At 33.0% G+C, this 115767-nt stretch overlaps 19 protein-coding genes and 1 long non-coding RNA gene across 44 annotated transcripts; 5 read left to right on the top strand and 15 right to left on the bottom strand.

Moving 5' to 3' along the window:
• Window positions 1–959: 959 nt before the first annotated feature.
• On the bottom strand, window positions 960–4186 carry LOC103483779 (probable prolyl 4-hydroxylase 4). The gene is made up of 7 exons (XM_008440543.2): window positions 3880–4186; window positions 3698–3755; window positions 3500–3604; window positions 2763–2820; window positions 1953–2128; window positions 1604–1673; window positions 960–1490 (listed from the first exon to the last, which is right to left on the bottom strand). Exons 1-7 carry the CDS (start codon window positions 4023–4025, stop codon window positions 1192–1194), a joined length of 912 nt encoding a protein of 303 aa, XP_008438765.1. The 5' UTR covers window positions 4026–4186; the 3' UTR covers window positions 960–1191.
• A 1205-nt stretch (window positions 4187–5391) lies between these two features.
• On the bottom strand, window positions 5392–8666 carry LOC103483777 (uncharacterized protein At4g15545-like). Of its 2 annotated transcripts, XM_051086127.1 has the most exons (10): window positions 8060–8593; window positions 7902–7970; window positions 7739–7795; window positions 7547–7616; window positions 7226–7321; window positions 6825–7067; window positions 6539–6581; window positions 6190–6268; window positions 5887–5972; window positions 5531–5739 (listed from the first exon to the last, which is right to left on the bottom strand). In XM_051086127.1, the coding sequence occupies exons 1-9, from the start codon at window positions 8396–8398 to the stop codon at window positions 5934–5936; spliced, it is 1035 nt and encodes a 344-aa protein (XP_050942084.1). In that variant the 5' UTR covers window positions 8399–8593; the 3' UTR covers window positions 5531–5739; window positions 5887–5933. The 2 variants fall into 2 exon arrangements, with proteins under 2 accessions (XP_008438764.2, XP_050942084.1); XM_008440542.3 differs by lacking the exon at window positions 5887–5972 and having other exon boundaries at window positions 5392–5739; window positions 8060–8666.
• A 1859-nt stretch (window positions 8667–10525) lies between these two features.
• Window positions 10526–11365, top strand: LOC103483776 (protein DMP2-like). Its single transcript, XM_008440541.3, has one exon. The coding sequence runs from the start codon at window positions 10543–10545 to the stop codon at window positions 11170–11172; it is 630 nt and encodes a 209-aa protein (XP_008438763.1). The 5' UTR covers window positions 10526–10542; the 3' UTR covers window positions 11173–11365.
• A 7243-nt stretch (window positions 11366–18608) lies between these two features.
• LOC103484187 (protein DMP2-like) lies at window positions 18609–19271 on the bottom strand. The gene has a single exon (XM_008441150.3). The coding sequence runs from the start codon at window positions 19269–19271 to the stop codon at window positions 18705–18707; it is 567 nt and encodes a 188-aa protein (XP_008439372.3). The 3' UTR covers window positions 18609–18704.
• A 2953-nt stretch (window positions 19272–22224) lies between these two features.
• Window positions 22225–23116, bottom strand: LOC127149858 (protein DMP2-like). The gene has a single exon (XM_051086126.1). It carries the CDS (start codon window positions 22925–22927, stop codon window positions 22382–22384), a length of 546 nt encoding a protein of 181 aa, XP_050942083.1. The 5' UTR covers window positions 22928–23116; the 3' UTR covers window positions 22225–22381.
• A 2458-nt stretch (window positions 23117–25574) lies between these two features.
• On the bottom strand, window positions 25575–28023 carry LOC103483772 (uncharacterized). The gene is made up of 4 exons (XM_008440537.3): window positions 26614–28023; window positions 26242–26449; window positions 26004–26133; window positions 25575–25916 (listed from the first exon to the last, which is right to left on the bottom strand). Exons 1-4 carry the CDS (start codon window positions 27441–27443, stop codon window positions 25663–25665), a joined length of 1422 nt encoding a protein of 473 aa, XP_008438759.2. The 5' UTR covers window positions 27444–28023; the 3' UTR covers window positions 25575–25662.
• Window positions 28024–28173: 150 nt separating this feature from the next.
• LOC103483771 (uncharacterized) lies at window positions 28174–30614 on the bottom strand. Its single transcript, XM_008440536.3, has 4 exons — window positions 30263–30614; window positions 30058–30159; window positions 29325–29451; window positions 28174–28765 (listed from the first exon to the last, which is right to left on the bottom strand). Exons 1-4 carry the CDS (start codon window positions 30467–30469, stop codon window positions 28545–28547), a joined length of 657 nt encoding a protein of 218 aa, XP_008438758.2. The 5' UTR covers window positions 30470–30614; the 3' UTR covers window positions 28174–28544.
• A 793-nt stretch (window positions 30615–31407) lies between these two features.
• Window positions 31408–39580, bottom strand: LOC103483770 (pyruvate, phosphate dikinase, chloroplastic). Of its 8 annotated transcripts, none has more exons than XM_051086125.1 (22): window positions 39407–39572; window positions 39177–39252; window positions 38756–39045; window positions 38491–38547; window positions 38050–38283; window positions 37598–37735; window positions 37291–37453; window positions 36939–37174; window positions 36560–36688; window positions 36292–36471; window positions 35824–35961; window positions 35410–35574; window positions 35151–35312; window positions 34935–35024; window positions 34681–34819; window positions 34365–34542; window positions 34121–34250; window positions 33705–33833; window positions 33137–33274; window positions 32965–33042; window positions 32424–32515; window positions 31408–31635 (listed from the first exon to the last, which is right to left on the bottom strand). In XM_051086125.1, the coding sequence occupies exons 3-22, from the start codon at window positions 39023–39025 to the stop codon at window positions 31593–31595; spliced, it is 2889 nt and encodes a 962-aa protein (XP_050942082.1). In that variant the 5' UTR covers window positions 39026–39045; window positions 39177–39252; window positions 39407–39572; the 3' UTR covers window positions 31408–31592. The 8 variants fall into 8 exon arrangements, with proteins under 8 accessions (XP_050942082.1, XP_008438756.1, XP_008438755.1 ...); XM_008440534.3 differs by having other exon boundaries at window positions 39199–39252; XM_008440533.3 differs by lacking the exon at window positions 39177–39252 and having other exon boundaries at window positions 39407–39580.
• Window positions 39581–43491: 3911 nt separating this feature from the next.
• LOC103483769 (putative E3 ubiquitin-protein ligase RF298) lies at window positions 43492–48074 on the bottom strand. The gene is made up of 4 exons (XM_008440531.3): window positions 47732–48074; window positions 47496–47532; window positions 45008–47177; window positions 43492–44217 (listed from the first exon to the last, which is right to left on the bottom strand). The coding sequence occupies exons 3-4, from the start codon at window positions 47168–47170 to the stop codon at window positions 43675–43677; spliced, it is 2706 nt and encodes a 901-aa protein (XP_008438753.2). The 5' UTR covers window positions 47171–47177; window positions 47496–47532; window positions 47732–48074; the 3' UTR covers window positions 43492–43674.
• Window positions 48075–52221: 4147 nt separating this feature from the next.
• LOC103483767 (peptide methionine sulfoxide reductase B5-like) lies at window positions 52222–54139 on the bottom strand. The gene is made up of 3 exons (XM_008440529.3): window positions 53887–54139; window positions 52705–52861; window positions 52222–52595 (listed from the first exon to the last, which is right to left on the bottom strand). Exons 1-3 carry the CDS (start codon window positions 53988–53990, stop codon window positions 52437–52439), a joined length of 420 nt encoding a protein of 139 aa, XP_008438751.1. The 5' UTR covers window positions 53991–54139; the 3' UTR covers window positions 52222–52436.
• Window positions 54140–55218: 1079 nt separating this feature from the next.
• On the top strand, window positions 55219–65230 carry LOC103483766 (SAC3 family protein B). Of its 5 annotated transcripts, none has more exons than XM_008440525.3 (13): window positions 55219–55544; window positions 56477–56680; window positions 57044–57244; window positions 57356–57612; window positions 57983–58083; window positions 58173–58388; window positions 60217–60444; window positions 60529–60620; window positions 60726–60819; window positions 61323–61415; window positions 61516–62432; window positions 62517–62631; window positions 63348–65230. In XM_008440525.3, the coding sequence occupies exons 1-13, from the start codon at window positions 55429–55431 to the stop codon at window positions 65070–65072; spliced, it is 4359 nt and encodes a 1452-aa protein (XP_008438747.2). In that variant the 5' UTR covers window positions 55219–55428; the 3' UTR covers window positions 65073–65230. The 5 variants fall into 5 exon arrangements, with proteins under 5 accessions (XP_008438747.2, XP_050942076.1, XP_008438746.2 ...); XM_051086119.1 differs by having other exon boundaries at window positions 55861–56680; window positions 57077–57172; XM_008440524.3 differs by having other exon boundaries at window positions 55861–56680; window positions 57077–57244.
• A 1338-nt stretch (window positions 65231–66568) lies between these two features.
• LOC103483765 (probable protein phosphatase 2C 35) lies at window positions 66569–70315 on the bottom strand. Its single transcript, XM_008440522.3, has 4 exons — window positions 68996–70315; window positions 68440–68571; window positions 67378–67599; window positions 66569–67181 (listed from the first exon to the last, which is right to left on the bottom strand). The coding sequence occupies exons 1-4, from the start codon at window positions 69917–69919 to the stop codon at window positions 67170–67172; spliced, it is 1290 nt and encodes a 429-aa protein (XP_008438744.1). The 5' UTR covers window positions 69920–70315; the 3' UTR covers window positions 66569–67169.
• A 5573-nt stretch (window positions 70316–75888) lies between these two features.
• On the bottom strand, window positions 75889–77517 carry LOC103483764 (S-adenosylmethionine decarboxylase proenzyme 4-like). The gene has a single exon (XM_008440520.3). It carries the CDS (start codon window positions 77392–77394, stop codon window positions 76234–76236), a length of 1161 nt encoding a protein of 386 aa, XP_008438742.2. The 5' UTR covers window positions 77395–77517; the 3' UTR covers window positions 75889–76233.
• Window positions 77518–84100: 6583 nt separating this feature from the next.
• Window positions 84101–85642, top strand: LOC103483763 (protein DOS2). Its single transcript, XM_008440519.3, has one exon. It carries the CDS (start codon window positions 84239–84241, stop codon window positions 85442–85444), a length of 1206 nt encoding a protein of 401 aa, XP_008438741.2. The 5' UTR covers window positions 84101–84238; the 3' UTR covers window positions 85445–85642.
• A 1144-nt stretch (window positions 85643–86786) lies between these two features.
• LOC103483762 (protein FAR1-RELATED SEQUENCE 7-like) lies at window positions 86787–90598 on the top strand. The gene is made up of 2 exons (XM_008440518.3): window positions 86787–87723; window positions 88078–90598. The coding sequence occupies exons 1-2, from the start codon at window positions 87683–87685 to the stop codon at window positions 90395–90397; spliced, it is 2361 nt and encodes a 786-aa protein (XP_008438740.1). The 5' UTR covers window positions 86787–87682; the 3' UTR covers window positions 90398–90598.
• A 369-nt stretch (window positions 90599–90967) lies between these two features.
• LOC103483760 (membrane protein PM19L) lies at window positions 90968–93132 on the bottom strand. Its single transcript, XM_008440517.3, has 4 exons — window positions 92623–93132; window positions 92295–92514; window positions 92109–92154; window positions 90968–91315 (listed from the first exon to the last, which is right to left on the bottom strand). The coding sequence occupies exons 1-4, from the start codon at window positions 92744–92746 to the stop codon at window positions 91196–91198; spliced, it is 510 nt and encodes a 169-aa protein (XP_008438739.1). The 5' UTR covers window positions 92747–93132; the 3' UTR covers window positions 90968–91195.
• Window positions 93133–93372: 240 nt separating this feature from the next.
• Window positions 93373–98461, bottom strand: LOC103483759 (glutamine synthetase leaf isozyme, chloroplastic). Of its 3 annotated transcripts, none has more exons than XM_008440515.3 (14): window positions 98120–98461; window positions 97122–97392; window positions 96746–96785; window positions 96542–96645; window positions 96402–96450; window positions 96104–96210; window positions 95567–95654; window positions 95341–95469; window positions 95171–95245; window positions 94829–94882; window positions 94708–94745; window positions 94450–94609; window positions 94301–94361; window positions 93373–93825 (listed from the first exon to the last, which is right to left on the bottom strand). In XM_008440515.3, the coding sequence occupies exons 2-14, from the start codon at window positions 97373–97375 to the stop codon at window positions 93686–93688; spliced, it is 1299 nt and encodes a 432-aa protein (XP_008438737.1). In that variant the 5' UTR covers window positions 97376–97392; window positions 98120–98461; the 3' UTR covers window positions 93373–93685.
• Window positions 98462–101134: 2673 nt separating this feature from the next.
• LOC103483757 (uncharacterized) lies at window positions 101135–105409 on the top strand. 7 transcript variants are annotated; one of them, XR_007821654.1, is made up of 4 exons: window positions 101135–101284; window positions 102035–102808; window positions 102910–104509; window positions 105132–105409. It is a non-coding gene; the product is annotated as an uncharacterized LOC103483757 (long non-coding RNA). The 7 variants fall into 7 exon arrangements; XR_007821658.1 differs by having other exon boundaries at window positions 102029–102808; XR_007821656.1 differs by lacking the exon at window positions 101135–101284 and adding an exon at window positions 101445–101589 and having other exon boundaries at window positions 102029–102808.
• A 1021-nt stretch (window positions 105410–106430) lies between these two features.
• On the bottom strand, window positions 106431–109595 carry LOC103483755 (guanylate kinase 3, chloroplastic-like). 3 transcript variants are annotated; one of them, XM_017043582.2, is made up of 2 exons: window positions 108431–109595; window positions 106431–107867 (listed from the first exon to the last, which is right to left on the bottom strand). In XM_017043582.2, exon 1 carries the CDS (start codon window positions 109345–109347, stop codon window positions 108460–108462), a length of 888 nt encoding a protein of 295 aa, XP_016899071.2. In that variant the 5' UTR covers window positions 109348–109595; the 3' UTR covers window positions 106431–107867; window positions 108431–108459. The 3 variants fall into 3 exon arrangements, with proteins under 3 accessions (XP_016899071.2, XP_008438733.2, XP_008438734.2); XM_008440511.3 differs by having other exon boundaries at window positions 106431–106849; window positions 108431–109594; XM_008440512.3 differs by having other exon boundaries at window positions 106431–106680; window positions 108431–109592.
• LOC103483756 (guanylate kinase 3, chloroplastic-like) lies at window positions 106431–112376 on the bottom strand. Of its 3 annotated transcripts, none has more exons than XM_051086116.1 (2): window positions 111208–112376; window positions 106431–106849 (listed from the first exon to the last, which is right to left on the bottom strand). In XM_051086116.1, the coding sequence occupies exon 1, from the start codon at window positions 112089–112091 to the stop codon at window positions 111237–111239; it is 855 nt and encodes a 284-aa protein (XP_050942073.1). In that variant the 5' UTR covers window positions 112092–112376; the 3' UTR covers window positions 106431–106849; window positions 111208–111236. The 3 variants fall into 3 exon arrangements, with proteins under 3 accessions (XP_050942073.1, XP_050942074.1, XP_008438735.2); XM_051086117.1 differs by having other exon boundaries at window positions 106431–106680; XM_008440513.3 differs by lacking the exon at window positions 106431–106849 and adding an exon at window positions 110550–111023 and having other exon boundaries at window positions 111208–112374.
• Window positions 112377–115767: the final 3391 nt, after the last annotated feature.

The raw sequence follows: 115767 nt of genomic DNA, 5'->3' as shown, positions 1-115767 counted from the left end.
TAAAATTTTGTTATATTTTGTTAATGCATTGGTTGACTGATTTTATTAAAGACAAAATTTGAGGACAATTTGTCAACGACAAACATTAGAGTCGTTGCGTCAACAAAATATTCTTTCCATATATAAAAGATTGATTTCTGGATTTGGTATAGTATTGATTCTTCAGCGTATCTTATGTTTATTCTCTCGAAACATATAGTCCTATAGCTAGCCATGTTCATATTGTGTGTTCATTCATTTTAGGGTTAGCCGCCTTATTAGAAAAGGATGTGTTTTAATGTTTTGTGCTTGGAGATTGTCACAATCTCAACCTTCATATATTTTTTAAGCTTTTTAATAGTTTATAGGTATTTTTGAAACCAAATTTTAACAATTTCTATTTAAATCTAGACGTAAGAATACTTTTAAACCATTTTCAAGAGTTTACAAAAGTTTAAAGATACTTTTAAACTTTTGAAAGTTTAAGAATATTTTTGACACAAACATAAAGTTGGGAGACATTCTTTGTAATTTAGCATTTTATAATTGAGTCAAAGAAGTATTACCACACTAACTAATCTAGAAGATTCTTGAAATATCTACAATATGATATTAATGTATAAATTAGATTTTTGTAAATAAACATTTCAAAGAAAGGTTTAAAAATATTCCAAGGCTTTCTTTAGAATATAAGGAATTCTCAATTCCAAGAGATGATCTCATGCCTATAAATAGAAAAGTGGCTCCATATGCAGGTAAAAACCAACCAAGAAAAACACCCAACAAAAACAAGATAATTAGGGAGAAACTTATGAAGTGAGTAACGTTTGGGGAGTGGGAGAGTATTCACCCAAAATTCTACATTTTTGTATCTTCTTAGTAAAAGCTTCTATTCTTAAAAAAAGAGATTGTCTCTCTTCCTTCTATGTCAATTTCTTCGACATTAAATTTACACAACTCCTAAATGTATATTTAAGCACTTATCAATCCAAATAGGTCTTTAACTGAGTTATAATTGGACGATCCATACAAACCAAAATAACTTTGCAAACTACGTTAGTGTTCAAATAATGTTACATGATTGAGTAATCAATACAAATGCTAACTCTCACAAAACATTTCAATGAAAATGCTCTCGAAAAACTAACATTTCTGTTTTTGGTACAAAAACGAAAAGGCAAGGGAATGCTCATTATAAAGAATGGACCAAGTTTATGAGCATGCCTTGCAACTTTTCCTGCAGTAGCCAGGAAGCTCAGGAGATCCCACCATATACTCTGGGTTATTCGTGCACTCGCCGAGTTCAGCCCATCTCTCACAACTTGGATTTTCATCACCACAATTTGTATGGTCTCTCGCGATCGTGTCGAAGGAATCAACATGAATCCACTTTGTTGCTGACCATTTCTCACCTTCAATCACAGGGCACCCACCATGTAGACTACTTGTGTCTGGAATAGCATTTGGATGGAGGCTGAAGAAGAGAAGAGCATCGCCTTTCCGAGGTTTTACTGAATATTTTGAACATGGAGGTTAAAGAGAGAAATCTCAACAAGTTTGGATGAATGTTACGAACAGGACAGAAGTTAGAAAATTGATTTCTACTACTACTTAAAACACTCACCTGCTATGCCTTTCTTTGCACAATCTGAGAGATCTTGGTTTGTTTCGGAAGCCTGACGTCTTTGAGATTCCTGAACTCACATGAATGAACAAAGACATCAAATATTGAATAAAAAGTCATCAATTAATGACAGCACATATAAATGCCAAGACGAGAAAAATTTCCAGTTCTAATTAGTTTTCAGAGCCAAAAGCGTTAGATAAAGTAAGTGAATAAGTAGGAAAGATGTATCTTCCTGCAAAGAATATTGAACTAAGAAAACCAAGGTACTTGTTTATAGTCAGAGTTTAGGCAAAAAAAGAAAAATAAGTTGCAATTAATTGGATTGAAGGGGAATACAAGGACGGACCTCTGCAGAAGGAAACACAGTTTCACCGCCTTTTTCCACGTCGGAAAGATACATGAGAACGGTTGCCATTCGATGTCCACCTCGGGCAATGTTAACCTTGTCAGCAAAGTAATCAAAGTGAGCATCGTACTTCTGCCCATATTCATATCTCAATACTTGAATGTCTTCTCCATTTTCTGAAATCAAGCACAATCAAGTTTCACTTTACCAGTAATATCAATACCTAAACAATCTATTAATGCATGTGTCAAATGCTTCACATCTTAAAAAAATAGAGTTTCATATTCACAGTTTTCTTTTCTCACTAAAAAGAAAAAAAGAGAAGGGCTTAGTCCAAACTCTGTTTCTTCCCAGCAAACTATTCCTCAGACTTATTGATGATTATGCATTTCATAGTAATGATGGGGGATCATGTCTTCCTAAGTACACTAATTTATATGGAATTTGGAATAAAATCCTACGCATAGAATTATACAATCACATAGAAAAGAATGAGAACTAGAACATATCTGATACAAAACGTTTCATTATCTATTTATTTTTTCCATATTACAGTTCACTATAATTAGCGCAGTCATGAGAATAGACAGAACTTCAGAACCCAAAATTCAGAGTTCAACTGCATAAGCCTAGATCCTCCTGTTAACATCCATACTTGTCATAAGAAAGATCTTACGTTAACACCCAATTTTCAGTCAATTCAATCTTCAGTTTACGATAAAGAAAAGCAGTTTCGCGATCTAGGATAAGTTGCTAAAGACTATGGGATTTGACAAGAAATTTGCATGCTTCCACTCAGAGGTTTTATACCTTTTGGCAGAAATGTCCATGCTGCAATTTTGTCTTCTATACCAGAAACAATAGGATCCTACATCAGATGTACAAAAGAGAGGTGCCTCATCAGGTTAGGTGTTTATAAGTAAAACTGGCTCCCTATCTCTATACAGTATACTCAGAAAGATCAAGGATAGCATAAATGTTTTCCGTCTACAAAGTCAACTAGGACAGGAAAATTTGAAATTTCAATCAGCTAAGGTTGCTAAACTCATCCTTAAAAAATTTGTCATTCAAGATACCGATAATCCAAATTAATAGAGAATGGAGCAATAATAACAGTTGTCCCTTTCAAATCAATACGGATTGATGAATAGATTGACTGATGAAAGTTGCTTCAACCCAACTGTACAAACCTTTTTGTTTTCTTTTGCTTTTCACAAATGAGGATTTATACCAGTATCACAAAATGGAAGATCTGAAGATCAAATTACTGCAATGTCATATACTTGCTCATCACTCATTTCATCTGAAAATTTACTTCATAAAGCAGACCAATATTCAAAAGATGGATCTCATGAACATGAACCAAACTAATCTTTAAACCCATAAGGAAATCTCAATGGTATATCCAACCAATGCATTTCAAGCTCGAGAGTTCAAGATTTAGGTTTGATAGTAATTCAAACTAAAAGATGATATATAAAGCCACAATGGTTCTCTTATTGGAAACTTCAGAACTATAAGCAGCAAACTCTAAAGTCTAAACAAACCTTGGCTTTATGAATAAACGCCCCAGAGCTAGTTCGGACCTCGCTGACTTTGCTCTCTCCGGACAAATTATCCGCAACAGAGGATCTCTTCAGCTCCGCTTTAGCCTAATTCAAACAAAACCAAAATCAACCAAAACAAAACAAAACAAAAATCGCACATCGAAAAAAGCAAAACGAATCGATTCTAATTCTACTCACAAGGGAAATGAGATGATCGCATTCTAAATCCGTGAGAAAACCTTCATACACAAAAGCCCTGAAGAATCATTCAAATTGAAACGGGAACAGGGTTCCGTGAACAAATCTAATCGATCATCAAAACTTAGTAGTAGTAGTAGTAGAAGAAGAAGAAGAAGAAGAAGAGGGAGAAATTGAAGTACCGAGGAGACCAGGAAATCTGTTTGACTTTTGCAGGGTTGACGATTGAGCTAGCGGAACCTGCATAGGAGGCTGAAGCTCGCCGGAGAAGGTAGGAAATGGTTAATGTGAAAAGAAAAAGTAGATTGAAACGGAGAAATTCAGCCATGGAACTGAATCGGACCAAAAGAGAAAGAGAAGAAATGAAGAAGAAGAAGAAAAATGCAATAAAATTTTTCTTTTTCTTCACAAAATTTTCAGATTTCCATCTCTTCTTCAAGCTGTTAACTGTCAAATTTTCTAAAGTCTCACTCGCACACTTCGCACGTGTTCGGAATATTGAATTTCGACTCTCAATTTTGTAGAAGATTTTTACTTTTCCTATTTCACTATTTTGAGCGTAGTTTTCACTAATCTCCGCTTTTAATGTTAATTTTATATAGATTACTTTCAAATAATTAAATTGTGTGCAATTAAATAAGAAACATTTTTTAAAAAATAAATTGAAACTATTTATATATTATAATAAAATCGAGTGATTGTTTTAAATTAATTAATTGAAACTTAAAACTAAATTAACTGTTAACCACTTAGAAGAAACGAAAATTAAATTTGAATTTTAAAAACAAAGATAGCTTTTAAAATTTATGAATCAAATAAAAATTAAATTCACAATTTAGAAGGTACAAACGTTAAATTTTGTAAGATAATATGGCTTGTGACTAAATTGATATTTTTTTCATTGAAAAAATCTTATAAATATGGAATTTGTGTTAAGGAGAAAATAAGTGTATTAGTTTTGGACTATGGGCTTCAAAATTTATATGCTTCCAATGAAAATTTATACCAAAAGGTTTCAAAGAAAGTTCATATGAAGGTTATGGTGTTTTCCCTACTTGAGTTTAGGGTTAAATTATTCAAAGGTTGATTTTATTTGTTTTTAATAAAATTTTGGAGATTTTAATACCATTTTCTTAAGGAAAAAAAAATTGAGTAGAAGTGTGGTTGTTGACAAAATTTTAAACTTAAATTTAACATTTTTGTTGTGAATTATTTTTATATAGACGATTTTAATTTTATAATGAATAATCAACACATTATTAGTGTGTTCCGACAAATGACATTACCCATTTGAAATTTAAGTCATCCATTAAAAAAAGTTCAATATGATTTGGTTAAATCATAAAAAGGATATTCTTCAACTATGTGTGTAGATATACAATTCTATTCCTTCAAAAATTGCTATATTATATTTAAAATTACCCTTGGAAAAATGTATAGAAGGTTGAATGAGAAGTCAACCTATCTTCGTTCTTTTTAAGTTAATCCAAGCGAGTGTTTAAGTCGTTACTAAGTTATTCCATGACTGTCATATTGTTCCAAGTTGTTGCCACAATGATTTTCTGTCCAAGAATTAAAATATCTCTACTATAAGGATGGTTTCGAAAAGTTAAAGATATTACAGCTTCTAAACAATGAGAGATTGAGTGATAGATTATTCACAATTGATCGTCACTGTTTATGTAAACACAACATTAAATAATGTTTATTGATCATTGATTACCCCCTAAATGTACGTATATATCAGCAAGGTGCCATCTTACTATAAGTTAATATTCATCCTTAACTAGCATCATAATTTACACACTTTGATGACAGAATGTAAGGAAAGAATTTCAATGCAATTTCATGACAAATTTACCACAGGCCGTTGTTGGATGTACAGTTGCTGCCAACGATCCTGATAGCTGCAATGCCAATCTTTAACTACATTTCTGATTTGATTTTCTTTACTAGAGATTGCGATTAATCAATCCCTCAAAAATGGCATAAAGATCCTTATTGTCGTCGCCAAATATCTCCTCTGCCTTCTGAAGAGTATCCTGAAATCACATATAATTGGATCGATCAACGTGCTAAAAACAGGAAATTATTGAGAGCAACAGCCACATTTGTAACTTAGGCACGCTTAAAAGGAGGGTGAATTATAAGAAATACCCTTCAACTTAACCATTTGTTTTAAAAAATACCTGTATAGTTTCAAAATTTGTAATTTTACTCCTCAACTTTCACAGGTTCACACGAAAATTCGGATTTGGAATGATAGGACAGTTACCTAAAACAGAAATTTGGATTGTCGTACTGTTTTAAGTTATGACCACAAATATGAAGGATTTCAACGACAATAGTAGTTTGAAAACGTTAAAAGTTAAAAGGTAATATTGCAACTTTTGAAAGACTAGAGTTTAGCCTTTCTTCTCTTATGTGTCTGTTCGACCCGTTACAACCGCAATGTTACCACACGGTGCATCTACTAGGAAGAGAGAGCAAACCTCTTTTGTTTGCTTGTGGGAATTTAGATCCTTTACAATTTCTAAAAATGCAGCAAACTGTTCATAAGCCAAACGGTTCCTGAAAGAGGATAATAGTGAGAAAAGAAATTAAATCCTATAAGAATTCAGAAAAGGAAAACAATTATTCACAATTTCAGGTTTTTATCAAGAGGGAAGTAAGTATTTTATTCAGTTATGATGCAGGAAGGGAAGAAAAATATTAATACAAATGCAACATAATCACACGAGTGGGTTCAAAATGGTATTATCAATCTGGCATACATAGCCACATCAGCCATTACTTAAAAGCAATAGACAGAAACGTTGAAGCTTAATAATACAGGAATACCTGACTTGTCGGAAAAACTCCTTCCCATCGACCCGAGTTCTCCCTGTAAACGATCAAACAAGAACAACCTTCATCATGGAAATACAATGATAGAGCCAATCACTGAGGCTGGAGATTATGGTACAAGATAAACTATTAGCAACATCACAATCTTCTATAAGTTGTGTGCGACCGATAATATAAGTTTAAATTAAATTGGATTTGAGAGTATCTTTCCTGTAAGATGCAGAACCACTTGAATGTTCGTAATAAAAGGAAATTTCTTGAAGCAATTTAATCTGCAGACCTGTGCTAGAGGAAATGGAGACATAATGGCTCGAGGGCGCAGAAGAATATACTGAAGATCTATCTCCAGAAATGTTCCTGGAGGTTGAGAAAGACATTGAATGTCGCCCAGGTGACACAGGTTTAGATGTTCTCTTTGGGGATCCTGACGCTGATAGTGAAGAAGGAGAACCATGGGGAGTAAGCCGAGGCGTACTTGTCTGGGACGCTAACAGGAGGCCAGGCGCAATACGAGGTCGTATGCCTTAAAGAAACGAATAAAATTACAATTTACATGCGCAATCTTTTCAGCTTTCTACAAAGTTCTTATAATCTTTGCAAATTAGTTCACTAATTATGGAAGTAACTAAAATCACCAATAGTCAAAATCCTAGTTGACATGTAAATTGAACTTGTACTTACTATCTGAATCATGATCCTCTGCTAACGAACTTCCTACTTCGGAAACTTGGCTCTGAACCGATGAATATCTAGAGGGTGGCAAGGATGAAAACTCTTCTGAAATAAATAATTTTCTGTACATGTCAAAGACAATAAGCGGGCCAAGTATTTGTCTCAAAAGACAGGAATAATGCCAAATATTGACAGTGGTAACACAAGATTCAAAGGCTACATGAACAAGAATACATCAAATCACAAATATAAAGGGTCTCCCTCACTCTAACCCATTCATGAAAAGCTTAAACAAGGAACCATAAATATATGAAAGGTTAAGAAAAATGCCTTCAATTTGTAAAATAGTAGATTCACTTGGTTGGCTCTGTATCCTGGCAACAACTTCTGAAGCTTCTGTCTGTGGCAATGCGAAACCGAATAACAGCACAAAGATAAATCAATTTCCACAAAACATGAAGCCTGTTTAAACTAAACAGGCTTGAGAAATCATTCAAAACTCATAATAAATGTGTTTCTTACAAAGATATCTCCCTCCTCCTGAAGTGATAGCATTAACGTCCTTCTGAAAACCTCCAACTAGAAAGAGAAAAAGAAAAAGAAAATCATTCACATAGATCAAAATTCACCGAACTGGACATGAATTCCATTAAAAACGCCAATTGAATCAAGCAATTTCACACACCTTCGCAACATCTCTACTGAGCTTCTTCACAGTGTTCGACAAGGAGGCATTCTCTCTCTCCAAACTCTCCTACAACACAAAAACCAAAACACAACGATCAAGACGAATAAAATTTCCACAAAAAAAAAAAAAAAAATCAAACACCTTCTAATTCAAACCTTCTCCTCATCTGCCTGAGCGAGTTTGTCAGCAGTCTCGGAGAGTGAAGCGTTGAGTGATCCGATCTGGAACCGAAGGTCAGCAACGATCTCATCTTTCTCAGCAAGTTTAGAACGCAGAACAGAGGATTCCGATTCAAGCAAGGATACGCGAGTAGAAAGAGCAATGGAAGTGATTTTGCGAGCCACATCGAGCTGTTCAAAAGGATCAGAAGGTAGAACTTGCAAGACTCCGTCAGGAAGAAAGAAGCCGGAAGTGCCAGATTCTTTGCCTTGCATTTTCCAGTATCTATCTAGCTCCACGTAGTTTCTTTTTTTTTGTAACTTCTTCAAAATCATGGGCTTAGATTGACATCCGCCATTGATAGAACTGCATAAGGACGAAGAATTTTGTACAGAAACGACAAAATTGAGAAGATGAATGAGATGGAAAGAGAGAATTTGGAGAAAAGGAAAGGAGAGTGAAAATTGGAACACGTGGTGTTCAATGAAGGGGGCTGGGATCCCATGGATGGGAAGGGCGAGTACTTCTCAAACAAGAACTCACTCGCGGCCGTTGGGTTTTTGAGCTGTGCGGTTGGTTCGGTCTGGGCTTTGCATGAACGAGTCGTTTTGTTTAAATGTAAAATATCATTTCTTTAGTACTTTTTATTTCATTTTAATTTTCGAAAATATTTTCAATAATCCAAATTTAGTCATTTATTTAAAAAAATTAGTTTGCATTAAGTTTATTTTATAAGTTTCAAAATATATTATTGTCATCCTTTATTTTCTTTATTTCCCGATAAATATAAAAAGTTGTTTTTGTACGTTCCTACCTTTGGCTTGAGTTGTTGCACGTGTTCCACTGTTGAAATGGCCCATTGTTTGGAATGGGTAGACTTTTTTGTGTCTCTCTAATTCTTCTTAGTGATCTAAAGATGTGACTAGGGTTCTTTTGTACTATTTCGGGCTTTTTGTCCCCTATTCAATATTGAAAAGTTTGTGGTGGTCGTTAGTTTGATCAATGAACTTTATTTTAAAAAAAAAAAAAATTGTTCACTTTACCGGTGTTTTATGGTCTTGATATTCAAAGAGTTGACCCATTTAAGAATTTTTTTACTAATATTGTGATGTGTTTAAGTTGTATGTAACGTAACTAGTCCAGATAAGTAGAAAAATAAGTCGAGTCAAGTCTCTCATTTAAAGATTATGAATCTTTTTTTTTTTTTTTTTTTTTCTTTATGGTCAAATACTGTCACAACATCATATTTTAGTTAGGCCAACTAAGGTTCCTACCTTTTAAATATTTAGAAACCCAAAATCCTTGTTTGCTCATTTTAAGTTGTCCTCAAACTATATACATACTATGCAACAAGCAAAACCTCACATGATCGAAACTCATACTCAATACCTACCTTGTTTACTTAAATCACATATGAGGATTTGAGAACCTATATATTTAAGATATCTCTTGAACAAATGTATATGTTTTATTTGAGCTATCTCATGTTGACTATCAATTTTTATTCAAGTAATTTTATAAATCTTGGGATTCAAATATAAACAAATTTCAACTTTCTTCCAAAAATATATAGCATACATGTTATTTTTTAAAAGATGCAAAAATCTCATTTTTCTTCTTAAATTTTTAAGTTTTTTTATACTTTCGTCCTTAACCTTTTAAAATATTCATTTTGATTGTCAAATTTTTTATATTTTGCTCTACTTTATCCACAAACTTTCTAAATGCCTTCTTTAGCCTCCAAACTTACGATTTTTATTCGTTTGTAACATTATTTTTTACTTTAAAGTCATTTTGTTCAATGTTGTCTCAAACTTATTTAGTTTTCGCCGTACATGAAAATGTTAAAATGGATTCAAAGGATATTATATTATATATCTACACTTTAAATAATTTCATTTCAAGATTATCCATTTTAATCATTAAAGTTCAAAGTTTGTTTCAAAACAATGATGAAATTTTTTGGTTAACAAAACTTGGAAGGAAAAAGTAAAGAAAAATAATGCAAACTATACCCATTGTTGTCTTCCTCCTTTCAACCTCCATATGTTTAGATATACACAACCTTGTCCGTTTATAAAATTAACAACAAAAATCTTTCGTAATTATTCGTGAAAAAAGAAATCAAACTCAAAAATTAAAATGAAACATTTAAAGGTTCACATAATATAATCGAAAACTCCTTCCAAATATATAAAAAAGAAAGCAAAAATTAATATATTAGAAATTTAAGAATCAAAATGAAACAAAATTAAAAGTTCCGGATCTGATTGAATTTTTTTAAAAAAATAAATTGCCATTTTCTTAAAACCTTCCCTTAAACCATTTCTGCAAGTAAAAGCAAACCAAACACCACCGTCTTCTTCAATCTTCGTTCATTTGCGTATAAGCAAAATCCAATTCCAAACCCACTGAATAACAAATTTCCCCAACTTTCTTTTATTTAAATTCTCCAAGTTTCATCTTCAATCACATCCAAATGCCTAAATCAAAACCAAAATCAACAACAATCACACCAAAACCAATCAAATCCCGCCCATTTCAGTTCATGGCTACCTCCGCCACTGAAAAAACCCTTACCGGCGTCGGTAACTTAATCCGTCTCCTCCCCACCGGCACCGTCTTCCTCTTCCAATTCCTCAGCCCAATCCTCACCAACAGCGGCCACTGCGAACCAATCAACAAATCCCTCTCTATTATCCTCATCATTCTCTGCGGTCTCTCCTGTTTCCTCTCTTCCTTCACCGACTCCTACACCGGCGACGACGGTGCTCTCCACTGGGGATTCGCTACGCCCTCTGGAATGTGGCCAGCGCCGGAATCGAAGACGGTGGATCTTTCACCTTACAAGCTTAGGGCAGGGGATTTCGTACACGCTACTTTTTCCGCCCTGGTTTTTGGGGCTTTGGTGGTTCTTGACTCCGATACTATGGAGTGCTTCTTCCCGAGCTTTGCTGCGGCGGATAAGTTGTTGGTTCAGGTTCTTCCGCCGGTCGTCGGAGCGGTTTCGAGCGTGGTGTTTGTGATGTTTCCTAATACTCGCCATGGCATTGGGTATTATGATTCCTCTAAAGGAACTTCCGGCGCGGCGGTTCAACGAAAGGCCTGAGGGGGGGGGGGGGGGGGGGGGGCTGAGGTTAAATATGTAATTTTACAGAATTGATTTAATATAGGATTTTAATTGGGTGATTGAATTTCCACATAAAATTAATTATACTCTTTAAAGTGTAATTTAAAATTTCAATTTTAAAAGAAAAGAGAGAAATAAAGATTTCTTCCATCCATACTAAGTATGGTAATAACATGTTTGAAATTAAGAATGCTAAAGACAACAAAGGAAATAAAGGAAATGGACCGTTGTAAATATAACAATCATATGTCTAAATTAGTATTTGTAGATATAATTTAGAAAAAAAAATTATAATTATGTCAAAGTTTAGGTTTAGTTTTTGGAGTCTTGTTGGTGAAAGACCAAAAAATCACGTGTCTAATTATCTTTACTCATCTACTTAAATGCTTCAGATGAAACCATAATTTTAGAGTGAATCGTAAGAATTAGAGATGAACTCTTATATAAATGAGAGTTTGTGAATAATATTCATGATTTCTATATTAATTTTTTTTTTTTTTTGCATATCTTTAAAATAAAATAAGTGTTACGTCTACATTAATAATTAACGAAAAAATGGACAAAAAGATGAAAAAAATGTGTTCATGTATATATATAAGGTTACTACTTTTGTTTATTCTAATTATAAGTTTGAGAGTCATCATTTCATCTGCATCCCATTTGTCCAAAAATTTAAATTACTTAATTGATGGGCATTTTCTTTTTTCAAATTTGTATGTCAAAGTTTGTTTTAAGTTTAAATACATATCTATACAATTATACAATTATCGTAATATTTCAATTGGAGTCTAGTTCAAAACTAATATAATTCTAGTTGTGTATTAATTGCCTTCGTCTCTAACGACCAATGAGGATATTAGATATTCGAATTCGTCTTTGGTACTTATTTTTTAATCTAAAAACGCAACAACATAACAATGCAAACATTTACTACAACGACATTCAAAATTATCAACGAAAGTGATTATGCAAGTCAGGTAGTGGGTGGAATTTTTTTAACTCCTTTGGCCGTTGAAGTAGCATGGTACCCTATGCCATGACGATGATTAGGGAACGAGACGAATACGATGCTTGCAGTGGCTCCGATGATCGGCGGTAGAGTTTGGACAAAAAACGTGTGATGTTTTTTCCACTTGGAAAATATATAGTTCATTATAGGAATGTAAATAGGTTGGGTTGGAAGACATTTTCAGCCCAACGTTGGGTTGCCAACTCGAATAATCCTAATTAAGTTTTCAACTCAACCCAACCGTACAATATGAGTTGGGTTGTAGGGTTTATTATTATTATTTTGTTTCTAAATTTTAACGTTTGCAAATAAAAATCACTAACGAATATGTTTTGCATCAAATTAAGAAAAAAAGCTCTCGAAACTCAAGATTGTTTAACTTTTATTAAATAAATAAATACTAATAACCCAACTCAATCCATATAATATGGGTTGAATAATTTGGATTGTCGAGTTGCTTGGTTTATTCTTACCTCTTTAGTTCATTACATCAGAGTCCACCACTACCATAACTACAAACACGGCCGTCAAAAACACCGCGTGTATGACATCCCCGATCTGGAGCTTGTACTGCTCCATGTTCAACTGTGCTTCTATCGTTGGCTTCGGCCACATGCCGGACGGCATAACGAAAGTCCACTCGACGTTGCCCTCATGGTTGATGTAGGAGTTCGTAAAGGAGGAGAGAAGCAAGAGAGGGTGCAGAGGACGATAAAGATGATGACGAAAACTATGTTCATCTTGTCGCAATGGCCGCGTCGTTGGTGAGGACAGGGCCGATGAATTGATAGAGGAAGAGGGTGCTGGTCGTGCTCATTTTGGAAGGATATATATTGCAGTTTTTATTTAGAGGCATAGTGATAAAGAGTATGTAATGGACACATCAATATATAATATGGTGTTGGAAACGACTTTGGGAAATTGGATTGATTGTTTTTTTATCATTTTTTTTAAATTAAATTTATTTATTTTTAAAGCAAAAAAACAACTCGAGTAATTGGGAGAAAAAAAAATAGAGTTAATTTAAAATATAGCAAAATTTTAAGTTTTATCATATCATCCTCTATTCTTTTTATTTTTTTAATTTTTTTTAATATTAAGCACTAGTTTTAAGCTTTATCTAGAATATCCAATTAAAATTGAACATCCAGAATTATATTCTAATAAGAACATTTTATTTTATTTTTCAGGATTATATTCTTGCTTTTTTGGAAGTGATAATTTATCTAATTTTTAAAATATAGTTTTCTTTGCTTCGTTGGTTGTGGGTTTCCTCTATTTTATTTGTATTAGATAATATATAGCACAATATCACGGTATATTTAGATAGACATAGATATCACTAAATATTTTACTATATGAATCTATTAGTGGATTTATCACATGTAGATTTGTGATATTTTATAAATATTTTCATATAATTATATATATATATATATATATATATATATATTGGAAAGATTATATTTTAATTCTTTCATAATTCTCAAAACTAAAAATAATTGGATATGATGTCTACAATTTTAAAACATACATTCGCAATCTCCAAACTTCTATTAAAAAATTTTTATTTCTATTTTTTTTTTAAAATATGGTTAAGAAATGAAACTTCACCCCTCTAAATTAGAAACTTATACTGATTACAACTAAACTAAGTTTTTATTTTAGCATACCATTTTATTTGCAATTTTATTTTATGTTTTGAAACTTATGTTAAATATATTAGAGAGCTTTTCTTATTAAAAAAAAAAACAAAAACATAAACACGAGGAATCTTTTTCTCTCTTTTTTTCATCATCCTCTACTCACTTTTTTAAGGGTGCTTTCAATTATCTATCTTTTTCTGATCTCTACATTTATACTGATATGTTTTAACACGTGATGAAATTTTATACATTTTTTTTCCTTGTGAATTTGTGGGGTAAGGGGTGCTATGGTAGTCAATTATTGCTTCTTTTTTTTTTTTTTTCTTTACTAGTTTGCAAATTTGTGGGGAAGAATAAGAGAGGCCCCCATGGATTGGAACTGTAATTACTAGAGACCAGAACAGGAAAGTAATGGTGAAAATAAAAGGGAGGAACCAATAATTATATGAAAGGATAAAAGGAGTGGCATCGACACATTGGAGTTGCACCATAGGAATGGGCCATGTGAGACGATGAGTTGTGTAATCGAGGAACATATTATTGGGGGTTTTTAATCACACAAGATGACGTCAAGTTAAATGGTAGAGAGTTAAAATAGTGCCATTAAAAACTAACTTCATGTTGAAACACTGTCAATTTAGGATTATAATTAATTAAATAATAATAAATATAAAAATAAAATATTTTACAAAACATTTACATCGTAGAAAAATCAAATTTAATAAATTTTGTCTTTTAGTTGTTTCGTATGGTGTAGTCTAAATAATTTATCAATTTTTTCTTGTTTTTAAAAAAATTAAACTAAAAAAGAGAAAGAATGTTGTTGCATATGTTGGAGCAATAATTGTTATGAGCTATGTTAGAGTTTGCTATTTTTTTTTTTTATTTTGTCTTTGTAAATACAATCTTATCATTGAAAACAAACAGATGTCAATTGAACTAGCACATGTTAGCCAAAAATATTATACTCTGTTGTACTCTACTTTTGTTTTGTGTGCGTTATTGAATTGATTTAATTTAATTTTGTGATCCTAAGCAATAATTGTTTGGTTCACATTTTGTGTTTGGAAGTAATTTTCAAAAACGTTATTATGTAAAACAATAATTTTGAGTAATCTACTTTGAAAATTTTGAGAAATAGATTCTTTAGCTACAATAATTACTCTGTAATAGAATTTCCATTTTGTTATTTCTTTAATTTATACACAACTTTTGTCTATATTCTAAATTGTAAGTTCCACTGTCAATATCACTTTCAAACAAACTATTGTTCATATATATTTGAAGCTAAAATGTGCATTAATTTACTTCATTTTAGGGCTAGAAAGATTTTTAGCTACCAACCATTTATTAGAGTGAAGTATGAGATAGAGACGAATCGATCTTCTAACTTCAAGGTTGTTAACTATATCAGTTAATTAATTAAGTATTCCTCATTTTTCGACTAATTCATACTTTCTCTAGTATAAAAACAAAAGGATATAGGTTTTGATGCATCGAAAAAGGTATTAAGTTAAATCTATGATCAAGCGAGGGAAATTCATCCCTTAAACGAGAGAATGTATTCGAAGAACACATGTCATGTATTCAAAAAGATATATATATAATAAGAAACTTTTAATTACAACCTAAATGAAATATAAAAACTTTTATGTAATTGCTCTCAACAAAGACATTAAGGAAATTAAATATTTTAGAAAATTTCCAACGAAATCCACTATCTCCCCTGTTTTCAAATTATCCAAAATGAGTATGTCTATGTAATCCACCAAATAATACTGTTTATGTAGGTAGTTTGACGAGCGTGAGGTAAGTTATAACATGACCACTAAAGGGTTATTTGGGGGAACGGTTGGGTTATTGGGGGTTAGGGTTATGATAAACCTATAGTTGTGATAAGATGTGTTTTGGGAAATTGTTATGAATGAAGTGTTATATGATAAGATGTGTTTGGGGGAAAGATTATGTGGGTAGGGTTATAGTGTTATGAAAAGATGTATTTGGGAGAAAAGTTATATAAGTAGTATTATGGAATTTATTTTTTATATATATAATTTTAATTCATATTATGAACCCGATACACAAATTTCGTATATTTAATTTACCAAATCGTCCTAATTTTCGTAAAACAACTTGTCTTAATTTTTTTTTTAAATACGACGTTCATTTTCAACCTTTTTTAAGTAGTTACGTGCGAATAAGTTTTTTTAAAACTCATATTCTAAATCCAATACACAAATCCTGTATATTAAATTTACCGAATAGTTCTAATTTTCGTAAAACAATTTGCCTTAATTTCTTTAACTACGAGGTTCGTTTTTAACAATTTTTAAGTAGTTACGTGCAAATATATATTTTTTTAATTCATATTCTAAATTCAATACACAAATTTTGTTTATTTAATTTACCGAATCGTCCTAGTTTTCGTAAAACAATTTGCCTTAATTTATTTAACTACAAAGTTCATTTTTAATATTTTTTAAGTATACATTACGTTTCAATAAATTAGTTTTATGAATGTGACATGCAACCCGTAAACATGTAAATAAATACAAATAACAATTGAAAATACGAAGTACAGGAAACAAGGAGGTTGAGATTAATATCAAAATTTAATTGTGTAATCACAATAAATTATCTAATTCAAGAATAAATGAAAAAATTAAAATTTTAATCATGTAATTATACCAAATTCAAAACTTAAAAACAAGTTGTGTTTTTAAAATAAAAAGATTAAAATTAACAAAACTAGTATAAAAATTATAAATGAGAAAAAAAAATGGATTAAGGAATAGTTGAGGAAGGGTCGGGGGGTAAAACTATGGTTATGATAACCCTTTCCCAAAACACGAGTTGGGTAACTTTTTAAATTTGTTAGAATTATTGTAAATATAATGATATATTATAAATGTAGATATTCATAACATACATAGGTTACAATTTTCATATAACTCTCTCGTTCAATTTCATATTGTAATATTCATCTCATTGAATTCCATAATGTAACATATATCATGATATGTCCTATAAACAGAGGAGTGTGGTACCTTTGTAAGACACACCATAATTGAGTTTAATTGTCTTCTCTTCTTCCTCTATTTTCTATTCTTCTTTTGTGTTGTTGCATTAGTTTTTGATTCTTTATTTCATAACAAGAATAACTTTTTAATTTTGTGTATTTCAAAAGTTGAATCCTGCTAGTTTTAGATTTAATTTTCAATTTTTTTGAGAAAATATCTAATTTTCATTTTATACACGTTTTATTTTATATATTTATCTATTTTTCACCTAATTAAATCCATTTTCTATTTTTCTTATTATTTAAAATTAATATATAAAAAGAAATTTTGTCACACTAAAACAATAATTCTATATATTATATTATTGTCGCCCCATGTTATTTTCATAGTTCTATTTTTTGGTTTTATTTATATAATATGTGAGAAGTAGGATCGAAAATTTTTACCTCAAAATATTTGATATTACAATCTTTGTTTTCATATTTAGATTCTGTTTTTAGATAATTAATGTACTTTTACCTCAAACATTGAGTGTAAAAATGTTATAGTTAATTAAATCCATAATCTAAATTATATATAGAGTCTTAGTTTGAATTTTCTTCTACTTATAAATAATTATGTTACTTACTATATCCTATGGATTATTATTAAAAGAATGTATGGTTGTAATAAATAATTTAATTACGTTACAAATTAATTATAATTACGTAGATTATATCGTGGATTCAAATCTAACATTACTTTAATGCATATATGAAAGTATAAGTTTCTACTTGAAAAATAGGTTTTATTTTGTTTAAAAATCAAGTCCTCGACCACTTTTACTTAGAATGGAAATTGATTGGGATCGAGCTTAAAATATCTAATAATATAACACGTGTTTATATTTTAAAAATCGTGTTTAATTATAAAGTATGTTGCTAATAGTAATATATATAAATCCATCTTTATTAATTATAAACTAAGAAACAATGGACGTAAAAGCGTAATTAAATTTACTCATATTAATAAATTTTCTAAGTAATATAAACTAAATTTCTAAATTTAAAACCAAAATTTAACAAAAACACTAATTTCGTACTCCACATAAATTAAATTTTATTTTCTCTACAAAGTAACGAAAAATAATTATACTTCAAAAATTAGGTAGGCTTATTATAAATTATATCGTAAGAAGTTAATAAGTCATGGAATAATTAAAATGGATCTAGGAAATTTTCAGACCAAACAAGAAATTAATATGTAAATACTACTATATTGGCGTTATTATGTTATTATATTTTCATAGTTATGGTTGTTTATCAGTGGAAGACATGAATAACAATAAATAATAATGTTTGTCCTCTAACAAATATGAAGTATATTCAAATGTCATCAATAGTTAATTACTCAAAGTCTAAATTATAAATTATAGTCTTGGTTTGAATTTTCTCGTAAATCTAAATTATATTGTTATACTGTCCCTATCGAAAACACTATATATTAAAAAAAAAAAAAGCATGGTTGAATCAAAATATAATTTAAATACAAAATTTTAATTAAATTTGTAGACCCTATTGGGTGGTAGTCTTAGGATCATTTTCAACAATTTAAACATCTTGAATATAAAGAAGAAAAAAAAAAGTTAATATGGAATTACGTTTTTGAATACTCAACTTTTTAAAGAATATGTAGATCTAATAGGATCCTTTAGTTTCAAAACATACTTTTTAGTCTTAGTCGAGAGATTGGAGGATCGAATTCTCTTACAACATAAAATAATGCAAACATGCAATTTTTACAACGAGGTTTAAAGTCAACGAGATGGTGTAGCCACCGATGGACGAGAGAAACATATTAGGCAATAGAAGTTGCTTTCGGAACTCCTGTGGTCGTTGAAGTAGAACGGTACCCTATGCCATGGCGAGTATTAGGGAACGTGACGAACACAACGCTCGAAACCGCACCAACCACCGGCGGCAGAGCTTGTACGACTACCTTATGTTGCTCCACCAAGCTGGGGAAGAAGCACAACACTATATTGTAGTCCATCACCACCAAAACCGCAAACACCGCTGCCGAAAATGTCGCATGGACGAAATCCCCTAGCCGAAGCTTGTATGCCGATAAGTCCAACGAGTCTGACGTTGGCGGTGTTGGCCACATGCCAGACGGCGTCACGATGGTCCATTGAATGGTACCGTCAGAGGCGACGTAGGAGTCGGTGAAGGAGGAGAGGTAACAAGAGAGACCACAAAGGATGACGAAAACAAGGACGAGGACTTTGTTGACGGGCTCGCAGTGGCCGCTGTTGGTGAGGACTGGGCTGAGGAATTGGAAGAGGAAGACGGTGCCGGTGGGGAGGATTTTGATAAGGTCACCGGCGCCGGTAAAGGTTTTTTGGTTAAGCTGGGAGGTTGCCATTTTTAAGGAACTTTTTGTTTGATTACGGAATGTCGTGATATATATATATATGTGTATATATATTTCTTTGAGTGATGGAAATAATTATGGTAATGCTTAATAAATTGTAATTTATGGATGCACGTTGACTTTTAAAAATTGTATCATTTATCAAGTAATCAAGTTGATTAATTTGAAAAAAGTTTTACGATACTTCTAAGTAATGAGAAGAAAATTTTGTTAAAATAAACGTATAACTTAATTAGTATCAAGCTTATTATCGATGTGAAAAATTTCTAAACTAATTAGATACAAATTTAACTTGGGAGCTAGTAAACTCTTTCTATTATAAGAGATAATTTAAATATAATCCATACTCTTATTCGTTGTTTGTATATATGAAAATTGTTACTTTCGAACCTATAAAGAAAACAAGTACATCTCTCTAACTTTCAACCTAATTTATGCTATCAAACATTTTTCGGAGTGGTTTCGAGCATGGTGTTGGGATATTAGGTATTAGACTCATCTACACAACATTCAGCCATGACGATTCAACCAGCGGCCTGGGGGTTGAGCTTTTCCTTGGCATATTGATCATATGAGATGTTACATTTGGAGGTGGAATGGGAAAGAATTGTTTTCGGGATGTCTAAATCTATGTTATTTTATACCTCGATTAATATTTTTAATTTTTAATTTATGGTTTTAGACTTTATATAGTAATGGTACTGCTAGGGGGAAGCTGATTTTAATTATTTAAAGGGGAAAAAATCAAGTTTTATCCATGAAATTTGACAATTATATGAGTGAAAAATATGTTGTGAATTCAAACTTTTTAATTTTTGATAAACTATATAAATAATGTAACTTTTTTAGTTCAAGGTAATTTTGTAGATATTCATATAATTAAAGAATAATTGAAAATAAAATATATATTTAAATAAGATTAATGGTTTATATTTAATATTTGTACGGAAATCATATATGTTTTTTTTGTTAGTAAATGGTCTAAATCAACTTTAAAATGATCATTTAGAACTTTTTTTTTTTCTTTCAAAATTCAAATCCTAAACTCTATTTTAAGAGATTGAATAGAGATCAACTTTCAACTTCATAGATGCGAAAATGTATTTAACTCTATTTGTTATAATTATGATAAGCCTCACAATATCTCGAACCTTTTTCTATACATAAACCCTAAACTATTCTCGTAAAACAGAATGCAAAGACTCAAATTTGGCTTTTTATTTTCTTAGCTTCTTTCAACTTCCGATGATTTTTTGTTCATCAAGTTACTCTTGAAGTGCAATTAACTCCATAAATAATTGGGTTTGTTTCAACCTATAATTTTCAATATGTGAGGATTATATTTTCTCATTTGCCATTTCATCCCAAGTTTTTTTTAGAGAATAATACCTCTTATTCAAATTAAATATTTTGAATATTTGAATGATTTTTTAAAGATAGATTTGATGAGATATTTGGGTTTTAAATCATACATATCTCCATCAAAATTTCTTTTGATCTGAAATCCACCCACGAACTTTAAAACGAAGATCAACGGAAGGATGATTATTTGGGTTTGTGGTAAGAAAAATCATTCTTGAAAATAAGTATTTGGTAGAAAAACCAAAAGAAGTTTCTTATTTTACACTAAGATCTAAAATATAGGAAATGATGAAAGTTATAAGAGATATTATAGTGCACGTAGACCAAAAATATTATAACTTAAATTTCTTTAAATTTGAATTATATCGAGAATTAGGTTTGGTTGTGATTTTAAAAATACAAAAAAAAAAAAAAAACATTTGTTCGATAAAATCTATATTATGAGACTAAAATAATTAATAATGTACCTCGCTTGTTTGTAATTAGAAAAAGTAATAAGACAATATTTTTCTCATAAAAATGGTTAAATGAATTCACACTCGTGCACATTATAGGTTCAAACAACCCACCAATTTGTTCAATATCAAATTATCTACTAATCTTTCCAAGGCTCAAATAGGTTCATACTACGCTCTATTTGATAAACGAGGAGGTAGAGAACTAGTGGAGACCGGTGGATCGGAATTCTTACCTCAAAAGGTCCAATTAACCCTCTTCCTTGAGTTCAATTCATTCTCTTGGTTTAGTTGCTAGTCAATTTACTATTTTTCTTTTGACCTCACTTTGTTATTTCACTTCTACCTTTAATTCACCTATAACAATAAATATATATTAAGGTCTTCTTACCAAAAAAAAAAAAAAAAGTTATATATATTGAGTTGATTTTTATGTGTCAAATGGCATATTCTCATGTTTTCTTTTTTTCTTTTTTTTTTTCTTAGATTCCATCTCTTTAATTACCTTTGACTTTTTGTAAAATTTTCTAAAAATTGTTATTCTTTCTAAATTTGCAAATATTACTTCTTCTAAAGTTTGTTTGAGTAGCCAAATTAAAAATAAATGATTCAATAAAAAGAATTGTATTTGATGTTTTCACATATGTGTTGAGTTGTAAGTGAGAAATTAGATATTTTAATTTAAATTTTAGATTTTCACACCCTAAATTCTAGGGAAGGGTTTATTATTAATTAATTTGTGAACATGTTTTTTTAAACAAATTTATATAATATTTATTATTTTGTAACATTATGTTATTTATACATAAACTATCAAATACATATATTAATTTAAAAATTAATTGAGTTTTTAACCTAAAATGTTATTATGTGTCCCAAAGGTTTTTATCTGTTTTTTTTATATATATAATGGTTCATTTTAAAACTCTAATCCAAATACATTAAAAGAAAAATGTTTCTTTTCAATATTTTTACATTGAAACAATTCAAAAAAAAAAAAAAAAATAAAACTTCAAATTACTAGTTAAAATAATATTAGTTTTTTTAAAAAAATATTTTGGTTCATTTTTATGAAAAGACAAATAATTACTTTAACTAAAAAATAAAATACAAATTTTCAACATTAATTTACCCACAAAATAAATATTGAAATATATAAAAACACTTTAAGTATTTATGAAATCACATTACATACATATATCTTGCAAACCGTTGAATGCCGACGATGAGGATATAGAGGAGGAGGTATCAAGGACGGCGGAAGAGATATTACAATTAGAGATTTTAGCTTAATGCAGCCTTTTGAACTCCAATGGAAGTTGCAGTTGAATGATACCCAAACCCATGGCGAGTATTAGGGAACATAACAAACACCGCTCCGACCACTGGTGGCAGAACCTGGACCAACAATTTATCCTCCGCCACCAGGCTTGGGAAGAAACACCGCACCGTGTCGGAGTCTAGCACGACTAGGACTGCAAACACAGCTATCGATAGGGTAGCGTGGACGAAGTCTCCCAGCTGGAGTTTATAGTTGGACATGTCGACGGAGGCCGGAGCCGGGGCCGGCCAGAGTCCGGATGGGGTGGCAAAGGCTAAATGGATGGCACCGTCGTGGCCGATGTAGGTGTCAGTGAAAGAGGAAAGGAAACAAGAGAGGCCGCAAAAGAGGATGAAGATGAGAGAGAGGGATTTGTTGAAGGAGTTGCAGTGGCCGCTGTTGGTGAGGATTGGGCTGAGGAATTGGAAGAGGAAGACGGTGCCGGTCGGGAGGATTCTGATTAGATCTCCGGCGCCGGTGAGGGTTCTTTGCTTACCAGAGGTGGCCATTTTAATGGAGCTTAGTGATGGGTTAGTTTAATGGAGATGCCAAAGAACTTGGGAGGTGTTATATATATATATATATATATATATTAGAATTAAGCTGTCCAATCAATTTAAAAGAAGAAGAAGAAGAAAAAGAAGAAAAGATAGGGTTTAAAATTATTATGTTAAAGAAGAAAGGGAGGGAAGCAAAGAAAAGAGGAAAGAAACGGAGGGGGTTGGGGTTTATGAATGATAGCAAGGATTGCGTGAATTTACTCAAAAGGGCAGTTCAAAAGAAAGGTTTAACGCAAGACAAAGACTACTCATCCGTAAATTCACGTGCCATTTAAATGAAATAATACTCTTCTTTTTTTTCCTTCTTCTTCTTCTTTTTACCTTAATTTAAGACTATTTTTAAATATAATATAATCAATCAAAATATTTACAAAATATTACGATAATAGACAAAGATAAGTGACGAATCTATAAATCTTATTAATAGAAGGCTTTATCATTAAAAAAAATATATAAAAAATAGGGCTTTAACTCACTCTACGTGGGACTATATAAAAGTTTTACTTCTTGGTTGTATATATATATACACATACACATATATACATACATACACACACACACATATATATATTTGTATTTGTATTTGCTAGTGACTAAGGTTGACTATTATTTATGTCTATCTGTATTATGATAAATATAGATTGTAGTATGTTTTCGTCTATCATAGATAGATTGTTGTATTTAAAATAATTTTTTTAAACTTATTTTTCTTTCTTTAAACCTTTCTAATCATTTTTATACGTTTTTATTTCATAATCATTTAGATGTCATTTCATAATAATTTTAATTTTATTCTTTCATTTTTTTAAAAAAAAAAGTTTATATTTTGTTTGTTTCACATTTTTTCTAAAACATTTTGACTTTTGAAATTTGTTCGATTTTAATCTTTTGCTCGTTAAAATATATATTTTCAGTTCATACACATGTAGAGTATCTTAGAAGTACTCAATCTCTCAAAGTTATAAAGGTGCCATCGTATATCTTTTAAGTTCCATCCATTTTTATTTTTATGAAACTTTCAGAAAAAGAATGTTAGAAGATTAATTTTTTTCCAACAATTTTACAAACAAATGTCTAAGATAAGGTAAACACGATCAATCTTTATAAATTTTGTTTCAATATAGTTTGAATCGTTTTGATTTGACTTTTTTTTACTAGTAATTTATTCAAACCAAGAAAATTGACGTTATTTTATTAAACGCATGATATACTCACATCTATACAAACTAAAAGTTGATTTTTTAAAAAAAAAATATGTTGAGCGGAGGAATCAAATCTTTGACTTCAAAAAGTTGATAGTAAAATCAGTTATTACACTTACAGCTATATTAACAACTAAAGTTTGATTCATTTTTATTTAAAGTAAATTGTAATTATGGCTTATTTTTATTAATAAATAAGTTTTAGGAATGAATTGAAAATTTTGAAAAATAATTATAATGTGCTAACCATTGGAGTTTTTTTTTTTTTTTTTTTTTTTTGCTAAATTATATAAAATAATTTTAAAAATAACATTTTTTACATAGAATCTTTAAACTTTTAAAGTTTCAAACGCCCTTAAAATGTTTTAAATTGTTAAAATGATGTTTTATTTTTAGTATGATTGAATGAGAATGATTAATGTTTTGCGTAAAAAAAACTCTTTTAACCTTGAAAAGTTCCAACATTGAATTAAAAAGGAAAAACAATGTTAAAAAATAACTTGTTGTTAGTAACGAAAAAAAATAATCGACACACTCCTACTTATTCAGTTTTCATCTCTTACTCCTTTTCTTATTAATGGTTTGACATTTGTCCATCTCAAAAGATAAATGAGTAACTAAGGTCTCGTTTGATAACCATTTAGTTTTTTGTTTTTGCTTCTTTAAAATGAAGTCTATAAACACTTTTTTCACCTCCACCTCCAAATTTTCTTTCTTTATATGATTTTTACCAATTAGTTCTTACATTATTTCTTTCGCTTGGCTAAGAATTCGACTATTATACTTTAGTTATTATAGGAAATAAGGAAGAAATATGACTAATTTTTTAAAAAGTAAAAATAACAAACGAAATAGGTACGATGTAGCTTAAATTATCCACTTTAATCAAGGTTTATTAGACTACAACAAGAAGAAAAAAACGATAAAACAACATAAATACCAAAAAGTTGATATCGATTGTTTTAACATGGTTACACCTTAAAAGATTCATTTCGTGTGCATAAATAGTCAAATTATTTTCTAATTCTTTTCTATGTTTTAAGGTTTATTAGCTTTGTTTCATGTTTTAATATTTAATGCCGAAAAAAATAAGTACAAGAGTTAAACAAACAAGAAAAAAATTAAAGAACGAAATTGATTCTTTTCAAATTCATGAAACACAAGAATAATGAGAATTTTCAAACCTATTATAAGAAAAATTGAAGTTATTTTTTTATTTTTATAGAAAATTCTAGGGTGTTTCTAATATTTTAGAACTTCACAGTAATGATGTTTAACCATTTCTTAAAATCCAAAGATCCTTCTTAAACTTTTCAATCTTTAGAAGTACTTTTTATGGACATTTTTTATAATTTAACTATTATAATTTAGCCTTTTTCTTTATGAAACCAACCTTTTCCCAAAATAGTACAAACTGATAAAACTTTTGTATATTGCAAAATTTACAAATCTTGATAAGTGAACAGTCATAGCAAAAGGTATCTAAGTATGCATCAATGACATCCCTATCGATGAACATGTTTGAGTCAACCTTGAAATCCTTTGCTTTAGAACCTTCTGCCCCCCTCTGCTTACTTTCTGTCCTATTCCTACAAACTCTGCCTTCACAATGTGGTGATCGGATGTACCTTTCGACGAGATGACAGAGTACGAACCCGGTACGAATTTAAATGTTGAATCTGGTGAAGCTAAGATATAGTCGACTCTCGTGCCATATTTGCAGGTTCCCTGTACATCTGTGTTGCAAAATATATGAAATTAGCAAAGTTTTTCAGTAGATTCCAAAGGAAAATGGTTTATGAGAATAAGCAATGGTCTCATACTTTGGCCTTTGGCCATGATCACCACTGGCTCGCAATCTCCTGCATAGTCTTTTGAATCTATGTACCCTTTTCCACTCAAAAACTTCATCACCTCCACCTTTGGAGTCGGCTTTCCAACCTTCTCGTAGTACTGCATTAAAAGAAATTTGAACGTATTAACTTCTCACAGTCGACATAGTGGTTTAACATGCTGATCAATAGATTTGGTTTAAACGTTCGGAAAACAGAATCGAATTACCTCAACTATGTCGGTCCATCTTCCAGGTGAGTAATCAGATCTCTCCAAAGAATTGAGACCACCCACCAAGATGTGCGGACAATCAACTGATTTTGTTATTGCATTAATCTGCTTCATCCTCCAATTCTCATCGAGATGATCAAGTTGAGTGCAGTAGATGTTAACTTCACCTGTCCCCGGTACGTCAATTGCAACTTTCAGCAAGTTTCTGAGATCCAAATTGAATAATCCATCAGTTAAGCATTAATACCATTTCCCGGAAGCTGAAAAACACAAACTGATCGGAGAAAACAAAAAGGAAAGAGAAAAGAACATGGGTGATTTTCTATTGAAGTTCTCCTAATGAGTTGTGGGGAGAAGAGAATTAAGAACCTGAAATCATCATCATCAGCAATCTTCTGAATTTTCCATCTTCTGATTGGCCATTTGGACAAAACAGCATTTCCATACTCAGGAGCCCAGCTCTCAGCAAAAACATAATCCATCCCTAAAGCAGCTGCTAAATCAGATAGAGGCTTCATGCCTTTTGATTCCTCAGCCTTCACATCTTGTAAAGCTAATATATCAGCATCTGCCTCTTTGAGAACCTCTAGGATGGTCCTACTACTTGTCAAGTGGTCTTCACAGTGCCAATTAGCTATGGAGAAAGGAAAACACACAGGAGACCTTACTGGGACTTGGCTTTTAAAGTACCTTTTGTCAGTTGTCTTCGTTAGGCTCGGTGTTTCCTCTTCCATGGAAGCAGATAACTTGTTGTTTGCTAAAGAAATCTCGTTGTTGGGAAGATTAATGGAAACTTTCGGCTTTGACCTGGAGAGAGATTCAGTCTTGCTTAATGCATTATGCAGTGGAGATTGCTTTAGTATGCTCTTCGGGCAATGATTCACAGGGCTTCTAAAACTGCACTCCTTTCTATGAAACCCGAATGTTGCTGGTTTCTCAGCAACTGGAACAGCCGGGGCAAGAGAGAACATGGCAACATTGAATGTAGCAACTCGAAATGGCCTTGTGATGACGGAATCACACAACTGGTTCTTCGTATAAATTCTGGCTTTACTTTTATCTGGTCTGCCTTTTTGTCGACCTTTCACGTTCATCTTCCCAAACCTTTTGATAATAACTCTCCGCTTTGGGTGCTTCCATATCAGCCACCATAACCTTGAGCAGAGACGTCGAAGTTCACTCCTCAGGATCCTCAACATTTTAGCAAAATGAAAGACTTCTCAATTCTATTTATGACAGTAAAGATCTCAAAACTTCATTAAATAATCTGGGGATTGGCTAAGTTTCCCCTTTGGTCTTTGAGACACAGCAAGTCGTATGGTCATCTATAGAGATGCCACCAACAGCCCAACTAAAAAGTAGGGAGTTACAGTGTGAAGAGAGAGAAACATAAGATGATAACATAAAGACAAGGAGCAACTACCCCATTACTTGAGAAGAAGGTTGACAATGGAGAAGTATTGTTGAGCTCCTTTTTCCAGATAAACCAAAAGGGAACCAACTACTTCCACTGAACTTAGAAAAATAACTTCCAATTGAACTTGACTTTCGAGAATGACAAAACTCTCTGTTTCAGAAAGGACACTATGATGTGAGAGAAGACTTTTTTGATACCAACCCTGTCTGAGTCTAGCTGTGGTGAAGTTTTCCTTGGTAGGTACAACAAAAAGTTCCGAAAATTTCATCACTCCTGAGTTGAATTTGATTTCTATCATTTCCCAATCTTCATAAAAAAAAATGCTTGCTTTGGTTTCTGGCGACCATGACTATACTTCATCAAATCTTAAACTTTCTCAAGGTGGTTGTTGTGGGTCCCCTCATGTAACATAAGTGTAAAAATAAGAAAAGAAAAAGAAGAAGAAGAAGAAGATAGATCGATCTGGGTTGGAATGGGTCGGTGGTCAGACGAGAGAGAGAAGTGAACAGACATTAAGAGAAAGAAATTTTGATATTTCCTATGCATAACATGTTACATGTACATGGTGTTTTTTTGACAAAAAGATAGCACTATCAACCCTACATTTCCTCAATCAACCCTACCCCATGTGGCAATGTTTTTTTGGCAAGTCAGCCATCAAGTTAATTAACTAAATATAAATCCACGGACTTTCTAGGAAAATTCAAAGATAAGAATAATAAAGAAAAAGACAGGAGAAGAATTTCCTCTCTCCAGAACAGGTTCCTGCAGTGAATGCCTTCAGTAATGGTGCTAATCAACAATGGTCCTGAAGGTTGCCAGGTTGCCAGTGCGTTCTGGATGCATATGATAATAGAATAGCTACTCACATCCCCAACTCCAATCATTGATCAATAAACAATGTATCAAGAAGGTTGGATGTAGAATCATCAATCATCCCTTCATCAAAGAAGCCTTTAGAAGCATTCTCCCTCCTGGATTTACGCTCTTCAATAATGGATTCTTCTGTTTCAGCACAATAATTCCGCTTGACCTGTCTGACTGGTCTTTCAGCCACTATAAATTTGTTACCGTCGCGACATCTTTCGGGAAATCCTGCCCAAACTGAAAAATACAGTATGAAAATTTAAAGTTACATCTAGAGAAATAGACAAGTATCACTTCCATTAAATCAAATAAGACATAACTTACTCGGTTTTCACTTAAATCTCAATATATGCACACTAGAAACATGTGAGAGGATCCATCTACCTAGATGGTCATCGTCAAAATCAACTATGTGCGCCAGTACAAACTGCCACATTATTCAATTCAACTCAGCCATAGTTATTCCTAGGACACACTTTCCTTAGTTTAAGCTTGAAGGGATCACTTTCCAGTATGAAGAATTGATTCAAGACTCGGGAGAAATAGGAAAAATGATTAGATCAAACAACTGTTCTTCTAAGTTCCAACTTCTAAGATATATGTGTGTTTCTTCTTGTAGTTCTCCTTTCATAGATTTCATAATTTTACAGTACTCACAATTTTGCTTGGTAAAAACCAAAAGTATGGATGAGCAATATTAAGAGACTCGCAGTTCTTACAGTTGATGTACACTAGACATGTACGCAAAAGAAACTCAAAAGAGGGAGATCAAAATGCAAAGGTCTGGATTAATTACCACCAAAATGATGTAGGACAATGGAAGCAGCTACAGTTACATTCAAAGACGCAGTGCCCACACCATATTGTGGGATGTAAATGAAGAAGTCGCAGATTGCACACTCTTTAGCAGAAAGCCCTGTTCCCTAAAAACAACGTGCATATAACCATCAAAAGGGTGACCCAAAGCTGAAACTAATGTCAAATTAATTTCCAAGTGATGTTGATCCAATTCGGTCCAGACAACAGATGACCATGCCACTAATCTCAATGCTGAAAGCATCAGGGAGACATGGATCCTACAATAAAGCAAGAGATCTACAATGCCAGCCATATCAAGTCCTAATTTCATCATTGCAAAAATGGAAAAATACTGCATTAGCATTATGGCAAACATTATTGCTAGAGAAACATCAAGTGGTTATTATTTTTTTACCATGCTAGGGAAGCCCATTCCTAACATTATATAACTCATGGCCAACCCCACTAGTCTCGCGGATGTTTTGCCCACCTCAAGATCAACTCAAGGAGATAAAAAGTTCTTAAGTCATAAGTATCAACTGAATTAGGAAGGAACTTGTTAACCGACTACAGCATATAGAAAACAACCCTATCAATTCGACACTATGAGTTACAGCGTACAGAAATTCCCTGGAAATAGATAAGGACAGATCAAAACAAGGGAATTCCAACAGAAGAATATAGAGACCACTATCAATGAAAAGCCAATAAAATTAAAAAGAACAACCAACCTCGTTTCCAAGAAGAAAAGCGGTGCTCCTCTTGAAAGGATGCTGATTGACAGCCACGGCGTTGTCAGTGATCTCCACGCCACATATATCGCAATCCTTCTCCTACAGAACCGGAGAACGAAATTCAAAATTCAAAAACAAACCCATGATTACACTACTACGAAAGGGAAGAAAGAAAGAAAGAAAGAAAGAAAGAAAACAAAACCTTGAGGAAAGTTTGAGCGTCGAGAAGGGAGTGAAAATGGCGGAAGCGGAGATGAGAAGTAGAACCATGGCTACCAAAGGCGTTGAAGTCCCGACGGCCGACGAGGATGAGTTCGGAGACGCCAAAGGCGGTGGCGCTTCGGGCCATGGTGCCAACGTTGTGCCTTTTGGCAATGTTATGCACCACAACGTAACTTTCGATCCCCATTCCAAATTCAATGGAAATGAATGGATTGAAAATGAAGTGAAGGGGGTTTAGGGATTTTAGGGTTTTTGACAAAGCTTGCAACTCAACTATGGCCGCAGATCGAAGAAGGAGCGGTTCACTGTTCCTTGTTTCGTAGATTAAATTTAATTTAATTATTAATCTAAACTTTTCTGTAATTTTTACTTTTTCAAAAATATATTCAAAGTCATATATATTCATATTTTATTCTAAAATTACTTGAAAATTAAAAAAATATATTTTAAAATTTTTTAAAAAATATAACAAGATTTTATTACCATACCAATTGATAAGGAGATAAACTTCGATCAATATTTATCACTAATAGATGGTGATAAGTTTGAAGTAACTATCACGATCGCTAATATCATCTGTGTATGAATTTTAAAACTTGCTATATCTTTATTGATTTGATTATATTTAAAAATATACTTGATTTATTAATATATTTATAGATATATAGATATAATTAAAATTTTAAAGATGATATTTTAATCATTACTTTCCACCGTCAATATAACTATGAAAAGGGTGATATTTGTAAAGTAACGTTTAGATTTTTTGAAAACTTGAAATTGGGTCCAACAATAAATTTTAATTTCGCTCGCGTTCTCGTTTTAGTTTATTTTTTTGCTTTTACTTTCTCATTTTTTAGTTTAGTGTCTCTATTTTACTATCTTTTTTGTTCAATATTTAGCTTTTACTTTTACACTTAGTTCGTTTTGGTTTTTAAAAAGGCTCATATATTGTGTCATTAATTATTACACTTTGTCAAAAGAAAGGAGAAATAATCTTATATTTTGTCACAATTGTAGTCATTGTCAAAGGTAAAATATATGAAAGAGGTCTAAAGAAAGAAGAAAATTGAATGACTAAATTGTTACAAATTTGAAACTACGTATCATATTTAGTTATAAATAAAAAGAAAAACAACTCTTTTGTTTTTCCATTTCTAATGTCTACTTTTTTATACAATATTTGTATCCTTTGATAAACTTTATGAAGGTTTCCCTTTTTTATCTTCCTTTATCCAACAAATAAATTCTTATTTACAACTCCACAAACTTATTATATCCCAATTTGGTATCCTTCAATCTTCTTCATCTTAAACAACAACTTGGGCTGCAGCCAATCTTGCTACTGGAACTCTGTCATATGCAATGCAACAACAAAAATGAGAGGAAAAATAACTAACTCATTCCACAAATACTGTTTGGGAAATCTTAAGTTTCATCTTCAAGTTTTATTTGATTCAACCTTCAAATTTAATTTAGCATTTGACTAAGCAGAAAATTTAGTAATTCTTTAGTATTGACAGTTTGTTATCTAAAATGAAAAAACGCAATGGTTTCTATTCAAGATTTGACATATTGTTGAATGCTTCTTTCATGGTAAATGATGGAAAAAGATTCTGGGAAATGCTTCCCAGTATTAGAATCGTACTTACCACTTTCATTAAACGTTTATTTTCTCCGAGTTTTGACATTTTGTATCATGGGCCTTTGTTTTACTGTTGGATGTTTTTGGTGTTTCTACCAGCAAGATTTTTGGCAATTTTACCGTTGGTTTTCTATATCATGTTTAGCAACGATTTCATTTCTAGTTTTCTGTTTTTGAAATTTATGTTTGTTTTTTCCCTAAGTTTCATATACTATCTCCCACGTTTTTTCTAAAAGAAACACTTAGAATTCCTAAACTTTAAGAGAATAAGTACTTTGAGTTTTCAAGTTTTGGCTTGGTTTTTCGTAGAAATGAATAGCAAAACAAAAAAAGAGTTGTAGATGAAAATAGTGTTTATAAGCTAAATTTTCAAAAACCAAATGGTTACTAAAGGGAACCCAAGTTAGTTTCTAGCTTGATTTTGAAAATATCACGAACTCGCTTACTCAAGTTCAACTCCATGAAACTTTTAAAGGCGTAAAAAGAAATAGCAAACCTGAAAGGAGAACAAGAAACATAGTCAAGTCCAGCCTCAGCAAAGAATGCAACAGATGAAGGCTCTCCTCCATGTTCTCCACAAATGCCAACCTGTATTAATCTCTTTCTCATTAATATCTATATTACTATGGAATCAACAAATAAAAAACAGAGAGAAAAAAAGAGAGAGTAAAACAATAAATAAATCAACACATAGATTCAAGTGGTCATTAATAATGTATTAATTGAGTCTACTGACGGGGTTAGAATAGTTTATTATTAAAAGAATTTATAGAATACATAATAGTAGTACTACTAGGGTCAGAGAGTGTACATAGCGCACTTCTTTAAATTCTAGGATTAGATATTCGTACTTGGTGTCTTGGTCATTTGAAGCGTCATATAACAGATTCAAGGCATTCCAACACACATGACACACATATATATTTAAGCAATCCACAACTAACACCAAAATCCAAGTTTGAAATTACCCTATTTGAAGAAATAACTTTTAAAAAAGATATGACATTTATTATGATTATTTATTGAAAAAAAGGTACCTTCAAACTTGGCCTAGCTGCCCTCCCTTTTTCTGTAGCTAGCTTGATCAGTTGCCCAACTCCTTTTTGGTCAAGCACCTGCCACAAAGCAAATACACATCCAATTCAATTGTAAAACTAACTTCTCTTCAAGAAAAATAGACAGTTAATATATTTGAAGAACAGCACTGACCTCAAAAGGGTCATTTTGCAGAATTCCTTTGGATATATAAATAGGAAGAAACTTGCCAACATCATCTCTACTGTATCCAAAAGTCATTTGTGTAAGATCATTGGTCCCGAATGAGAAGAACTCTGCTTCCTTTGCAATCTGTCAGCCAAACACAACAGCAGTTCCTAGAGTTTAGAGTTCTTGTAGGCTGAACAATCTATCTATCATGTATGTTCTTCCATTACTTTGCTATTGGATCCTTGTGGTAGTTTGTTTAACTTATTAGACCTTGTACTATTTTCTTTTTACATGTCCATCTATTGAATTTCATGAACTATCACTCAGTTACCAATTCTTACACTTTTTGGTTTGACATTTCCAATTCTTACACTGGTTTGTTGAATAGTCTCATGCTAAGTTTGTTCGATTTCAATCTGATATACATTGTTTTTAGTTTTCAGATATAGGAATGTCAATCACGGTCCCACTTTGTATATATGGTAACTATTTCTGGAATGTTTCATTAGCATTTGGTTTATGGTCTAAAACTAGAATGCATAGAGCAGAGTTTGCACATTCTATAAAATACCTCATCTGCAACCAAAGCAGCTCTAGGAATTTCAATCATGGTTCCCACTTTGTAACTTATGGAGGAACCCATCTCTGAGAACACCTTCTCAGCAACACCGCGAATTGAGCTGACTTGATGTTTAAGTTCCTGTCATCAAGAAAGCCGTTACTGTACAGAAAGGTTGCATTTCTTCTTCTAGTTTAGCTGACAGGTTATGTTTCAATTCCTAAATATAGAATAAGCACAAGAACTCGTTTGAATACATGAACATGGATCAGTGAAGATGCAAACTAAATTTTCTCTACAGAAGAAACTCGTATGTTTGTCAACTTGAGCATAATTCAATGAAACCTTTCGTGTTGTCAAACTCAATTAAAGCAAAAAAAAAATGTATGTTAATCAGAACATTAATAACAGAAAAAAACAGTTCGTACTTGTGGCGTTCCAACCAATGGAACCATTATCTCAGGCAAAACTTTAATTCCTTGATTGCTCATTGAGATAGCAGCCTGGAAGATAGCACGAGCTTGCATTTCCGTCAGCTCCGGGTATGAAATCCCAAGCCTGTGTTTTCAGACAATCAGAAACTATTTGGATAAAATTTGCAATGGCATGGTTATTTCTTTCCGGTGACCTTTTCGTTTGAAGAAAAATTCGTTTATTTATGATATTTCGTACCTGCAACCGCGAAAACCGAGCATTGGGTTAACTTCCGAGAGCTTCTCGATTCTAGAAAACACTTCATCTTCACTCATTCCAGTCTCTGCAGTTAGTCCTTTGACAATTTCTTCCAGGTCCCCTTCTGGAAGGAATTCATGGAGTGGAGGGTCCAACAGTCTAATAGTCACTGGAAGACCTAAAATTGTACAACAAACATCCAGAAACATACGATATTATTTATATCATGTCAAGGAGCTACAAGATAGTGGGTAGAACGTTTGATGCCATCTTTTTGAAAGGCTTCAAAACCAAGTTCTTGGAAGAGCTGAAGTACCATCCATTGCTCGGAAAATTCCCTCAAAATCGGATCTTTGATAAGGTAATAGCAAGTCCAAAGCCGACTTCCTTTGTTCGACCGTAACTGCCATTATCATCTTCCTTACAGCTCTGATCCTCTCATCAGATGCAAAGAACTGAAATGTCCCATATACATGAGAAAAGGATTTATCATATTGAAAGATTCAAGTGGGAATACTGATACCACTAGATTATGATGAAAAAGTGAATAGAACAGATGGATGAAATTACCATATGCTCTGTCCTGCATAAGCCGATTCCTTGGGCTCCATTGTTACGAGCTGTAAGAGCATCTTCAGGAGTGTCAGCGTTGGCCATAACCTTCAAGAGCATCAAATATCATCAATCAATCAATAGAATGATCAAAGATTTAGCTGAAAGGAAGAAACAAAAAACAATCACTTAAAGTTGGTTGGGAGTTATCAAAGGCTAACGAATATCAAGCACCTTAAGACGTCTTATTTGATCAGCCCAAGACATAAAGGTCTCCAAATCCCCACTTAAAGCTGGAGGAGAGAGTGGCTGCTTTCCCAATATCACTTCACCTGTAGAGCCATTGAGGGATATCCAGTCACCTTCATTGATTACCAAATCTCCAATGACAAGAACCTGCATTGTTATGAAGTAATCTTCACAATCCACTTCATTCCTTTGTTGTTTTTCGTACCACCTCTAAGAAAAAGAAGAAAAGGGTTAAAGGACTGACCTTCTCAGAGTCGTTTACTCTGATATCTGAACAACCAGAAACGCAGCATTTCCCCCATCCACGAGCGACCACGGCAGCATGAGAAGTCATTCCACCTCTAGCTGTCAAAATTCCAGTAGCAGCATGCATACCACCAACATCCTCTGGGCTGGTCTCTGCCCTTACCTTTACAAGTCACAGCCATGAATGAGGTCAGAGTACTATTATGGTGATCGCTATTAGTTGACAGTTCGTTTTCTTACAATTTACAACTTTGAAATAGAGTTCAATCTCAGTTGAGTAACACTATTAGGAATTGACATAGATGAGACATTAATGAAGGATGCTGTAAAATGCGACTGAAACTTTGTCAAATCATATGAACAGTGCCACTTAGTAACGCATTTGTCAAAATAAAAATGGACATGGACATACCAAGATGGCACTCTTTCCCTGAGCATGCCAGGCTTCAGCGTCGTCGGCACTGAATACTATCTGCCCCACTGCTGCACCGGGAGATGCAGGCAAGCCTGTCGCAACTACTTGGTCCTTATAAGCAGATGGATCTTCAAACTGAGCCAACAGATATAACTAAATACGTAAGAATCTGTATAAACTTAGCTGTAAATGCAAACTTGGGCAAACAACAAATTAATCTCGTACTCATGCCAAAAAATTTCAACCAAACTCAGTCAGATATAAAATGCTGGGGAATTTGTGTTTGACAAGACAGACAAAATGATATCGTTGTTTGTTTTTTAATAGATATCTAAGTACAGAGATATTTTGGCCCACAACTTCTTGGATTAGTGCTGTTGCTTCTTTACTTATTTTGATATGTATAACCGTCCAATGTGTAAAAATTTTTAGCCTTGATAAATGGAAGGACAAATAAAACCATGCCTGAGGATGAAGAAGTTGGTCGAGATGTTGTGGCTCAACCATCTTAATGGCAGTACGAGTGTCAACAAGTCCTTCATTCACCAAATCAACAGCTATCTTCACAGCACCTTTACCCGTGCGTTTTCCAGAACGACATTGCAACATCCATAGCCTATTTTCTTGGACTGTGAACTCAATATCCTGAAATTTTTCAAAATATTCCAGCTTAGTGACCTGGCATAGTACAGTACACCATCAGCATGAAAATTTCTGACTAATATAGAAATACCATCATGTCTTTGTAATGTCTCTCTAAAATTTCACAATTCTCAACCAGCTCTTTGTAAGCTTCAGGCATATGATCTTTCATGGTGTCCAAGTCCTCAGGTGTCCTTATCCCAGCAACTACGTCCTCACCCTGATTAATAGAAGAAAAGGAAAATGATGTAACAGATTTTCTTTTTCAGAAAGTATGATTATACTACTGCAAGGGAATAGTGAACGTCCTTAACTTTACTACATCGTATACAAGAAAAGAAGGGAGAAAAATGAAGTACAACAAAGATCAAGGGTCTATTTCAAATGACTTTCAAAGGTTTTAAATCATTATTCCACTTAAAAGAACCTTTTAAACAATTCTAAACCGGTCGTAAGATAGTGAATGCAACCTGAGCATTGATGAGGAACTCTCCATACAACTTCTTTTCACCAGTACTTGGATTTCTAGTGAACAATACTCCAGTTCCAGAAGTATATCCCATGTTTCCAAACACCATGGATTGAATGTTCACGGCAGTTCCCTTCAACCCAGTAATTTGATTGATGCTTCGATATTTGTTGGCCCTTGGGCTATCCCAAGAGTTGAAAACTGCTTTGACAGCTAACTGCAACTGCTGTTTTGGGTCTGCAAATTATTATAAAAGTTTTGATAGCAAGAACAGTCTAACGATAGCAGGATGATCGGGCAGAAGGTAATTCTTATTTGCTATGCTCACAAAGCAATATTAATAATGAGAGCACCTGAAGGAAACGTTTTGCCCGTAGCTTCGATGTAAACCTCCTTGTACTGTTCCACAAGCTCCTTAAGATCAGAGGCGGTTAGATCGGTATCAAGTTCAATTCCTTTTGCAATTTTCAAGTTTTCCAGCTTTTCCTCAAACAAAGAATGTGAAATGCCCATCACCTTCAAATGGACACGAAATGTTCAGTTGGTTTCATGACTTTTTTCAACTAAAATGTTTGATACCTATCATCTAATAATCAAAGAAGAAGAAGAAAGAAAAACAAAAGGCATAGATCAGAAAACAGCTATGGATGAACCACTTACAACGTTTCCAAACATGTCTAGAAAGCGCCGATAAGAGTCGTAAGCAAAGCGCTCTCCACTTTTGGCAGCTAATCCAGCAACCACTTCGTCATTTAATCCAAGGTTAAGGACAGTATCCATCATTCCAGGCATTGAGATCTAGACATCAACACAAGAAAAGTAGTCATGATGATTTTGATTCACATAGAAGGAAGAAACTATCATTTGCTTATCTTAGATTATTTTCTACAATTTCAACATTTGCTCAATATCACAGTCCAATTTTGCACTTCTCCATGTTTAACTTTTCATGGTTATTGATGAACACTGTCAATGGCCTACTCTGTTAAATCATAGTCAAACTTATCCACCCTCATTTTCGCATGAGTATTGCCATTCACAATAAGTAAGACAAACACTGTCAATTGAGATTTGTAACAGACAGCTAATGTGCAAAGGGGAAGATCACTTACAGCAGCACCAGACCGAACCGAGAGAAGGAGAGGCTTTGAAGGATCTCCAAGAACAGCTCCCATGTCCTTTTCAATACTTTCCAATCCTTCCAGTATCTCTTCCCACAAGCCATCTGGTAATCTATTTCCATTTTCCTGGTACTCTTGGCATGCTTCAGTTGAGATGGTGAGTCCAGGCGGAACGGACAACCCGATGCTTGCCATCTCAGCAAGGTTTGCTCCCTTCCCTCCCAACTGTAGCACAACAGTATGAATCTATGTGAACATTCTGGTATCACTGGATACTTCAATACACCCTAGATATGCTCAAGCATTTGTGTGTGGTTTTATAGCTAAAGTATAAGACTCTTCACATTTGTTTAAAAGATATCTTCTATGGTTGGAGCATTTCTTACCAGGTTACAATGGAAAAATGATCTGAAAAGTTCTAGAAGCACTTACCAAGGACTTCATGCTCTTGTTACCCTCACTCCTTCCTTTTCCAAAAGTGAATACTCTCTGTTCAAACAAGAAATAGAATCAAAACCAGCTAAATTGCACATCATAAGGAGAATATACATCTTACAAGCTAAGCATTCCAAAGAACCTGACAGGATACTACAACTCACAAGAATAATCAAATTGACAAATATGGTAAGAACTTAGGTGGTGGGGCTATAAACTATGACCACCAAAAACTTAAAGACATGAAAAGAGTAACCGCAACCTTTTTGGTAGTAGGTATAACAGGACTGAGGACTGCATCAGCTCTTGAACCGTGACGGTTGGAAGGCTCATGTCTCTCTGGCTTTGGACTACTGATATGCAAATCTTGGCAGCAAATACCTTTACTCCTACCACCTCTGTTTGCCCTCAAAGATGAATGTTTTTCTTTGAGAAGATTGGTATGACCCAAATGGTACTTTCCCCTCCTCAACAATCCTTGATCACAATCTGCTATAGTTTGCAGCAGTGATCCATGCATTAAGGAAGACATTATTTCCTCTCCAATCAGCCCTGCCATGTATCAGACAAGAAAATGAAATAACACAAACAGTTAGTAGGTGCCACACATTTTCTTTTAGCCAATTCCCACTAAAACACTACCCTAAACTGAAACTTTTCAAACCAGTTAAACATGCAGTTACCCAAATCATTGAAAAGTCAAACCTGAAAGCCAGATTTCGTACGATGGTCACTCACAAGTTAAAAACTCAATGATCTCTAGAGCATTAAGAACAGTACAGAAGATTCATCAGTAAAGAAGATTCAATCTTAATTTAGAATAATAGACTCTAAAGCAATAGAATCAAGTGTTCACTATAGAAAACTCTTGGAACTTTAAAAAACAAAGAGAAGAAGAACAAGAAGCCGAAACCTTCAAAATACAATGCTGTAGAAACTTTAAAGAATTAACGTATGAATCTTGTGAAGACTGAGGATTACAGTTTCTGTAATACAAAGGGGAAAAATGACAGTTAGCTTTTTTTTTTTTTTTTTTTTTTCTCTCCTTGTTCTCTCCCTTTTTCTTTCTTCTTCTCTGCTCCTTCTTCTGAGAGCCCATATATTCATAATGCTTTGAGTAGCGACGTAAGTGGATGAAATGAAATTACTATTAAGAAAAGTCTCATTTTGCCAACAAAGTTTTGACCTTTGTTTGTCCATACAACCAACGTGTGAATTTCCCAAAATACCCTCCTCATGTGGACCAGAGGAAGCGTTTCCCCAATGGGATTTTCACACGTGGTCGAACAAAATTGTTGAGTCATGGAAATGGAATCATTGGAACATACCCATTTGACCATACTTCTCTTTGATTGGCGTGGCACACATATCGATAATGACAGTTTTTTCTTGGTTCTTCACAAATTTTGGGAGATGGGAGTGGGAGGTAATCTAATGATTCGTTGAGGGCAATTCGGTCAATTGGGATTGATATTTATGGTGAGAGGTCAGTCACCGTAGGGGAAAAACGCGACGCCGGTGGGACCTTTTCCCATACTGTCGGACGGAAGGAACGTCGGAGTCATAGGATTGCGACACGTGGCAGAGTGTTGGACACAAGGAAAGAGGAGTAATCCTCCACTCCTCCTCTATCTTATCTTCCTCTCCACAAATAACAAAGCGATCTAATAATTTAAGTTTGTCACTTGGGGAAATATAAATAACTCTAATTCATTTCAAAATTAAAAACTTTATTATAAATCATCTAATTTATAAATAAAAAAAAAATTGATGGGAAATTGGATGTGATTATAGGATAAAAAAAGATAATTTTATCCATCCAAAGATATAAACTCATTCAACCAGATTCAAAATTGAATTTTAAACTTTGGTTAATGATTACTTGTTCAACTTTTTTAGGCTTATATCATTTTGGGTTTGGATCGACCCTATAGGAGTCCTTTATGGTTTGTTGTGGGCAGCCCATGTGGGTTGACGATCGTCACCTTGAGCCTCGTTTTTGAGGTCATTGTTATCAAGACGGCACAATGAGTTTTGACCACTTCCTTGCTTGCAATTGCCTAATAACACCACACCTAACATTTGACCCTTTTTTTTCTTCCTAAATATCATTTCTTTTTATAATAAAATGTATTTCATATGATTGTTTTTAAGTATGCATGATTGAAAAATTAGATAAAGAATATTACCCCTTTTAACTTGAAATATCTATAAGTTTGGTCTAGTGTTGTCAAACAATATTAATATATAGAATAGCCAAACGTGACAATCATGTAGTTAAATAATAACATGGCCGATCTTAGAAATATGAGAATTAGATTTTGTATCAAACTTCAACAATTTATTCCTATTGATTTAGATAATAAATAAATTTAACCATTGCACTTAATTTGTTATTCGATTAACAAATAAAAGAAAGAAAATCATCGTAAATGACAAAATTATTGAAATATTTACAAAATATAGCAAAATTTTAGATGTTATCACTGATAGTGAATGATAGATATCCATCAATAGTGGAATATGAAATTTTGTTACATAATGTAAATATTTTGGTCCTGTTAAGAAAATCAGAGTTTTTAGATAACCATTTCATATGGTTCCTAGCCATTGCAAACTAGAACAAATGGAACAAAATGTGTGATGTTTGTGGTAGCTTTTGCTAGCAAGTGAAAGCTTGTACTTATTGGATAAGTATACCTTAACTCAATGATGTTCGGGTGAGATGAACAACGTAGTTGGGGATCGATGCTTTGACGAGATGTTTGAAATTTGTTTTCTTTATCTTTTCATCATCGAGTTGGAAATCGGATTGCTCACTGTGTTGTCCATCACGCGTCTAATTTCTCGAGTTCTTTTGTTCTTTTTGTTTCTTTCAATTTGGAAGATAAGAGGGAAAACTGTGTTTTCATTTTTTTTTCTAGTCGCTTTCGTGACGTAACTAATAGTGATGTTCTTTGTTTCCAGTACCCTCTTGAAGGGGTATTATCTTTGCAGTTATGAAGGCTCTTTTAGAAAAGGAGAAAAGAAAAAGAAAACTTAACGTTAGTTGGTTGTATGGGCTTCTATGGGCCTTCAACATGAATGGACTCCAATCAATTTTTAGCTATGTTTCTGAACTTTCATCTCAATGGAATATGCTATGTTTGGAACTATATTTCTAACTATTATCTACAATTGATTATAATATTACTATTCCAAATCCTTAAAAAACAGGATTAGAAAAATAACTACCATAGATATAAAAGAGTTAAAATAACTAATCCATCCTCAAAAAACAGTCGACATATTTTATCCCACAGTAGATATGTTGAAGAATACTCTTTCATTTCCCTGTCCACTTTTGTAAAGTTTGAAAATCGGAAAAAAAAATAGTTTAAAATTTTTTTTTTTCATTTTTAGAATTTAACAAATGGTTACTTAAAACATATATAAAAATCATAAGATGAAAATTTGAGGGGAAAAAAACATAAATTTCATGAATTGAAAGTTAGAAAAAAAATATATATTAAACAAAATGTTGGATCCTTTTTTTAACCATTTCGTTTTTAAAATTAAATTTATTTTCTTTTCATGTCTTACAATAATTTGCATATTTTTTAAATACAACGGTTAAACAGTTAAATTCAAAAAAACAAAACAATTTTTTGAAAGCTACTTTTTTTTTTAAACGTAGGTAATAAAATAATAAAATTAGAAGTAAAATAATGTTTTGTAAGCTTAATTTAAAAAAAACAAAAAACAATATAATTACCAAACATTACCTTAAATCTTAAGTGTGTGTGAGTGAATATAAAATTAAATATAAATTAATTTAGTATTGATTTCAATTCATGATTACATTTCACTAAAATCTTTATATATATATACACTTCTTAAATTTACCCATTCTTTAGAAAATAATAATAATAAGTTCCCCACTCACAGAAAGACCTAAACTCCTAAAATCTCCCAAACTACCCTACCGACAATAAAAAAGAGGAAGAAGAATAATAAATTTGAATATTTCAATCTATTTTGTTACTTTTAATTAACTTTCAATTTTTTTTTAGTTCAATTTAGTGTTAACTATTAAGTCCAAAGGTAAAATAAGAAATATAAAATTAAAAATAGTTATTTCTACACTGCCCCTCCAGAAAGAGAAAGAAAAAGAAAAACATACAATTAAAATTAAAAAGTTCAATAAGCAAAGCATAACGTAAGACTTCAGAGACCAATTTGGCTGTTTCCCAAAAACTTTGAATATTGAAATTTAAGCATCAAAATGAAATTCAACCCAAATTAATAACCTAGATTGGTACCACTCTAGACTCTCTTTTTGATAGGGACTTGATCAAAATCAAAATAGTAAATACAAACTTAACTAGACCAAGCAAAATAATAATTAACACCCCACATTTGGTTTTTTATATTTGTTTTTAATCTAATAACTTAGATTTCTTCCTACATTTTTCTTATCTTACTTACATTTTCTTCCAGTGTGTTCAAAATCAAGTCAAAAGTTGAAAATTTTTAAAAAATAATATGATTGATAATAATAAAAAGAAGTAATATTCTAAAACTCGGTTTTGTTTTTTTAAAAATTGACTAAGAATTCTAATGCCCGCATAGGAAATATATAGACCATGAGTAAGAAATTTCCATAAAACTAAGTATAATTTTAAAACAATCAAATAGTTGACAAATGGAACTAAAAATGTGTTTGGATTAATTTTGAAAATAAGTTATTTTGGAAAGAAAAAATCAAACGTTCGACAAACACTCAAAATAGCTTTTGAAAAATGTATTTTAAACCGTTTCTATAAGAAAAGGGTTAGATAAAATGGAAAGAAAAAAAAAACATTTGTTTTCTAGTCAATAGGTCTGCCTATGCTGTTTAGAAGAAGAGAGTTGATAGAAAAATGAAAAGGCAGTTCAAAGATAAGAGTTATGTTGCATTACCCTACTCTGGATGCCAAAATTCTTGGATGATCAAAAGTTTAGGATAAAGAGTATACCTTGTTCAAGAGTTGCTGAGAGATGTAAGGTAAGCATTGACAATAACACCAACATAGCAGTAGTAGTAGCCAAACTTTGATTTTCCAACAACACTTTCTAACAAGGGTAATTCAAATGCATTATTCCATTCCATAGGAGTCCCAGAACATTATTCAAAAACACTCAACTCACCATGTAAACTGATTAAGAGCGAGCATAACGGACTGGAATACGCCGCTGTATTGGGCTCCTACAAGATGGACAATCTTTCATACCCTGTTTTTCATGTAGTTCATTGCAGGTAGTGCACACCACTTGATGGGCGCAGGGAAGGAAAACTACTGACATCTCCTCTGAAAGGCACATCACACACTCTCGTTCCCGCTTCACGCCACCTGTCCCAGAGTACTTGTAAAGATCCTTCATTGATTCCGATACATTTGGGGACCATGACTCTTTGTGATCTGTGCTATTTCTGGTATCTGTAAGCCTACTGGCATAACTTCCGTCTATGCCTCTCTTAAGAGCTGCAATTCTTGACGAATCGGTCTTAAGTCTCAATACAGAGATTTCTTTTTCAAGCTTTTGAATATCGTCTTTGTATTTTATAAGATTATTTTCAGCTTTCAATTTAATTGTATCCTCCTTTACTTTTACTGAATCTTCGATTTGTTCTCTTTCCTTTCTCAATGAAGCAGCCTGCACAAGCAGTTCATCTTTTGCTCTCTCTTCTAACTTCCATCTACCCTGAGATATGTTCCTTATCAATGAGAAAGGGCCCACAATTTGACACGTAATTAAATAGAACTAACAAAACAGTACAAATAAAGCACAAGATTACGACCATTGATGTATTTAAGCCCATCATGAAATGAAAAAATTCAAGAATGTTGAAAATCGATGAAAAACATATAAATACAAAACTAGGAACCCGATCACAAAACGAAAAGGAAATATGTTCAAGATAAAACACACGGCACAAATCTTCTGAATTAAGTGCAGTTATTAAAAGATGCAAACTGACACCAGCCAATATCAAGTAAAAAGACAACAAATGAGGTGCAATATCCACCTCTATACGGAAAAAAAAACGAAAGATAACAATTGACACCTTGTAACTTCATGTAAACAAGATTCTTAATGCTCAATAGCTGCAGAATTGACTAAACAAAAAACTTGGACAAGAAAGAAGAACATGCTGGAATATTTAAATTGGAGAAAAAACACCAACCAGTAATACGCAAACATACCAGGAAATAAGCACAGCAAAGATGCGCAAAATGATCTGCAATAGGATCTAAGTCCAATTTTTTTGGGGGGCATAAATAGCAAAAACTCAATGAAAGAATGTAAGGAGGGCACAAAAAACCACCCCATGAAGAGCCCAAGAAATCCAGGGATGTGGTAAAAATTTTGATTACCACCCAAAATATATTGTAATATCGGTTCTATTCCAGGTTGCCAACATTAATAATAAGGCAGTAAAATACAGTAGGTAAAAGTCAATAAGAATTACGGACTACTAGTTAAAATATACCTCAAGTTGCTCCTGGAGATCTCTGGCCTGCTCAAGTTCCTGTATTAGTTTTTTCACTTTTCTTTTTTCGGCTGTATGTTCTTCTTGAAACAGCATTTTCTGCTTCTCCCATGATTGAACTTTCATCAGTGTTTTCTTTTCCCTCTTAGAAACCTCTTGATAGCTAGCAGCTGATTCTGTGGCCCGTAATTTTGCAACCTCCATATCCTGTCGTAGTGCAGCATTCTCCACTTCAAGCCTCCGAACAGCAGAGTTAGCAAGTTCAACCTGCCCACTAGCCTTGCACAATGCATGTTCCATCTCAGAGAGTTTCTTCATCGTATTTTCCTCTAGAGTCTGCTTCTCCTTTTTCAGCCGTTCAACTTCCTCTTTTTCTTGCTTCAAAGTCTTGAGTTCAGCCTTGTCCTTACTTAGCCTTCTTGCAGCCTGCATGACCTTTTGATTGGCCCACTGTGTCCACTCCTGCAGTTGATTTTGTAATTCCTGAACTCTTGGCAGTAGATTCAAAACCATCTCGTCCTTCTTATCCCTGGGAAACCACTGTCCAACGAACTTTTCATGAGGTTTCTCAACAAAACTACTAGTTGACGACTCAGGATTGCAGTTGAAAGGAACTGAGGGTTGATTACTTTTAGTAGGCAAAGAAAGAGAAAGATCAATATCAGTAGTCGGTGGCGCAGATGAAGTATTCATTGCAGGTAATGCAGGTGGGGAACTAGGTGCGGGCATTGAAGATGGTAAATTGGTCTTAGAAAAAAGAGAAACGGTATTAATATTTTCCAAGTTAAATGGTAGAGAGGAAGAAGGAATGTCCATGGTGGAAAGATTATGGCTCCCATTATCTTGGGCCACATCAATTCCCATAGCCTTGCTTATTTTCAATGAAGCATTCTTAAAGTTTACTGCAGTGGAGCCTGAAACAGACTTTAGTTTCTTATCCAACATTAAACCCCCCAAACCAGTCAGCTTTCCGGCTCTTGATGATCCCTTAGGTCCGTATGTTCGGAAGTTTTTATCCACATGAAGTGACTTCTGTCGCAGCATGTATTCTCTCTTAGTTATATTAGAGTGAACCTTTCTACTGCTCTCAATTTTTTCTTCAGACACAGAAGTTTGAGAGTTTACAGCCACACTAAATGATTCCTCAACAACATCAAAGGTGGAATTTTGCAATTCTTTTTCTGATAATGGTCCACTTGAAAATAATGGGTCCTTTGGTTTTGAAATACTAGGAACTCCTACAGTGGCTGGTCCATCAGATTGAGAACCATGAGCAGAACTGATTGGAGAGATTGGCTTCACAGGCTTAGGAAGATTCATCTCGGAGCTTTTGACTTCTGCTTTTAACTGCGGGACAGTATTAGGCAAGCTCTCATTCGAAGTACCATCACAGACAAGTGCATTACATGGGTTGCTATCCATCGCACACGCAAGAGACACATTCATATCAGAAATCAATAAGCACCACATTGCATCGCCAGTGCTGAAGAAAGGCCTTATCTCACGTAAAACACAAACTAATTCGGCTAAAATATATTTTTCTAGTTGCTGTAAATCTTCAAAATAGTGTTCCCTGGAATGATCAATTTCTTGACCACTTCTAAGAAAAGCTAAGGTGTTATCCACTACATTTGAGACTGTATCTTTACCACCAAAACAGATGCCAGACCTTGAGACAGCCTTTATAGCAACCTCTTCGGTGTATCCAGAAGCAACAATCTTCTTGATTGCACCCTTGAATATTGTGTCCAAATTGATTAAAACTAGTTCTTCGAGTTGAGCTTCTGTAAGGTCACTCCAATCAGCATCCTGATACTCATCAACTTCTAATTCCCCTCTTGGCCAGTTTATCCCAACATCCGAAGAGCCTCCATTGGACAATCCAAGATCAAGTTTCAATCCAGCAGAAAATTCTTGACTAATGCCACAAAGGTCACACCCACCGCTTTGCCCCATACTTGAACTAATCTCAAATTTCTCAGCTGAAAACTCATAACTCGGACATTTATCTTGAGAGGAAGAGGTGATCTTATTCAGATCACCTAAAGGTGGATCTGCTCTGTATTTCCTCTTATTCCTACTCCCTTTTTCCTGAACAGTCATCGAAGAAGGCCCATGATTACTAGTACTGGGACAACTCGGCTTAGCGACCATTGATGCCATTTTACAACTGCACAGGACAACAATGTATAAGTACCTAATCAAGTTATCTTCATTTCCTTCCCTTGTGCGGATTAATATACACTTAAGACTCAACAAGTAAAAGTACCAGACGTTTCTCATACCTCAATGCAGTTGAAAAACCATGAACATCCATTTTACGTAGACCAAAAGAAAAAGAAAGAAAGAAAGAAAAAAGCAGAACTAGCATCGCATGAATGAATCGTATACAGCTAAAAATTGAGAAGCTGAAGATACAAAACAAGACAGAGAACTAAACAATCCAGGTTCTAGAGTATTCATCTGACAATGAACTAAAAACACATACCTCGAATCTCAGTACTAAAATCGACTACAATCAAAATCTGCATCCAGAAAAAAAAAAAAAAAAAGAAGAAGAAGAGAGTAAGTAATTAATTCCAAAAGCAAACAAGTAAGGAACAAAAAGCATAAACTGAAGAAGAGAATCTACACACGTCTCAAAACGTTAAACCCGTGGAACACGAGCGAAAACCAGAATCATCTAAATGCAATTTCATCGCGAATTAAACAACAAAAACATACCTCGTAGATCCAAGGAACATAAACTTCAGCAGCAATTTTTGTATTGGGGAAGAAGAGGAGTGGTAAAAGAAGACAGAAGAAGATCTTCTTCCCCCAAAAAGGAATTGGAGAATTGAATGTAACGATGAAAGGATCGGCAGAATCAAAATAAGCGGATTGAAACTGATGATTTGGAAGAATCGAAGATGGAAAGAAATGCAAAATCAGATGAACATCGATGAATCAGAAAGAGAAATCCATATAAGAGTTTTTCTTTCTTTTTTTTTAATTTTATTTTTTTCTATATATATTTTCCTCTCCTTTCGTTCCTTATTTTTTTTGCTGTAGCGTAGAGTATATAGCGTCGTCTCTCTCTTACTGAATATTTGTGTTGTTATATTGTATTGTAATGGTTTTCCAACTTTTTGGCTTTTATGTTAACCACGTTAACTAACTATGGTTAACTAAATGGTCCTTCTCTAATTTGCCATGGTTAGACTCCTCCTCTCCCATTTTATTGTTCAATTTTAATTTTAATTTTTTATTATTATTATTTAAATCTTATTTGATGATTATTTTGTATTTTTAAATATAATATTTTTCTATTAACTCTTTTCTTTCTCGTCGATATTCTATCAAAGTTCGAAAAAAATAAGTTAAGGTTGAAAATTAAATAAAGATAGGTTTGTTTAGTAACTCTTTTATCTTTTGTTTTTTAAATTAATTTTTAAAAAATAAATGTGTTCCATGATAACTTACTTTTTAGTTTTTTGAATAATAAGCTTATTTTTAAATTTCAAATGGAAATTTGGAAATGGAAAAGAAGTTGTGAAGAAAAATATGTTTTATTTTTTAAAAATATAAAACAAAATTATTTTACTGAAACATATATGGTTTTTGTTTTCAATACAAAAAATCGTAAAAAATAGAATTAAGAAAACAAAAAAAACTTAAATGGTTACCCCACCGGCCCTAGAATTTAAAAGGTTGATTTTGTTTTTTGAATTTGGCTAATATTTCAACTATTGTATCTAAGAAATATAGCAAAATTTATTTTAGTTTTCGTGTTACTCGTAAATCTTACATTAGCGGCTAAAAATTAATTTTCATCGAGGATTGATTAAATGGCAATAATAATTCATTAAGATACACAATATATTAATATATTGAAGATTTTACAGTAAAAACATCGTAACATAAAGTTTTCTTTAAGCGAATAACAAATCAATTAAATTTAAAATTAAATAGAATTTGATATTAAATAAACTTCCAAACATGGTACGTTAAACTTTATTTTTACATTTTTAAATATAACATAACAAAAATTTGAGATTATATCAACAATATATTTTTTATAAAAATTTATCAATGTTTATAATATATATATATATATATTGAAGTAAAGTATGAAGGGTTTGCGTTCATAATGTTTTTCAATTAAAGAAAATTTGTCAATAATTATATTTAATTATTTTATTTAGATACGTTTCGATAGAGAAGTACACATCCATAGATTAAATGCTACAATCTTTCCTATAAATAGGAATGATAAAGTGTTTTGAGCGGAGACTCAACGAACAAATACATCAAAATAAATTTAGCTAAAATGTATTTAACACGTTGCATACATTTTTTCTTTTGAATATGAAAGTTTGATCTTCCATATAAGTATGTATACATATCTATATCACTACGATATCTGTATTATATTTCTTAGAATGTTGGATGTGTAATATGATATGAAATGAGTGTGTCAGTGTTTGGATCATAAATTTATCATAAATAATTGTTCGTATTTTGTCCAACATTCCAATAGATTTATATTGTAATAGATGTTTGCTAATTTCATTTTGGTATTGTTTTCATTTTATATTTTTGATAAATCATTTTCAATGGTTGGCATCTACCATTGGTAAGATTAACAAACATCTATTATTGACTAATCAGTTTTACATTAATAAGTAATGACATTAATAGACTAACTATATATATATATATATATATTATCAGTGATGTAAATTTGTGAAGCAAACAAACCATTATTGATAAAAGACAAAAGAAAAAAAAAATCAGATTTCACTAACAATAAAATGGGCCTACAACATGATAGAAAATGGGTATACAACAATATGTATGATAGAAACAGAGTCAAATACACCCAAGTTCTTTTTTTTTTCTTTAAAAGATATTATTATTACATGATATACCCGATAGACATAACAGTGATTCGTTATATAACCATCACTGATGAAAAGTATGAAAATTAAATATCCAAGTTAAAAATTTTGGTCTACTGATATGGTAAATCAATGACAAGCTTAGCGGTAAATGAGTGAGACGTCTATTAATGATATCTATTTATCAGAGATAAATTTATATCTTAGAATAAAAATTGAATTAGTTCAAAAATATTTGAACATATGCATTTCTTTTACAATGATACTATAATTAGAGATGTTGTTCCTCAATATGCAATTACTTAACTTATTTTATAAGATATGCAAATAACTTTTAATATGATCAAGTAACACATGGGCCCATAGTATACAAAATCACTTACCAAACACAAGACAACTCCCTAAAGTCCATACAAACTTAACCCATGTATCAAAACACCATTTATGCCATTGACTTTCATTCACAAATCAATCAACATTAATAAGTTCAATAGTAAAGCAGGGCTACATACAATAGTAATGAGAAACTACATTTAGCACCCTACAACATTGAATGCAATACATATAAAGTCAGTGAAATTTCCTGCCAGTAACTTCTTGAATCCAACAATATAAAGGGTCAACCTCTTGATTGAAGTTTGCATACTATATGCTAGTTGAGACGGACTTGTATTGGTCATCCCATTTCATCTTATTATTGTTAAACTAGATATTAATGACCAAAATGAACTTAACTTAGCAATTTCATATCTCCACGATTGTTATACTAAAAAAACTAGATAATTAACTTGATTTAATCGATACATTTATTAAAAGTAAATACAGAGAAGGAAATGAAAAAAAAAAAAAAGAAAAAAAAAACCGAAGGTTTAAAAAGAGAGCAATGTATAGTTTTAGCATAATAATTTTACCTTAATAGTGGAATTGTGATGTGATGAGTCACTTCGAGTTCTACAACCAGGTTTTCATGGTAGGAAAAGGGGCACCTAATGAATAAAGTGGCCTCTGAGTCACTGAGAGGACAATGAATATTTTTTTCCTAAAAAGAAAACGGAGAAAAAAAATCTCATTCTCAATCCCTTTGAGATTCTTGGCTTTGAAGCCCCTTAAAAAACTGAGAAAGAAGCTGAAAGAATCCAATGAATAAGCAAAAGGAAATGAAGTAACTGTCCATTTAAGTTCGCTTTCATGCTGTCAAAGTCAAATTTATTTATGTTTCATAAATATGAACACAACTTATAAAAGAATTCTGTGCCACATGACCGACACGTGCTGCCCAACCAGCCAGGAAATACTCTTATTCCAGAGAAAGAAATGGATTGACTTTAATTCCGAGGAGAAAGATCCAAAAACTCGAACAGCACAAAGAGCCAGTAGGTGACATTTAGAAAAAGGAAGGCAGGTGTTGAACTAAGTTGTTAGAATATCATAAGGTTACATTAAATGTTAGTGACAATGGAAGAAAGAAATTGGGTTGAGGATTCAAAAGGCAATAGAGCGGAAGTGCATTGTATTCTTTCAACGAAAGTCATTGATTCTATCCAATGAAAAAAAAAAGCATTAGAGCAGAAAAGAGAACATAAACTGAAGATGGCGATTGGGAGAGGAAACCAGTCTGGTTAGAGAACATGAAAAACTATCTGAGATGGTGAAATGCGATATATATTGAAAACCAAGTAAGGTCTGGAAAGGTTTTTGTGCAAGAAATCTTGGGAGCACACATGAAGAACTATCGCCAACTCAGTGTAAGGTGACCAGGGAGGAAAGAAGAAGTATACAATCGAGAGAACAATTCCGATGGTTCAAAAAGAAAGTTTTTCTTTTTTCTTTTTTCATATTCGTGAGTGTCCAAATTAGTTTACGTGCACCTCAACTAATACTACGAGACAACCCACCTTACCTTACAATATTTGAAAGTCAAGGAAGTTTGTACAAAATTAAATCTTAGGTTGGTGGCCACCATAGATTAAATCCATGATTTTTTTGCCATTAATTGAGACTTTATCTCCTTTTTTACCACTAGACCAACCTATGATGGTTGGTTCGAATAGAAAAATGAAAGAGGTAATCAATCTCCTATCGAGAGGACTATCTTCACCCTACGATCCATCTACTGTTGATGGACTCTTCATAACTATACTTAACATCTACACTAACTCTCTCAAACTAATTGTCATTACTAATATCCTAATAACATTTCTAATATAACCCTATTGATATTCTATTCTAACATTTGAACTAATCATGAGTGACAATTGGCAAAGCTTAGTTTCTACTACATAATGTCAAGCCCAAACCATTTGGTGAGCAAAGCTAAATTTCTACCGCATAATGTCACAGACAAAAACCATTTTGGTGAGCAAATCTTATAGAATTAACGGTTTTAGAAGACTAGAAGAAGTTACTAATAAGTTTAAGATGCAGCCATAAAGTAAGAATATTCATGCTTAACTTCACGTCTTTATTAGCAACATACTGCTGAACATATCAATCATTTGCCAAAACAATTCTACAATACATACTGAGGTTATGACTGCCTCTGAGAGGCTTCACTGTGAAGCATTAGCAGGAGCAAACTTGACTGAAATGCTGTTGACACAATGACGTTCATCAGTAGGTGTCCCGAACCCTTCGCCTTTAAAAACGTGACCCAAATGCCCACCACATGCAGCACATGTTATCTCAGTTCTCCTTCCATCAGGGTCCGGCTGAAAATTTTTTTCCCATGTTATCAGTCCATTGTTTACAATCAATCAAATTGTGGTAATAGAAGACTAGTGGAAACTGACCAATGCACTTCAGAAAAAAGTAACTCACAAAGCGATTAATTGCTCCAGGAAAACCCTCAAAGAAAGCAGGCCAGCCGCAGCCAGAATTGAATTTGGTGCTTGACTTATAAAGTGGGGTTCCACAGCCTGCACAGTGGTATATTCCTTCTTCATAAAACTTGTCGTATTTCCCAGTGCCACGAGGCCTGCATACCATCAACTTCTGGCTATGGTGACTGATAACTAAAAAGGGCCATTTCTATTAATTAATTTCCAATTTTATACACGTGGGATGGACCAATTTCAAAGCTCAAATTAATTATATGTTAAACAAACATCTAAAAAAACAAAAAGAAAACCCAAAAAAAGAAAAAAAGAAAAAAAAAAACTGAAGTAAAAAATTACCTACACGCTTTCATCTCCCACGATTGTTAATTAACTTGACATTTTATACTTTCTTTTAGTGGAGTACATTTAGTATTTTATGTTAAATTTTATATATATGATATACCATAAAAATAAATAAATGCATATCCTCAACGTGTTCGTGTCCTAGCTTTAAATTTGTGAATCACTGTATCATGTCGTATTCATTTCCATGTCTCATGTGTAGGATGGGCATGTGGTAAATCTTTTTGAATGCCTATCTGAATTAAATTGGTGAACTTATTGGGTTGTGGTCTTTTGCAAGAACAAGTAACCTTTTGAGATTTCTGGTCCATAACATTACAACCACAAGCAAGCAAACTAGCAAAGGTGTCTCAGATTGAATACAGACCTCAGATGCATTAAACAAAGATGACTATTTTAGAATTGTAGTGACGTAGGTGGTCATCATTCAGTGCAGCAAAGTAAGTTCTGCTTCTCCAACAAATGTCAAACAACGAAATACCTATTGATAATGGCTGCTATTACTGAACTGACATTTTCGAATAACATTAGGAAACGATTTGACCAAATTTCCAGTTAAAACAAGACAAACAAACAAGAAAATCCCATTTTTAGCACACAGAATCATCAGTGAAACATGTTCAGAAAAAGGCCAAGATACCAACAACCAGTGAGACAAAAACGACGAACCACAATAAAAAAACGAAGACGACATAATTCATTTCTGATGTACATAAATTTAACAAAATCATCAATTGGGTCATACATTTGGGTTATATAAAAGAAACTGGTCGATGTAACAAACAGAAAAAACTACAAAAGAAGGGGTTATTAGAATTACTCAGTTCCTTTCTGGCGAAGAATCCGAAACTGTTCCGGAGAGAGTATAGCTTGCCATTCTTCCTCTGATTTCTGAATGGAAGCTGGTGCAGATGGGGCGGCCATAAAAATGTTTACGAGAATTGCAGCCGTCGATCAGGATCCGTCGTGTTCTTCCTCGAGCGATGGACGAGTAACGAGTCAATGAGGAGGTGAAGGAAGTGGCATCGTCTTTTAAATTTAACATATAGCTTTCTAAAGAAAGAATGAACTTGGACATGTTGTATGGAAAAATTGACACCAAGGGCAATTATTTGCTACTTGACGAATATGGAAATTTTGTTTTTTTTTCTTTTTTAATAAATAACAAAAAATAACGATTTGTAATATTAAACCTCAAATTTAATCTCGTGGTTGAGTTGAGTTGGATTATCTATCTCGAAAAAATTAGATAGACTCAACTTAGCATAAATTTATAGTCTAATTCGTAAATCTTATTAAACATGCTAAAATTGGAATTAGTCAATAAATGGTTTTTACCAACACTTTAGCTATCTTGTATTACTGTACATATTTAATTTTTTAGCTCTCTCATTTATTTTATAATAGCCTATATACGAAAATTAGTATGGCTGAGTTAACCTATATATGAAAATTGGTTGATGATCGAGTTGATTGTGTATAAAATATGTATTGTTACATTAAATTAAGCTTCTGAACTAATTTGAGACGAAGAACATGATTCAAAGAGGCTAATCCACGAGCTATTCAAAATTTAAAATGATAGATCCACGTTCAATATAATTTCATCTAATAGTTATATTGAAAGTGAGCAAAATATAATAAAATTCATTAAACTTTCTATCATCTATATATATATATTTTCACATATATATATATTTTGTAAACAATTTCATTTTTTCCTATCCATAACAAAAATTCCGAAGATAATTCCTAACCTTCGATTAATCAAAATTAAATTAGTTATTGTTTTTAAATATCATATTATTTTTTTATGAAAACCCTATATATTTTTTAATATAGGCATTAATTTTTAATTAGTAAATAAAATAAAAAAATCAAATTAACACAGCATCGTAATTATTATTGTAACACAGTTATTACATCTTAATTAACTACGAGACATATTGTTTGGAACGGTAAAAAATGACAAAATTAATAAATATATTTATAAAATATAGAAAAAAAGTTAGGTATTACTTGAATAAACACTATCGTCTATAAAATTAAAATGTTTTCGTTCATTTTGCTATATTTAAAAAAATATTTTTTTTAATAAATAAAGATGTAAATTTCATTACAATACATTTTTAGTAATTCCCCCATTGATCACAAGTTGATAATCCTCAAGCTCAATCAGCAAGGAGAAGGTAAAACCCCCATATATTCGGAATCGAACTACATTAGTATCTTTCTTCTTACGTTTTTCTCCCCAAGAGTAAACTCTATTCTACACTTCAAAAATCACGAACCTTTCCGCTACTTCACTGCTTCCCGGCGACGGGAACCCGTGATCGGACCGATTCCCCAAGGAAGAACAAGAATGTCGTATCAGGGTTTTGGAAAGGCTTCCGGACCAAGCGCACCGCCCAAACTTCAACATTCTTTCGGAAATCCACCACTTCCTGAGTCTGTTTCTCCCCTACGTGATTCTTCTAGGTTATCTTTTTTACTTCTTCCTTTTCTTTTCTTTTTTTACTGACCTGCTTTGTTTCCAATCGATGATTGCAACCTTTCCCTAACCACCCCTCTTTTTATGCGCTGTAACAATTTGATTTTGTTTATCGTAATTTGAATTACATAGCCATCACGAGGCATAGTTATATCCAGTGGCTTTTCAAACCACTGGTACTACTTCAAATGTTCATCATGAACATCATAGTTAATGATGAGTTTTAATTTATAGCATTTTCCGTGTTTTCTTGCATGATATTGTTCAAATTTATTCCTTGCTGAAGGAATTTCAAATGTCTAGGGTTTTGGAGGGGTTGGAAAATTGCTGCTCGCAACAGTTGTTATGGCCTTATGGTGTGAGAAGGATCGAATGGATAGTTTGCAAATTAAGGCTTGAAATGACCTTTTTTAGATATAGATGCAAAATGAGTCACTCCAAAGCTACACTTCAAGTTTTATTTGTAAATCTTCTATTCCTTGTCTGATTCGGCCTTGTGATGTGAGAAGGATCGAATGCAGGATGATGTTAGGTCAATTGGAACTAATGACGCTGAAGTACAGTCGAGCTATCAGTCAAGTTGACTGTCCAAACACAAGAAAAACGTCATAAACATATATTGACAATATTCCTATCTCACCATCCGTTATTTGAGTTAGCACCAGTGCCTAGGAACTTGATAAAATGTAGCCCTTTGGCTTCCTTGGTTGATTCATTATTACCACGGTTTCCTTTCTTTAATGATGTTATGTTTCTTATCAGAAGAAGACAAACGGTCGCTTGGGATATTGGCTTTTGGTTGGAATTTAATTTCATCACAGAAAACTCTATATTTTGTGGAGTTAAACTCCCCTCCTTGCAGAAAGAAGTTCGTTTGGGGACTATTGTCTGCCTTAATGAAGCTATTTTATGTTGGTAGGACTGTTTCACCTTCCCCTACAGTTGAGGATCAGCCAAAGGTGCGGGGAATTCTTCCAAACGCACAAGCTTATCAAGTTCGATTTGCTTCAAAACAATCTCATGATCACGAATCAAATATTTTAACTGAATTTGGTAATGTTCAAGCACCGAAGAGAACTAAATCACCTGAGCGTCTACGGTCTGCACAGACTAACTTGCCAAGGTATGGTTGCGCAACATCAGAACATTAAAAAGAATTTAATATTACTCTCAGTGAAAAGTCTGATTATCAATGAAAAGTTAAATATCTATCAATGAAAATTTTGTTTACTGTGTTTTAGAAAATAAAATACAATAAAATTATTCTCAGTTAAGCATATTTGGGTAATGATTCAATGAATATTTTATGGCTGAATGAAAAAATAATTATATTCATCAATTGCATATTATTTTTTTAAAGAAACATTGAATAAAATATATATTTAAAGAAAAGAATAAAGCTCCGTCATTTTTGCTTTGCCTTTAATTTACTAAAGATTAAAGATGTATAATATGTGTATATATGTCTTTTTACGTTGCTTGCCAGACCTTCTACCTCACCTCCTAGAGCATTTTCTAGGGCAAATGCTCATGAAGTTATGAGTTCCATGAGGACTACTGATGCTGAATCTGTAGCTACTGGGTCCCCCAGTGTCCCTGTTCCCAAAAGAACAAGGTCACCAACTTTTCCATCTTCAGATCAAGTCTCTGGTCCCAATTTTTATCCTACTCATGATGACACTGAACGGTAAATTTAAGCTGATCCTGTCCCAATAACAATATTTAATAACTTGTGTTTTTCACTTTCAGTTTATCTTGCATTGTTGTTTAAATGTGCTTTTTTTTTTCCTATTGTTAGAGAAAGATTAGCAAAGGCAAAGAGGCTTGCTCGCTTTAAGCTTGAATTAGATGAAGTTACGCACAACAAAATGGGGGGCGTGGATGTAATGGATAATACAAATAGAAATGAATGTTCTACAACAGAAAGGGATAAATACATGTCAAGTCAATCTTTGGACTTATCGAGAAATTTGGCTCATGGGAATGCTATTTCTGATAATGACGCTTTGGAATCTTCAAGCATAATAATCGGACTCTGCCCAGATATGTGTCCAGGTACTTTGCTAAATGTGATGATAAATTGAAGATATTAAGTCGAGAGTTTGGCTTGCATCACAGTTCATGCAATGTTTTGAAAATCCAATGCATCCACGGTAAAAGGCAAGCCTGCTTGGAGATGTGAGGCATATAAATGATATCATAGTGATGTAAAGTACGATATAGTTGCATTTTGCAAAAATTAGAAATAATCATACATTACAGGATAGAAGGAGATGTAAAATTAAGCATGAACTAGTTTGTATTTGGCGAATACATTGTTATGCCCTTTAGACGATCACCTTTCTTCACATTGGAGAAAATTGCAATTTTATCACTGTTCTTATCGTTAATAAAAAATAGAATGCAATTTTACTTTCTAATGTAGAGTCGGAGAGGGGTGAACGAGAAAGGAAAGGTGATCTTGACCATTATGAGCGGTTGGATGGTGATAGAAACCAAACTAGCAAATTGCTTGCAGTTAAGAAGGTAGTCTTCTTGGTTCCTTCTACAAGTGAAATACTTCACAAGATTTCTTGATTTGCATGGACTTACAAATTTTCTCAATTATTTTGCAGTATACCAGAACAGCTGAGCGGGAAGCTATTCTTATAAGGCCTATGCCAGTTTTGCTGAAAACGATTGATTATTTGCTGGATTTATTAAGTCAACCCTACGATGAAAAGTTTTTAGGAATATATAACTTTTTATGGGATAGGATGCGAGCTATTCGAATGGATCTAAGAATGCAACATCTTTTTAATGAAAATGCCATAACGATGCTGGAACAGATGGTATGTTCTCAATGTAAAATCTTCTTTTGTTTTGTTCATCTTCTATACCTGTGCTATGTTGAAATCTGAATGAAATTTTATCTCTTATTGAAAAAAAAACTTATATATATATATATATTTGTTATGGAAAAATTGAGTCTTCTAATTGATTTGGTGCTGAGAAGTATACAAAATCTGTAGCCTCCCTCCCAATATGAGTTTTGAAAAAAGCCCTCATTTGGATTACATTTCAGCGAGAATGCAATTTACAAAGCTGCTTAGAAATGTAAAGTAAAGAAATATATAAATTTTATAAGTTGTAAGTGCTTCTTATTTCATTTTGTTTCAATGGAAATTTGGATTTCATTTTTATTTGAATAGTTTTAAGGGGGCCCTTATTTGGTGTTGTGTCCCACGTGTTCTGTGTTGGAGAGGTTCTTAAAGTCCAAACCAGTCGCGCCATGTATGTTTGTTGCCTAGAGTTTTGTTCAATAGAATAGAATTCTTAGGTAATGTTACATTCTTCCATAAGTTTAACACAGTTGCACAACCTATAGAATAGATCCTATTCAAGCAAGGCTCTAAGTGTACTTTGTTCTTTTTTCCGCTCTGTGACATTGGGAGCAGAGAGGGCAGTACCCACATGGTGAGGACTGAACGAAATGTTTCTTCTGTAGATCTTGTGTTCAGGTAGCTAGGTTCTTATAACAAAAAAAGTTTCAGGAAGGTGGGTAGATTCAGTGGCACAGGGGAACCGGGGATCCGCCACCTCTTTCTCTTTGGCGACTCAGTAGGGCCAAATCATTGAAAATGAGGTTCAACTTCGGGGTGGTTACATGGATAAGGGATTGTTTCAGAGAAGTGGTATAGAAATCAGGGAACGAAGTGTTCTTTAGAAGAAGATGAACCTCTGAGGCTTTGGTTTGGGTGCATAGGGTGTCTAACTGAGGGTCTCTTGTTAAGAAGGCTGAACTTTTGTTGTCCTCCTTTACCCTTACAATTGTGTTTTTCTGAATGAAACGCTGCTGCTCTTAAATCTCAAATGTCTCCAATCTCCATCTTCAACTATGCTCCATTTATTCCAGCCCAGCCACCTTGGGTTTCAAACAAATTTAACCAGTCATTGACTTGAGTGAATCTCAATTAAATATTGTCACAAATATTTTTGGATAAGAATTTATTGTCACAATTATAATATTTATAAATTTGTTTGTGCCTTTCTATGTTAATAATTATCTTAGTTTACGTAGTTTGCTTGTCACTTATTAGCAGCCTAAAAGATGTGGTACCTAGTTGGCACCCCCTTTAGTATCGGAGTTGTTTGTGGGCCTGATTTTTTGTATATCCGTGTATTTTTTCATTGAGTTTTTCTCAATAAACCTAAAAAATGTTATGATGCTTTCTGGAAGTTTGCTGTTGCTGATATGTAATTCTATTGAAGTTATGGCATTTGTATACATTTCACCATATCAGTGAAATGGTTTTTGCTTCCAATTAAAAAGTAATAAAAGGAAAAGAAATTTAGGCGTTTTGTCTCACTAATTATTTTTTATAACCATGTTGAATGAAAACATTTTACCAATTCTATGGGATACTGTTATTTTACTTTTTTTAGAAACTTGTTAAAAACTATTTTTCAAGATTTTCTGGTACACATTTGATGTGTACTGACATTGATCCACTGTCACCAGATCACACTTTGTCTGTTTGTATGTTATTGATGCAACAGACTCCCAAATGGACAGAAATCTATCTTAAAATCCTGATGACTTATTGCTTATGATATTCCTACTTTGGATTGTTTAGTTATTCCTTTGTCTAAAAGTTCTCCTAACTTGTGTGATCTCAGATTCGTCTTCATATAATTGCAATGCATGAGCTATGCGAATTCTCAAAAGGTGAAGGCTTTGCTGAAGGATTTGATGCTCACCTTAACATTGAACAAATGAACAAAACATCAGTGGAATTGTTTCAAATGTATGACGATCACAGAAAGAGAGGCATTATTGTGCCCTCTGAAAAAGAATTTCGAGGTTATTATGCACTTCTCAAGCTGGACAAGCATCCTGGATATAAAGTAAGTCAAATGGTTGAGAAAGAAAATTCTACTATATAGATTTTGTTATGTTACAGGCTGTGGAAGTAAGCCAGTTCTTGTCAGGTTGAACCTGCAGAGCTCTCACTAGATCTTGCAAAGATGACTCCCGAGATGCGACAGACTGCAGAAGTCAAATTTGCTCGTGATGTTGCTAGGTAGTTTCCTGTAAAATTATGATGTTGCTAGTTAGTTGCCTGTAAAAGAATTTACTCCATTGTTCCAATAAAATATTCTAATCATTTGATAGATTTTCTCTACAGAGCTTGTAGGACAAGTAACTTTATCGCATTCTTTCGGCTTGTGAGGAAAGCAAGTTATTTACAAGCATGCTTAATGCATGCTCACTTTGCAAAGGTATATAATTATTATGCACAAACAATGGATTTGATTATTGGGATGCTTTAAAAATGTTATTGTGGTTCTTAAAATGTGTCTCTAGAGTGGGAGGTTATTATCAGAATTGACCCCCCTTTTCCCTCTCCTAGAAGTTTGGTTTAACATGTGAATAAACTGCATGTTTTTGTAGGATTGATAAACAATATTCTGCTTATCGCAATTTCTTTTCTATGTTGATTTTATAGTTTTCAATGTTAGATTGGTTGCTCAAAGTGCAAAAGGAAGTTTTTACTTGACATATCTTTATCTTTATTTTTGGCAATGTACCTGTTGCTCTTTACTAGTGAAGCTCTTATTGAAATTTTTTTAAGAGGTTAATCTACGAATTGTTGCAACTTTGACTCTGCAGAAATGTCCATTTCTTGTCTACCTTTTTTCCCTATTAATTATGTATAAATAAATTAAATGAAGCAGAACTTGTTCTTATTGTCTGTTAGTAACACGGTGATCTTTCTTATCAGCTACGAACTCAGGCTCTTGCATCATTGCACTCTGGTGTTCAGAATAACCAAGGACTGCCCATTGCCCATGTCCGGAAGTGGATTGGGATGGAGGTATTGTTCCTTCTGCTATCTGTAGCTAAGATCCTATCTTTTTGGCAAGAGGTGGTTTTTTGGTTTCTGATCATATTTTGCATTTGTTCAATAATATCAGGAAGAAGATATTGAAGGGCTTCTAGAGTATCATGGTTTTTCGGTTAAGGTATTTGAAGAGCCTTATATGGTTCGAGAAGGTCCATTTTTAAATAACGACAAAGACTTTCCTACTAAGTGTTCAAAACTTGTTCACATGAAGAGGTCAAGAATGATAGTAAATGACGTCTTACTGAAGAGTAAAACTGAATGCTTGATCAGTGGTGCTACTAAAAAGGACCTATTGACAAGGAAGAGTAAAAATGAATACTTGATCCCTGATGCTTCCAAACAGATCCCGTTGACAAGCACTAAGAAGGAACCGAAAACATTTTCTTTTGAAAAGATTAGTTCTCCTCGTCCCATATCGACCAAAGAAGAAAGTGCCATACATGAGATAGATGAAGAAATGGCCGAGTTTGATGATCAGTTGATTCCAATAGATCACAAGCAAGTGCAACCAAAGATTGAAACGTCGGAAGTTCGCCAATTACATGAATTTAAGTATAACCATGAGGAGAATGGTGATCTACAATCTAGCCCCAGATCATGTGAACCATTGAGGACTGAAGTTCAATTTGTTGGCAATCAAGGCTATGATGGTCTTTTCATGACCTCTCCAGTTGGGAACAATTCTGCTAGGATGTCGCCTTTACCGCTTGTATCAGATGCACCACCTCAAAAGATATCTGCTTCTGGATATAAACAACCACTTCAAAAGATATCTGCTTCTGGATATAAACAAGCGCTACATCAAAAGATATCTGCTTCTGGATATAATAATAATACAATTAGAAGTGTTGAACCCCAGAGCATAGTCAATAATGTAATGGAAGACGAAGAAATTTTGAATGCTACTCAGGAAAATGGAATTGATATTATTACAGACAGTTGTCCGGATGAAGAAATTGCAAATGCAAGACTCAAGTTGATCCTAAGGTGGTTGTTAGTTCTTACTTTTGGATGTATTTGAGAGCTATTTGCTTATCTATGCCAATTCACTTTTTGGATTTCTCATTTCAGGTTATGGAAACGCCGAGCTTTAAAGAGAAAACAATTACGTGAACAAAGATTATTAGCGGCTAAAGCTGCATTTGATACGTTGTCAGTGGGACCACCAATCCAATTGAATAGCCATGTAAGGTTCACAAGTACATGACATCATTGTTTTGCCTTTGTATTTACTTCATAATCCATTATTGCTTTCATTTCTCCTGTTTCCAAGGTGCACCTCTCTCAGTTCTGTTTGGTATTGAATTAAAGTGAAAACCTAACCTAGCCCCATGGCTAACACACACAAAAAAGGACATTTTTTCTCTTAAAATTGGTTTCAATCGAGCTGGATCTGTTTAGTTTTTATTTGAACTCGTTTTAGCATATTATAAAACAGGTTCGTGGTTTGTTGAAAATTTGATAGATGGTTTGCTGGGATGAGGAAAGCCGGGCCTGGAATATGAGGACTGGGAGGGTTGGTCTGAGCTTTTAAGTCTTTTTTTTCTAACGAAAAACTATTTACTATAAGGTAGATCATTTTTTAGTTTTTTTTTTAAGATTCCAGATGACCCTGAACAAAATATTATGGTGTTTTCTTAAAAAAGATACCAAACCAAACACAAAAGAAAACAAGGATTGAGCAGCCAATTTGGTTCAGTTTGGTTTTCTGGTGTTCTGCTCGCTCATAAAAATTTCATGTGTACCAACAGTTCTAGAGGAAAAAGAAGGCAATTGGACTATTATTCTTCATTACTTGATTATGGTTTACTGTTTACTTTTATTGAATATAGCAATTAATGTCGTAATCTTATGAGTGATATGAATGCACTTCCTAACGATGTTTCCTTTTCTTTTATGTAGAAAATTCGAAGTAATGGTATATTCGACATTGATCACATTGTGAGTGAAAGATGGAAAAGGCAGAAAATGTCATGCTCCATAGTTAATGTTTCAGAAGTAGTAGCTAGCATTCTAAGCAGAAGGAATTTGGATGGGAAGTGCATTTGCTGGAAACTTGTTGTCTGCTCTCAAGGAACCCGTGATTCTCATTTTGCAGCAGGTTCCTGGTTGCTTTCGAAGCTTATGCCCTCTGAAGCTAATGATCTAGTTTTCTCATCTTCTTTTCTTTCCATTTGGATGAGCTGGCTCTCAGGCAAAACTGGTTTGGATTTAAGTTGTTTCTTGTCCATAGTTCGACATGCAAATTTTGATAATCTTCCAGAGACAGTGCATGGGGCTAGTGCAATCTTATTTGTTGCAACTGAAAGCATCCCTCTACATCTTCAAAGAGTCCAACTGCATGAGCTGGTGGCGTCAATACCCTCTGGATCTTGTTTGCCTCTTCTGATTTTGAGTGATTTTGACGACGAGATCTCTGCCTCACTGGCAAACAGACTCGACTTATACAATATTGATAAATTAAGGATACACAGTTTTCAGATCGTTTCACTCTTAGATAACCCTCACCTGAGGCATTTGGGATTCTTCAGCGATGAGAAACTCAAGGAAGGATTGAAGTGGCTAGCAAATGAATCACCAACACAACCTGTTCTTCACCGAGTCAAAGCGCTTGACTTGATTATTCCCCACTTAGATTCGTCTATGAAGGTGCTTGATTCTATGAATGAAAAAGAAGTTTCTCCAAACCACTGCATTTCAGCATTTAATCTAGCCTTGGATCAGTCAGTTGCGGATATTACAGCTGCAGTCAAGGCCAACCCTTCAAACTGGCCTTGCCCTGAGATCGCTTTGTTGGAGTCTTGTAGCAAACCGGCATTTGTAACCGATGCTTTGCCACCTGTAGGATGGAGTTCCGTAGAAAATGTTGAACCTCTTAAGCAGGCTTTGATGGACCTTAAGCTTCCAACTTTTCCTGATATTTCTTGGTTGACCAAAGGCTCAAATACGATCAAAGAGATACCTACCGTAAGAGACAACCTAGAAAGTTCCTTGAGATGTTATCTGACTAAAACCAGTGAGATCATGGTGCAACAACTTGCATTGGAAGAGGCTCATATAATGCTCCAAAAATGTGCTAAACTTGAGCACCATAATTTCAACTATTCCATTGTTCCACGTTGGGTAACGATTTTTAGACGGATTTTCAATTGGAGGTTGAGGTGTTTTCCCAGCAGGTCCTCTTATGCTCATATTGTGAATTGCTGCCATGGTGCATCTGTATCGAGTAGCACCATGCTCGAAAGCAGAGAACCACCATCTTATCTTCCTAATCAACCACTTTTAGATGAAGTAATTGAAGTAGCTTTCAGTTCCCTCTCAATTAATCATGAGAGAGATTTTTCAGAAGCTCATCAACCTCCTGCGACCACAACCTCAAATGTTAGGCCTCATGAAGTTGTCGTCGCAACAATCAATTTTTCAAATGATAATGGCTATAGAACTCAACAGATCTGTTTTGGTAGTTCCAAGAGTGTAGCTAATTCAGATCGGGAACTAAATTGTGCCGGTAAAGAAGTAGCTGTAAGTGATAGAGGATATTCAGAATCTGAAAGACTGAAGGAGTTGTTGGATCAGTGTAACAAACGACAGAATGCCATAGAAAAAATGTTGTCTGTTTATTTCTAATTCTACCATTCGTTTATGTAAATATTTACTATTAGTACGATGATAATTGATGATGTAGAATTTTGTGAGGAAATGTTGTACGGCACTTTGCCTTCAAATTTAGAACAATTCTCTGTAGCAACCTTGTAATCAATGAAATCAATTCATATTTTTCTTCATATTTATGATGATATAGACCTTGAAATTTTAGAAATAAGCATCAAAGGGTTAAATTTTCTAAGCTGATGACCAAAATACTTTAGGGTTCATGCTTACCTTTCTAGATTTTAAAATGGTCAATATGGCATAGTCGAAACATGTAACTTTATCAACCTTTAACAATTTCACTGGTAGAATTTTATTCTTAGTCTCTCTCGAATTCAACTTAGGTATCATTCGATTATGGCTTAGCAAGATATCTCAGTTTTTACCATATTGAAAAATGATTGATAATGTTTATGTTGCTTGCTTATAATATCTTAAAATGTAAAGTTGAATAGAGTATGTTGGATGATGTTTTCTTTTTTCTTATTCATGTTTTTTATTTTTAAGAAGCAAACCTATTTGATAATCCATCTAATTTGAAAAATATTTCTAATATTTGGTCTAATTTTAAAAAACATATTATCACTATAGATCAAAATTGAGCAACATTTTGAAGAATAAAAATAATTGTATTTTTGTGGATTTTGCATCGGAACTTATTTGTTTGATATAATGGATCTTTTTATAATATATATATATTTTTTTTGTATATTTTAGGTGCAAAAATGATGAAGATAAAACGTCTAAAAACTTTAAAGAGAGAAACTAGGAAGAGTAAAAATTAGAGATAAAAATGGACAGAACTTTTAAAAATAAGTATGATTTCTTTAATAACATTTAAGGCAAAAATGTGAGACAGAAGGAATTTTTTTAATATGAAATTGTTGTTTTTCAAATGATTTATTCACAATCCCATAAAAAATCACATATAAAACCTTTAGGACATACCCTCCATTAGTGATTTCATCTATAATGTTTTCAAAATTACTTTGAAACATTTAGGTAGGAGATGCAAAGAATAACAATAAAATTCATTTATCTTCATTCAGATATATCATACAACTTGATTTTTCACTTTTATTAATCTTCTTTACTTGATTCTTTGTTTTTCATTAATATTTGTGATGATTCAGTTTGGTTCAACGTTCGCTAACCAAACTGCTCTAAACCAATTAACCGATGGTTCGATTGGTTCGTCGTCGCCATTAGGTTTCTCATTTTTTTCCTTACACACCGCTATTTTAAATCGATGAGTACTTTCAAAGGTTTCATAAAATTCAACATAATTAAAAGTGGTTGAAAATTCTAGAAAACATATAAAGCACTTACATAGTACAGTCACGAGTACTTCCTTACCAAACACTTCAAGTGCTCACAAACAATAGTTTTAAGAAAGTGCACTTGGGCATGGAAAAAAAAATACTTTCTGAGTTTTGACCACTCCAAAACATAGCTTCATAGGAAAGTTCCTATTCGGGAAAAAGTCGACTCAAACTTACTATAAGTCACCAACTAGACTTTCAGAAGACACGAGAAACCGACCAAACATCTTTTCAATCGAAATCCGAAGCAAAGGGAAGAGTTCTATTTTTCATGTACAACAAGTTATGTTATTAGTATTACCAGAATGGAGTCAATAATCTCTGTACAACATTTCATCATATATACCAATTGCAACTAAATTCAGGAGAAGGCCTTCACAAACAATATAAGAGATAAGAGTGGAATTTACCGGAATCTAAGAAACCAAACCACCACCACCACCACCACCACCAATGCAATTTCATTCGATAGAATACATAGTTGATTTCTCATATTGCCTTTCTGCAATCATGCACGTCGTCGCCATTTCTGATAATACGATAATTTTATTTCGGTTGTCTAGTTTCGTAGCTTCGTTAGAATTAGGCTTGGAGCAATTCTAAGATAGAAGCGGAGAGGATTATGTTCTTCTCCTTGGACATACATACTCTTCTGGTTAGTGTTGTTACTAGCAACGCTGACAGTAAAAGAGCTTCATTACAAGCGAAACGAACAAATTTTTCAGCAGCGAGGGGATGGCATACCCTCCCATTAGCCCACTTCCTGTTACCAGACACAATAATACGATATGAAGTTTCCAAGAAATACATTACAAGAAACATGACAGGTGGTTAAGCCTAAACATGACAAGAAGGTATGGAATGGTTTTAAAAGCTTCTGTACCAAACGAATAGAGGTGACAGATTTATCAATAATGCAATAGTAGTGAATGTGGCAAGGAAGAGATCAAAATACTGACCACTTCTAATGGTCGGTGCTGCGCAGGCGATGGAACGACAATTGCTGTGCTCCTGTTCATCAAACCCACATGCTGAGAGACGTGCAGATCTGAGAAATCACTTCTGAAGGAGCGAAAGACCTCTGAAGTTCCGGTGGTAGCCGATATCTCGGAGGTGCCCCGCTCTGAATTTGAATGCCTTATGCAGACCCCATTCAGCCCAACGGTTCCAGAACCACCTGACTACAGGAATTAGGATGACGTTTAAATTACAAGAATAACAAAATTACACAAAGCTAATTTTAGTCTCCTAAGTACTAAAGAAGAGGAAAACTCGAATAATACTACATGGAAAGTACCTGACTACAGCAATTCAGATGAAGTTTAAACAAAAAAGATAAGAAAATTTAACACAACTAACTTTAATCCTCATAAAAACCAAAGAAAAGGAACATGAATAGTATATGGAAGAGTACCTAACTACAACAATAAAGATGAAGTTTAGACCAAAAGGATAAGAAAATTCCACACAGCTAATTTTAGTCCTCACGAGTACCAAAGAAGGGGAAAACTTCTTTCTTCTTTCTTTTTTTCTTTTCTTTAATATGAAACAGACGATTAGGACAATATGGAAGAGTGCCTGATTACAGCAATTAGGATGAAGTATCTGATTACAACAGCAAGGATGAAACTTAAACCAAAAGGATAAGACACTTTCACAAAGCTAATTTTTTGTTCTCTTAAATACCAAAGAAGAGGGAAATGTAACTGGAACTATATGAAAGTGTCATAACCCAGCCAATTTTCGGTAGTCAAGTATCATTGGCCATCACGGAATTCATCAATCTAGTTACAAGAGGATAATGGTTCTCTTCTCACCAAGCATCATGAGTACTCAATCAGCCCAATCACACATGATATTCAGTAACATAAGCCACCTCACTAGTACAGAGGCTAACATCAGACATTCAGCTAGCTCGGCAATTGCAAAATAATAATAATAATAACAACAATGAAGAATAAGAGCGATGGAATAGATGTACGCATCTCAAATTAGCACTGGATAAAGATAGAATTTCATACATTAGAGAGGCCTTTGATGTGAACGATGATGATTGTTATATCATCTGTCCGGTTTTCATGCTCCAACCATAGCTTATATGATTCTCCAGCAATAGCAGAGCATGCATCCCGTGGATCACTATACCTTGCAGCCTAAGTGAAGATTTTGTTAAAGAAGAATATGAAAGGTGCTTATTTGAAATCGGAAAAGTCACAACTAAGAAGAAATAGTCTTTCAGGAATATAGCATGTGGAAATTATTTCTATAAGAAATAAAATTTGTGAGCGTGAGAATTTCAAGTCTTTAAAAAGCTATAAACATGGGGTTTAATCAAAATTCAAAGGCAACAAACAGTGGAATGACTAGATGCCATCTTTTATACCCTTCTATCACATGAGATATTCCAAGAGAAGAAAGAAGGTAGAACAAAGAAAGAGAAGTACATCAGTCTCTTTCATAAAATCTTTTTGTTTCTTGTTTCTTGTTTTACAAAAAGAAACAAGCAGCAAGCATCAAACATTGGAAGACTAAATGTGAAGTCCATTCTAGAATCTAGAGTTCAGAGAGGCAATGTACCATATCAACAACAGCTTGACTTGTGAGGAACTCGAAAACTCCATCGCTTGCAATGACAAAGAAAAGATGGTTTGGAGTCAGTTGAACAACTGAAACCTCAGGGACAGCAATGACACCAATCTTCTCTGCTGTACTGTCTCCTACACTCCGTGTAAATGCAGTACCAGGATACAAACTATTAGGAAACCACAATCGAGGAGGATCATTTCCCTCACTCTCCTCATCACCCCAAACTTGAATATCCGGATCTCTAAGCCCCTCAATTTGATCAATTGTCAAAACCCTCGCCCCGGCGAGCTTTACTCTCTCACACTCATCCTTCCTAAATGGTGTTTGATCATGAGACATATCCTGAGCCACAATTCGATTCCCATTTTTAACAGCCACTACCGCCCTCGAATCACCCACATTGGCAACATAAAGAGTATTCCCAATAACAAGAACAGTAATGGCTGTTGTACCACTCATGGAATCATCAATCTCACTATTACGCAATTCATCATTCGCAGTCAAAAATGCGGAATTATAAGCCTTAACGGGATCTTCCAACAATCTAGAGTCATTACAGAGTAATTGCACAACCCTATCCTTAACGAAATTCGAACACTGCATTCCAAATTGACCATGACCATCGAAAACACCAAAGATATGAACATTTGGGTTACCTTGAATGTGTGTACTAACACAGAAATTGTCTTGGTTTTCTTTATCAGGGGAATCGGGGTAGTAGCCACGCTGGGTCAAGAGCGAGTACTCCAAATTGTACATATGAGAAGGCACACGAACAGACTCCAATGTCCTTCCCGTTAGTATATGCTTTCCATGTAAACTACACGGTGGAGCATCACCAAATCGTGAGATATCGCCGTCGGTAGACGGCGGGTAATGGCTGGAAGTACAACACTTTCCCATAACACAGCCCATTACAGAGAAATTGAGAAAGAAAGGTGAAGAAAGTAAAGGAACCCAGATTATATAAAGCGAAATCAAAGGACCCAGAACCTTGTGTTTTTGTGGAGGACGATGGGAATCGAAATGTGAGAGAACCCCATTATTGAAAAGAACCAAATTCGAAGGAAGAACAAGTTTCTTAGAAGGAAAAACCTCTTCTTAGATTCTCATTGTTCATCTTCCAACAGGTAGAAGAGAAAGCAATGGGTAATCGGTTACACCCATTCTCTCCTCAATGACATATGCACAAAACTAATTTGATGATGACAAATCCTTTTTAACCTCTCCCCATTTCAATACAATGCCCATTGCCCTTTTACCAAGTTGCCCTCTCATTCACTTTTTCTATAAAGGATTTTCTAGATCATGTTTTATGGTTTCAAATTTTTATGATTTATGATTTAACTTATGAATAATCTACTACCAAACATACAAATACAACTTTGTCTTCTTCAAATTCTTTATTATAAAAATTGGAGAAGAGTATTGGAATTTGTGGGTACTTTGATGAAGAAATAGAGTGTTGGGAAGGTTAGTCAAAGTGACAAAGATTTGAATATTCTTTCCACATTATTTTCTTCCTTTCCAAACAATTCATTTCCTTTTCTATTCCTTTCATTTTCCATCTCTTTCTTCCCTCTATTTTTTGTGCATCTTTTTTCTTTTCTTTTCTTTTTCTTTTTTTCTTTTTTTCTTCTTTTTTTCTTCTTGTCACAGTCATATTACATACAAAAGGCAATCAAAATCAAATCTTCTTTTTTATATATAAAATAAAAATGTTCACTTCATACTAATTTTGATCCCATCGGATGGTGATTGATTTTCTTATCCTTTTCTTAAATTATTATCAATTTTATAAAAAAAATTATTAATTTTGTATTTTATTTAGAAAACTAAAAATGACAATTAGAAAGAAAGAAGCAGACCACATGCATTCAAAAAAGTATAAAGTTTTTATCAAACAAAGTTTAATTTTATAGAAAAAAAAATATATATTAAAATACATCGTGAGTTGTTCAATTTTATTACTCAAAAAATAGACCGCCAATAAAAATTTGATTAAGTAGTATTAGTATGACTTTCGTCACTAGAGGTCAGAAATTCAATTTCTCATTCTACCCTCGACATCATTTTCAAAGCAAACGACGAACATGTACTCCAAACATTTTTAAAGCAAATATTCCTCTCATAAAAGGTTGTTTTATTATTTTCTTTTCCTCCCCTTTTTTGGAGATAGATTTATGTGGCTTTAAGCTTTGTTGGTACATATTTTGGAAGCTTCTCATTGTCTCATTGACAAGAGAGAGAGAGAGAGAAATAAATAAAGATTAAAAACAAAGAATTTGAAAGAAAAAAGAAAAGTGAGATTGAGTGACACATTTCAATGAGATAAGGGGACCAAAAGTGTATGATACACATTACCAAAATGACCCACCAAGATTCTCATCATATATATATATATATATATATATATATATATATATATATATATATATATATATATATATATATATATATATATATTTTCCCTATGTCCTTTTTATTATTATTTTTTTTTTCAAAGGCATTCCTTTTTTTAATAAAGGGGAATTCTTTAAGAAATTTGTGTTTTTTAAAAGAAGTTTGTAAGCTTAGGGTTTATGTTGAACTCTCTATAGTGCTTTTATTATTGTTTTATTAATGATGTTAAAACAAATGTTTTATTTGTAGAGAACCTACAACAATCCTAATGTAATTGAGATAGTGACATATTTTTGCAAATTTTTTCCCAACCAAGTTAGTTTTTCAATTATATTTTGTTTTTAGTGAATTTGATTTAATTAGTTGTCGATCTAACTTAGATGAGAAATATATGGTCAAACTTAATTTAAAAAATAAATAAAGAAAAATATTGAGGGTTTAGCCACGTCTTAAAATATATTTTAGAAAATGCGTTTATAAAATAAGTTGGTCTAAGATAAACAATTTTTAGACTTTTAGAGACCGTCTGGAGGAAGAATTGAATTATGAAGAGTTAGTGTTATGATAACGTAGAAGATTTTAAAAATGTAATTTTATGATAAAATATGCTTGAAGGAAAAGTTATTTGGTAGTATTATAATAATATGAGTTTGGAGAAAGAATTATTTAAGTAGTGTCATGAAATTTATTTTCTTATACATTTTTTAAAAATTTTGTATTCTAAATTTAATACACAAATTTTGTATATTTAATTTATTTTTTATATATTTTTTAAAAAATTAATTATCTACGAATTTTCTTGACATCTGATATTGCATAATTAAGTAGTGGACGTAAACTAATTACATATAAATTGATGGTTGTATATTTTTGAATGAACATTGGGAAACTCTATACCTTTATTTATTAATTGTGGCAATAGGCAAGGTGACTTTGATTTGATTTGATGTCTTGTAATGGGAAGAACATCGTTGTCGTTTTTTTGCAATTTAATGTTCGTCGTTATAACTAAGTGGAAAACAAATTTTTAAAGTCTACACCTTCTAAATTTTAAAAATAATAATTAAAAAATAAATCGTATTTTCGAAATACATTTTATTCGTGAATTTGAATTTAGTTTGTTCAATTCTTTATATATAGTTTTGGAATGTTAGGAATTAATTTATGCATATTTCGACTAAACTTATGATATGTCTTTAACATTCAAAAGATTGATAAGATATCGCATCTTAGATTGATGACTACCCCTTTATAATTTTACTTTCTTATTTCTTTTTTTGTTACGATGAAATTAAATTTATTCTCAAAACTTATTAAGAAAAAACATTTTTTATACTATGAACTACGATTTTTTTAAAAAAAAAAGAAAAAGAATTAAGAAATACTTGACATTCTTCTAGAGTTAGAGTCCAATTTTATAAAATTAAAAGTTTGTTACGAAACAACTTGACATGTTATAAAGAGTAAGGGTTTGTTTGGAATGAATTAAGAAAAAAATATATTTTTATTTAAACATTTTTTCTAAAAATTATTTGAAAGAAAAACACGTGTTTGACAATTTTGTTTTTTCCAATGTGTTTTTGGGCAAAAAATTGTTTGATTTACAATAGATTAGAGAGATCTATATATATATATGTGTGTGTGTGTATATATATATATATATATATAAAGAATTTTTCCTTAGAGATTTTGATAGAAGTTCAACAACGATCATCGAGGATGGTCATTGGAAGTTGGTCGGGGACATTCATAATCAGAAGTTGGCAACAATAGTCATTGGAAGTCAAACAACGATAATTACAAAAAAAAAAATAGTTGTTGGCAATTGACCGATAACATACATAGAAAAACAATTGACAAAAGTTGACTAATAACGGTTACCATAAAAAAATTGACAAAAATAAACCAACAACAATTACAAAAAAAAATGACCAACTTAGGGACATTAACTATTAAACACACAAAATTTATTTTTCTAAAAGTTAGTCTTAGGTGTTTATCTTAAACCACTTTATTTTATAAATTCACTTTCAAAATTTATTTTACGTGGTTGCAAACACATGATTTTTTTTCATAAACAACTTATTTCTTAATCTTATCACTCGAGAATGCAATACAAACACACCCTAAGACTTCAAATTACATAAACTATAGTCAAATAAACTTCAAATTACATAGAAAAAAATAAATGCTTGGAATTTTAACCTAAAATTAGTTATAGTTATTAGTTATTTTGTCGGACTTTTATATATATATATATATATATATATATATATATATATATATATATATATATATATATATATATGGCAAAACACATGACGTTGCTCTGTCAGACTTTCGTGTATTGTGAAAAATTCTTCACGAAACAAATACAAATTATAATCGACAATGAGATCATCACATTGTGTTATTTTTCAACCCAACAATTGAATTGAAAATCAATATATATATATATGGGTATATCGTAGGTAACTTTCACTTTCTTTGGGTATATCGTAGGTAACTTTCACTTTCTTCTTTTTTGTTTTGCTCTTTTACTTTATTTGTTTTTTGCTATTTATCTGATTTCCCTTTTCCTTTCTTTATTCCGAGAAAGACACTTTTTTTCGCACGGGTGTTTGATAATATTATATTCACCATACCTTTATTTTCTTTATTTTTATTATTATTATTATTATTATTATTATTATTATTATTATTATTATTATTATTATTATTCTTTTTTATGGATACAAAAAAAAAAAGTCATAAATAAAAGGAATTTCATTTTTAAAAAGAAATTTTTGAAATTGAAAACCAATATATATTTGGACATTTTTCGAGGACAGCGACCACTTTAATTCACTTTCGGCCATAGCTATCGCTCTATTTATGGGCTGCATTGGGCTTCGTATTACGTTGGGCTGGGTTTAATTTATGTGGCCCGTCAGGCCCAATTTAACTTTGAGTTTATTTGTTGGTTAATTATAATAGGTAGCCATATTTAGTAATAATAATTCAACATTTTTAAAAAAATGTATATATAATAAATTATTCGATAAACTTCTATTACTCACTTTTATAGATTCCTATGGTCTATAATAAACGACAAATATTTACAATATAGTTTTTTAATGATAATCTTCTATCGTCGATATATATGAACAAATTTTGTTATATTTAATTTTTTTTACATTGTTTTTATATATGCTAATATTTTGAATCTAATTACTATATTTGTAACTATATTTTGTTTATTTGTTTCTTTTTATACAAATAGCTGAAACTAAATTGGCAAGCTCAAAAAGTAACTAACAGTAATAGTTATAAAATATCGCTTTGTTTGATGGGATTGGAATACTTTGACCTACTCTTATGGCTCGTAGAGGATTCTTTGGTGCTCATTTTGCATAGTTGTCTTCCTTTTTTAATTGATAAGTGAATTATTGCAAGTATGTACTTTTCTTTCTAAATCGGGGTGTAGATTCAATTTTGTATTTGTTTTGTTTCGAAAAAAATTAAGCATGGTAATTATTATTTCAAAATGCTATTTGCTTCGATATTTACTATCTTCCTCTTTGTTACTATTTACCATATGTACTAAAATAATTTAAATTTCATACACTTACTATTATAATTCATAGAATATTTATATAGTTTTTAATAACTTTATAGTTTCACTTAACATAGACACAGTAAAGAACCGATAAATAACAAAATAAGATTTTCTTAAATTAAAATATAAAAACATATATTCACAAAAAGATTAAAAATAAAGTTAGCTATAAATTATAGAAACTGAAGTGTGTGTGTGTATATATGAGTATAGAAATATGTAATTATGGTTATTCAGCGCGAATTAGTTCTACTTTAGTCTCCAACTCATTCCTATTCTCATTTCCAATCTCAAAATTTGTCTTTATTCACACTGATCCGAATTCCCCACCGGATTGAGCTAATCTACCAGCGATGGGGCTCTGGATCACGTCAAGAGAATGAAGCAGACTCAAGGCCCCTCCTGAACAGGGTTTGAGGAAATATCGGAGAAAAGAATGAACTCATGAAGAGAGAAATCCAATCATTCTCATTCTTTTCATTCCTATGCATGAAGATAGAAAGAACCTTTGATCTTTCCGACTAGTCTTATGAAGAAATGGAATCCCCTTTATTAGTATACTCAATTAGAGTATGTCATTAACTATGAAACATGTAGATCAAATCTTTTTGACATCTAGTAATATAGTTATATATAAAAGATAAACTTTGACCCATTTTTAGTTTTTACACACATATGTATATATAACTAAAATAAAAGAAAAATCAAATAATTGACTGTTAGTGTACGAATAAAATAACCTAGATTAAAGAATGAACAAAATATGACTAAAATAAAATGTCAACTATATAATTGTTATATACTTTATGAGAAAAAAGGTTGTTTGACAAGAAGAAGAAGAAGAAGAATTAAATGGTTATATAAAAATTAAAAAAACATGAACTAAAAGAAAAAGTATTGTATTAAAATTAAAATATAATTCTTTTTGGTAATATATTCTAAGATAATGTAATAAATAGTAATAGACAAAATAAACCATTTCAAACTACAAAGGAAAATAAAAAAGAATGAGGTACAATTTCCACGTAAGCTAAGTATGGACCATCCCCTTCTCTTCCCACACAGCTGGAAAAATTTAGGCTCCATCCAGCCGTCCATTTCCATCAAAAACATACTTCCACGTAAGTCAAATCCAATTGTCCACGTCACCGCCACGTCCGTTTTATCCCCTATCGTTTCACTCCCTCAAAACTTTTCGCCTATTATCTACCTCCGCCACAGCCGCGGTCTATTTTCGGCGAGCCGTGAAGGTCTGAAACACTACACTTCCAGCGGACGGGAACTCGTCCACGGCACAACTCCGACACTTCAATCCGAGGGGATCGAGAGCACCGGCGACGAGGGCCCAAACCTCGTGACTGGCCCCGGTGGTGGCCATGGACATGGCTGCCGGCCGAAAAATTTGCACAACCTTCTTCAACATTCGAACCAAATCGTCTGGATCATCGTAAACCGACCCGACACACTCAAAACTCGCGTAACTAAACCCATCCTCCGGCGTCACGTGAATCGTCGAATACCGATCCCCATCGATTCCATTCATCGAATACCCACAAGGAAAAAACGCATATTCACAAATCAAACCACTTGGATTAATATCCCCGATTCCAGTCAAATTGGTCATCTCCTTTCCGATCGAATTTCCAGTTTTTCCATCTCCGGACCGAAAGTAGAATTTCCGAGCGAGAATCCGGTCGAGCTCTGTCATACAAATTTCAACGGTGTAAAGAAATTCCGGATTTCGGTGAAGCAAAGCGGCATCGTCGGCAGCAGTGAACACATGCCATGAATGTGAAGGGAGATTTGAAGGGATAACGGAGGCTTTCCGGTAATGGAGGTTTTCGGGGAGCGATTCTTCTAAGTAAAGAAGTTCTTCCTTGAAGCTCGAATGTGGGAATGGTTGAGATTTGGGGAAAATGAAATTGCCTCTGGTGTAACGGCAAGAAGAGAGTGTGAGGCCGAGACTTCGAGCTTGATGAAGGAAAGGAAAAATGGATTTGAGGAGCTGAGTAGTACCACAAGTTTTGATTATGATTTTAGTTGGGTAAATGAAGAGGCTTGATTCCGATAAGACGTAAGCGTCGAAGAAGTGATTTCCAACAGAGGAGACGATCGAGCAATGAACGGTTCGAAGGATTTGTTCAAGGGAATTCAAGTCAATTTGCCGGAGACCCATGTGGATAATCGGTTCATTCCCGGTGAAATGAAGCTCTAAACGCTTTTCAAAGCCTTCAAAACCAGACTCCGCCATTGAAGAAACAGTGGATTTGGAGAAGAACAGAAGATTTGGAGTGAGAGACGACGAAGGAAGAGTGTAATTTATAAGTGGATGAGTTAGAGAGAGAAATAAGAGAGAGAGAAGCATGCTGGTGAGGCAACAAAGAGTCATAATTGGAAGACATAATGAAATATGTTGTTGGTAATGCCACAAAGTCTCTGCTTTTTGAAATCTTTTAAAAAACAGAGCATGTATGGTAAAAATTATTCAACTCAAAAGCATATCTATCTATTTCTCTCTCATTCTCAAAATTTTCCATTTGGGTTCTTTAGTTATCTTCATTAGAGGTTAAACAAGTCATAAAAGAACAAACTTTGTAACTTTTTTAAGTTTCTCAAAGATTAAAAAAGTTTCTTTTTAACTTTTTTCTGTTCTTTGGGAGGTTTCACTATAATGGTTTAATGATACGGATGGAGACAAGATGATGAGAAATGGGTTGAAATTGGCTAAGAAATTGGAGACCAAAGAAACTAAGAGTTTCGAATGTAGGTTACAGACAGAAGGTCAAGTTCTAGACAGTTTAGATTATTGAGAAACAGCACGACAGCTTCCCAGGCTTTGGACATAATCATAAGCTACGAAACTAGACGTTCTCGATTTCTCGAACATGTTCGAAATTATTAAGATTAATTGATCAATTAGAGCAACACTTAGATATTATGTGAGTAAAAAACAGAGCAAAACACATAGCAGCAAGCAAAAGGGAAGAAGAATGATGCAAGAAGATCGAGAAGGGATGAAATTGGATTCATGGACTTAGTAAAATTGTTTTTTTTTTTTTAAAGGAAACCTTAGAAGCTTAAAGTTGAAATGAATGATGGGTTTAGTGTTAATTTTTTGTTAATGAAGAGAAGTGTCAGAAGATTAAGGGAATGATGATGATGATGAAGGTTGTTTAGTAATGGAGGAGGAGGAAGGTGGTTATGATTGAAACAGATAGGTAATATGAGACAGAGAATGCAGAAAGTGAGTGATAAAATGGTTAAAGAAAGAGAGATAGAATGATGAAAGTAAAAGAGTTTAGAAGAAAAAGGTTGCCGAGTTTTGAACAAGCGGATTCAATTCATTTTTTTGCATCCCTTAAAAAATAAACGTATTTAAAAAATATCTCAAAAAAGTTTGTCTACAAAGACTTATCGATATTTAAACAAGTTTCAAGAAATAGATGCAACCCAAAATGTAACTCAACTTCGTAGCAAAAATGTTCGAAGAGAAAGGGAGTGTGTGTGTTGGTGTGTGGGTGGCCTAGGCAACACCACATTATGAGCACCATCCCATCTCTTCTAGATGCATGTTCTTATCAATTAATATATATTTTTTAATTAAGATTCATCACTTACAAATTGAATGTTAAATGATTGAATTACATGAAAAGTTTTGTTCAACTTTACATAAAAAATAAATGTCCAAATTCAGAAGGCTCAAATATAATTCTCCTTAAATAGATAATAAATAGATAAGATGCTCATTTAGTCAATCAAGACAACAAATGAGATGTTCTTATTTATATCATTCTACGTAACAAATAGTTGAAGATAACACTAACAAATGATTAATCATGCAATGAAAACAATACACAAAACATATTGGTACAAAAAACAAGACTAAGGAACCGTATCTCCCATACATTATCTAGCTTTCTCTCGTAACCTTAAAGTTCATATCGACATCGAAGTACAATCCATGTCCCAAAATTTTATCTAAGTAACTTTATTTTGTTTAGTAGACTTAAGCAATTTTACTAATCTCTTACCAATTCCATAAATCTATACTAATTTGTACTTTAGGTACTTTCCCAAAGTCCCATCACCAATCCTTGTCACTTCCAAGTTTGAATCCAATTTAATGCAGTTTTTTGATCTTTATTCTAAAATAGTAGAAAGCTATTGAGCTCCTATGTAGTTTAAGTGGTTTTAAATTTTATTATTAAAAAGTCGACCACTTTCTTAGCTAATCAAATACTTTTGGTTAGATAGTCTCATCCAAAGTTCTTTATTGACAAATAGCTCCATTCTAATCCCAAATTCTCCCTATTAACAAAAATCCTTTTGACTCTCTCTCTCTTTTGGTTGGCATGGCATCTTGGTCTCTATTGTTGATTTATTATTGATCTTTTTCAAAAAAAAAATTGCATTGTCTTTTAGTACCTTTGCTGTAAATACTATAAACCTATTTGCCTGTTGAATTTCTTGCATTAAAATTATTGTCGTTGTTTATTCAATTTCGATATTGATTAATTTTGAAAGAAAATATTTAGAAAAGAAATATCTTTCTATTAATAAGTTTTAAGTCTAGTTTCTATTTAGTTCTTACGTTTCAAAATGATGGTATACATGTAGTTCTTAAGTTTTGATTTTGGTTTTAATTTATTTTTAAAATTTCAAAATTTTACATCTTAACCTCAAGTTTTCATATACAAATATTAATGTAAATGTTTATTTAAACTATCTATGAAGCAAAGTTTTAAAAGCGTTAAAAAAATAGTAAAATTTAATTAATTATATTAAACTAAATATTGAATTGATATTAAACTCAAAACAAAAACTTTTAAAAAAATAGTAAAATTTAATTAATTATATTAAACTAAATATTGAATTGATATTAAACTCAAAACTCAAAGGTATATTATTTTAAAATTTATGAACAAAAGTGGAAAGTAAGAGAGAAACATTATCATTCTCATAATCGAGCGCCACCGCAGTGGCCTCGGAGAGGCACCGGCGGCAGAAATGTGGTTCGTAGTACGGGTTCATTTGAGTTTTCCGACATGTCGGCCCCATAGAGCGTTTCCATGTGCGACACTTGGGATGGATTTGTGGGCAAAACTATTTCTCTTCAGCCGCCACACATGCCTCGCACGCCGACCTATATATATATATATATATATTTTTTTTTTTAATCTAATAATTTTCTTTTTCCTTTTCCCTTTTATGTTATTTATTTCATTTCGTATCAATCATTAAAATTATGAATTTAAGCTCTCAATTAAATTACACCCACAATCAGATTCGTTAGAAAAATTTCGTATGAAATTTTATTAAACTTTAAATTTCCATAGACAAACTATTAGATATTTAATATATTTTAGTTAATATTTAAGATGTTAATTTAATCTATATTAGTTAGTGTCTAAAATTCGTATTAGAAAACTTTTGATAATTAATCATTACTGAAAATTATTTGACTTAATTCTTTTTATTTGTGTCTACCGAAAATTATTCTTGTATCAATTTTCACACTTGATTAAAGGTTTTAAAATGTTGATTTTACTAAATGAATCAATTAGAATTAATGCATCGACGATTCTTAATAAAAATTTTGACTAAAAATCTAAATTAATACATTTACGAAAGTTTTAGAATTTAATTGACGTAGTTATGAATCCTGCATAAAGTTTCTTTTTTTTAATAAAACATTTATAAAAATGCATAGCTTAACTTAGTACATTCTAATTGATAAATAAAATTATGGAGCAAAATTCATATATTTCCTTTTTTTCCCTCTGTGATTTTTCTTTCTTTGACATTTATACATGGCACAACTGACATAATAAAAATTAGAAAATAATACCTTCGTTTGGTAATTATATTATTTTTTGTTTTTTAATTTTTTAAAATTAAATATATTTATTCTTCATGTCTTACAATGATTTGTATATTTCTTGAATACAATGGTTAAATTCTTAGTAAAATTTCAAATACAAAACCTTACTTTTTAAAAGTTACAATGTTTTAGTTTTCAAAATATGGCTTTGTTGTTTTAAACCATTGCTAAAACATATACAATAAAGGATGAAAGTAGATGTGAAACTAATATCTATATGACCAAAATTTTCAAAACTAATAAGCAAAAATGAGTGGCAAAGGAGCATGCCCCAAACAATTGCCTTAAGAAAAAATTGACCCCCACCCACCCAAAATCCCCATTATGTTTTTAGTTCATAGAATTAAATTGTAATGGGTTGGTGGCCACACCAAATACCCATACCCAAAATGATTATCCTCTTTTAATTTTTTTTAAAAATTTAAAATAATAATATCATGTTTATTAGAGTTAAGAAGGCGTTTGACCCAATGGTTATCAATGTGGAGTTGGGTTATAACCCAACCCTTGTTTGAGGGAAGACTCCTCTTCCATCTCTCTCATTTTCTTAAACTTTTTTCAATTCTCCATACTCCAATCTAACTTACCTATAAAATTACTAAACACACGTTATGATAAAATTAGGTTTATCATAACTCAAACCTTTCTCCAAACGGTCCCTAATAAGACTTTTATTAAGACAATCTAAAGTTAAAGTGGGTTGAATTTGGTCAAAAAAAATTTAATTCGCGACTAAATTACCATAAAATTATATAAATTTAACTTATTTGAAAAATATTTGTTTTAAATATGTAATTATATAAAAGAAATAAGTTTGAAATATAGTTGAAAGATATATTTTGTTATGGACCATATGTTATTTCTTTTGTATTTCACTTTATTTGGACATTGCAGGCTATAAACTAAGCGTGCAATTCGTCAACTATGGTTGTGCTTCATTTGGTTCATTCTCCTATCATCAATGCCTAAATATTTGTTTTCTTTTTTCCTTTTACCAAAATTGCTTCTTTTTTTTTTAAAAAAAAAAAAACCAAATTTGATAACAACTTGTGAAATTTTGGAAAAAATTATTATAAAAATCTACATTTTAAAATTCGATTCTTTGACCTAATCGGTAAAGTACTACGAGGTTGTAAATTTTTGCAAGAAAAAATTGCATTTCTTATTTATCTTTTTTTTTTTTTTCATTATATGTTCTTTTATCGACCTTTGACTTATAAAATACATTTCAATATCTATACATAAATACAACATTAAAACATCGAATATTTTATCTCACACCCTAATTTTCTAGTAGAATTAGATACGTTTTTATATCTTTAGACTTTTAATTTTGTTTCACTGTCCAATTTCTCAAAATTTTTAATGTATTTATTAATTTTTTGATCTTGGATTTATAGGTGCATGGAAGTCGAGAGTAATTTAGATTTTCATTAGATATATGATTTGAATTTACAACTGATAGATTGGATTAATTAGAAAAACTATATATGCCACTAACTTTTGTTAGTACAATTATAGTGTACGGAGATTGAAACCACCTCATAGTTATTAATACACTATCTTATATAAGTTGAGTGTAAATATGTCACTAATCTATTTGATAGAAAATTAAGAGTTCAGTGACGTATTAAATAGTGTAACATTTTAAACATATTAGACGTGATATTTGAAAGTACTTACACTATTAAGGTAATAAATGGCGTCATTTGATCAACCTTCCTTTTTCAATACTTTCGTTTTTGGTTGTCTTCTTCAACATCCACTCATATACTCAACCCAACCAATATAATCTAATATTAAAATATCTATCGATAAGTCAACGTCTATATGTACAAATAATTAAGAAAGCTCGATATTAAGAAACTCATAAAACATTGAAAAAAGAAAAATTCATCATTCAATAAATTACTAATAACACCATGCTTTAATTTAAAAATATTTTTGGTCCTTGCATTTTCATAAAATTATAATTTAGTCTCTAAACTTAAACTATTTCATGATTTAGCTTTTGTACTTTTAAATCTTTAACAGTTTAATTCTTGAACTCCAAGAAGGAACAATTTCACTCTAGCAATTGTTTTTTTCTCCTAAACGTTGAAAATGTTTATTAAAATCATCCGTTTTTATTACATAACAACTTCGTTTTTATATTTTTGTTTAAAAATTTCAATCCTACTTTTTATAATAGGGACTAAATCAAGTACAACTACTAAATCACTGATTATCATAAGTCTACAAAGTCTTATGATTAAATTCTTTTAAATTTGAGTTAGCTTTACAAACTTTATATTTTTTTGAAGGGCAAATCTGTCCTTTACTAGCGTTGGCTCAAAAAAAGAATTTGTTATGTTTCATCAATTTCTATACCTTAAATCTTCCATTTTCATGGAATTTTTCAATTAAATTTAACAAAGAGATAAGATAAAATAAAATAAAATAAAATAAAAAGAGTAAAAATCTCATAAATCTACCAATTTAAGTATATCAAATTTGGCATAGATTTGAGTTAAATTAACTAAATAATTTCACCATAATACACACAATTTGAACAAAATGTTTTAGCTTAGCTTCCCAAGCCCTCTTTCTTTGAAATTTACACAATATAAGGGTAAAAATGGTAACAACTTGTTCAATTTAATGTTTAAAATTCCATAATATCTAATTTTGGAGTGCAATTTAATAAAATTGTATTGACGTTGGTATCATTAATTAGCTAAACATTACTTTTCAACCCTTTGAAATTTAATTGAATGTTCATTAAATATTTGAATCATCTAAATGTATAATATAACCCATCCTACCACACAAGCTATTTAAATGAAAGATTTAAAGAAAAACAAACCATCATGATTCGTATAATTTGTAATAGTAGAAAAACAATAAGAAATTAACCAATCATGAAAGTTAAAGGACCAAAAGATTAACATTGTCAACTGCATTGTTTGAACCAACGTTCGCTTTTCAAAACAAATATATTTATTTAAGAGTAAATACAAAATCTTCCAATGAACTTGTTTTAACTAATATATTAAGTCTTGATAACCAAAATTAATTTTGAAAGTTTAATGATGTAATTGCGAGAAATTATTTTTGCAATTAGTTTTTTTTTTCTTCTTGTAAACATTTTTCTAATTTAAAAATAAACTAGAAAACTAATTAAATCTATCAAAATCTAACTTTAACTAATTTTTGTTCATACTAATTAATTTTAATTAAAGAAAAATCCTTTGATATTAAATTCCCCACCGAATTTTCATTCCATCTATAGGGTTAATGCCAATTTTGCCCCTCGCGCCCAATAGATCTTTTCCCAGGAAACTCCCAGTAAGTTCCGAAACCTCGCATTCGAATGGATCTCTTCCCCGTCTTCTCCGGCGACGGAGCGTCGGGACAGTCCGATTTCGAGGAGGAACATGACGACGACGATATTGGTTCAGTTTCTAATCTCTCCACTCCAAGCACCAGTTGGAGCTTCGGTGGTCTGATTAAGACTCTCGCGACCAAGTCGGAATCCGTAATTTCAAACTACCGACGTGATCTTGAGGAATTAGGATCCGGATTGAGGAAGGAGACGTCGGTGATCCGAGAAGTCGCATCACGTGCCGTGAAGGATCTTCCGACGACGCTCGATGTCGGTGCGTCTGTTGCGCAAGAATCGCTGGAGTCCGTCGGCCAAGCTATAGATGATATCGGAACCGCCGTCTGGAAATCGACTTCTAAGATCATCTCACACGGTAGGGATACGTTTTTAGCTTCTGATTTAGTTTCTGAAAACCATGAAAATAACAGCAATATTGTTATTTCCTCAAATCAATTAAACAAACCTAGAAATCTTGAATTCAAACAGTACAATAGATTCAATACTCAATTGATTGCGATTCAGCGAGACCTAAATACATATTTAGAGGAACCAAATGATATAGAGAATTACAAGAACTGGAAATTAGGGTTTGTATTGGAAGAAAAGGAAAAGGAAATTGAGGATTTGGTTAAAGAGAGTGAAGATGTTCGGGAAACATATCGGACGGTGGTTCCAAGCAGAATCAGCCACGATGTCTTCTGGAGTAGATACTTTTACAGTTTTCACAAGCTTAAGCAAGCAGAAGAAGCTAGAGTTAAGCTTGTGAAGAGAGCCATATCTGCAAAAGATGAAGAAGAATTGAGTTGGGATGTTGAGGAAGATGATGATAAAGAAGAAGGTGTGAGTGGTGAGAGTTCAGAGAATGGGAAAACAGGAGAGGGAAATGTGAAGAAGATTGACATTGATGATAGTTTGAAGAAAATGGGTGGGGATGGTAGAGGAGAAAGTGGGGATTCTTCTTGCAAAGACAGCGATATTTCAATAATTTCAAGTCAGGGTGGTGAAGAAGAAGAAGAAGAAGAAGTCGGATGGGATGAAATTGAAGAGATTGGAACCGTTGAAGAGGCTAAAGGCAAGGTTTTTGCTTCTGGTAGTGTACAAAAATTTGGTTTGAACAAGAAGTTAAGTGTGGCAGAGGAAGAGGAAGATCTGAGTTGGGATATTGAGGATGAAGATGAACCTACCAAATCATGAACAAGATAAACATTCTTTTTTTCTTTTTTCTTTTCATCAAGTTATAAAGTTCATAGAATCTATTGATTTGGGGACTACAGTGTTTTTGTTTAGTTGATAAGGCATAGTCATTTGGGTCGTGATTATTGTTCATATCTCATTGCCCACATGTATGTATGAAAAAAAAAAAAATCAAATCTTTACTAACTTTTGAATGTTGATTCCGGATCACAATTTCTACTATACTAAAAGTTTTTTTTTTTTTGATAAAATCAACGCATTTCATCGAGAAAGAATGAAAGAACATGAGGCATAAAAAAACACTCCAACAAAAGGCTTAGATTGTGTTCTTACGGGTTAGGTAGAAAGAAAGAGCCTTTTGCCTTTCTTTTCATGCAGTGGTTATGACCTTTCCAATGTAGTGTCTATTTGAAAGATAGTAGAAGTGACTTCTAAGTTGACAAGATTCTACTCTTGAAGATAAAATACAATAAATATGTAAGATGCACTTATAAAAGAACAAAATAAACATTATGATAATCATCTATATTTCATTAGGGTTATCTATGGAAGTAAACAACAATTATAACTTTTTATTATGATTGCACTGGTTTAATAGATGCAATGTTTGTAATTGTGGCTGGTTATGACAATTTTGATTATGGATTACTTACTTAATATTTTTTAAACATTCAAAAATTAACATATATGTGCTTTTTTTATAAGAAGATTTAACTTTTGTTTTAGGATTGTTTTCAAACTCTCGCAAAATAAATCAAAATATTTATAAATAGTAAAATAACTTTTCTTATTTTTATTGTCAATGGTTAAAAAAATCTTCGTAAAATTGAGAATCGATAAAATTGAACGACATTCCCTTGATCAAATTTTATCTTCAAAAATCAAGATAGGTGTAATTGTTAAACATAAAGCACCAAAAAACATTATTCACCTTCATTTACCAATCATTTTAATAGATATGATATTGAGACTAAAACAAAACTTTCAAATATGATAAACGAATAAAACTAGAGTTTTTTTTTTTTTTTTGAGAATTTAAAACAAAAGGGATAAACGATAAAATAAAATAGATCACATCTCAAAGAAAAATGGATTTAGTGTAAAATCAACCTTATTTTTGCTAATATTTTCTGAATTACTCTTTTTTGTTTTGTAAATATTTTCAAAATCAAACCTATTTCAACATCAAATCAAACAAAAATTGACAATAACGATTTCCACCTCTCTTCTTCTACATTTTTTTGTTTAATTCCGATCCGATCCGTGTAAAAAGAGTTGGTGATTCAAATGTGTTATATCAAGATCTGATCATGTGAAAAAAGTTTGTGATCAAAACGAAGTTAAAAGTTGGAAACATTTTTGTTTTGTTTTTATTTCAAAACACTACCCGTGTGCCGCCCATGAACGTGATGATCAGTTTCATCCATTCTACAAATTTCACATCTAAAACTATGTCAATTTAATTATTTGAACAAAATTACATACCAAAAAAAAAAAAAAATGTACCCACCAAATTTTCATACGAAGTAAGTAGAGGAAGAAGAATGACGATGGCGGCTGAAACCCCTTTCCCTTTCAGGAGATCTTCACGGTTAATTCACACGAAAATGAAGAACTCAATGTATGTTCTACTCATTGGCGACAATTTTTCTTTCCATTTGATGGAGAAGGAGAGTATCGTGGAGTGAAGCTTCAGATCGATAAGATTCCAAAATGGAAAAACCCTATCGGGATGGGTAGTGGCACTCTTCCAGAGACGACTACAAAGACGACGAACCTGCTATAATGAACCACCGTTCTTCATCACAGACACTCTTTTAGCCCTTCGATCAACTTGCCAACCCGATCTCTTCCGTCAAGATTCTCTCTCTCTCTCTCTCTATATATATATATATAATATTATATAAATGTTATATATATAGATGTGCTTATATATATAGACACAGACATACACATATATATATATAGATGTACCATACAGTGTCGCGATTGATTGTGCCCTAGCGAATGGTCAAGCCCTTTAGGGTTGATGGTTGAAGAAAATGATGGGCGTGGCCGAAGGGAATTGGGGAAGAATTTGCCGGTTGGGGATTGTGAGAATTGCGACGGTGCTATCTGGGGTCAAAATGTACGGATAAGAAATATTCGGGAGTTTGGTTTGTCGTAATAAAGAGAATTGGGTTTACGTGTACGGAGTTTTTTGCAATCTCGCAAGTCTTTGGTTCTGTCTCTTCATTGATGGACAAGCTTTTGGGTGCTAACTTGACGAATGTCACCAGGTAACTTGAGATATGGGGAATTATTTAGTTCTTGAATTGGGTTGTTGTATTCTTCTTCTTTGTTCCATTTTGAAATGGGGAATTGTTATCTGTTGTCTTAAGATCTGGGATTCCTCGGATTTCAGTATATTTTGTCTTTTTTATTGTTTTAACATTTCGAGGATTTTGTAGGATTTTGTTGTTCTTTTATCTGTGATGTATCTTCTTCATTAGGAAAATGGTGGAATTCTGTTTAGTTGTATAGAAGAGTGTTTCTCCTGAGCTCACACGCTACTAGTTTAAGCTTTTTCTTTTGTTAGTTCTCGATTTTTTGTTCATTTTCTTGTTATTTGATGTATGTTCTTTAATTTGCAGTTCGGAAACCGATCTCAACAATGAACAGTGTGAGAATGCTATGATTGTGAAGGCATATCCAATTGATATGGTACGTGCGACAGATGCAGTGGATGGAGAGAATGCTAGGAATTGTATGCTCGAACCATTTGTGGGGCAGGAGTTTGATTCGGCGGATGCAGCACTTAATTTTTATACTTCATATGCACAGCGTGTTGGGTTTAAAGTTCGGATAGGTCAATTGTACAGGTCACGAACTGATGGGGCGGTAACTTCTCGCAGATTTGTGTGTTCGAAGGAGGGGTTTCAGCTTAGTTCACGCACAGGATGTCCAGCAGTCATACGTGTACAAAGGCGTGATTCTGAGAAGTGGGTCATCGACCTCTTTCACAAAGATCACAATCATCACCTTGAACACGATGGTGGGGAAACCCCTCCTCCCGTTATTCAAGTTAAGGCTCCTAGATCTGCTAAATTGACTGTTAATGTTTCTCATAGACGAAAGGTTCATTTGTTCAAGGATGTTGAAGACGCCTTCTCCTGTCCTTCGGGATTTATCAACTCAAAGCATTTAAACGAAATAGGAAATGTAATACTACGGAAGGGTGAACCTTGTGTCGGCCTGGAGTTCAATTCAGCAAATGAGGCATATCAGTTTTATAATGCCTATGCTGCACATGCAGGATTTAGAATACGCATCGGTCAATTGTTCCGATCCAAAAATGATGGTTCAATTACATCAAGGCGATTTGTGTGCTCCAAGGAGGGTTTTCAACATCCATCAAGATTAGGCTGTGGGGCATTTATGAGGATTAAGAGGCATGAATCCGGAAGATGGGTTGTAGATCGCCATAAGAAAGATCATAATCATGATCTTGAGCCTCAACCAGAGGCTCAAAAAAGAAATCTAATAGCTTCCAAAAGGTTCGCAGGTGAACTGAATTGTGGATTTCAAGGCAAGGAACCAGTTAACTTGAACAACGTCATGAAGAGAACTCGGGATAACAAAATTGGTAGTGATTGGTACCCAGGTCTTTTTGAATATTTCCAATCTAAGCAAGCAGAAGATACAGGCTTCTTTTATGCTGTAGAAGTTGAGAATTCTAACTGCATGAGCGTTTTCTGGGCAGATGGCAGGTCTAGATTTTCTTGTAGTCAGTTTGGTGATACTATTGTCCTCGACACTTCATACAGGAAAAATGCCCATGCGGTGCCATTTGCAACCTTTATTGGGGTTAATCACCATAAGCAACCTGTTCTTCTTGCCTGTGCTTTAATTGTTGATGAATCTGTGGAATCTTTCTCTTGGCTGTTTCAAACATGGCTTCGGGCAATGTCGGGTTGCCACCCACTTTCAATAATAGCTGATCAGGACAAGGCTGTCCAACAGGCTGTTGCTCAAGTTTTCCCCAGAACTTTACACCGTTTTTCATCGTGGCAAATCAGGGAAAAGGAGCAGGGTGGTCTTGCCATGCTGGATGAAAACTTTAGATTTGAATATGAAAAATGCATTTATCAGAGTCAGACTGCTGAAGAATTTGATGTCGGTTGGAATACGCTTATTGGCAAGTATGGGTTGAAGGAGAACGCTTGGCTTAAAGAAATGTACATAAAGCGTAATAACTGGGTTCCGTTGTTCTTGCGGGGAACCTTCTTTGCAGGCATCCTCGCGACTGACAACTTTGAATCATTTTTTGGCACACCATTCAATGCTCAAACACCAGTTGCAGAGTTCATTTCTCGTTACGAAATTGGGTTGGAGAGACGTCGTGGTGAAGAAAGAAAAGAGAGTTTGAACTCTCTAAACTTGCAAGGTTTTCTGCAAACAAAAGAACCAGTAGAAGAACAATGTTTAAGGCTCTATACTCACGCAGTGTTTAAGGTGTTCCAGAAAGAACTCTTGAACTGTTACCGATATCTTGGATTCAAGATTTATGAGGAAGTGGCTCTCAGCAGATACCTGGTGCGTCGGTGCGAAAACGACGACGAAAAATGTATAGTCACAGTGATATCAACAAACCTGACAGTGAATTGTAGCTGTAAAATGTTCGAGTACGAAGGTATACTATGTAGACATATCTTGAGGGTGTTTCAAATATTAGGAATAAGTGAAATTCCAGCCCGCTACATCCTTCACCGCTGGACTCGAAACGCCGAGTATGGAACATTGCAAGATATGGACTCAGATGGTGGCCCTCAAGAACTCAAGACCTTGATGCTATGGAGTTTGAGAGAAGCTGCTTGTAAATACATTGAAGCTGGGGCAACATCTCTTGAAAAATACAAACTTGCATATGAGATTATGCGAGAAGGTGGAAGGAAACTCCGTTGGCAAAGATAAATATGGAGGTTAGACAGATATCTCTCTCTGTTCTTAGTTTTGTACTGCATGCACTATTTTTTACCTTTTTCTCTTTTACGTCGGTTGGATGAGTTTATTGAGTTGGAATGATACTTTCCTGGATATGCGATACCTGCATGTATATAATATGTAAATGAACGGAATTTGAATTACTTAGAATGAGTCAAACCTTTTGTTGAATATTTGTCTTAACATGAGCCTATCTCTAAAGGTTGGAAGTTTGAATCGGTGCTGTTTATATATCATTGGATAGGCATCAAAATATTGGTTTGTTTAAAGGACTTGAATTTTGTAGCATCCTGGTTTTTATTCTATTGCATTCCTTGAGATAATTAGTGAACTAAACAGTCGATTTGGTGTAAACAACTAAACTTCAATAGTAAATACTATTGAAGTTTGCATATTATCGAACAACTTTATCTTTTAACCTTATGTTTTATATTTACCGAGGAACTTCACTTACAACTCTATACTTGAAACATTAACTGATTTTTTGATGCCATTTACTGAGCCAAACGGTTGCCAATTAGTTGAGACTATAAGAACTTATGACCCAATCTTCAATCATGTAATTATTAATTTGTTGCATTTTCAAGCTCACATGTCATAAAATTTAAAATGGAAAAGGAGAACAAATACAAGTGTGATAGATGACACAAATCCACACGAAATTAATACATGAAATTTTGAAAAAAAATGAAAAAAAAAAATCAAAAGTGTTTAAATTACAAGATGACTTTTTTTTTTTCCTTTAGAAAGAAATATTTTTGGTTTGATTCAAACCCTTCCTTGAACTCGCTTTTCAGCCACAATCATCTCCTCAACTCCAATTTGAACAGCACCTGTGCATAACAACTGAGTTGCACTTGTGATGATTGTTATAACCTCCAAAGTCCTCTGTGTACAATAATATCACATTTCAATTATTAGAATCACATGATGCTCGTTTACCTCTTGCATTTCTCGATCCAAGATCATACGACAACAAAGGCAAGTTTTAGTATATTATAGAATAGCATGGACTAGGAATTGCTGTTAGTTTCTAGCCATATTGGTAGGAAAAGATATTGAATTATGAAATGCAGTAGGGTAGTAAGTCCTTTGTGGAACTATATATTGATGGGGTTTAGTATAATAATAGAATTGTAATTATTGTTCACTATTGAACAATTACTCTTTATCTTTCTTTTTAATAAATAAAATTCATGATTTTACAATATTAATAAATCATGATTAAATTAAGAATCAGTAATTTTCTGACCGTCCTTTTCACCACTAGGTCTAAATTATTTTAAAAAGGACAAGCTAACACTTTTTTTCTTATTACCAAAGTTAATCTCTTCTGACGCATACAACTAAGGTGATTAGAGATAAGACTTTCACAACTTTTCTCAATTGAGCTATTACTAATTGGCGTGTTTTTCTTCCGTAGAAAAAATTTGTAATTGTGATTGAACGACTGGGTGATACGTAAAAAAAAAGGTGTAGTTCATGATGGATTGATGTTTTATTTATTCATTTATTATAATTGTTATTAGTGGTTTTAGAACGAGAATTTAATGGAAAATAAAGTCACCGATAAACAAAAGAATTGGGATTGGAATATTACAAACTATCACCCTTTACATTTTTTTCAATAATGAAAATAAGAAGATTTAAAGTGGGAATTGAGCCAAATAATATTCCTTACCAAGTTTGAATCTGTCCAACCAAGTTCAATTTCTTTCCATGCAAATCTGAGAAAAAAAAAAAAAAACAGAAATTCAAGTTATAGACAAAGTTCATAATCAAATTCTATTGGAAAATGATCATAAACAGACAATTTTGAACAAAAAACAACAATAGAAGAGAGAAGGTAAAATTGTATGAGAAATACCCCATAGCAAGTATAGTAACAGCAAAAGTTGCAAGAGAGGAAACAGAAGCTGTGTGAATATTTGAGGAATTCCATTTTGTGACATTAGTGATTCCTGTGGCTGATGATGCCATTCCCACGACCCCAGCAATCAAGGAGAAGATAACAAAAAACCCCGTCGCCATGTTTCCAAACGGGAAGTATATAGGAAACAACCGAGCTGGCAATGTCAATGTTGATGCTACAAATTCATACAGAGTAGTAGAACACTTTAGAGATCTGAAAAACTTATAACATACTCAACATTCTAAATGGGTTAATAAAGTTTGTGATGCAAGTTGGAAGTTACCTGATTCAAAAGATTTCTCCAATGCGTGATTTACAGCCCACGAAGCGATGACGGTGATGATGAAGTAAAGTACAAGGTTAAGGACTAAAAGGACAGAAACTGCAGATTGTACCTGGGTAGCCATTGATGGTTGGAGCTTAGAGAAGCTGTGGAAAGAATGAGGATGAGGTTTCTTCCTTGCCTTGAGCTCAGAAGAGATATGGGTATAAAGGCACAGACATATATATTTAGTAAGCAAGAAGTTGTGTTTTACCCACAAAAATCAAAGGACAGTTCATATACGGTTAAAAGGATTCCTTATTCAGAATCAGAATGAAGTTTTCTTCAGTTCAAAGGAATAGCCAAAGTTCCTTTCCCATTCTTAGGCTTGCCTCATAAGGGAGGAAAGAACAAGATTCCATTCAAACTAAACCAAGATTGAATCATTGGAATAAGAGATAAGAAGGCTGCTCAAGATTCATGTTATACAATCATTTTCTATCTTTAAACGTAGAACAGCTTTCAATTCAGAAAACTCATTAAGCAAGAAAAAATCAGAATCAATATTTTGTTGTTTCTCATAGTTGTATTCCTTCCTTTTTTTCCTAAATGAACTGTGTTTAAGATGCAGAAGGCTTAAAAATAGTTTGCAAAACAAAGAATTGCCCGATTGAACATTACTTGAACATTTACCGTATTTATATGAACAACCGAATCCATCCGTAGACAAGAAAAATGCATGCATAAATTCATAGTCAAATGGTAACTGGATGAAGGGGGAACCGTCTAAATCCAATTGAATAAACATTCAAATAAAGTGAACATCTGACATCACATAAATTTCAATCAGAATTGGCAAACACCATCTGCAAAGTACACAGATGAAGGTTTTTTTGCTTCAAAATATTTTTTTTGGATGTATGACTGTTCTGAAAAGCTGACTGGAAGACTTCAAGACCTTTATTTACAAAAGGTCTTCTCTGCATTATCTAACAGAATGAGGGAAATTCTTCGCAAGGGGTTTGGTAAATTGTGCGAATCCACTTAGAACTTTGCCCTCAAGACCAAATATGACTCGTTGGCTTCAAACCTTCAATGACAGTTTCTGAGCAGCCAGTGCTTCGGCTTCAAGTGTTGGCTCCCACAGTATCGTTGTTTCTGCTAGCAGTGAGGTCACGACATATGGGTCCATGTTTGAAGCCGGACGTCGGTCTTCCAAATAACCTATTACATGACAACAACAGAGTACAATCAATTAAAGTGTCAATGCCAAGAATTGTAAATGTCAAATAGCTTCAAATAACAGAAGCAAACTCCACTAAAATACGAAGCTTCTTTGGTAAGTATGAGGATTTTGCTCCTAATTTCAGCTTATTTATGTCAAGAGAAAGAAACTACAGAAAAAGCGGAAAAATTGCAAATAAGCACGGTTTACGTTTAATGCTAAAGAATTTTGACCTTTCTATTATGATTGAGCAACGAAGGCAGTGCTTTTCAAATTAAACTCCATATTTCCTCGCTAGAATGCAACTAGTCTTTTGAAAAATGAAGAACAAGCATATTTTCTTGGGTTACCCTTTCACAAACGAAAAGAGAACTATCTGAATCTATCTTACTAAAGCCTTCATTGGGACACTGGACGGAAAGGAATAACTGTATACTCAATGACATTTTTTTCCTGTAATGATGAAATACATACCTTTGCCTTGCTTCTCAGTGTCACGTCCCACACGGATTGAACAGCCACGGTTAGCCACTCCCTGCAGTTGGAATTTTCAATAGAATTTTCAAACATGCTCCAAATCTCATTGTTCAATACAAACATGTCCAGCAGATCTTCGTACGTACCCAGGAAAACGTGTTGATACTTGCTGTTTCGTGCTTTCCTGTCAACCTTCTCTCATTTCCTTCTCCATAAGCACTGATATGATCTTTGTGGCGAAGAGACAGATTCAGAATTGCCTTCTTTATGACTTCAAAGCCTCCTTCCTCTCTCATGCTCTTTGTACTGTAAAAGAACAGATCCGTCGTTATTACGGCAGCAATATAAACATTCCATTGTTTCTTCAACGATCATACTCAATGAAAGAGAATGCATCCAATTACCTGTAATTGGTGTGGCATCCAGCTCCATTCCAGTCACCCTGCCAATGAAGATAGATCAGAGAAGTCCATTTAACCGGTTGATTTCAAGAATAAATAGTATATAACAGTTTGAGTTAGCTACCTCAATTGGTTTTGGATCCAGTGAGAGAACTACTCCAGCTTGCTCGGTGATCCTCTGTCAAGACAAGAAGAAAACATGAGTCCACATACATCCGACTAATATGCATAAACAAACGCAAATTAACATCAGAAACTACCTACTATACCATTCGTATGTCTCTCAAGAACTAACTTCATCAGCCTATGCAACTACTTAAAGTTGGAAGAAAACATATTTACTTAAGGGCAAAGAAATGTGATTTATCCAGAATAAATAGAGCATCAATCTGTTGGCTCTTCAAGGTTTCATATGTAACCATTTATTCGTCGACTGGTTACTCAAGGGTAAACATGGATGACTTACCTCAAGAATGTATCTAGAGCACCAAATATGATCACCAGCTTCGATCCCAACACTAGGACCAACTTGATACTCCCACTGATAGCAAATATAGAAAATTTGATGGATTAAAAGAATTGCACCATAGCAGCTTGGTTTGCTAGATGAAGACACAAGTGAGAATGAGAGAGAACCTGGCCAGGCATAACTTCTCCATTGGTGCCACTAATGTTGATTCCGGCATATAAACAAGCCTTGTAGTGGGCATCTGATATGTCTCGACCGAATGACTTATCAGCTCCAACACCACAGTAATAAGGGCCCTACCATAGATAAGAATTCATTGCAGATGAAGTCATGATATTGTATAAAATAGCATAGCAACGAAACTGTAAAGATTAATATCAAAGGAATGTCAACCTGAGGACCTGGATAAGCTCCAACTGGCCAACCTAAAGGCCACTTCACATTTGTCTGAAGTAAGGTGTACTCTTGCTCTATGCCATACCTAAATTACAATGGTTTCAGTATGATGCACTGAACATGTACACCAAAAGAAGAAGAAAAGAAAATAATGTTTACATCTTTAACAAAAGGCCATCTTAGAAGAATGAAAAATTAGAAATGGAGCAGGGTGGATATTTATTTCCCATTTCCCTCCCTGGAAAGAAAATTGAGCTGGGCCTGTTTTCCCATCCTCACCATCTCTCAACTATGTGGCATATTAGCGACTGACATTTCAAAGACTGGACCCCAATTTTATGATAGAGAAATGCCTATAATTTCAAAATAGACGGGGCCTCGAAACTTGAAGATCGAACGGAGATATGGGATAAGTTAAAGACTTGAAATAAATAACTAACCATGAAGAATTGCAATAGTTAATTATGCAAAGTTAAATATATTGTTTTTCATTGAGCACTAAAATAGATACTCAGACTTAATTGGTGTACTAACCAAGGAATTTCATCCACAACTTTCTTGTTGCTGAAAATCTCAGCAGCTCTATGTCGTTTGTTAGTAGGGATGGGCACGCCTGCTGGTGTGTATGCATCACAAATCACCTTCATTGGATGACAAAATTGTGCACATTCAGATATATGATGTTGTACTTCGATCATTGCAAGTGAGTTTCTCATTTTAAGATTAGAATAGTTTGAACTTCGATCAATAACCCATTAAAATTAGAATACATAAAATGAGTTTCTCATTTTATCAACAATGATATTTAATTCTACAAACATTGTGCACTCACCAAAATGTTGTTGCCACCACGGAAGGGATCCTTGAAAATTGCTTGAGGACTGGATAAAAAGAATAAATTCATGATAGTCAAATGAAGATACTAAATGTCGTAATGATAATGAAGTAATGATTTGATGTCATAGATCATACTAGAGAATGACTTCACTGTCTTCCCCAGGTGCTTGCCCAGTACTAGATCCATCATAGTTCCACTTGGGTAGCTCAGATGGATGTTCCACAGGCTTTGATATGGTCTGATTATATCAAATAATGAACAAAACGAAATAAGAAGGATGAGGGGTCAACCAAAGTGCTGGTATTTTACTATTCAAGCAGAACCAGGAGATAGCATACCCTCGACTTACTACGCAAATCGATGCCAGATCCTCCAATCCTATATCAAAAGCCAGACCACAAAGGTTCAGATTTTACAGTATTGCTAAAATGAAAACATGTCTTCTACAGTATGCATTGTCAAATGCTTTGCAGTTGGTTTCACCAACACAAATGATGAACTGCAATCCAACGAACCTTCACTGCAGTTCCCATTTTTATGAATGAACAGGAATTACTTCCACTTGCCATACCATAAAAACACCAATTTAACCATAGATGAAAGAGCAGTTATGGCAGTCAAACAGTGTTTTTACATATGATGATATGAGATAAAACATTCTAATCTGCAGTGTGATGGGTGAAATACATGTTAAGCAAAGAAGATAAGATATACCAGATATATTCAGCAATAATCTTGTCGGTATATGGAGTGACGTCCAAATTTAGTAGATCTTCCATTCTATTGATTGTGCCACCTACAGATTTAACAGACAAGACTCTGTATTTTGAAGAGCTTTTTACTGCTCCTTTCTTGTTCTGCTTCAGAAGAATGGAACTCCACATCTTAGGAGTAATGGGGCTTGAACTCATTGAAGTCAGTTTAGTTCTCAGTTGCCATTGAGTGGATGGAGCTAAAATCTGAGCCATTGTTTTTGCCTCTACTGCTAAAAAAGAGCACTCAAAGATCAAAATCTCAGAACTGAAGAATCTAACGCACTCTAATGTGTTCTATAATAAAAAAAAGACAAAGGAAAAGTTAAAAATCAGCTGTTCCAAAGTTATAGATTGAAATACTATAACTATTGATCTCACTTGTTTGCCCCTCCATAAACTTTTAAAGAGATAAGACAAAAACTACATTGTTTAAGAAATGCACGTCAACAAGACCACTATTTCCTCGCGACCAAAGTTAATGTACTATGTCTAAGAAAAAAAAGTTAAATTACTAAAACTAAATATCCATCTCAAAAAATAATCCCTTCTTTTTAGTTCATCCTCCAAGCTCTCATAGTTCATAACTCCAAAGCCAAGATATATCATCAGGGTCAATGAGATGAAAGAGTTGAACACTCTCGAGTCTCAAGTAAGCTGTTCAATTGATTCATGTTCTAACTTCCAAGCCAAGATACACACCATCAGGGTCAATGAGATGAGAGAGTCGAACAATCTCAACTTAGTTGTTGAATTGATTCATGTTCGAACTTCCAAGCATAAGAAATGATGACCACAAGAACAAACCAGAAAAAACACAAAGTAATAATAGACAAATAGAATCAGAAATAATCCCATGTCAAAAGAAGAAAAAAAGGCTGTGGACTATAAAACATGGCCACATTACCCTGAATCCACAAGCAGCCACAAACCCAGATAATGAAAACCCAAAAAACTTACAGAGAACAACCGGATAGTGGCCGGAAAGCAAACCCTGTACTGGGTTTTTCCGATAATGGAGGAAGAACAATGTGGGGATGAAGGTTGCAGGATAGAGATAGAGATTCTCCTGTGGCTTGTGTTAAAATGGAAGAGAAACAAAGATCCTACTACAACCAAACAAAAGGCTACTGCTTAAAAGGGTATTTGTTGGCTTTTGGAAAGTAGATAGGGCTGCAAGATGAATGGAGGAAATTGAATTTTGGCTTTCGAGGGATAAAGGCGTTATGAAGTTTTCATGGAAACTTGAGGATTTGGAATTGAATATTGAAGAATCTTGCTTGATTTGATTGGTTTCACCATTAAATAACACATAATTACTGATATTTTAAGCTTTAAACACTTGAATACAACATGAGTTTGGAGAGAATCTTGCAGATTTAATTTAAAAGTCTCAATCTTTTCAACTTCTTTTGTTTATTGTTTCTTTGAATCGGCACTTAATGATTAAAAAAATCAATGGGGTTGTAGAAGAATATTGTTTTGTGGTCAGTTTTAGTTGATTAATCGATCCAAACCCACTGTTTTAGGGAGTGGGGCATCACACATTATTTAATTAGCTGTTTTTCCTCTTACTAATTGAATTTGTACCATTTAAAGAAATTTGAATTTGCAATTTCTAAAACTCAGCTTCATATATATATATATATATATATATATATGATCCGAGAAATCATAATTAAATCAAATGAAAAAGTTGAAAATTTATTTAGAAAACTTAAAAGTCGTGAAATTAAATCCGTATGAAATTGTGTATTTACGTTGTCTTATTTGTTTTTATTTATTACATTAATTGAAATGACATAAAATTAAATATTGTAACATGTTAATTAATATTTTAATTAGTTTCTTAGATCATCTACATAACTTGAATGTAGCTTATCTTAGGAATTGAAATCAAATCGATTTCGAAGATGTTGGGGTTCAGTTTTTTGGATCTTATTATTTAACATAGTTCTCAGATCAAATGTCCGAAGGTTTCTTTTATACACATGTAAGGACAATTTAATTTAGTTTTTCAAAAACCCTCCCTATGGATGAACATTTTTACCATGAATTATTAAACCAAGCATAAAATAAATAAATTAAAGTCATATTTTAACTTATGTCCATTGCATTTTAACCATAAAAATAAGATACCATTTTATGTTAAATCTAAACTTTAAAAAATGTATAATAAACTCTATAATTTTTAATTATACGTAATAAGTCCATAAATGTGATAGGTCCAAATGTAGTCCTAAAATGGGTATAAATGACAAATATAGAAGGTTTTTATGTTCATCATTCTATTTGAGGATAATTTTATGATTTGTCTACTCAAATATCTTGATTGATGCTATGTCTATGTCTTTATTTGTATGTTTTACACTTTTGAAGTTAAAAAAGTGTTGTAAAAAGATATATTTGAAGAGGTCCACGAAGACTAATGTGTAAAAATTGAAAAATATTTATGACATCACTGCAACATTATTCACATAATTGATTTGATGTTGTAAAAATTGATCATGGAGATTATTTTAAGAATATCTATTGAGATTAAATAAATGATAACAACGTTAATCTTTTCGTGTAGCTATATGACTATATCACTCTTTTTTAATAAACTATAAGCTATTACGTCAATCTTTTTCTTTTACTTTTAATAGATTATAGCTTTTTCAATAATTAGATAGTTCAAAGTTTATAAATCAAATTATATTAAAAAAAAATTAAAAAAAAAAATCAAACTTTTCAAGAGGTCTACTTGACTTCAAAGCCATTTTTTTTTTCTTACTTCTCAAATTACAAATTTACTGTTGAAGACTTCAACGTTGATTTTTAATCTTCCCTCAAATTTAGACATTTACTAACATAATTATCTAAGTTATTGTCTCAATTTTATGATAAAAGAAAGATACCAAAATTTAAATACACGGTAGATTGTTTTGATTTAAATCTTATTTTAGTATAACTTTATATCTTATTTTATCTTAAACTTTTTAAAATATTTGTTTTAGTTCATAAACTTTTAAACAGAGCTTACTTTTATCTTTGTTGTTAGGAATTTGTTAACTTGATTTATATTAGTTTTTAGTTCATAAACTATATTTAGATGACGAGATTCTATATTCATCGTATTAATTAAATTGATTGGGCTTGTAAAAATGCCTATTTCGTAAAATTTTCATTTTTGTTATGGATTGTTCTTATTTTTTTTTTAGTTACGTGTTCACCTTGTCATGGATATTAATACCAATATGTCGAGTTATATTTTATTATTTTTATTTCATTTAACGTTTTTACGATTTGCTTCAAGATTCCATTTTTTTAGAAAGAAAAAATAAAAATAGAGAGTGTGGAAACCCATAAGAGGATGTGAAAGAGTTGAGTTTTTGAGAAAAAAATAACGAGATTAGTTTTTTTTTTTTTGTTGATTTGATCAAAATTGGTTGATTTGTGTTTTGTGTTGACATTAAAAATTTTGAGAAATAAAGTAAGATTTATTGGTTATTTATCAATCTAATTAATATGATAAAATACAGAGTCCAATTACCAACAAAATATCAAAATATCGAAAGTCAACAACACACAAAGGACAAAAATTAAGACTAAAAATGATTCGAATAAATTAGTATATTCGATTTTAGTCCTATTGCTAAATATACAAATTTAAACATATATGATAAATTTTAAAATTAAATATTAATAAAATATAACCAAATTTTACAATATATCCATTATAAAGTATTGAATGATTAAAAGAGTTTGCTAAATTTATTTACAAAACTATATGTAAATATTATGAACTACATAAAGAAAATAAACAAATTTTGAAGTCTTAGGAACAAAATAATATTCTAACATTACTTGTGAAGTGAAGCATTACATTTTAGTAAAGTGGAAAAGTAATATTGGAAAGAATAATTAGAACAAAGAATTATGGAGAGCTTATTTATTTATTTATGCGATAATGGAATCAGCGTCTTCCCAAGAGCCCCAATGCGATTTCGGCGAGCGAATGCATCGTCATGCGGTGGCGGCTCAGCCCAACGGTGCCGGAGAAGATATTGAAGCTTTCAAGCTCTGACGTAGTCTCCAAGACTGCCTCTAGCTCCTTCCCCATCCCTAATTCCTCGAAGAAATGTACGTTCTCTGTATTTTCTCTCATCATCCAAATCGCCATTTCTATTACAAACCGCCGAATCTGCGGCGTTTTAGTTGGTGGGTTTTTGTGTTTCTTTAGAATCTGGACCAATGTCGCGGCCAACTCGGCCTGCGTCGTGCCGGCCCTCTCGAATGTGATGGCGGCTTCGTGGGATGTTGTGAATTTTAAAATTTGGGCTGCCAGTCCGATCATTACTTCTTGTAGTTTTTGGTCTTCTGATTTGATTGCTTGAATTACCTGAAATGGAAATGGAGGATTGTGGTAAGAGCGGGAAAGAGAAATGGTAATTTATTTTTATTTTCTTAAGAAATTCCCTATGTGCGACTAAGTTAAGGCTTTTGAAACTAGTTTTACAAATCATAAATCTACAAACCGGATATAGTGTATACAAACTCAAGCTTGATATGAATAAATATAGGTGATAGCCACTTTAATGGTGTAAAAATTCCCTTTATAAACCAATTCTAAAGAAGTAGAAGTATATCTTAAAAAAAGGAAAATGTACAAGTCAACTTTGTTTGTATTTGTAAATATTTATAGCAAGCTCTGAAAAGTATTAAAATATTTTTGTTCTTCCTTGCACTAATTTCAAAAACTCAAGTGTCAAAGTTTGGTTGATATAAAGCTTCTGTGTGTTTGGAATCCCATACCCCATATTTGAAACAAAAGGTTGTGTTGGATTAGTATTAATAGAAATTGATTTTGATTACTTACTATTGAAGCTGCAGCTGCAACTCCCCTGAGTTTGTCAAAACCTTCTGAGCCGCTGTAAACGCACAAATTTCTCAATATTCTTGCAGCATTCACACGAAGCAATGGAATCTCTAAAGTTGTTACCAGCTTTTCCTGCACCTCCAGCTTCAGAATACGATTACAGTTGTTTTTGCTATCCAATGCTAGCATTGCCAGTGCTTCTCCAGCTGCTATCCTTGTACGATTATGGATCTCCCCCATCTCTTGGTTGAAGAAAATTCTGAACAGTTCCTTTAAAACACTACCAGTACCGCCAATTCTCTCTGTTGCATCCTCGTCCAGTGCCAAACTGGTTAAGATTTCAATGCCCAATTTCTGAAGCGATGGATGTTTATCACCATATCGCAATACATCCCTGATGTTGCTGATTGTAAAAACTATCTCAGCAATCTCATTGCGGAGAAATTTTCCTGTTGTTCCTGTCGTGCTTGCCAGCATCTTCACCACTTGCAATGATCTTTTGACTGTTTGAATCTGTGATTGCGCAACATGCTCGTCTTTCAGTAATCTTTCTTCTGCGTGAGTGAAATCTATGATTTTTGGCAGGAGACCTCTTGTGTTCCCAATCTTACCACAGTTATCATGATCTCGTGCAAGCTTCTTCAGAATGAGGAGTCCCAAGTGATTGAATGTCCAGAATGAATAGTTGGCACGGTCATGGATGATCTTCTTCTCACTTATTTCATCTGCAGAAACATTGGAGCTTCGACCATTATGGAGTAGAGATGATATTGACTCCATGGCGCCAGGTATCCCAGCAACTCTTAATGAGTTCTGCTTTTTTCCTGCTAGTTTTGACAAAATTTCAGCAGCTGAAAGTCTAATCTCTTCTTCTTGTGGGTCTTTCCAGTTCAACATCTCAACTAATCTTTCTATAACAGCAAGATTCACCCCTATCTTTTCAAGCGTGTCATTGGAAAATCTCTGATTCATTGAAAACTGTCGAAGAATTCTCACTCCGATGAGCTGCTCATCAGGAAAACTTGAATCTAAGAGCTCCATTGCGAAAGAGACCATATCCATTTTCAGGCCATCGAAGATGCTTCCATTGACGCATCTTGAATATGCATCGTAAAAGAATCTTTTTGTTGAGATCATACCCAAAGGCCCCAATTCACATTCTTTGTTCACCTTTTCCAATAACTTCCGGAAGATGACCTTCCATTCCCAGTAAGCTTTTTCTATTAAAAACAACAAAGCTTCTGCCAATGCCAAGCCATAGAAAATGCTGAGAGCAGCGCGCCTGTTTCTCTTGTCCATGTCCCCCTTCGCTATATTGCCATAGTTGTGCTTGATTAATTTCATTAGCGAGAGCACCACACAAGCTGTTGCAGATATAAGTTGAAGCCAATAAAGAAGTTTACTGATGTTCTTTGACAAGAAAACCCATTGACCGTATGGCAAAAGAGGAACATCTGGTGTGCTCCATTGCCGAGTTGGCATCCTCGACTGCTCTGACATTCCTCGGTTGTTAGTATTTGAATTCCCTCTTATCTCTCGGCCTCGGCTTTGCTTTCCCAATGCAAGAACCGACTTGAAAGTTGCTTTGATTTTCCTAACCAGGAACTGGGACCTGGTCCTCAGTGCCCGAAAGCTGTTTAAACCAGCATCAGCAATCGACCATGTTGCTTGGTGCTGCCATTCTAACTCATGGCTCCGGCTGAATATTCGAGTTCCTTCGATCAACAGAATAATAGTGATGAACCAAAAGTCAGTTTTATCTAATGTTATAGCAAAACCACCAAGAAGAACCACAGTTGCCCAGATGAACCCAAGAGTTCCCAGCCCTGTCGCTGCTTTCTCAAGTACTGCTAACCGAAGAGCAAAGAGCGTGAGCTTTTTCTCTGGTGCACGGACCGCAGGTTTCATTGGTGGTACAAAATCCACATTACTACTTTCTCTCATTGTGATACTGGCCCTCCTCGGCTCAAACATGGTGGTGTTTCCACTGCAAGTTTCTGATATCTGCAAACAAATGTCGTTCCGATCACATGCTGGAGATCTCCCATCATCCATGTTTTTCAAACCAATCAATCAGAAAGCTGAAAAGAATAAAGATTTTTAGTGAGATGGAAACTTGAAGTGCTGTTTCTGTTTGAGTTATGGATGAAGTATGGTGGTTTTATATGCAATGAAAAGCTTTGGGGACACGGCTTGTTTTTGGATATGGAAGGAGTAGCGTGAAGTGGCTTCTCTTTCTGTGAATTTACTCAGAAGTTCTTCGAGTTCTGTTTTTGAGAAAAACAAGCACCCTTTAACTTGGAGCAAGTAGAGACGAGTTACTTTATCTAGAAGGCCGAGATATTATTAACTTTTTTTATTTTTTTTCTTTTCTTTTCTTTGTATAGATTTCGAAAGCTTACTAATGAAGGAGTTTGATGAAAGCAATTTCCTCATTTCAAGTCAAATGGGTCCTTTGGACGTATTGACTTTTGGAGTTCATCCACAAAGTAAGTGCTTTTTTGCCAACAATACTTTCTTTTTTGAAACAATTGACAAACAAAAAGATACCCTTTTTTGTGGACTTCTAAATATAGTTTTCTTTAAACATTTGAAAACTGAAGGTTTGAAGGCATGTTTTAGGAATGGTCAAAATCATATTTAAACGAAATATTCTTTTTCTCGAAATCATTTTTGATGGTAAGAAAATTATGATGATTAAAGACATGATTCACAATTATTTGGTTTACATTGTGACGTTGGGAACAAAACATGAGATTTTGAAGTTGATAGAATAAGGGTAGTCATGAGCTTGTCAATAGGGATTTTATCCATTTTAAAATCTTTCTCAAGCATGTGTTGTTCCATGACGACAACATTTTACATCGACCAAAGTAAATGGTGTAAAAAATTAATTGTATTCTAACCTCGATCCTCATTTCATGATATTTGTTTTCAAATTTTTGCTACACATTGATATTAACATTAACAAACCTTTTTGAATTGAACATTATAAAAGTTTATAGACCAAAATAGAATTTAAACCATAAATAAAAACTTCTTTATCTAACATCCCCTTCATATACCTTGACGTGTCTTGACTTTTAGTTTATAAATAAATGAATGAATCAGGTCCATGAAGAAGAAACAGTGGGGGAAATAGTTATTTTGTGTGAAGTTGAAGGAAGAAACAAGAGCCAAGCAAAAAAGGAGTTTTGGAAACCAGCCATTTCCCAAAGCCTTGGAGTACAAGAATCAAATTGCAAGCTGTGGTTACATGTTTTTATTACCAAGCCTTTGATTATTTGGACAATTAAGGACACGTGTCGAACTTTCCCAATGATAAACACAATATTTTGATTATAATTCTGTCTCTTCAATCATACTTTATAAGAGCCTTTTTCTCAACACATTACTTGACAACTCCCTCTACCCAAGAATTTTGCTTAAAAGCTTTTGCAATATCCTGTAAATGGAATTGTTATGAGAATTTTATATGTTTTTTTGTCCTTGTCCGTATCTAAAGTTTCTCTTTTAGGTATTATTTGTTGTTTCTAATTTAGATTTGTATACTCTTTTTTATCCTTATAAAGTAATTTGCCTAAATTGAAAGTTTTTGTGTGCAATAGTAATCAATCATCTAGTTCATAATAGTTTTTGTAATTGCATATTGTCCGATATAAGTTGGAAATTGAATAGATATGAAATTCTAACATGTGGGAGCGATAGTTAAAATTTCCCACTGTTTGTTAATATATATGTATATATTAGGGTTTTTCCAAAGTTTCAAACTTTTTATTTTAACCATCCCTCAATTTAAAAGATGTTAATCAATAATCAATTTCGTATCATTAATATTTATGCCTACACTTATAAATGACAACAAAGTTAAATTTATCCTTCCACATGGTATGGTATGAAAGGAGGATTTATCGTTTTCGAACCTATGAAATGTCACTGCCTCTCAAATTTAATATTGATTTCCATTTGTTGGATTATCTACAAATTGTTAAGTCTACAAGTGAGAAATAGTGTTACTATAATTGAGTATACCGCAATCTATTCACTTAAGTTTTTGAGTTATTCGATGAATTAACACAATCTCATCCTCAGTTCCATTGCAAAAGAAATTATAATCACCCTACCCTATTCCCAAGTTTTTAGAGGAAAAAAGAAAAGGAATAAGATTGTTTGGAAGTCAAATTCCACAATGGAGGAGCATTAACCCTAAACAGTTATTCATTCCTATAGCAAATTTTGAATTTGAAGGGGAAAAAAATATACAGGATTTTCTCATCTGAATGAAGAACCTTCTAATCAGCAACTCCAAAAAACAACAGCTTTCTACAATATTTTTCTCTGACCAAATTTTTTTAAAACTAGCAATCCAATCTAACCTTGAATGCCAGACTAAAAGAGAAGAAAACAATCTTCAAAAATACAACCTTTAGCTTTTCTTTTAAGATCGTTTGTATCTTAGTCCAATGTTTGTACAGTTCAATCAATACACTCAACATGCAGTTTTTTTTTTCACCCAAAATAAAAAAAGGTACAGTATCGAATCCACAGAAAGTAGAACTTTATTGTCATTTCAGTTAGAGTAACAACCATGGTAGACTGATAAATACACACCTTTTTGGAGCAGTGAGTCCTCCCTATGCTGCCTGAGATTATTGTTCAACTGCCAAAACAAATATGAGCTTCATAAAGGTTTGGGTTCAACCTATGTTTGGGTATTATAATGAGTAGTAAAACTGGGAATGACAGTAACGAGCAAGACCAGACGTATGGATATGTAACTAAATGAAATCAGCCTTCACCCTCTTCCATTGATGATAATCTAATAACTCCTGCAGGAGATGATGATAACCGTAAGTCATGGATATGGCATATGCAAAACAGTACCCATATGAGTTTGGCCCAGTTATGTGAGGTTTGGATGCCAGTGCCCCTCCATTTCTGGGAATAAATAGTACAATCTCACTCTCTCGATACAATCTCTCCATGAAACTAAGAGTACGATAACAGGTGATTGTCACCTCCTCAACCTCTCGCTCTCGAGAAGGTTGCTGTACAAACTAACTCTCCACATTTCTCCCAACAAACTATTTATACCCTTACACATATTTCCAACTCTACCCCTCTTATCACATTTCACCTTTTACCCTTCCTATGTACTGATACACAATTGGAGGCCTAACAGTATCCATACCCCCATTTTAGGGGACCTGTCTCTCCTGTGCACTGTTTCTTGTAATATAAAGCACGACACGCTGCTCGGTGTTAAACAGTAAAAACAACAGATGAGATTATAATAGATCAATTTGAGTTTCTGGCCTGATGATGAACTTAACATAGCATTAGAGCTAAAAAGTAGGAGTGCTAGCTGAAACTGGAAAAACTGAATGAATCTAGCTAGGCAGTTGAATTGAGCAACACAAGTTGTTGGTTCAGTTTTATGAAACTCGAAACAAAAGTAGTTTAGGGGCTGGTATAGTCTATTCAGTTGGCATTGAGTATCTAGAATGTTGGTTTCAATGTTGATTTTCACATTATTTTATATAAATAGGATAGTATAAAGTCAGTTTTGGCCAATAACCAAGATTAACCAACCCACTTATGCTTCGTTACAGATTCTATGTTCTAACACGAGTTTCCTTCCATTCCCATACCATAAGACCCCATGTTAATGAAGTATCAGGATTAGTGGTTAACATCGAGTAATTGGGTAATTTAATCCTTTTTAGTTTCCAATTTGGATTTTAGTTCTTAATCTGCTTTTGATTCTCCGTCTGTCTCGTGTATTCTTTAACCTTTGATTCACAATAAAATTTGACTTTTGATCCTTGGGAAGAGCCCTCCTTTTATCTGCAACACTAGTTAAATCTATTAGATGAGCCAGAAATCTAATCTTAAAAGGGAAGGGAGAGTGTCCTTTAATGAGAAGGAACCCTCAAAATTCAACCATCAAATAACTTAAACGTTTCCATCAGAAGCATGATATGAAAATCACGAAAAACCACTAGACTTTATGAAGAATATCATCAAACAGGGTCTTAAATAAAAAGCCGACCACTAGACTTTACGAAACAAAAAGTTAGCTGGAATATCAAATACAACAGGACTGAATACTATTCAGCTGAGTGTTGAAAGGTAACCTGTTAGAAGTGAGTAACATCTTGGATGAATAATGGAAACTTCTCAACTGATAACAGGCATTTGAAATAGAATTCAAAACGAAATCTTTGCAAGCTTCAGTAAAAACAAGGCGAAACTATACTACTATCGAACAAACAAAAGCAATAAAAATATACTTCCATAAAGGAAGCTGGAGTTTTAAACAGACTAGTTATGATTCTGTTGTTCCTTCTCAATCTATGATAGTTACTTTCCTAAGAAAGAAACTCATATCATAACAAAAGTTTTGTTACCTTGCAAAATGATGTCTCAAAAGCTGAATCTAAACAACAGCATTTCTCTGCGAGACCTTTGCCTTCTCAGCATCAATAATGGATTCCAGAAGCTTAACCGCACTCTCCAACTTCCCATCTGCATTCACAACCACATAATCAAAATTTCTAACATGCTTCACTTCCTCTCTGGCCGTTGCAACTCTCAGCAACAATGATTCTTTAGTCTCCGTCTTCCTATCAATCAACCTCTCCACCAATTTAACCTCACTCTCCGCCATCAAAAACACAAAAACAGCAGAATTCCCAAGAACTTTCCTCAATGTTGCAGCCCCTTGAGTGTCAACTCTCAACACAATATCATACCCTTTTGCCATAAACTCACGAATTTGCCTTTTGGGAATCCCCTTGTAATCTCCATACACTAAAGCATATTCCAGCAGCTCGTTCCTATCGATCATATCAAGAAAATCTTCCTTAGAGACGAAATAATAGTCTTTACCATCGACTTCACCAGGTCGCATTGGACGACTCGTCGCCGTGACAACGAAATGGAGCCCTTCTCGGACTTCTCTCAATCGTTTAATCACAGCATCCTTTCCCACCCCACTTGGGCCACTGATCACAATAACTAAAGGGCTTGGATTCGGCACCAAAGGGTCGGAGCTAAACGAAGAACCGAGCGAAAACTCGAGGGAACGAAGCAATTCCGATCGGTCGGCTTTGTCGGGCGGCGGAATGGTGGGGAAAGGGGGTCTTCGAGCATCACCCATTTGAGAAATGGAGGAGAAAAATCGTGGTGTTAAAGGGAATGATTGAATGGTTTTGGATTTGAGGGAAATGGGGTTGAGAAAATTAGGAAAAGGAATGGGATTGTGGAATTTTGTGTGGAGCATTGAAGAGCGGGAAAGAGAAGTGGCGAAGAATCTGCGAGACATGGGAGAGAAGAATGGGAAGCGCAGTTCACAGTATCACAACACAATCTCAATTCAATCTTCAACATCGTCAGGGAATGGGAAACCCATTTGAGGGTTTTGAGAATTAAAAATTTGAAGCTCAACTAGAAATTTCTTGAGACATTTTTGGCTATCTCATGTGGCTGAGAGACTTGGGGATGGTAACACTGTTTCTTCTTTTGGTTTGACCAAAGGGCTTCTAGAAATTAGAATATGAGCATTTATTTTTTACAAATAAGATTTGAATCTGTTTCTAAATAAGTGTTTCTTTTCATTTGGGTGTCAATATTATCGAGTTTATGTTATTAGGGTAAATTAAGTGTATCGAACTGAACCAAACTTTGTTGGTAACTAAGTTTGTTCTAACACCTCCATAAGTTAATTATGTAGCAAAGAAATTTAAAGACGATGAGGCTCCTTCTCGTTTTCTTTCTTTCCTTCTCGGTGTTTATTCCCTCATCCCTAAACTAGTGAAAAGAGTTTGTATTGTGAGCCTTACAATCATTGTGTTGCTTTAACCACAAATTTTAATACTCTTATGTCCTTAAAACATATGTTATCTTTTTTTCAATATGTGGTTTTTGCACCTTTTGAAATCTTTTCAAAGAATAGAGGGCACAGAAGAACTTAAATTTGAGTATGTCATGTGTGTGTGCGTGTGCGGCATTCTTCTCGACTTTTTAATAGTAAATTGAAGAAGAACAAAAGAATAACAATTTTGTTGATGCATTTTAGCAAAATGTATCATTTTCATATCGAAATCAAAGCCACTTTCATGCTGCCAACTCTTAAACTATAGGACTATTGCAAATACTTTTTGCAAAGGGTCAAAGATTCTCTAACATTTTTCAACTGCTTTATCTCCTTTATCAATTATTTATTTAGTGATTACTTTCTTGCCTATTGCTAAAACCTAAAATCACAATAAAGATAGAAACTAAAATAAATCTAATTGAGTTGGTAGTAGAGTTTCTTTGAACTATCTTGGTTGATTAGTTTGATTTTCTAATCATTTCGTAGTCTTTTTTCAAATTTTGACATATTATGAAATTGTTTTCCTCACACTACTTTTCAAGTGGAGGATGCAATTGATAAAATTATGGTTTCTATAACATTTAAATTTATTAGCAAACTACAAGTCCGAATATCCTTTTGTTTCTTTCTTATATATATAAAAAATAAAATATAAAAACTACAAGTCTGTATACTATTCAGATAATGTAGTATAACACACTGACCAAGTCTTTAAGATCAGATACAACAAGACTGTATACTATTCAGCTAAGCGTTGAGATGTAACCTGTTAAAAGTAACATCTTGAATACATAAATAATGAAAACATCTCTCTTGATACATACCAGGCATTTGAGGAGATTTTTGTACCGTTAACTTCTTTGGGAGTAATCTACCCCTCATAAAAGTATCAATCATAACCTTTTGATTATTTTTACGATCCATTGCGTTAGGGATGAAATATCAATCTTGATTGAGCACAATTTGTAAGGATCTTCCATGTGACATACTCAGGTAAGTTATGGCGTTAGGGAACACGATGAATTGTAAAAGCACAGTAGTTGGATGTGGCCTAATCAAAAGCTTAGAATTTATACTTTCATGAGGGGTGGATCATCAATCATAAAGAAACTCCCAAACAGTCCCTACAAAAAAATCGAACCATTTGAAATAGAATCCAAAACAAAAATCTGTGCAAGCTTTGGTCAAAACAAGGCAAAAGGAAGCTGGAGTTTTAAACAGACTAGTTATGATTCTGTTGTTCCTTCTCAATCTACTAGAGTTACTTTCCTAAGAAAGAAACTCATCTCATAACAAATGTGTTGTTACCTTGCAAAATGATGTCTCAAAAGCTGAATCTAAACAACAGCTTTTCTATGCAAGACCTTTGCCTTCTCAGCATCAATAATGGATTCCACAAGCTTAACCGCACTCTCCAACTTCCCATCTGCATTCACAACCACATAATCAAAATTCTTAATATGCTTCACTTCCTCTCTAGCCGTTGCAACTCTCACCAACAACGATTCTTTAGTCTCCGTTCTCTTATCAATCAACCTCTCCACTAATTCAACCTCACTTTCCGCCATCAAAAACACAGAAACAGCAGATGTCCGAAAAATCCTCTTCAATGTTTCAGCCCCTTGAATATCAACTCTCAACACAATATCATACCCTTTTGCCATAAACTCATGAATTTGCCCTTTGGGAATCCCCCTGTAATCTCCATACACAAACGCATATTCCAGAAGCTCTTTCCTCTCAACCATAGCAAGGAACTCTTCCTTAGAGACGAAATAATAGTCTTTTCCATCGACTTCACCAGGTCGAATTGGACGGCTCGTCACTGTAACAGCGAAATGGAGCCTTTCTCGAACTTCTCTCAATCGTTTAATCACAGTACCCTTTCCCACCCCGCTTGGGCCAGTGATCACAAAAGCCAAAGGTCTTGGATTAAGCACCAATGGGCTGGAGCTAAACAAAGAACTAAGCGAAACCTTAACGGAACGCAACTCCGATCGACCGGCTTCGTCGGGCGGCGGAATGGTGGAGGAAAAGGGTCTTCGAGCATCATCCAATTGAGAAATGGAGGAGAAAAATTGCAGGGTTAGAGGGAATAATTGAATGAGTTTGAATTTGGGGGAAAAGGGGTCGAGTAAATTAGAAAAAGGAATAGGATTGTGGCATTTAATGCCGAGGAATCGGCGAAACATGGGGGAGAAGAATGGGAAGCGGAGTTCACAGTATCACAACCAAATTTCAATCTTCAACAGCGTTTGGGGAATGGGAATTTGGTGTTTTGAAAATAAAAGATTTGAAGCTCGAGATGAAATTTCTAGAGAAATTTTCGGCTTTCTCATGTGGCTGAGAGAAATTGGGGATATTAACACTGTTTTCACATTTTGTTTGACGATAGCAGCCGTGGATTGAAGATTGTGTTGCCGTCAACTGAAGAAGAATGTAGGCGGCGACGCCTGAACTTGAGGGTTTATGGTTTAGTTTTAAGAGATTGACAAAAATGACCCTTCCCATCCCACTCTATTCTTTTCTGAAAAATAGATCAAATTTTGAGTTAATTACATTTTTATCCTTTTACATGCAACCAACCTTTTTATATTTCCTATTACACTCACAATTACTAATAAATTAATCATATTCTCTCCCTAACCCAAATTTTCTCTTCACTAAATTTGTACTCTACAAAGTTGTGATTAAGCAAAAGAATCAACAAAATCTTCAATGCATTACGTAAAAAGGTATTAGATAGCTCGATCAATAGTATAAGACCGAATATGTGGTTGAATAATGAATAAGACTGATTTCAATACCTAATATCCAAATTTTAGTGATATCAGTTTCTAAAAAAGTATTAAATAGCTCGATCATTTCTTTCATATTTTTTGTAACTATCGATGCTTGTTTGTTCATCAATTTCTTTTAAATAATCAATAAAATTGATTTCAGCAACCTAATATTTAAAATTATGATGATGTAAATTGCTAGTAAATTTTATTCATGAGTACAATAAAGCAAAGAAACAATTCTTATGTTTAGTTATTCTTTTACCTTTTCCCGCTTATTATTACATGCAATTACACACGACGAATAAAATAAAATATTTTAGTTGTTTTTACTTACGTACCTACCATCTACTCACAACAAAAAAAAAAAATCATATGTTTAATTACTTCTCATTTTGTAATTTGTGCTAAGTTTGCAAAACAAAAAATTGTAACTTGAAATTTTGTGACAACGTGGTATATATATAGATATAGATATAGATATTTGAACAAAAGAAATCAAATTTCACATAGAAATAAAGCCATTGTCATGCTGCCAACTCTTAAACTATAAGAGGATTGCAAATACTTTTAGCAAAGGGTCAAACATTCTCTAATTAACATCATTCAACCCCTTTGTATCCCTTATGATTTGTTTAATTCATGTGGTTACTTTCTTTGACTTTGGGTAAAACGACCTAAAATCAAAAGAAGGGTGAAAGTAAATATCTAATTAAACTAAGTTAGTTGGTGAGTTTGTTTGAACTATTTGGTTGAGAGTTTTATTTTAAACTATCTTAGTTGATTAATTTGATTTTTTAATTATAAAGTGGATGATTCGTTTCTATTTGATCTGATTAGTTAGTTGAATTTTAGTTTGATTTATTTTTGTTGATAAATTGGATTAGTTATAGATTGTTTGTTTTTCATAAATCAATATGTTTGATTAAGATTAGTCTTAGTCAAATAACTTACTTTTGCACATACTTGTAACTTGGATTATAAACTCTTTAAAATTATGGTTTCTATAAGATTAAAGGCTATATTTACCGATTCGTAATGAAAATTGGTATAATTGTAATGAAATTTCATTGATAGATCAATCATAAAGAATTACAGTTGCAAATGTAATTGAATTGCTTTTGAACGTGTTTATTAAAATTATGAATTTTGTCAAATTTACGGTTATTGATTACCTTTACCTCTCATAGTCAAATAGTTTTCTTTTTTTAAAAGAGTAACCATAATAGTGATGGAAATATGTAATTTTATGCGATTTGATATATCATACTCTGCTATTAGATTGCAATTATTTTAAGTATTTGAACGTGGTACTATATATCCAAAATATATACAAAACACAAATAAACAACATCCAATGAATTCACTTTTTAAATTACCATTGATTCATTTTGTTTGGATAAACTAAAAATTTGAGTACTCTTTTGTTTCTTACGTATGTTTTATATATATATATATATATATATATATATATATATATATATATTAACTTTATACCAAAATGTTATCTTGAGAAAATGAGGTCACATACAAAATAAGTGATATTGTTATTTTAAAATATCTTTTTTATCTATGCATTTCATCATTTGTCTTTAATTATTAATAATAATAAATAACCCATCCAAATTTCAAAATTCTTCTTTTATTGTACAAACTTCAATCACCTCAATCATAGTAAGTTATCTTTTCATTGTTAAATATGAAAGAAAGATAAGTTAATAATTAAATAATTGTTTATTAAGGCCGATGCTCATTACATAGTTAAATAACATTGACTCAATGTAAGATACATTTATTAGAGAGTACTTTCAAGAAGAAATTGTTTTTTATATAAACTTTATTTAATTGATCATTGATATATATATATATATATATATATATATATATATATATATATATATATATATATATATATATATATGTGAGAAAAGTTTCTAACTACCCAACTTTTTATATGTCGTTATTAAAAGAAAAAAATAACAACACTGAAAAAGGAAAACTAAATTTTCATTAAAAATAGAATACTGAAACACTGACACATAGACGCGGCGGTAGCAAAACTGAGTCTTCATATGGCATGTCGCGGATCCTTTTTATTGCTCGCAGCTTTCCTCTACCTTTACCTTTACATGAAATATTAAATATAGAAAAAGTGAGTATAAATATATACTCGGTAAGGGACACACTACTAGTCCCGCTAGGTGTCCGTTAACTTCCCACTAGAGTCCGGTAAAGAAGTACCCCTACGTTTTCGAACACGTGCAATCTTTGATCTCGTAAGAACATATCTCGTCTTCGGTGAACCTAAAGGAACACCTAGGACAAACTAGTTCTTAGTGTACCGATCGAAGGAAACACTAAGAAAATTGGGCTATGAGTGACCCCGTCGAATCACTCATAATCATGTTTATGTCATGTGGGTACGACTCTAATAGACAAAATTAACAAAACGCTCGTCCATAACATGTAACATATCATAAACATCATAAACAAGACATGAATAAATGAATATATTATCAACCAAATAATTCCATACAATATTGTTGAATAAGAAATTTTAGAACCAATCACAAATTGCCACATAATTTACTGAAATAATTGTACTTGTTATTAACTAAAAATTTACATGTGTCCAAAATTAAATATAAAGACAAATGGGACAAACGATGTCTTTATTATGCCAATCGGATGAAATTAATTATTTTGGTTCAATTAAATATTATTTAGTTGTGTTAAAATTCAATTGAGCAAAAAAAATAAGCTTAGTTCAACCTAAAATTAAATATGAACAAAATGCATGTGAGCCCATAGGTATGGTTCATGGACTAGACCAGATCCAAGTTCATATATGCCCACCAGAAACTCTATGTTCGAATAAATAGAGGAGTTATCTTCTCTTCAGAATAAGGTTTAGAGAGAATTCTCTCAATAGATAAAAGACTCTTTATTTAACACAAGCTTATTTAAACCCTCACTCCTTTACCACCCTTTAAAATACAAACTTTCTTCCAATACTCCACTTCAAGAACATCACAACCCTTGTGAACAAATATATTATCAAATTTAACTTAAAAAAAACTAAGAGTCG

This window comes from Cucumis melo, chromosome 6 (assembly GCF_025177605.1).
Source record: "Cucumis melo cultivar AY chromosome 6, USDA_Cmelo_AY_1.0, whole genome shotgun sequence".
NCBI lineage: Eukaryota > Viridiplantae > Streptophyta > Magnoliopsida > Cucurbitales > Cucurbitaceae > Cucumis > Cucumis melo.
The sequence above is the reverse complement of the archived record's forward strand: the minus strand, read 5'-3'. Positions and strand labels throughout refer to the sequence as shown.

What these genes read in the sequence shown, in the direction of transcription:
- LOC103483779 (XM_008440543.2), bottom strand. Translation starts at nt 4,025, where the DNA reads ATGGCTGAATTTCTCCGTTTCAATCTACTTTTTCTTTTCACATTAACC. An exon ending in CAGATTTCCTGGTCTCCTCG is followed by an intron (nt 3,756 to 3,879) that starts GTACTTCAATTT and finishes ATGATTCTTCAG; the next exon opens with GGCTTTTGTGTATGAAGGTT. An exon ending in CGTTTATTCATAAAGCCAAG is followed by an intron (nt 2,821 to 3,499) that starts GTTTGTTTAGAC and finishes CATCTGATGTAG; the next exon opens with GATCCTATTGTTTCTGGTAT.
- LOC103483777 (XM_008440542.3), bottom strand. Translation starts at nt 8,398, where the DNA reads ATGATTTTGAAGAAGTTACAAAAAAAAAGAAACTACGTGGAGCTAGAT. An exon ending in CTCAGGCAGATGAGGAGAAG is followed by an intron (nt 7,971 to 8,059) that starts GTTTGAATTAGA and finishes TTTGTGTTGTAG; the next exon opens with GAGAGTTTGGAGAGAGAGAA. An exon ending in CCCACAAGCAAACAAAAGAG is followed by an intron (nt 5,740 to 6,189) that starts GTTTGCTCTCTC and finishes ATGTGATTTCAG; the next exon opens with GATACTCTTCAGAAGGCAGA.
- LOC103483776 (XM_008440541.3), top strand. Translation starts at nt 10,543, where the DNA reads ATGCCTAAATCAAAACCAAAATCAACAACAATCACACCAAAACCAATC.
- LOC103484187 (XM_008441150.3), bottom strand. Translation starts at nt 19,271, where the DNA reads ATGGCAACCTCCCAGCTTAACCAAAAAACCTTTACCGGCGCCGGTGAC.
- LOC127149858 (XM_051086126.1), bottom strand. Translation starts at nt 22,927, where the DNA reads ATGGCCACCTCTGGTAAGCAAAGAACCCTCACCGGCGCCGGAGATCTA.
- LOC103483772 (XM_008440537.3), bottom strand. Translation starts at nt 27,443, where the DNA reads ATGTTGAGGATCCTGAGGAGTGAACTTCGACGTCTCTGCTCAAGGTTA. An exon ending in GATGGACCGACATAGTTGAG is followed by an intron (nt 26,134 to 26,241) that starts GTAATTCGATTC and finishes CTTTTAATGCAG; the next exon opens with TACTACGAGAAGGTTGGAAA. An exon ending in GATCATGGCCAAAGGCCAAA is followed by an intron (nt 25,917 to 26,003) that starts GTATGAGACCAT and finishes TTTGCAACACAG; the next exon opens with ATGTACAGGGAACCTGCAAA.
- LOC103483771 (XM_008440536.3), bottom strand. Translation starts at nt 30,469, where the DNA reads ATGGGGATCGAAAGTTACGTTGTGGTGCATAACATTGCCAAAAGGCAC. An exon ending in ACGCTCAAACTTTCCTCAAG is followed by an intron (nt 30,160 to 30,262) that starts GTTTTGTTTTCT and finishes CCGGTTCTGTAG; the next exon opens with GAGAAGGATTGCGATATATG. An exon ending in CTTTTCTTCTTGGAAACGAG is followed by an intron (nt 29,452 to 30,057) that starts GTTGGTTGTTCT and finishes CGTTGTTTTTAG; the next exon opens with GGAACAGGGCTTTCTGCTAA.
- LOC103483770 (XM_051086120.1), bottom strand. Translation starts at nt 39,052, where the DNA reads ATGGCAGGGCTGATTGGAGAGGAAATAATGTCTTCCTTAATGCATGGA. An exon ending in TATGCAGGACAGAGCATATG is followed by an intron (nt 34,820 to 34,934) that starts GTAATTTCATCC and finishes GGGACATTTCAG; the next exon opens with TTCTTTGCATCTGATGAGAG. An exon ending in AATTTTCCGAGCAATGGATG is followed by an intron (nt 34,543 to 34,680) that starts GTACTTCAGCTC and finishes GTACAATTTTAG; the next exon opens with GTCTTCCAGTGACTATTAGA.
- LOC103483769 (XM_008440531.3), bottom strand. Translation starts at nt 47,170, where the DNA reads ATGGCATCAATGGTCGCTAAGCCGAGTTGTCCCAGTACTAGTAATCAT. An exon ending in ATCTCCAGGAGCAACTTGAG is followed by an intron (nt 44,218 to 45,007) that starts GTATATTTTAAC and finishes AACATATCTCAG; the next exon opens with GGTAGATGGAAGTTAGAAGA.
- LOC103483767 (XM_008440529.3), bottom strand. Translation starts at nt 53,990, where the DNA reads ATGGCCGCCCCATCTGCACCAGCTTCCATTCAGAAATCAGAGGAAGAA. An exon ending in CTTCGCCAGAAAGGAACTGA is followed by an intron (nt 52,862 to 53,886) that starts GTAATTCTAATA and finishes GATGGTATGCAG; the next exon opens with GCCTCGTGGCACTGGGAAAT. An exon ending in CTGGAGCAATTAATCGCTTT is followed by an intron (nt 52,596 to 52,704) that starts GTGAGTTACTTT and finishes AAAAATTTTCAG; the next exon opens with CCGGACCCTGATGGAAGGAG.
- LOC103483766 (XM_008440523.3), top strand. Translation starts at nt 56,298, where the DNA reads ATGATGTTATGTTTCTTATCAGAAGAAGACAAACGGTCGCTTGGGATA. An exon ending in ACTCATGATGACACTGAACG is followed by an intron (nt 57,245 to 57,355) that starts GTAAATTTAAGC and finishes TCCTATTGTTAG; the next exon opens with AGAAAGATTAGCAAAGGCAA. An exon ending in TAACGATGCTGGAACAGATG is followed by an intron (nt 58,389 to 60,216) that starts GTATGTTCTCAA and finishes GTGTGATCTCAG; the next exon opens with ATTCGTCTTCATATAATTGC.
- LOC103483765 (XM_008440522.3), bottom strand. Translation starts at nt 69,919, where the DNA reads ATGGGCTGTGTTATGGGAAAGTGTTGTACTTCCAGCCATTACCCGCCG. An exon ending in GTCAAGCTGTTGTTGATATG is followed by an intron (nt 68,572 to 68,995) that starts GTACATTGCCTC and finishes ATCTTCACTTAG; the next exon opens with GCTGCAAGGTATAGTGATCC. An exon ending in ACATCAAAGGCCTCTCTAAT is followed by an intron (nt 67,600 to 68,439) that starts GTATGAAATTCT and finishes TAATTCCTGTAG; the next exon opens with TCAGGTGGTTCTGGAACCGT.
- LOC103483764 (XM_008440520.3), bottom strand. Translation starts at nt 77,394, where the DNA reads ATGACTCTTTGTTGCCTCACCAGCATGCTTCTCTCTCTCTTATTTCTC.
- LOC103483763 (XM_008440519.3), top strand. Translation starts at nt 84,239, where the DNA reads ATGGATCTCTTCCCCGTCTTCTCCGGCGACGGAGCGTCGGGACAGTCC.
- LOC103483762 (XM_008440518.3), top strand. Translation starts at nt 87,683, where the DNA reads ATGGACAAGCTTTTGGGTGCTAACTTGACGAATGTCACCAG. An exon ending in AACTTGACGAATGTCACCAG is followed by an intron (nt 87,724 to 88,077) that starts GTAACTTGAGAT and finishes TTTAATTTGCAG; the next exon opens with TTCGGAAACCGATCTCAACA.
- LOC103483760 (XM_008440517.3), bottom strand. Translation starts at nt 92,746, where the DNA reads ATGGCTACCCAGGTACAATCTGCAGTTTCTGTCCTTTTAGTCCTTAAC. An exon ending in GTTACTATACTTGCTATGGG is followed by an intron (nt 92,155 to 92,294) that starts GTATTTCTCATA and finishes TTTTTTTCTCAG; the next exon opens with ATTTGCATGGAAAGAAATTG. An exon ending in GTTGGACAGATTCAAACTTG is followed by an intron (nt 91,316 to 92,108) that starts GTAAGGAATATT and finishes TATTGTACACAG; the next exon opens with AGGACTTTGGAGGTTATAAC.
- LOC103483759 (XM_008440515.3), bottom strand. Translation starts at nt 97,375, where the DNA reads ATGGCTCAGATTTTAGCTCCATCCACTCAATGGCAACTGAGAACTAAA. An exon ending in GTTGTGGATGAAATTCCTTG is followed by an intron (nt 95,655 to 96,103) that starts GTTAGTACACCA and finishes ATTGTAATTTAG; the next exon opens with GTATGGCATAGAGCAAGAGT. An exon ending in GTATCAACACGTTTTCCTGG is followed by an intron (nt 94,362 to 94,449) that starts GTACGTACGAAG and finishes TTCCAACTGCAG; the next exon opens with GGAGTGGCTAACCGTGGCTG.
- LOC103483755 (XM_017043582.2), bottom strand. Translation starts at nt 109,347, where the DNA reads ATGTCTCGCAGATTCTTCGCCACTTCTCTTTCCCGCTCTTCAATGCTC.
- LOC103483756 (XM_051086116.1), bottom strand. Translation starts at nt 112,091, where the DNA reads ATGTTTCGCCGATTCCTCGGCATTAAATGCCACAATCCTATTCCTTTT.